Source organism: Dendrobates tinctorius, unplaced genomic scaffold (genome assembly GCF_039654945.1).
Source record: "Dendrobates tinctorius isolate UK_male_01 unplaced genomic scaffold, ASM3965494v1 ptg000099l, whole genome shotgun sequence".
In the NCBI taxonomy this organism is placed as follows: domain Eukaryota; kingdom Metazoa; phylum Chordata; class Amphibia; order Anura; family Dendrobatidae; genus Dendrobates; species Dendrobates tinctorius.
This window is the reverse complement of record NW_027361767.1, coordinates 2,047,383-2,191,561: the sequence shown is the minus strand read 5'-3', so window position 1 is coordinate 2,191,561 and position 144,179 is coordinate 2,047,383. Positions and strand designations below refer to the sequence as shown.

Here is a 144,179-nt window from a genome sequence, read left to right as displayed (position 1 = left end):
ACTCCCTCTATGCCAAGTTGGAGAAGTGTGTGTTTCAGCAGGAGTCCTTGCCTTACCTGGGCAAAATCATCTCCGCCCTGGGGTTGGCCATGGATCCTGCCAAGCTACAGGCAGTGATGGATTAGCAGGAACCTCATTCTCTCAAAGCGGTGCAGCGCTTTATGGGGTTCATTAATTAATATCGCCAATTGATCCCCCACTTCTCGACTTTGGTAGCACCCTTAGTAGCCCTCACCAAGAAGGGTGCAAACCCCAAGTTGTGGTCGGGACCGGTCTCCAAGGCCTTCTCCTCCATTAAGTCCCATTTCGCTAGCGCTCCCATTCTACATCGCCCCGATGTAGATAAGCCCTTCATTCTGGAAGTGGATGCCTCTTCCGTCGGTGCTGGAGCGGTCCTGTTTCAGAAGGACACGCAAGGTCGGAAGCACCCATGCTTCTTTTTCTCCAAGACCTTCACACCGGCGGAGAGGAATTATGCCATCGGGGACAGGGAGTTGCTAGCGATGAAGTTGGCCTTCTCGGAGTGGAAACACCTCCTGGAGGGGGCTCGCCACCCTTTCCAGGTGTTCACCGACCACAAAAACTTGGTGCATTTACAAACAGCCCACTGGCTAAATTCTCGCCAGGCCAGATGGTCTTTGTTCTTTTCCCGGTTCCACTTCACCCTCCATTTTCTCTCTGGGGAGAAGAACGTCCGGGCCGATGCTCTCTCCCGCTCCGTGGTGTCATCAGAGGAGGAGGAGCCTCGGCTGATCGTCCCATCCGAGAGCCTGAGGACTGTGGCTCCGGTTGCCCTTGAGTCAGTACCTCCGGGCAAGACATTTGTCCCTGCCCGTCTGCGACCGGAGGTCCTCTCTTGGGCTCATTCGTCCAGGGTGGGTGGACATTTCGGGATAAAACGGACCTCTGAGCTTCTGGCGAGGATGTACTGGTGGCCGCATATGGCCCAAGACGTCAGGGACTATATTCAGGCGTGCGTCTCCTGCGTCCAGAATAGGTCCTCTCGGCAGCGGCCCGCTGGGCTTCTTTTTCCTCTGCCAGTAGCGGACAGGCCCTGGGAGATGGTCTGTATGGATTTTGTGGTGGAGCTACCCAAGTCCAGTGGCAGCACGGTCATTTGGGTTGTCACCGACCATTTCTCTAAGATGGTGCACCTGGTACCTCTCTCCCGATTACCTTCTGCGCGGGGCCTGGCAGTGTTGTTCATTAAGCACGTTTTCCGCCTGCATGGCATGCCGGACAAGATTGTCAGTGACCGGGGTCCTCAGTTTGCGTCCCGGTTTTGGAGAGAGCTTTGTTCCCTGCTCAGCATTGAGCTGAATCTCTCCTCGGCCTATCATCCCGAGACGAACGGGTTGGTAGAGAGAGCCAACCAGACCCTGATCACATATCTTCGACATTTTGTCTCGGCCAGGCAGGACGACTGGACATCCTTGCTGCTGTGGGCAGAGTTCGCTTTGAACATTGCTGTGGCCGACTCCACCGGTCAGACCCCATTCCTCTTAAATTACGGCCAGCATCCGCGTGTCCTTGTGCCCATGCCCGTGTCATCCACTGACTCCAGGGTGGCAGACTGGGCGGTGGAGGCACGCGACATTTGGGATCGCACCCAGGATGCTATCTGGGCTTCCAAGGAGAGAATGAGGACCTCCGCTGATGCACACCGGTGCCCTGCTCCGACTTTTGCCCCTGGCGACTTGGTGTGGCTCTCCGCCCGAAACATCAGGCTGCGGGTAGAGTCCGCCAAGTTCGCACCGCGCTACATTGGCCCCTTCAAGGTCCTCGAGCAGATCAGCTCTGTGGTCTACCATCTGGCCCTTCCACCACACTTGGCTATCTCTGATACATTCCACGTGTCCCTCCTTAAGCCTGTTCACTTGTCCCGGTTCTCCGAGTCATCTGCCGGGACATCAGACTTGTCTTCGGACGAGTTTGAGGTCAATGCCATCGTGGGATGCAAGGTGATGCGGGGCAAAAAGTTTTAATTGGTGGATTGGAAGGGTCATGGTCCAGAGGCTCGGACCTGGGAGCCAGTGGAGAACATCCACGCTCCGCTCCTCATTGCGGCATTTGAGCGTAGCGAGGCTCAGAGGGGAGGGGACCCTGGGAGGGGGGTAATGTTAGGCGTTGGGTTCCTGCCACTGCACAGCAGGAATCCAGAGCCTTGCACCCAGCGGTCACCCATTCTTCTTCAGCCGCAGTGGAGCCTGCTCAGCAGATTCGTCGGTCCCGGCGCTCTGCCCAGGCCAACTCCGTGGGTTTGCTTGGTGCTGTCACCTCTGTCACAGCTATGACAATGCATGCTGCTCAGCAGCGAGATTCTTCAGGGACTAAGTCCTCATGTCGGGCCACTGAGCATGCCCGTGGAGTGATCTCCCATTTGGAGATTGAGGGTCACGTGCTCAGGTCCTGCTTGTGTTCGGATTGGCCCATCCGAGAAGCCATGAAGGTCCCGGACGCCCGTGGCTATAAAAGGTTCGCATGGCCGCTCGGCCATGCGCTAGGATAAGACTGTATTTACAGACTATGTGGAGTGAGTGATGTATGCACGTATGAATGTCTCTGGTGAATGATTCATTAAGAAACCCCTACCCTTGGTACACATGTGTTGTGCAGCCTAGCCTGCTAGCGCCCAGGCTTAGGCGTAGGTAGGTCTGAGGTTGAGTCAGGCATCTGGCCTCACCAGGGACTCGGCACGCCTCAGTGCACGTGCTCCATAGCCAGCGTCTATAGCGGCACTCGCGGCAGCGACGCCGCGCGTTCAGTGGGCCTAGAAGGACTCTAACCCCGTGTCCTTGGGGTAGAGTTCTGTGGCCGTACACTGTGCGCTCTTTTGGCCAAGCTCTGTGAGTTAACAGGCTCCGTCATCCAAGTTCAGCGGTGGTGCGGCTCTGTGCAGTAACAGAGTTCGCCCTGTTCACATTTGGTGACGTAACCCACGTGTGACTGGTTTCACACCGCTTAATTCTTCCGCCATTACTTAGCAGCAGTGTACCACCTCTGCACGGTGGACCCCGGGCTGCGAATGCACCTACTATTATTTTATAATTTGGTGCGTTCCGCCAGCCCTAACACCCCTATACACAGTATGATGTCAGCCACAGCTCCGCTATACACAGTATGATGTCCCAAAGCCCCTGTACATATTATTATGCTTCATACCACATATATAAAGTATAATGCTCCTAATGTCTCCTATATTCAGTATGAAGTACCCACAGCCCCATACATACAGTATAATGTCACCACAGCTTCCTACGCAATATAATGCCCCATAACCTCCTACATACAATACTATGCTCTCTTAGCCCCTATACACAGTATGATGTCTTCCATAGCTCCCTACATACACTATAATAACCCCATAACACCCTATGTATAGTATGATGGCTGACAAAATCCCTATATATATTATGACGACACCCACAGCTCTCTACATACAGTAGTATCCCACCTTAGCCCCTTATACACAGTATGATATACCCATAGCCCCCTAGACAGTATAATGTCCCAAGAGCCTCTTATATACAGTAGGGTGGCCCTACAGACCCTATATACAGTATAATGTCCCAACTCCCTAGATACAGTATGCTGCTCTCACTGTTCCCCTTATATAGTATGATGACGCCCACAGCTCCCTATACACAGCTCCATATATATCATATACAGTACTAGCTGAAGAGCCCGGCGCTGCCCGGGCATAGTAACTAACTGTGGTTAGTTATAGCAAATTATAATTATCCTCCATCCCATAGTCCCGTGCCCATATACCCAACATACATATCCACCATCCCATAGTCCCGTGCCCATATACCCATCATACATATCCTCCATCCCATAGTCCCGTGCCCATATACCCATCATACATATCCGCCATCCCATAGTCCCGTGCCCATATACCCATCATACATATCCACCATCCCATAGTTCCGTGCCCATATACCCAACATACATATCCACCATCCCATAGTCCCGTGCCCATATACCCATCATACATATCCACCATCCCATAGTCCTATGCCCATATACCCATCATACATCCTCCATCCCATAGTCCCGTGCCCATATACCCATCACACATCCTCCATCCCATAGTCGAGTGCCCATATACCCATCATACATATCCTCCATCCCATAGTCCTGTGCCCATATACCCATCATACATATCCACCATCCCATAGTCGAGTGCCCATATACCCATCATACATATCCTCCATCCCATAGTCCCGTGCCCATATACCCATCATACATATCCACGATCCCATAGGCCCGTGCCCATATACCCATCATACATCCTCCATCCCATAGTCCCGTGCCCATATACCCATCACACATCCTCCATCCCATAGTCGAGTGCCCATATACCCATCATACATATCCTCCATCCCATAGTCCTGTGCCCATATACCCAGCACACATCCTCCACCCCATAGTCCCATGCCCACATACCCATCATACATATCCGACATCCCATAGTCCGGTGGCCATATACCCATTATGACATCATCATCACCATGGCAACCGTTATGACATAACCGTCACCATTGCAACCTATGATGAATCAGCGTCGCCATGGCAACAATTGTGACATCATAATGAAGGGCGAGGCTTGACGCGCACACACTTTTTCCCCATTATGTAGATAGGGGCAAAATTGTTTGGTGAATTGGAACGCGCGGGGTTAAAACTTCGCCTCACAACATAGCTTAGTACGCTCTCGGGGTCCAGACGTGTGACTGTGCCAAATTTTGTGGCTGTAGCTGCGACGGTGCGGATGCCAATCCCGGACATACATACATATGGAGCGCCCTCACTCACCAGGGCCGCGGGGTACTCGGTACCGGGCCAGTTGATCTTCTCAACGGGGGTTTTCACGGCAGCGGTGACCCGATCCGTGGCCCTGGGGCTCCATTGCAAAGGGGGTTATGTTTCAGTGTGCTTTTGGTGGTGAAAGTTTATAAGTGATTCGTGACGCCACCTGTGGTGTTCGGCAATAGAGATGTAAGCCGACGCTGCAGACAGATCCTCTGGGACAGATGGAGTGGTGCAGCAGTGATGTTATAGCCCTCCACAGGCAGGGCTGTAGTCCCAGGGCAGTGTAGGTGAAGTGACACTTAGATGGTGTAGTGATGGGCGCAGGGGATGTAGCAGTGCTGGGCAGGTTGGCGCAGGAATAAGTGGAGGACACCAGGGCATGTAGTTCCAAAGCTTTACTCACAGTCTGTTGCAGGTACAGGTGCTCGCATCCGTGCCGTGTCCTCCGGGTCAGGAGCTCAGCCAACTTCCAGGCAAGATGAAGTACTCCTTTCCAACACTCCGCCAACATATGTGCCTTTTCTGAACGTCTCCTCTTATAGCGCCTTTAGATGAAGCACTCCTAGTACTGAGTTACACTGGAGTGCCTCCTGTCAGATGTTCCTATGAACTCTACTTGTACGGCAGACAGCTGTAGCCTGCTTCGGGGACTCCTTGTTATTAAGTCCCGGCTCACTAATATGTTGCTGTTGTGCCCCCAAGTCTTGTGTGGGAATAAAGTGGTGACAACTTCTATTCCTCCGGTGTCTGCTGCAGGACCATTAGTATCCGTACAACCTCGGGGAGCGGACCCCGGCCTTGCGCTTAGAACTTGAAAAGGGTTCTCCTCTATCCCTGATCCTTGTTCTCTTATTCTCCTTACGTTCCGTGCTAATCCTTCTTCCCAATGGAGAATTAAGCTTCCTTTCAGTGTCTCTTTCCTGTGCCATCAGACCCAGATCACTGTGGCCTGCTGCAGCACTTCCTTCTTCCATCCCTCTCCCGGGGATCTTCTCTGTCTCACACTCTATCCTTCTACATCCTCACTCACTGACTGAGTGAAATGACTGATCGCCTAACTCAACTCTTCCCGCTCTTTTGTGTCAACTAAACTCCACCCACCTCCCAGCACGTTTCGTGTTCCAAGCAGGGAGCCACCAAGGGGTGCTATGCTATACTCCAAGCAGGGAGCCGCCGAAGGTGCTTTGCTACACTACTTTGTGGTGTGGGGTGCAGGTGTTGGAGTGTGATCAGGTGTCTCCACCTTACCTGGATAGTGGGGTACCACACCTCAGGAGGAGGTGCAGTACCTCTGTGGCGACTGAACCCTCAGGGGCGCCACACATACATACAGACACACACTTGAGCTTTATATATTAGATGTCCCCAGAGCTTCTCCTATATAGTATGATGTCCCCAGAGCTTCCTATACCTAGCAAAATTCCTCCATAGCTCTCCTATGCTCAGTATGATGGCACAACAATACAAACCCTCATGTGATGCCACCACAGCTCACAACAGAATTAAAAAAAAAAAAACTTACATTCACCTAACCCTTCTGTAACCTTTTCTGGCTTGTCCAGCAGTGGGCATGGACGGCAGCGCCTGATGTCCCCTGCGTGGTGCTGGCCTCCAACAGGCCAGAAGTAGTCTGCTAGAATAAGTGGTGGAGCAGGGAGCCAATAGCCATCAGCTCCCTGCACCACTAAGCTGTCAACAGTATCGGCATCCTGAGTCGATGTGGCCCACAGCTGGACTGGCCCCGCCCCCTGAGGCTCACCCTGAACCATGGCCTTAGGCAAGATGCTCATCTCGCCTCATGGTAGAAGTGCCCCTATCGACAGCACACATCCAGATTACACAAGACGATGTGCTGCCGAGAAGTTTAAATATCACTGCATCCGACCCACAAGTGTTCTGCTCATTCATGGGGTCATTAATGGCCTGGTTATAAAGGTTAATGATCGGCACATAAGCTCTCCTAGGAACTTGCTCCCAATTATTGGCCTGATATCAGAAGGCTTTTTTTTCACACATATGGGTATGAGCCCTAAAAGTAAGATCTGTCAGTCTCTTGCATCCTGCTTGCTGATGGTTTCCAAGCAGCAATAGGAGATCCGGATGAGGTGAGAGAGCAATCGCAGCTCTAACTTCCTCTGGATGTCAATTACTTCCGCAGGAAAAGAGAATGAAGCCAGCGCTGATTGGTCGCAGACATTGAGACAGTGCTGGAACGGCACCGGTATACCAGAGGGGGGGAGTATAGGTGTTAGTATATTACTGGGGGAGAAACATAAGAATTTGGAAGGGGTTGGCCAATAGTGGACAACCCCTTTAAGGATTGCCGTTTCTTCCAATTGTGACACCAGAATCCTTCCTTTCTTCCTCTGGGACGATTTATACGGACCCGTAGATGGACATGTTTTTTTTTCTTTTGCTGACCACTCTGAAAAACCACGGATATGTGAACAGCGACATAGACTGTAATGATCAATGTCCTCTCTATATACTGTATACTGACAAGGACAGAGAGGGCTGGGAGGGAGGCCGGTGATCCATGGCTCAGCGATTCCGCTTATTCACCCTTGTTATTTGCTGCTTAGTGGGTTCTCTCACCAGTGTAATCCTTCACAGAGCAGTAAATGTCCCCTTCCCGGGTACCGGACCTGTGCAGAGCTCCCTGAGTCATTACTCCTCAGCTGTCACTTCTGTAGGGTCTTTAGGGTCTAAAGTCTATATCTGGGCATAGACAGACTGTCTCCAGGATGGTTGTAGATAAAGAGGGACTTAATGAACTTAATCTATTCTTTAACAGATTTAATCACACACTGGCTGCTCCTGCCCCTGCATACCATTCACACCTCTCTGCTACAATAACCTCATCCCCTGCTGCAACTTGTCAACTGAGCCAGGGTCTGTTCTTCACAAGTACCCAGGTTGCAAAAGAACTGGATAAAATCAAAGTTTTGAAGGCTGCAGGTCCTGACGGCATCAGTGCAAGGCTAATCAGAACCTGCGGGCACCAGCTGAGTGAGATCATTACATATCTGTTCAATATGAGCCTGAGAATAGGTATAGTACCACAACTGTGGAAATTATCGTGTGTGGTACCAGTTCCGAAGAAACCTTATCCGATAGACCTTAATGACTATAGACCTGTAGCATTGACATCACACCTGATGAAGTTACTAGAGAGATTGGTTCTCACACGTCTCTGTCCTCTAGTGAGCTCGGATATGGACCCTCTCCAGTTTGCCTACAGGCCGGGCATTGGTGTGGATGATGCCATTATCCACCTTCTAGATAGGACTCTCTCTCACCTGGAGAAACCTGGGAACACTGTGAGAATAATGTTCTTCGATTTCTCTACTGCTTTTAATACCATACAGCCAGGTCTACTGAGAGACAAGCTGGGCCTTGTTGGCGTGGACCTCCAACTCTCCACCTGGATCCTTAACTACCTCACAAACCGACCTCAGTTTGTAAAGGTTCGGGACAGTGTGTCAGACACGGTGATCTGCAATACAGGGGCACCTCAAGGTACAGTTCTTGCCCCTTTTCTCTTCACACTGTACACTGCGGATTTTAAGTGCAACTCATCTAGCTGCTACTTGCAGAAGTATTCTGATGACTCTGCAATAGTAGGCCTCATCACAGGAGGAGATGAAAGAGAGTACAGAGATACTAACCAAGCTTTTGTGGAGTGGTGTCAGAGGAACCACCTTAGGATTAATTCCGGGAAGACCAAGAAATTGGTGGTGGACTTTCGCAAGGGAAAAAATCCACCAGTAGTGGTGAACATTCAGGGAAATGACATTGAGATAGTCGACACCTATAAGTACCTTGGTGTGATCCTCAATAATAAGCTTGATTGGGCCCATCACTTGGATGCAGTGTACAGGAAGGGCCAAAGCAGGCTTTATCTGCTCAGAAGGCTGAGAGCCTTCGGAGTTAGGGGGGCACTCCTTGCATCCTTCTTCAACTCTGTTGTGGCATCAGTCATCTTCTTTGGTGTGGCGTGCTGGGGTAGTGGCATATCAACCAGGGACAGGAATAGGCTGGACAAACTGATTAGAAGGGCCAGCTCTGTCCTGGGATGCCCCCTTGCTCCAGTTCAGGAAGTAGGCGACAGGAGGATACTGGCCAAGGTGAGCTACATGGTGCAGAATGATTCCCATCCCATGCATGAGACCGTGACAAAGATGTGCAGTACTGTCAGTGACCGGCTACTTCATCCTAAATGTGAGAGGGAGCGCTATCGAAAGTCCTTCCTTCCTGCTGCAGTTAGGCTGTATAACCAGCACTGTCCAAAACGGAGAACAACCCAAACAGAGAACTGATAGATCCAAAGTTGTGATAGTCCGGTTACATCTTTTTTTTTTTTTTCGTATATCTACCTACCTACTGTCAATGTAATGCCTTTATGCATCTGTATCTGTACTTGTTCCTGCCTTGCTGCTGTAATGCTCTGAATTTCCCCATGGTGGGACGATTAAAGGATTATCTTATCTTATATACCTGCTAATGACATGTGAATCATGGCGGTCACCTGGAGGTGTGTATAGCTCTGAAACCAGTATAATGGCCCCCACATAGCCCTGCAAACCATATAATGGCCCTCCACATAGACCTCTATGATGTATAAAGGCTCACACATTGCCCTTCATATAGTATAATGGCTCCCACACTTTTGTATAATGTAGATGTGCCTGGTGTGAGGTCACCAAAGTGGGGAAATCTCCTGATCTCAGCGCCAGCTATGGTGGGTGCTGTCACTATTACTTCAGGTTCCAAATTATTATGCAAATTGGATGGAAGGGTCATAAAGATGTACTTTTTCATTTTTCACATAAACTCATGGATAGCGATGAGCGGACCAGTGGAAGTTCAGATTCAGGTACCTTACCCAAACTTTTTTTTTGAAAGTTTCCAAACTTCAACCAGAACCCGAATCCCATGGGCCCCCATAGCAGACGTTCTAAATGTGCCCCCTGCCTCCATAAAAAAAATAATATTCCGCATTGTCACAGAAGAGCATATCTCACAACTTTGCAGTCCTTAAAAAGTAATTTTCCAAGTACTAAATCCGCTATATTCCCCTTTCATGGCCACCATAATATATGATGCCAACAAAAATGCCCAAACAGCATGATACTCCCAAAGTGAATTCCTCCACAGTACCGTCTACACACACAGTATAATAACACTCCTGTAACCCCTCTCCATGGCACAGTATGGTGACCCCCAATACAGTATGATGCCCCAACTGTGACCCCAACACAGCCCTCCACACAGTATGATGGCCCCAACACAACCCTCCACACAGTATGAAGACCCCCAACACAGCCCTCCACACAGAACGATGGCCCCAACACAACCGTCCACACAGTATGATGGTTCCAACACAACCCTCCACACAGTATGATGGCCCCAACATAACCCTTCACACAGTATGAAAACCCCAACACAACCCTCCACACAGAACGATGGCCCAAACACAACACTCCACACAGTATGATCGTCCCAACACAACCCTCCACACAGTATGATGCCCCAACACAACCCTCCACACAGTATGATGCCCCAACATAACCCTTCACACAGTATGATGGACCCAACATAACCCTTCACACAGTATGAAAACCCCAACACAACCCTCCACACAGAACGATGGCCCAAACACAACACTCCACACAGTATGATCGTCCCAACACAACCCTCCACACAGTATGATGCCCCAACACAACCCTCCACACAGTATGATCGTCCCAACACAACCCTCCACACAGTATGATGGCCCCAACATAACCCTTCACACAGTATGAAAACCCCAACACAACCCTCCACACAGAACGATGGCCCAAACACAACACTCCACACAGTATGATCGTCCCAACACAACCCTCCACACAGTATGATGCCCCAACACAACCCTCCACACAGTATGATGCCCCAACATAACCCTTCACACAGTATGATGGACCCAACACAACCTACAGTATGATGGCCCCATTATAGCCCTCCAAACAGTATAACGGCTCACACATAGCCCTGTAAACAGTATAATGGCCCACCACCTAGCCAATGTTACCAATGTTATAATGGCCACCAACATAGCCCTCCATGTAGTATAATGGACCCCACATAGCTCTCCATGTAGAATAATGTGCCACACATTGCCTTCCATATAGTATAATGGGCCCCACATAATGGACCCCACATTGTAATCCACGTAGTATAATGCGACTCACATTGCCCTCCATGAAGTATAGTGCACTCCATATTCTCCTCCATGTAGTATAGTGCATACAGTATAATGGGCCCCAAATTGTCTTCCACACAGTATTATCAGCCCCACATAGTCCTCCATGTAGTATAATGGGCCCCATTGCCTTCCATACAATATAATGAGACCCATATAATGCTCCATACAGTATAATGGGACCCACATTGCCTTCCATACATTATAATGGGCCCCACATATCCTACCATGTAGTATAATGGTCCTCCATTGCATTCTATAAAATATAATTGGCCCCATATTGCCCTCCATGTAGTATAATGCACCCCCATAGCCTTCCATACAGTATAATGGACCCCACATTGCCTTCCATATATTATAATGTGCCCCCCATTGTCATCCATGTTGTATTGTGCACCTCACATAATCCTTGATGCGGTAAAATGGGCCACACATTGCCCTCTATACAGTATAATGTGCCTCACATTTCTCTCCATGTAGTATCATGGGCCCCATATTGTGTCCCATGTAATATAATGTGCCCGACATGAAGTATAATGGCCCCGCACCACCTTCCATATAGTACAATGGGCCCACATTGCCTTCCATACAGTATAATGGGCCACACAGTGTTCTCTATACAGAATAATGCAATGCCATATATAATGACAGCACTGCGCCGGCTACACTGAGACGTCCGATCTCAGACGCAGCGGGAGAGTGATGGGGGGGGGAGAGGATGGCTTCCCTATTGCATCCATAATGTCGATACAGTTGAAAGTGTGATGACGGGCATGGGGGCTCCGAAGCCGGAGCTAGCATAGGGCACCCGACTCACAGGCTCCACAGTGGTCGAGTGGTCTGTGGTATGCTTTGCAGTGGCGTACAGCGTGATATTGGCGGTACGCCACTGCAAAGCAGCAGAAACGTATTTGAACTTGCTGGTACCTCTGGAGTCCCGCAAACCTCAAGGTGTAGGATACTCAATAGGCTTGCAGTTGAGCATAAACCTACTATCCGGCCACTCCGGAGCTGCACTCACTATTCTGCTGGTGCAGTCACTGTGTACATACATTACATTACTGATCCTGAGTTACATCCTGTATTATACTCCAGAGCTGCACTCATTATTCTGCTTGTGCAGTCACTGTGTACATACATTACTGATCCTGAGCTACATCCTGTATTTTACCCCAGAGCTGCACTCTCTATTCTGCTGGTGCAGTCACTGTGTACATACATTACATTACTGATCTTGAGTTACATCCTGTACTATCCTCCAGAGCTGCACTCACTATTCTGCTGGTGCAGTCACTGTGTACATACATTACATTACTGATCCTGAGTTACATCCTGTATTATACTCCAGAGCTGCACTCACTATTCTGCTGGTGCAGTCACTGTGTACATACATTACATTACTGATCCTGAGTTACATCCTGTATTATACTCCAGAGCTGCACTCACTATTCTGCTGGTGCAGTCACTGTGTACATACATTGCATTACTGATCCTGAGTTACATCCTGTATTATACCCCAGAGCTGCACTCACTATTCTGCTGGTGCAGTCACTGTGTACATACATTACTGATCCTGAGTTACATCCTGTATTTTACCCCAGAGCTGCACTCACTATTCTGCTGGTGCAGTCACTGTGTACATACATTACATCACTGATCCTGAGTTACATCCTGTATTATACCCCAGAGCTGCACTCACTATTCTGCTGGTGCACTCACTGTGTACATACATTACATTACTGATCCTGAGTTACATCCTGTATTATACTCCAGAGCTGCACTCACTATTCTGCTGGTGCAGTCACTGTGTACATACATTGCATTACTGATCCTGAGTTACATCCTGTATTATACCCCAGAGCTGCACTCACTATTCTGCTGGTGCAGTCACTGTGTACATACATTACATCACTGATCCTGAGTTACATCCTGTATTATACCCCAGAGCTGCACTCACTATTCTGCTGGTGCACTCACTGTGTACATACATTACATTACTGATCCTGAGTTACATCCTGTATTATACTCCAGAGCTGCACTCACTATTCTGCTGGTGCAGTCACTGTGTACATACATTGCATTACTGATCCTGAGTTACATCCTGTATTATACCCCAGAGCTGCACTCACTATTCTGCTGGTGCAGTCACTGTGTACATACATTACATCACTGATCCTGAGTTACATCCTGTATTATACCCCAGAGCTGCACTCACTATTCTGCTGGTGCAGTCACTGTGTACATACATTGCATTACTGATCCTGAGTTACATCCTGTATTATACCCCAGAGCTGCACTCACTATTCTGCTGGTGCAGTCACTGTGTACATACATTACATCACTGATCCTGAGTTACATCCTGTATTATACTCCAGAGCTGCACTCACTATTCTGCTGGTGCAGTCACTGTGTACATACATTACATTACTGATCCTGAGTTACCTCCTGTATTATACCCCAGAGCTGCACTCACTATTCTGCTGGTGCAGTCACTGTGTACATACATTACATCACTGATCCTGAGTTACATCCTGTATTATACTCCAGAGCTGCACTCACTATTCTGCTGGTGCAGTCACTGTGTACATACATTACATTACTGATCCTGAGTTACATCCTGTATTATACCTCAGAGCTGCACTCACTATTCTGCTGGTGCAGTCACTGTGTACATACATTACATCACTGATCCTGAGTTACATCCTGTATTATACTCCAGAGCTGCACTCACTATTCTGCTGGTGCAGTCACTGTGTACATACATTACATTACTGATCCTGAGTTGCATCCTGTATTATACCCCAGAGCTGCACTCACTATTCTGCTGGTGGAGCATTTTCATGAAGCACTTGATGATACCCTCTTCTGCAGGGTGATATTTGTACTATATACTGCAGTGATCACAGGTTCAAGTCCCCTTTTTAAAAATATGTAAAACTTTGATTTGCCAACCTTTTTCTAGGTCAAAAGAAATAAAAAAATGGTATTCATAAAAGTCTGATTCATCAAAATCTAATTAACCCGCAAGGTAAATGTCTTAAAGTAAAAAACAATTGAAATACTAGAATTACCTTTTATTTAGGTGATTGCTCACTGCACCTTCTCCCTAAAAATGCAAATAATATCATAAAGGAGCCTGTCGTGTCCAGGTCTGGAGACTTGTGGGGGTCAGAATATCGCATATGGGCCACAAAATATGCATGTGTGAATTCGGCCTTGTAGAAGCCATGAGCCTGCGATTCTACAGATGAACACTAGATGGCAGAATTAATCCATATAAAAAATCTTGAGCTTCTCTATAGAGCCAGTGACCACAGAGCTACTTAGATCTTGACTGACACCATCCTGAAATAAAGTCTAAATTTACCAATTTTTGTTCAGAAGATTCCTCTAAGCTGTGCGCCACATGGCCGAAGCCGGTGCCTAAGGTCACATCTCCACGAGGCCTGGTGTGTCGGCCTTAGCCCGGCTACATCGTGACCAATGTCTCATCATTTTCTGACAAAGTAATAAATGTCCTGCATAGGAATTAGAATGCAGTCCACTGCAACCTATGCACAATCAACGACTAGACCCCTAAATTAATGCAGACCCCAGACCAGAGCCCCACTACACTAATACAGACCCCAGACCAGAGCCCCACTACACTAATACAGACCCCAGACCAGAGCCCCACTACACTAATACAGACCCCAGACCAGAGCCCCACTACACTAATACAGACCCCAGACCAGAGCCCCACTACACTAATACAGACCCCAGACCAGAGCCCCACTACACTAATACAGACCCCAGACCAGAGCCCCACTACACTAATACAGACCCCAGACCAGAGCCCCACTACACTAATACAGACCCCAGACCAGAACCCCACTACACTAATACTGACCCCAGACCAGAGCCCCACTACACTAATACAGACCCCAGACCAGAGCCCCGCTACACTAATACAGACCCCAGACCAGAGCCCCACTACACTAATACAGACCCCAGACCAGAGCCCCCCTACACTAATACAGACCCCAGACCAGAGCCCCACTACACTAATACAGACCCCAGACCAGAGCCTCACTACACTAATACAGACCCCAGACCAGAGCCCCAGTACACTAATACAGACCCCAGACCAGAGCCCCACTACACTAATACAGACCCCAGACCAGAGCCCCCCTACACTAATACAGACCCCAGACCAGAGCCCCACTACACTAATACTGACCCCAGACCAGAGCCCCCCTACACTAATACTGACCCCAGACCAGAGCCCCACTACACTAATACAGACCCCAGACCAGAGCCCCACTACACTAATACAGACCCCAGACCAGAGCCCCACTACACTAATACAGACCCCAGACCAGAGCCCCACTACACTAATACAGACCCCAGACCAGAGCCCCGCTACACTAATACAGACCCCAGACCAGAGCCCCAGTACACTAATACAGACCCCAGACCAGAGCCCCCCTACACTAATACAGACCCCAGACCAGAGCCCCCCTACACTAATACAGACCCCAGACCAGAGCCCCACTACACTAATACTGACCCCAGACCAGAGCCCCACTACACTAATACTGACCCCAGACCAGAGCCCCACTACACTAATACAGACCCCAGACCAGAGCCCCACTACACTAATACAGACCCCAGACCAGAGCCCCACTACACTAATACAGACCCCAGACCAGAGCCCCACTACACTAATACAGACCCCAGACCAGAGCCCCCCTACACTAATACTGACCCCAGACCAGAGCCCCCCTACACTAATACTGACCCCAGACCAGAGCCCCACTACACTAATACAGACCCCAGACCAGAGCCCCACTACACTAATACAGACCCCAGACCAGAGCCCCACTACACTAATACAGACCCCAGACCAGAGCCCCCCTACACTAATACAGACCCCAGACCAGAGCCCCACTACACTAATACAGACCCCAGACCAGAGCCTCACTACACTAATACAGACCCCAGACCAGAGCCCCACTACACTAATACAGACCCCAGACCAGAGCCCCCCTACACTAATACAGACCCCAGACCAGAGCCCCACTACACTAATACAGACCCCAGACCAGAGCCTCACTACACTAATACAGACCCCAGACCAGAGCCCCACTACACTAATACAGACCCCAGACCAGAACCCCACTACAGTAATACAGACGCCAGACCAGAGCCCCACTACACTAATACAGACCCCAGACCAGAGCCCCACTACACTAATACAGACCCCAGACCAGAAACCCACTACACTAATACAGACCCCAGACCAGAGCCCCACTACACTAATACAGACCCCGGACCAGAACCCCACTACACTAATACAGACCCCAGACCAGAGCCCCACTACACTAATACAGACCCCAGACCAGAACCCCACTACAGTAATACAGACGCCAGACCAGAGCCCCACTACACTAATACAGACCCCAGACCAGAGCCCCACTACACTAATACAGACCCCAGACAAGAACCCCACTACACTAATACAGACCCCAGACCAGAGCCGCACTACACTAATACAGACCCCAGACCAGGGCCCAGCTACAGTAATACTGACCCCAGACCAGAGCCCCACTACACTAATACAGACCCCAGACCAGAACCCCACTACACTAATACAGACCCCAGACCAGAGCCCCACTACACTAATACAGACCCCGGACCAGAACCCCACTACACTAATACAGACCCCAGACCAGAGCCCCACTACACTAATACAGACCCCAGACCAGAGCCGCACTACACTAATACAGACCCCAGACCAGGGCCCAGCTACAGTAATACTGACCCCAGACCAGAGCCCCACTACACTAATACAGACCCCAGACCAGAGCCCCACTACACTAATACAGACCCCAGACCAGAGCCCCACTACACTAATACAGATCCTGGACCAGAACCCCACTACACTAATACAGACCCCAGACCAGAGCCCCACTACACTAATACAGACCCCAGACCAGAACCCCACTACAGTAATACAGACGCCAGACCAGAGCCCCACTACACTAATACAGACCCCAGACCAGAGCCCCACTACACTAATACAGACCCCAGACAAGAACCCCACTACACTAATACAGACCCCAGACCAGAGCCGCACTACACTAATACAGACCCCAGACCAGGGCCCAGCTACAGTAATACTGACCCCAGACCAGAGCCCTACTACACTAATACAGACCCCAGACCAGGGCCCAGCTACAGTAATACTGACCCCGGACCAGAGCCCCGCTACACTAATACAGACCCCGGACCAGAATCCCGCTACAGTAATACAGACCCCGGACCAGAGCCCCACTACACTAATACAGACCCCAGACCAGGGCCCAGCTACAGTAATACTGACCCCAGACCAGAGCCCCACTACACTAATACAGACCCCAGACCAGAACCCCACTACACTAATACAGACCCCAGACCAGAGCCTCACTACACTAATACAGACCCCAGACCAGAACCCCACTACACTAATACAGACCCCAGACCAGAACCCCGCTACACTAATACGGACCCCAGACCAGAGCCCCACTACACTAATACAGACCCCAGACCAGAACCCAACTTCACTAATACAGACCCCAGACCAGAGCCCCACTACACTAATACAGATCCCAGACCAGAGCCCCACTACACTAATACAGACCCCAGACCAGAACCCCACTACACTAATACAGACCCCAGTCCAGAGCCCCACTACACTAATACAGACCCCGGACTAGAGCCCCACTACACTAATACAGACCCCAGACCAGGGCCCCGCTACAGTAATACTGACCCCAGACCAGAGCCCCACTACACTAATACAGACCCCAGACCAGAACCCCACTACACTAATACAGACCCCAGACCAGAGCCCCACTACACTAATACAGACCCCAGACCAGAACCCCACTACACTAATACAGATCCCAGACCAGAGCCTCACTACACTAATACAGACCCCAGACCAGAGCCCCACTACACTAATACAGACCCCAGACCAGAGCCTCACTACACTAATACAGACCCCAGACCAGAGCCCCCCTACACTAATACAGACCCCAGACCAGAGCCTCACTACACTAATACAGACCCCAGACCAGCACCCCACTACACTAATACAGACCCCGGACCAGAACCCGGCTACACTAATATAGACCCCAGACTAGAGCCCCACTACACTAATACAGACCCCAGACCAGAGCCCCACTACACTAATACAGACCCCAGACCAGAGCCCCCCTACACTAATACAGACCCCAGACCAGAGCCCCACTACACTAATACAGACCCCAGACCAGAGCCTCACTACACTAATACAGACCCCAGACCAGAGCCTCACTACACTAATACAGACCCCAGACCAGAGCCTCACTACACTAATACAGACCCCAGACCAGAGCCCCACTACACTAATACAGACCCCAGACCAGAGCCCCACTACACTAATACAGACCCCAGACCAGAGCCTCACTACACTAATACAGACCCCAGACCAGAGCCCCACTACACTAATACAGACCCCAGACCAGAGCCCCCCTACACTAATACAGACCCCAGACCAGAGCCCCACTACACTAATACAGACCCCAGACCAGAGCCTCACTACACTAATACAGACCCCAGACCAGAGCCCCACTACACTAATACAGACCCCAGACCAGAACCCCACTACAGTAATACAGATGCCAGACCAGAGCCCCACTACACTAATACAGACACCAGACCAGAGCCCCACTACACTAATACAGACCCCAGACCAGAAACCCACTACACTAATACAGACCCCAGACCAGAGCCCCACTACACTAATACAGACCCTGGACCAGAACCCCACTACACTAATACAGACCCCAGACCAGAGCCCCACTACACTAATACAGACCCCAGACCAGAACCCCACTACAGTAATACAGACGCCAGACCAGAGCCCCACTACACTAATACAGACCCCAGACCAGAGCCCCACTACACTAATACAGACCCCAGACAAGAACCCCACTACACTAATACAGACCCCAGACCAGAGCCGCACTACACTAATACAGACCCCGGACCAGAGCCCCGCTACACTAATACAGACCCCGGACCAGAATCCCGCTACAGTAATACAGACCCCGGACCAGAGCCCCACTACACTAATACAGACCCCAGACCAGGGCCCAGCTACAGTAATACTGACCCCAGACCAGAGCCCCACTACACTAATACAGACCCCAGACCAGAACCCCACTACACTAATACAGACCCCAGACCAGAGCCTCACTACACTAATACAGACCCCAGACCAGAACCCCACTACACTAATACAGACCCCAGACCAGAACCCCGCTACACTAATACAGACCCCAGACCAGAGCCCCACTACACTAATACAGACCCCAGACCAGAACCCAACTTCACTAATACAGACCCCAGACCAGAGCCCCACTACACTAATACAGATCCCAGACCAGAGCCCCACTACACTAATACAGACCCCAGACCAGAACCCCACTACACTAATACAGACCCCAGTCCAGAGCCCCACTACACTAATACAGACCCCGGACTAGAGCCCCACTACACTAATACAGACCCCAGACCAGGGCCCCGCTACAGTAATACTGACCCCAGACCAGAGCCCCACTACACTAATACAGACCCCAGACCAGAACCCCACTACACTAATACAGACCCCAGACCAGAGCCCCACTACACTAATACAGACCCCAGACCAGAACCCCACTACACTAATACAGATCTCAGACCAGAGCCTCACTACACTAATACAGACCCCAGACCAGAGCCCCACTACACTAATACAGACCCCAGACCAGAGCCTCACTACACTAATACAGACCCCAGACCAGAGCCCCCCTACACTAATACAGACCCCAGACCAGAAACTCACTACACTAATACAGACCCCAGACCAGCACCCCACTACACTAATACAGACCCCAGACCAGAACCCCACTACAGTAATACAGACGCCAGACCAGAGCCCCACTACACTAATACAGACCCCAGACCAGAGCACCACTACACTAATACAGACCCCAGACCAGAGCCCCCCTACACTAATACAGACCCCAGACCAGAGCCCCACTACACTAATACAGACCCCAGACCAGAGCCTCACTACACTAATACAGACCCCAGACCAGAGCCTCACTACACTAATACAGACCCCAGACCAGAGCCTCACTACACTAATACAGACCCCAGACAAGAACCCCACTACACTAATACAGACCCCAGACCAGAGCCGCACTACACTAATACAGACCCCGGACCAGAGCCCCGCTACACTAATACAGACCCCGGACCAGAATCCCGCTACAGTAATACAGACCCCGGACCAGAGCCCCACTACACTAATTCAGACCCCAGACCAGGGCCCAGCTACAGTAATACTGACCCCAGACCAGAGCCCCACTACACTAATACAGACCCCAGACCAGAACCCCACTACACTAATACAGACCCCAGACCAGAGCCTCACTACACTAATACAGACCCCAGACCAGAACCCCACTACACTAATACAGACCCCAGACCAGAACCCCGCTACACTAATACAGACCCCAGACCAGAGCCCCACTACACTAATACAGACCCCAGACCAGAACCCAACTTCACTAATACAGACCCCAGACCAGAGCCCCACTACACTAATACAGATCCCAGACCAGAGCCCCACTACACTAATACAGACCCCAGACCAGAACCCCACTACACTAATACAGACCCCAGTCCAGAGCCCCACTACACTAATACAGACCCCGGACTAGAGCCCCACTACACTAATACAGACCCCAGACCAGGGCCCCGCTACAGTAATACTGACCCCAGACCAGAGCCCCACTACACTAATACAGACCCCAGACCAGAACCCCACTACACTAATACAGACCCCAGACCAGAGCCCCACTACACTAATACAGACCCCAGACCAGAACCCCACTACACTAATACAGACCCCAGACCAGAGCCTCACTACACTAATACAGACCCCAGACCAGAGCCCCACTACACTAATACAGACCCCAGACCAGAGCCTCACTACACTAATACAGACCCCAGACCAGAGCCCCCCTACACTAATACAGACCCCAGACCAGAGCCTCACTACACTAATACAGACCCCAGACCAGCACCCCACTACACTAATACAGACCCCGGACCAGAACCCGGCTACACTAATATAGACCCCAGACTAGAGCCCCACTACACTAATACAGACCCCAGACCAGAGCACCACTACACTAATACAGACCCCAGACCAGAGCCCCCCTACACTAATACAGACCCCAGACCAGAGCCCCACTACACTAATACAGACCCCAGACCAGAGCCTCACTACACTAATACAGACCCCAGACCAGAGCCTCACTACACTAATACAGACCCCAGACCAGAGCCTCACTACACTAATACAGACCCCAGACCAGAGCCCCACTACACTAATACAGACCCCAGACCAGAGCCCCACTACACTAATACAGACCCCAGACCAGAGCCCCACTACACTAATACAGACCCCAGACCAGAGCCCCTCTACACTAATACAGACCCCAGACCAGAGCCCCACTACACTAATACAGACCCCAGACCAGAGCCTCACTACACTAATACAGACCCCAGACCAGAGCCCCACTACACTAATACAGACCCCAGACCAGAGCCCCACTACACTAATACAGACCCCAGACCAGAGCCCCCTACACTAATACAGACCCCAGACCAGAGCCCCACTACACTAATACAGACCCCAGACCAGAGCCTCACTACACTAATACAGACCCCAGACCAGAGCCCCACTACACTAATACAGACCCCAGACCAGAACCCCACTACAGTTATACAGACCCCAGACCAGAGCCCCACTACACTAATACAGACCCCAGACCAGGGCCCAGCTACAGTAATACTGACCCCAGACCCGAGCCCCACTACACTAATACAGACCCCAGCCCAGAACCCCACTACACTAATACAGACCGCAGACCAGAGCCGCACTACACTAATACAGACCCCAGACCAGAACCCCACTACACTAATACAGACCCCAGACCAGAACCCCGCTACACTAATACAGACCCCAGACCAGAGCCCCACTACACTAATACAGACCCCAGACCAGAACCCAACTTCACTAATACAGACCCCAGACCAGAGCCCCACTACACTAATACAGATCCCAGACCAGAGCCCCACTACACTAATACAGACCCCAGACCAGAACCCCACTACACTAATACAGACCCCAGTCCAGAGCCCCACTACACTAATACAGACCCCGGACTAGAGCCCCAATACACTAATACAGACCCCAGACCAGGGCCCCGCTACAGTAATACTGACCCCAGACCAGAGCCCCACTACACTAATACAGACCCCAGACCAGAACCCCACTACACTAATACAGACCCCAGACCAGAGCCCCACTACACTAATACAGACCCCAGACCAGAACCCCACTACACTAATACAGACCCCAGACCAGAGCCTCACTACACTAATACAGACCCCAGACCAGAGCCCCACTACACTAATACAGACCCCAGACCAGAGCCTCACTACACTAATACAGACCCCAGACCAGAGCCCCCGTACACTAATACAGACCCCAGACCAGAGCCTCACTACACTAATACAGACCCCAGACCAGAACCCCACTACACTAATACAGACCCCGGACCAGAGCCCCACTACACTAATACAGACCCCGGACCAGAGCCCCACTACACAAATACAGACCCCGGACCAGAGCCCCACTACACTAATACAGACCCCGGACCAGGGCCCCGCTACACTAATACAGACCCCAGACCAGGGCCCCGCTACACTAATACAGACCCCAGACCAGGGCCCCCCTACACTAATACAGACCCCAGACCAGGGCCCCGCTACACTAATACAGACCCCGGACCAGAGCCCCGCTACACTAATACAGACCCCAGACCAGGGCCCCGCTACACTAATACAGACCCCAGACCAGGGCCCCGCTACACTAATACAGATCCCAGACCAGGGCCCCGCTACAGTAATACAGACCCTAGAACAGAGCCCCACTTCACTAATACAAACTCCGGACCAGAACCTCACTACATTAATGCAGACCCCGGACCAGAGCCCCACTTCACTAACACAGACTCCAGACCAGAACCCCACTACACTAATACAGACCCCGGACCAGAGCCCCACTACACTAATACAGACCCCAGACCAGAGCCCCACTACACTAATACAGACCCCAGACCAGAGCCCCACTACACTAATACAGACCCCAGACCAGAGCCCCACTACACTAATACTGACCCCGGACCAGAGCCCCGCTACAGTAATACAGACCCCGGACCAGAACCCCACTACACTAATACAGACCCCGGACCAGAACCCCACTACACTAATACAGACCCAAGACCAGAACCCCACTACACTAATACTGACCCCAGACCAGAGCCCCGCTACAGTAATACAGACCCCGGACCAGAACCCCACTACACTAATACAGACCCCAGACCAGAGCCCCACTACACTAATACAGACCCCGGACCAGAGCCCCGCTACAGTAATACAGACCCCAGACCAGAACCCCACTACACTAATACAGACCCCGGACCAGAGCCCCACTACACTAATACAGACCCCAGACCAGAGCCCCACTACACTAATACAGACCCCAGACCAGAGCCCCACTACACTAATACAGACCCCAGACCAGGGCCCCGCTACAGTAATACAGACCCTAGACCAGAGACCAACTTCACTAATACAGACTCCGGACCAGAACCCCACCACATTAATGCAGACCCCGGACCAGGGACCCTCTACAGTAATACAGACCCCAGACCAGGGCCCCGCTACAGTAATACAGACCCCAGACCAGAGCCCCACTACAGTAATACAGACCCCGGACCAAAGCCCCACTACACTAATACAGACCCCAGACCAGAGCCCCACTACACTAATACAGACCCCGGACCAGAGCCCCACTACACTAATACAGACCCCAGACCAGAGCCCCACTACACTAAATACAGATCATAACCAGCATTACAATGGGTTGGAGGGAGGTGGGGGGTTATCATCTGGAGAGAGGTGGGCCCGGATTTGGGGGATTTACAGGGACAGGAAGGGGAGGTGTGGGTCCGTCATTATCCTGCTGTCAGGGGTCATTGACAGTTCCGCCCGCCCTCCCTTAAATTCTAACATTGGGGATTGTTTGAATTCTGGGCAAATTTCGGGTCATGATGGCGATTGGCGGGTCCTTGATGTTAGTTCCAAATTGGTCTGGGGGATCCATTAGTATATGGGGGGGGATTTGTGGTAATAGAATGTCAGATCCCTGGAAGTTGAAATTGTCAATGTAACCCTTTGGGTTATGATGCTCGCGAGCCAGTGGGGTAAAGACTGGGAGTAATTATGGTTTATGGTTTGTGTTTTTGGTAATCACCAGATTTTGGAGTTTCAAAGACCCTACTATTATTATCTATAAACTTAAATTGCATTTTCTGTTTGTTTAAATAAAGGCTGACGGCCAAAATGAGCCAAACTCTTGTGTTATGGTTTTATTGTTAAATTGTAGTGGTGGAAGGGTTTTGGGATGGGTGACAATAAGGGCTGATATTGCAGATATTTCACCGAAGGATCGACAGTATTAGTGGCAAGATATAATGCCCTCGTGAAGCCCATTAATGCTCCTACATAGTTCAATACTCAGGTCACGGTCCCCGACAGTGCCCCCCCATTCATGCACATTATGATGCCTCTACATACTGTTCTCCCCATGGGGAATAGTTTTATAGAAGGTGGACACAGACAATTCCCCTCTCCTTATCCATCCTGACTGGTTCCTCTCTAGTTTTGCCTTTCCCTTATATCCTGGTCATTACTGGTAACATGAGGTGGTACCTGCAGCCCATTCAGCCTATACAGGTGGTCCGGCTCCTCCAGGATGGTACATCCATATGTGTTGTCACAAGAAAGTTTCTTCCAGCACAGTCACCGCAGCACGGAGCAGATACCAGGACACGGGTCACTACATGAGGAGAGCTGGACAGGGCCATAAAAGAGCATCAGCCCAGCAGCAGGACCAGTGTCTGCTTCTCTGTGAGGGTTAGGAACGGCAGAACGCACTAAATAAAATAAATAATAAAGTGCGTTCGCCGCTCGGGGTCCACCGTGCAGAAGGTGTAATAACTGCTGCTGAGTAATGGCAGATGTGCTATATGGCGGTATAATGCGCACGGGGTTAAACGTCACCCAGGTGCGCAGTGTGGTGTATGCAGGTACGCAGGATGCAGTGATGAGTGGCGAGACAGGTGCTTTTTATATTAACGTTTATGAGACCAGAGGGAACTTTCCTCAGTCCCGGCCTGATCACAAAAAGGGGTAACACGGATTGCCCTCGCAGGGGTTCTATACAGGCACACACAAACGGGTAGAGCACGACTACTCCCGGCAACAGCCGGTCACTATAGGGACGCGGTATGGCCGACTACGGGTCCTTAATTTGTAAAGTCAACTTAGCCGTCCAGACGTTCCTCGCCGTTCGGGTTGGTGGTCCTTCTGCCTAGTAGTTGCTGGGCCCAGTTGCTGAGGCGATGACGAAGTCTTCGCGCACTCCGGCGCGCTGATGACACTGGAGCCCCACAGGCTCCGGCAGAGTCCTTGGATGGTTGGGCCACAGCCCTGGCCTAGGGCAAGCGGCAGCGATGTGTGGTGGCGAATGACAGGCCACCTGCGCAGCTAACGGCTGCGGCAGGGGGTCCGCGGTCAGCAGAGGCCCGGCCCCTACTGCGGGCCGGTGCGGAACAGTGGTGGCCGCCGGCGGTACTGGACTAGCCGCGGCCACTGGTGGGAACAGGGCGGCTGCAGGTGGCGGGGAACAGGCCGCAGCCGCGGGCTGGGCAAGACGGCAGCGGCCGCGGGTGACGGGGAAGTCCTCTTTGTCATCCAGGTCCCAGACCGGGGGCAGGGGTCGGGGACCTGGAGGGTCGGTTCGAGCCACGGGGGATCGGTAGATTTACAAGGTTGTAACATGTTACGGTGCACAACCCGAGTGAGAGGCGCGTTGTTTCCTTCGGATTGTATTTCGTACATGGGCCCGTCGGGGCTTATTCAGCGCCACACTCGGTACGGGTTTACTTCCCACCGTGGTTCTAACTTGTTTTGGGGGCGTTAATCAAGTACGAGTACCCGATCCCCAGTCTGAAAGTCAATGGGTGGTGGCAGTGCTCCCCCCTGGTGTTCTAGATCCTGGAGCTTTGTATGGACGATACGGTGGAGGGTCTGCAGCCGATGTCGGTGGTTCCGGACCCACGAGGATACTCCGGTCCAGGGTTGGGATTCTTCCGGGTTCAATTCTACCTCCGTAATTCCTTTTCCTTCCCGTCCGAACAGCAATGAGTAGGGGGTGTAACCAGTCACTTGATACACCCGATTGTTATATACCCACACCAGCTCGGGGACATATTCAGGCCAGCGGGCCTTGCGGTCGCTCTCCAGGGTGCGCAGCATTTGGATTAGCGTACGACTGAATCGCTCGCAAGCTCCATTTCCCTGCGGGTGGTATGGCGTAGTCCGCGATTTATTGATACCGTAAAGATGGTGTAGCTCTTCCATGACTTTTCTTAGGAAGCACGCCCCTTGGTCCGAATGTATTCGTTGTGGACAGCCGTACACTTGAATAAAGTTCTTACAAATCGCATAGGCAGCCGACTCCGCTGTTTGGTCTTGGGTGGGGGTGACCACGGCAAACTTGGTGAAATGGTCCACCATAGCGAGGCAATGGGCATACCCCTGATAGGCAGGACCTATGGTTAGATAGTCCACCGTAAGAAGCTCCAGAGGGGCTGATGTTACAATAGTTTGCACCGGGGCTCATTTCGCGGGGGGTTTAGCGAGCTCACACGAACGGCAGGTTCGACAAACTTCTTCTACAGCAGTGTGCAAGCGTGGGTGATACACTATCTTCTGTAGCCATTGTAAAGTCTTTTGAGCACCAAAATGAGCGCCCTTTTCATGGGCTTCCCGGGCCCGTTGGTTGAGATGGGCTCCGGGCACGATCACCTGCCATATCGTAGCTGACGTGGTTCGTGACGTGGCTTTTCGATATAAAAGTCCTTTTTTGATGGCTAGTTTATCCCACTGGCGCAACATCAGCAACATATCTTGGGTCAAAGTCTGTCTTTGTGAGCCCGTGGGCAATTTACCGGTGGCCACCCATCAGCGCAGGAGTCCAATTTCTGTATCTTCTTGTTGCTGCTGGATCCAGTTGTCACGGGGCTGTTCCAGCATCCCTCCTAGGAGTCCCAGATGAGGCGCTTCCTGCGCGTTGATTGTAGGCGCGACGGTGGTGAGGGTGAACTGCGTCTCGTCTGCCTCTAATTCGTCGTCTCGACTTCTCCCTGGGGTGGTGTGTCGGATTCTGGAGAGCGCGTCGGCGTGCACGTTTTCAGCTCACATTGCCCACACCACCGCGAGGAGCTCGAGCTTAAAGGAGCTGTAATTGTCCAGGTTGCGTTGAGTCTTGCAGCGACCGGCTACCATAGGCAATCACTTTCTCCCTGCCTCCCTACACCTGTGACAACACAGCTCCTAGTCCCTGAAGGCTCCCCTCGGTATGTAGGATGAACGGTTGCGAGAAATCCATATATGCCAATACCAGGGCGTCCGAGAGAGCAGCCTTGAGATCTTGAAACGCATCCTCTTGCGGTTGCTGCCACTGGATCTTCCGACCATTCGCCCCGGCGGGAGCCCCCTTCAGCAGGTCCTGCAGGGCTTGAGCTCGGCGTGCAAAATTTTTCACGAACCGACGGTAATAGCCGGCCAGCCCCAAGAAGGCCCGCACGTACTTCACCGTCTCGGGGGTAGGCCACCCCTGGACGGCAGCGACCTTTTCCAGGGATGGTCAGACGCCCTCTGCCGAGACGTTATGCCCCAGGTACTCGACTTGGGTGCGGAACAGGTGGCATTTCTGTGGCTTTACCTTTAACCCGTACTTCTGCAGCCGGCCGAGCACCTGCCCCAACCGCTTCAGGTGGTCCTCGAACATGGTGGAGTAGATGATAATATCGTCCAGGTACAGTTGTGGCCAAAAGTATTGACACCCCTGTAATTCTGTCAGATAATACTCAGTTTCTTCCTGAAAATTATTGCAAACGTAAATTCTTTGGTATTATTATCTTCATTTAATTTGTCTTAAATGAAAAAACACAAAAGAAAATGAAGCAAAAAGCAAAACATTGATCATTTCACACAAAACTCCAAAGATGGGCCAGACAAAAGTATTGGCACCCTCCGCCTAATACTTGGTTGCACAATCTTTAGTCAAAATAACTGCGACCAACCGCTTCCGGTAACCATCAATGAGTTTCTTACAATGCTCTGCTGGAATTTTAGACCATTGTTCTTTGGCAAACTGCTCCAGGTCCCTGATATTAGAAGAGTGCCTTCTCCAAACTGCCATTTTTAGATCTCTCCACAGGTGTTCTATGGGATTCAGGTCTGGAATCATTGCTGGCCACCTTAGAAGTTTCCAGTGCTTTCTCTCAAACCATTTTCTAGTGCTTTTTGAAGTGTGTTTTGGGTAATTGTCCTGCTGGAAGACCCATGACCTCTGAGGGAGACCCAGCTTTCTCACACTGGGCCCTACATTATGCTGCAAAATTTGTTGGTAGTCTTCAGACTTCATAATGCCATGCACACGGTCAAGCAGTCCAGTGCCAGAGGCAGCAAAGCAACCCCAAAACATCAGGGAACCTCCGCCATGTTTGACTGTAGGGACCGTGTTTTTTTCTTTGAATGCCTCTTTTTTTCTCCTGTAAACTCTATGTTGATGCCTTTGCCCAAAAAGCTCTACTTTTGTCTCATCTGACTAGAGAACATTCTTCCAAAACGTTTTAGGCTTTTTCAGGTAAGTTTTGGCAAACTCCAGCCTGGCTTTTTTATGTCTTGGGGTAAGAAGTGGGATCTTCCTGGGTCTCCTACCATACAGTCCCTTTTCATTCAGACGCCGACGGATAGTACGGGTTGACACTGTTGTACCCTCGGACTGCAGGGCAGCTTGAACTTGTTTGGATGTTAGTCAAGGTTCTTTATCCAACATCCGCACAATCTTGCGTTGAAATCTCTTGTCAATTTTTCTTTTTCGTCCACATCTAGGGAGGTTAGCCACAGTGCCATGGGCTTTAAACTTCTTGATGACACTGTGCACGGTAGACACAGGAACATTCTGGTCTTTGGAGATGGACTTGTAGCCTTGAGATTGCTCATGCTTCCTCACAATTTGGTTTCTCAAGTCCTCAGACAGTTCTTTGGTCTTCTTTCTTTTCTCCATGCTCAATGTGGTACACACAAGGACACAGGACAGAGGTTGAGTCAACTTTAATCCATGTCAACTGGCTGCAAGTGTGATTTACATATTGCCAACACCTGTTAGGTGCCAAAGGTAAGTTACAGGTGCTGTTAATTACACAAATTAGAGAAGCATCACATGATTTTTCGAACAGTGCCAATACTTTTGTCCACCCTCTTTTTTATGTTTGGTGTGGAATTATATCCAATTTGGCTTTAGGACAATTCTTTTTTTGTTTTTTCATTTAAGACAAATTAAATGAAGATAATCATACCAAAGAATTTGTGTTTGCAATCATTTTCAGGAAGAAACTGAGTATTATCTGACAAAATTGCAGGGGTGTTAATACTTTTGGCCACAACTGTATATCAACGTGGCTTCAAAGTTGAGGTCTCCTAGACACCGCTTTATCAACTGCTGGAAAGTTCCTGGGGCGTTGGCCAGCCCAAACGGCATCCGATTGAACTCGAACAGTCCCATGGGAAGGATGAATGCCGTTTTGGCCCTGTCTTCCTCCGACATCGGCACCTGCCAGTACCCACTGGCAAGGTCAAGGGTTGAAAAGTACGTTGCGTTCCCCAGGGCGGACAGAGACTCTTCTATACGGGGCAGTGGATACGAATCCTTGATGGTGCAGGCGTTCAACTTCCGATAATCCACGCAAAAACGCAAAGTGCCATCTTTTTTCCGAACCAGGACAATAGGGGCCGCCCAAGGGCTTTGGCTCTCTCGTATGACCCCCTTCCGAAGCATTTGGGCTAACAGAGTGTTCACTTCCTTGTATACGGTTGTGGCCAAAAGTATTGACACCCCTGCAATTCTGTCATATAATACTCAGTTTTTTCCTGAAAATGATTGCAAACACAAATTCTTTGGTATTATTATCTTCATTTAATTTGTCTTAAATGAAAAAACACAAAAGAGAATGAATCAAAAAGCAAAACATTGATCATTTCACACAAAACTCCAAAAATGGGCCAGACAAAAGTATTGGCACCCTCAGCCTAATACTTGGTTGCACAACCTTTAGCCAAAATAACTGCGACCAACCGCTTCCGGTAACCATCAATGAGTTTCTTACAATGCTCTGCTGGAATTTTAGACCATTCTTCTTTGGCAAACTGCTCCAGGTCCCTGATATTTGAAGGGTGCCTTCTCCAAACTGCCATTTTTAGATCTCTCCACAGGTGTTCTATGGGATTCGCCTACCATGGAAACCTTCAAAAAGAACTTGAAGACCTACCTCTTCCGACAAGCCTACAACTTGCAGTAACCACCGATCCACCAAACCGCTACACGACCAGCTCTACCCTCGCCTACTGTATCCTCACCCATCCCGTTGTAGATTGTGAGCCCTCGCGGGCAGGGTCCTCTCTCATCCTGTACCAGTCGTGACTTGTATTGTTTAAGATTACTGTACGTGTATGTATTATGTATACCCCTCCTCACATGTAAAGCGCCATGGAATAAATGGCGCTATAATAATAAATAATAATAATAATAATAATAATTCGGGTCTGGACTCATTGCTGGCCACCTTAGAAGTCTCCAGTGCTTTCTCTCAAACCATTTTTTAGTGCTTTTTGAAGTGTGTTTTGGGTCATTGTCCTGCTGGAAGACCCATGGCCTCTGAGGGAGACCCAGCTTTCTCACACTGGGCCCTACATTATACTGCAAAATTTGTTGGTAGTCTTCTGACTTCATAACGCCATGCACACACTCAAGCAGTCCAGTGTCAGAGGCAGCAAAGCAACCCCAAAACATCAGGGAACCTCCGCCATGTTTGACTGTAGGGACCGTGTTTTTTTCTTTGAATGCCTCTTTTTTTCTCCTGTAAACTCTATGTTGATGCCTTTGCCCAAAAAGCTCTACTTTTGTCTCATCTGACCAGAGAACATTCTTCCAAAACGTTTTAGGCTTTTTCAGGTAAGTTTTGGCAAACTCCAGCCTGGCTTTTTTATGTCTCGGGGTAAGAAGTGGGGTCTTCCTGGGTCTCCTACTATACAGTCCCTTTTCATTCAGACACTGACGGATAGTACGGGTTGACACTGTTGTACCCTCGGACTGCAGGGCAGCTTGAACTTGTTTGGATGTTAGTCGAGGTTCTTTATCCAACATCCGCACAATCTTTCGTTGAAATCTCTTGTCAATTTTTCTTTTCCATCCACATCTAGGGAGGTTAGCCACAGTGCCATGGGCTTCAAACTTCTTGATGACGCTGCGCACGGTAGACACAGGAACATTGAGGTCTTTGGAGATGGACTTGTAGCCTTGAGATTGCTCATGCTTCCTCACAATTTGGTTTCTCAAGTCCTCAGACAGTTCTTTGGTCTTCTTTCTTTTCTCCATGCTCAATGTGGTACACACAAGGACACAGGACAGAGGTTGAGTCTACTTTAATCCATGTCAACTGGCTGCAAGTGTGATTTACATATTGCCAACACCTGTTAGGTGCCACAGGTAAGTTATAGGTGCTGTTAATTACACAAATTAGAGAAGCATCACATGATTTTTCGAACAGTGCCAATACTTTTGTCCACCCTCTTTTTTATGTTTAGTGTGAAATTATATCCAATTTGGCTTTAGGACAATTCTTTTTGTGTTTTTTCATTTAAGACAAATTAAATGACGATAATAATAACAAAGAATTTGTGTTTGCAATCATTTTCAGGAAGAAACTGAGTATTATCTGACAGAATTGCAGGGGTGTCAATACATTTGGCCACAAGTGTAGCTGTGGTGGTATTTGCCGATATCGCTCCCGGATGGGGGCCGCTCCTGCTGTGGGGATCCCATGCGTGATGGCTGTGGTACATCCAAAGTCATCCTCGTGGCTGGCGAAGACACTGTAAAATTGTCAGAGAAGTGTCTCTACTTGGAGAAGCTGGGCTGGTGCTAGGCCGGACAGTTCGGCCCGCATTCTCTCCAGGATGACTCGACCTTTTTCTTCGGTCGAGGATGCGGAAGCCTGTTGGGTTTGTACCCTCACTGTCCAGGGATCTTCGGGTTGCACCCTCAACTGGACCGCGGGGTCCGGCAGCATCTCCTCAATGGCCTCACTAGTTTAGCCATCTCGGCCCAGGGCTTCAGGGCGATATCCTGATCTTCCAGGTTGACACAACGTACCAAGACGGTCCCTTCCCGCACTGTGGCCAGGGAGCGGGCCAGCAGGATGCCAGGGTGCAGGCGCTCCGAGTAACATGGTTCCACCTGCACCTCCACGCCCTCCAGTGGTATCGGGGTGTGGATCGGCAGAGCCACCACCGTCTGCCCCGGAGGAAGCACGAGCGGAGGGGCCGCCGGTGCGATGACCTTGCCCAGCGCCTCACCCTCCTGGAGCAGTCGCGCCTCCCGCACCAACCGCTGGAAGACCTGCCCCTGGGCCGTGCGAGCACCCCACTGACTTAGGGTCTCCAGCGTGGTATCGTTGAGGAGTAGATTGCCGAACTCCCGCAGTATGTTCATTCCCAAGATGATCGGATGACGGTCGTTAGTCTCTCCTTGGGTTAGGACCACTCCACGGCGGCCGAGAGATTTACCACATAATGTCATCTGAAGCCACACCACTCCGGCGACAGGTACCAGCAGTTGGTTTGCGGCCACTAGTCGTATCATGGGCCCCCATTGGGGCCTTGCCGCTTCCGGAAAATGCTGCCGGAAGTACGTTGCCGGCATGGTCATTACCTGCGACCCTGTATCCACTAGGCACAGTCAGGGCCGGATTAAGGTTGGTGGGGGCCCCTGGGCAGAAAATCTGGTGGGGGCCCCCATATCATTAACATTTTAGCCATAACAGTAGAGCGCGAACTGTAGCACTCAGATGTACAATCTAATCTTATCCTCTTGTTCTGCCACATTCAGATTTACAGTACTACAATAGAGATACAATCCAGGATAACTCAAAGCAGTCCAATTATAAACAGAAAGAGTTACTCACATTTTTTTTATTGAACCCAATGTTAAGACAGCCAAGGAATAATAAAAATGCAGAAAGGGAAAGTTTTCACCGGCAGCAATTGTTGCTAACTACTGTATAACAATATGCTCTCTATTGTATTATCTCCGGAGTACAGCTCCCCCCCCCCACGCAAGGGTATACAGCTCTTGCCCCCTACAAGGGTATACAGGCAGCTTTCCCCCCCATGGGAATACAACTCCCCCCCAACAAGGGTATACAGGCAGCTGTCCCCCCCCAGGTTATACAGTTCTCCAATGTTTCGTCTTTATACAGTTCCCTTCTCCAGGTATACAGGCCCAAATGTACAGCTCCCCTCTCGCGCATACAGCTCCCCCGATCAATATATAGCTAGCTGGAGCCTGGAGGCAAGGGGGTTAATCACCGTGGCGCTGCAGAGTTGATTGGCGGGTACACAGCAGGCGGCGGGCGCACGATGCTCGTGAACGCGGTGAGCAGGCAGAGGAGATCCACAGGACAGGAGAGGAGGCGTGACAGAAAGAAAGAACAGAGAAAAAAGAAAACAGAGAAAGAAAGAACAGAGAGAGAGAAAGAAAGAATGGAAAGAAAGAACAGAGAAAGAAAGAAAAGAAAGAAGAAAGAACAGAGAGAGAGAGAGAAAAAAAAAGAAAGATTAGAGAGATAAAGAAACAGAGATAGAAAGATTCTATAAAGATACTATAGCAGCCCGGCTCCCATTGTAATGCCCACCTGAGCCTCCCGATGCAGGAAATATAACCATCCGCTCACATGGCCGACATCCCCAAGTTCAAGGCGATCCTGCTGTCCGCGCTGTTGGAGGAGGACACGGTGATGGATCTGAAGCATTCCCTAAAGTGCCTCCATGGTTCCGTCACAATCTCCTCCCGAAATTACCTAATTTCCAGTCAGCTTCTAGCACGTCACTTCCGGTGGAACGTCACATGCGAATTTTAAAGTGCTCCTCGGGGCTCCGCCGTGTACTCCTGTGTCCGCACGAAAAGTAAGCTCCCAGCCGGGGCAGTATCTCTCTCAAAATCGGGACTGTCTCGCTGGGAGGTATGAATGCTCCCCACCATACACCTTGTACACGTATGGCACCGCATACATCATACACACACGGTTCCGCTTTTTATGCCTCATACACACGGCTCCGTTCTGTACACCTTGCACACACACACTGCTCAACTCAGTACACACATGGCTCCACTCCGCAAACCTCGTACACATGCGGTTCCGCTCCACACACCTTGCACACACGCAGCTCCGCTCCATACACACACGTGGGGCTCAGCTCCGTACACGTGCGGCTCCGCTCAGTACACCTCACACACTCGCGGCTCTGCTCCGTACACCTCATACACACACACGCACACGGCTCCGCTCCGTACACCTTGTACACACACGTCTCTGCTATATCCACCCTGTAAACCCTCCCTGACCCCACACAAACTTCACCTCATCCAGGACGATGAGAACCAGCACAGACAGCAGAGTCCTGCATAAACCAAGGGCTGATACTGGGTACTGGGGGAACATTGTACTGTGTATGGGGGGGGATAGCGGTACTGGGGGAACATTATTCTGTGTGGGGGATGGCAGTACTGTGGGAATATTATACTGTGTGAATATTATACTGTGTGGGGGTGACGGTAGTGGGGAACATTATACTGTATGTGGGGGGATGGTGATACTGTGGGAACATTAAACTGTATGTGGGGACGTGATACTGTGGGAAAATTATACTGTATGTGGGGACAGGAAAGGGACATTGCAATATGTGTTTTGTTACTTCCTGTTTTCCATACTTGGGTCACATGTACAAGGAACAAAATGCTATGATTCTTAGAAAGTGACAACAAAAAAGCACCAAGATAGTCTCAGCTCTGAAAAGGTTACTGCCCCCTCTGCCCAGTAATGGGGAATCTCCAGCACCGACCTCCACCCGCAGAGCCACACTCCACATAGAGAATAATGGAGCCTCCAGCACCGACCTCCACCCGCAGAGCCGCACTCCACATAGAGAATAATGGAGCCTCCAGCACCGACCTCCACCCGCAGAGCCACACTCCACATAGAGAATAATGGGGCCTCCAGCACCGACCTCCACCCGCAGAGCCGCACTCCACATAGAGAATAATGGAGCCTCCAGCACCGACCTCCACCCGCAGAGCCACACTCCACATAGAGAATAATGGAGCCTCCAGCACCGACCTCCACCCGCAGAGCCACACTCCACATAGAGAATAATGGAGCCTCCAGCACCGATCTCCACCCGCAGAGCTGCACTCCACATAGAGAATAATGGAGCCTCCAGCACCTACCTCCACCCGCAGAGCCGCACTCCACATAGAGAATAATGGAGCCTCCAGCACCGACCTCCACCCGCAGAGCCGCACTCCACATAGAGAATAATGGAGCCTCCAGCACCGACCTCCACCCGCAGAGCCGCACTCCACATAGAGAATAATGGGGCCTCCAGCACCGACCTCCACCCGCAGAGCCGCACTCCACATAGAGAATAATGGAACCTCCAGCACCGACCTCCACCCGCAGAGCCACACTCCACATAGAGAATAATGGAGCCTCCAGCACCGACCTCCACCCGCAGAGCCACACTCCACATAGAGAATAATGGAGCCTCCAGCACCGACCTCCACCCGCAGAGCCGCACTCCACATAGAGAATAATGGAGCCTCCAGCACCGACCTCCACCCGCAGAGCCGCACTCCACATAGAGAATAATGGAGCCTCCAGCACCGACCTCCACCCGCAGAGCCGCACTCCACATAGAGAATAATGGAACCTCCAGCACCGACCTCCACCCGCAGAGCCGCACTCCACATAGAGAATAATGGAGCCTCCAGCACCGACCTCCACCCGCAGAGCCACACTCCACATAGAGAATAATGGAGCCTCCAGCACCGACCTCCACCCGCAGAGCCACACTCCACATAGAGAATAATGGAGCCTCCAGCACCGACCTCCACCCGCAGAGCCACACTCCACATAGAGAATAATGGAGCCTCCAGCACCGACCTCCACCCGCAGAGCCACACTCCACATAGAGAATAATGGGGCCTCCAGCACCGACCTCCACCCGCAGAGCCACACTCCACATAGAGAATAATGGAGCCTCCAGCACCGACCTCCACCCGCAGAGCCACACTCCACATAGAGAATAATGGGGCCTCCAGCACCGACCTCCACCCGCAGAGCCACACTCCACATAGAGAATAATGGAGCCTCCAGCACCGACCTCCACCCGCAGAGCCACACTCCACATAGAGAATAATGGAGCCTCCAGCACCGACCTCCACCCGCAGAGCCACACTCCACATAGAGAATAATGGAGCCTCCAGCACCGACCTCCACCCGCAGAGCCACACTCCACATAGAGAATAATGGGGCCTCCAGCACCGACCTCCACCCGCAGAGCCACACTCCACATAGAGAATAATGGAGCCTCCAGCACCGACCTCCACCCGCAGAGCCACACTCCACATAGAGAATAATGGAGCCTCCAGCACCGACCTCCACCCGCAGAGCCGCACTCCACATAGAGAATAATGGAGCCTCCAGCACCGACCTCCACCCGCAGAGCCGCACTCCACATACATGGCTGCTCTCTGTGCTGTGCGCACAGGACCTGTGATGAGGTCACAGGAGGGGAGGAGACAGGGGTCACATGATCGGGGGCCCTGACACCTTCCCTCCTGTGAGCTCATCACAAGCCTTTGCACGCTACCAGCAGCATCAGCGTTCAGGCTACTTGTAGATGCTGCTGGTAGCAGAGCACATAATGCCGCCCCCACGGTCACTCTCTTTTAGGTGGGGAGAAGATGGAGTGCCATTGCAGCAGCCAGCAGGAATGTGGTGGGGGCCCCCTTAGAAGCTCTTGTGGTGGGGGCCCCGGGGCTGAAGCCCCGCCTGCCCTGCCTATAATCCGGCCCTGGGCACAGTACAGCACGACCTTCGACTTTGGCCCATACTATTGGGCACTTAGCGACCAGTTCTTCGGGACTTCCACCACCCCTCATTGTGGCTTCCGGCTTCGAGCGGCGTTCCCCATGCCCAGAGCCCTCTAGTTTAAAGTCCGCCGGGGTGGGTATTTCCCACGCCGCGGACACTCCCGTGCGAAGTGGCCCAGTTCTCCACACTCATAACACCGGGGCGGTAAGGCTCGGTCACCCCGGGTATTGCGAGGCCCCCAGGACCCAGAATTGTAGCGGCCAGGCGCGGGCTCCGTTCTTTTCTTCACTTCAGCCAGCTCGCCCCGGATACTCTTCAGTTCTTGCCTAATTTCCTTGATCCATCAAGGTTCTTCGACAACACTTACGGAAGACTCCATGCTCCGGGCCTTCCCCACAGGAGCCGTCATCCCCTGCTCTTGCTCTCGCACCTGGGCCTGACTCACCACTTCGGAGAAGGCTAAACGTGGGTTCACTCGGACCTGTTCCCGCATTGCCTGCTTGATTAGCGGGTCCCAGAGTCCAGTCACTAACAGGTCACGCAGTGTAATGTCGATGGACCCTACCCCCATTCCGTCCTTCCTTTCTATGGCGGTGTGTAGCTCCTGGAGGGCGTTCATATACTGGGTGATAGTCTCCCCCTCCCCCTGCATCCGACTGAACAACCGGGTTCTCAACTCCCCCACGTCTGTTGGATCCCCGAGGGTCTCTTCCAGGATCTGTAAGACCCTGGCGAAGGTGTTGCGATGCCCCGGGGGTCTCAACATAACCGACTTCCGGGCCTCCCCATCCAGCGCCATAAGGGCCACCTCAGCCTCTAGATCGGGGGTCATGGGGTGCATACGGAAGAGGCCTTCATATGTTCGGTCCAGCTCCACAATAGGGTATCGGAGCCAGAAAACCGGGGCAAGTTACTTAGCATAGCCCCCAGGGAGATGCTGGAGTGGGCACTCCCATCATCCGCAGCGCCCGCAGCCCTACTCTGATCAGGCGCACCGCCATCTGCGCTCGGAGACTGCATCCTGCCGACTATGCAGTGACGAGTCGCGAGACAGGTGCTTTTTATATTAAAGTTTATGAGACCAGAGGGAACTTTCCTCAGTCCCGGCCTGATCACAAAAAGGGGTAACATGGATTGCCCTCGCAGAGGTTCTATACAGGCACACACAAACGGGTAGAACACGACTACTCCCGGCAACAGCCGATCACTATAGGGCCGCGGTATGGCGGACTATGGGTCGTTAACTTAGCCGTCCGGAATTCCCTCACCGTTTGGGTTGGTGGTCCTTCGGCGTAGTAGTTGCTGGGCCCAGTTGCTGAGGCGATGACAAAGTCTTCGTGCACTCCGGCGCGCTGATGACACTGGAGCCCCACAGGCTCCAGCGTAGTCCTTGGATGGTTGGGTCACAGCCGCGGCCACTAGTGGGAACAGGGCGGCTGCAGGTGGCGGGGAACAGGCCGCAGCCGCGGGCTGGGGCGAGACGGCAGCGGCCGCGGGTAACCGCGGGCAGGCCGCAGCCGCGGGCCAGGGGGAGGCGGCAGCGGCCGCGGGTTGAACTGGAGCCGCAGGGGCCGTGGGCTGGAGTGGGGCAGCAAGTCACGGATAATCGCCTCGGTACCGTCCCTCTGGAGTCCTTGGTGAGCGTCCTCCCTGGCACTGATGAGTCGCTCTCGCTGTCAGCCGCTCCCACCGTCTCTTGCTGTCTGTGTCGGTCTGCTGACTCATCGTCCCGGGAATTCCCCACCTCCTTTGTATTGGTCCCTCCCCTAGTCCATCTGTCTGTCACACCGGTCCGTCCCTGAATCCTGCCGCCCGGGGACAGTTTCCCCCGGAACCCATATGACGGCTCCCTTGGTTCCGGCCCGGACACTCGACGGGGGCCGTTCCTTCCACACTAGAGCAATCACTGTTTAATCACAGAGATGCCAGTAGGGGTAAACACAAAAAGGCTGAGCCTGTTAGCGTCACAGGTCTCAGATATATGCACACACGGTATCAGGTCACAGGTGCAGGACCAAAGGCAGAAGGAACTGCGTCCGTCTAGACCTACCGTGTGTGCGGCGTTGCTACTGCGGGCGCCAAAGAGAGCTGAAACTGCTGCGCGGCGTAGGATACTGCCGCGTGACGATAGTGCCATGAGAAGTAGCACAATCGGATGCTAGTGTAGAGGCACGGTGTGCACAGTGGCCTAAGGCTTGCCACTGACTGGCGCTGACTGCTGAACTAATTCCCTATCCACATGTGTAATATCAGAGGGGAGGAGTTTCAAATGAGTCAGTCACCAGAATCATACATCTGTCACCATTCACACATCTAGCAAGCAATGTCTATACTAGCGCATGGCCTAACGGCCATGCGGTCCTTTTATAGCCGTGCGCTGCCGGGACCTTCCAGATCTCTGAGATGGACCAATCAGATCAGGGGAAGGACCTGAGCACGTGACTCCCGAGCTCCAATGGGAGATTGTCTCATGAGCATGCTCAGTGGAGCGGCAGCGGGACTTAGGCTCAGGAATGACTTGCTGCGAAGCAGTATGTGAGGCTCTGGACTCTTGTTGTGTAGCTACAGGAATCCGACGCCTAACAGTGAGAAGAGGGACAGGAGGAAAGAGCTAAAGCCCTACACAATGACCTTAAACTACTTGTGTGCATGTCTCCAAACTATCAGAAATGGACTTCATGAGGGCCTGAAGTCCTATATTAGGATCTGTGATCACATCCCAGCGCCATGTAGTTTGGCATTCAACAGGGACCAGAATTGTCAGGTCCACCATTGACACCCCTTTCCCTTTACAGGTGAGAGATTCTCAACGATCACGTGACAGGCGGCGATAAAGAATTTGGAGACGTCGTGGTGAGCTTCATGCTTCTTGCAACATCATGCAGTATGACCGGTTTGGTGGTGGCTCACTAATGGTCTTGGTAGGCATATCCTTGGAGACTAGTGGGTCGCCCTCCCAGGGCTGTGGGGTACTCGGTACTGGGCCGGTGTCGACGGGATGTGTCACAGCAGCGGTGACCCGGTCCGTGGCCCTGGGCGCCCAATTAATGGGGGAAATTGAATGGTAGAATGTAGTGAATGGAATAGTTCGTGATGCCACCTGTGGTGTTCGGCAAGTGAGATGTTAGGCCGCGCTGCATGCAGATCCTCTGGGGCTGGTGGTGTGTTGCAGCCAAGATGGTGAAGCTCCCCACAGGTGGAGCTGTAGCCCCAGGGCAGTGTAGATGTAGGGGAAGAGAAGAGGCACAAGCGGTGTAGAAGCTGGTACCCAGATGTAGCGGTGCTGGGTGCGTTGGTGCAAGAATGAATGGAGGACACCAGGGCTTGTAGTTCCAAAGCTTTACTCTGTAGTACACAAAGGTGCCTGCCTCCGTGCCGTGTCCTCCAGTTCAGGGACTCAGTCAACCTCCAGGCAAGATGGAATGCTCCCTTCCAACGCTCCGCCAACATGTACCTTTCTGAACGTCTCCTCTTATAGCGCCTTTAAGCGTGAAGATCTCCTAGTACTGAGTTACACTGGAGTTCCTCCTGACAGATGTTCCCAAGAACTCTACTTGTACGGCAGACAGCTGTAGCCTGCATCGGGGACTCCTCTCTCCTGAGTCCCGGCTCACTATCCAAGTTGCGGTTGTGCCTCAAGTCTTAGATGGGAGTAGTGCATTTACAGCCCACTACTCCACCGGTGTCTGCTGCAGAACCATTAGTGTCCATACAACCTCGGGGACCGGGCCCCGGCCTTGCGCTTAGAACTTCTACGCAGGGTTCTCTCCTAACCCACGTCCTCTGTTCCCTTTTACTCCTTCGTTCCATACTAATGTCTCTCTCTTATGGAAGATCAGGTTTCAGTTCAATGTCTTTCTCCTTCTTTCCTTTCCCCTACCAGCAGACCCAGGTCACTGAGGCCTGCTGCAGCACCTCCTTCCTTCATCCCTCTCTCAGGGATCTTCTTTCCTCACTCCTCTATGAGTGGCTTCCTCTCTGACTGACCTGTAATCCTAAACATTCCCGCTCTTTTATGTATTCTCAACTCCACCCGCCTCCCAGCACGTTTAGTGTTCCAAGCAGGGAACCACCAAAGGTGCTCTGCTACTCTCTAAGCAAGGAGCCGCAATGTGGCTTTGCTGAACTACTATGTTGTGTGGGGTGCGAGTGTCGGAGCGTGGTCAGGAGCCTCCAACTTACCTGGATGGTTGGGCACCACACCTCAGGAGGAGGTGCAGTACCTCTGTGGCGACTGAGCCTCAGGGGCGCCACACTAGCACAAACCTGAAAGTAATAACCAATGGCATGACTGCTGATAAAGAGGACCTGTCAAGAGGGTGTCATGTCCCCCTGGGAGACCTAGAGCTAGAAGGTCACAATGGGTAATGAATCGAAAGTCATCTTTAAAGACGGTGTGATTCGTGTCCTATTTTAAATGGATTTCCTTTCCATCAGTGCTGAGGTTAAGGACTCTTTCCATGATGGCTGGGAACATACAGTGTAGTTGCTGTCAGCTGCAGCTGCTGATATCATTTCCTCTCCCTACATATTCTAGCTCTGGGCCTTTCTTCCTTGCCTGTGAAGGAATCTTCTTCCTGGAAGTGTTGAGCTGTGCAGTGTTGCAGTTGGGAGTAGTTGCTGGAGTGTTTTGTGTGCAGTAGTTTCGTGTTAACCTCCTCATCCCTATTCCTATTTAGTTTGTATATTCCTCCCTTTCCTTATTCCCTTCCCCACTTTTGGTGAGTGTTTTGTATGAAAGTGGTTTTCGGTTACTCCTGTCTTTGTATCTTGTTTGCTTTACATTTCTGTCCCATGTCACGCGGTGTGGGGGAGGGAACATTTTAGGGTTTAACAGGAGCATAGTAAAGTTGGAGACCCAGACCTCTCCACCATAAACAGTACCCATGGGACAGGGATACTTAGGGTACTAGTTCCAGGGACACTTTTAGACTGTCATATCATGACAGCTCTCCTAATTCTATTTTCCATTTTGGTCTGTGTCCGTCCGTTGCAGAGATATTCACATTTGTAGCTTTTAGATTGCAGTATGTCAAATTTATAATTGCAGTCCAACTGGACGTTTCTTCAGAGTCTTTTTTCGGGTTGTCAGCTTTCACTGCTCTCACCCAGACGCTGCCTATCACAGCTTGGTAGGGTCTGAGACTGCTAGATTAACTTCCAGTTAGGTGGTAGGGAGCTGGCTATCCATCAGCATGACGTAGGAAGTTGCGCCCCATCAACAGAGCAGGGTGGATGAAAAGCCACTGCTCTGTCAAGTTGATGTCAACAAAAGATGCCGAATCGCCGGTCGGAGCGGTCTATGTCCGCTCTGTGCCATCAGAGATCGGTGCTGGGCACAACAGGCAGATAGTGAACAACTACCTGTTAGTTCTTAGCCACATTTGTTTTTTTAACAAAGTCCACTTTAACTACATTTTTTTTTGAGCAAGTGACCGGTGATCATTAAGTATCGGGATCAAATTCTCAGAGCCATTCTCAACCCTTACCTAGGTGCGGTCTGCCCCGGGTTTCTCCTGGTGCAGGACAATGTCCGGCATCAGGCTTGGACCGGCCTAAAGGGTAACCGGGGAATCCCCCGGTGGGCCCCTGTGCAGATCTGGGCTCTCAACTCCACTGTATGGCCAGTAATAGGCATTATTCACTTGGTTCACTCTGTACAGAAAAAAGCAGCATCTCATCATTCATTAACCAAACTACCCAGTGTATTATTATGTAGAGATATAGGTAAATTTGTGAATGAGGGAGGTGTAGTATTTGTATGTAGGTGAAAAGTGGGTCCCCCGAAAGTCAATGTTATTGGTGGGCCCTTGGCACCCCAGTCCAGCACTGCCCAGAATCATATGGCAATAGTGTGTAGGCAGTTCCTAGATAATGGAGGCAGTGATGCCAGTGACTGGTCCTCACGTTCCCTTGACCTAAATTCGATTGACAACTTCTGCATCAGTGCATCCAACATGGCCAAGTATCGGCAGAAACTATCCTGAAGATCACTGATGCCCTGATCCAGGACTGTGAGGAGATCCCCCAGGACACCATCCGTCGTTTCGCCAGGAGCATGCCCAGACTTTGTCAAGAGGGCACACGTCCATGTGGGGGCCAAACATCACTACAGGTCAGATAATGAGCTGCAGGCAGGAAATGGCAGCGAATTGGATCCGTCTGTGATTTCACTTCTTTAATTTGAATTTTGGCCTAATTTTGAATCCAAACCTCAATTGGTTGACGATTTTGGTTGCCACTAATGAAGTATACAACTTATATCAGAAAATATATATATCTTAATTATTTTGCTCATCAAAATTCCATGTGTGATTTAAGTGTTCCCTTAATTTCATGAGCAATATAGATACATACATTATATATCTACACACACTGTATATACAGCACATATGGAGAATACTGAATATTTGGGCGATCCTCTGACGAGAGACATGGATGGATGAGTCCCTGTGGAGCAGGTGACATCAAGTGGCCGGTCCAGTAGGGGAGGAGGAGGGAGGAGATAAGGGGATATGATGTAGGGAGGGGGGGAGGTTGCAGGAAATCTTTAGATACAGGAGGCAGAAACACTGCATAAGGAAGACACAGAACAGTGACTGCGCCAGGTACCAGCCTGCAGCCCAGCATCAAGGTGAGAACGCTACAGGGGATGATGGGAGTCCTGACATGGGGATCCTAGAAAGTAGTCAGCGAGCAGCATGTAAGGATACTCTGAACATGCAGAAATGTCAGTCACTGCAGATGGGGGGGATCGAAGCAACATGTGCTATACTGCTATACCATGACACCCAAAATCACCCATTCACCACCATATGCGGGTGATGTTTCGCGCAATATTGAGTGCAACTGAAGGACAGGTACTTTGCAATATGGGCACGGCAGGAAGGTTGTGTATAAATAAATCCCAGGGTTAATCTGTAGGACAAAGTGTTTACAGCCTGAGGGGATGATATCGGCAGAGTTCGGCATTAGTGATGTCATATGTGACTCAGGGAATTACGCACAGTGACACTTCGTCTAATGACCGTCCAGAGCCGGGTCACCATTATAACAGGTTACAGGGGTGATAAGGATAATAAAATATAAAATATATAGCCTAAGGGTATGTGCACACGCTGCGGTTTTGGCCCAGCAGAACTGCAGCAGTTACGCAGACATGGTACTTTACCATGTTAGCCTATGGGTTTTCAAAACCGCAGTGCTCACGCTGCGTTTTTTTACCTGCGGAAAAGCTGCGTTTTTTTTTCAGCAGCATGTCAATTGTTTCTGCGGATTCTGCTGCGGTTTGCCACCTATTCCATTGTCCAGGTGTCAAACCGCAGGGCAAAACCGCAGGCCAAACCGCAGGTCACTTTACCTGCGGTTTTACCTGCGGTTCCGCGGGAAAAAACCCGCAGGTGAATCTGCAGTGTGTGCACATACCCTAGGAAGAAGAGGATTACTGTAAAAAAAAACACTTCATAGGTGCAAAGATAGAATCACGAGTTAATACAAGGAAAAAGGTTACTATTGTTATAAGGTGACACATGAGAAGAACAGGAGCTGGGGCACCAGTATAGGAAGCTACAGGGGTAATAAGAGGATCAGGAGCGGGGTTACTGTAATAAGAGGTTACAGGGGTAATAAGAGGATTAGGAGCCGGGTTACTGTAATAAGAGGTTACAGGGTAATAAGAGGATCAGGAGCCAGGTTACTGTAATAAGAGGTTACAGGGGTAATAAGAGGATCAGGAGCCGGGTTACTGTAATAAGAGGTTACAGGAGTAAGAAGAGGATCAGGAGCCGGGTTACTGTAATAAGAGGTTACAGGGTAATAAGAGGATCAGGAGCCAGGTTACTGTAATAAGAGGTTACAGGGGTAATAAGGGGATCAGGAGCCAGGTTACTGTAATAAGAGGTTACAGGGGTAATAAGAGGATCAGGAGCCGGGTTACTGTAATAAGAGGTTACAGAGTAATAAGAGGATCAGGAGCCAGGTTACTGTAATAAGAGGTTACAGGGGTAATAAGAGGATCAGGAGCCGGGTTACTGTAATAAGAGGTTACAGGGGTAATAAGAGGATCAGGAGCCGGGTTACTGTAATAAGAGGTTACAGGGGTAATAAGAGGATCAGGAGCCAGGTTACTGTAATAAGAGGTTACAGGGTAATAAGAGGATCAGGAGCCAGGTTACTGTAATAAGAGGTAACAGGGTAATAAGAGGATCAGGAGCCAGGTTACTGTAATAAGAGGTTACAGTGGTAATAAGAGGATCAGGAGCCAGGTTACTGTAATAAGAGGTTACAGGGGTAATAAGAGGATCAGGAGCCGGGTTACTGTAATAAGAGGTTACAGGGGTAAGAAGAGGATCAGGAGCCGGGTTACTGTAATAAGAGGTTACAGGGGTAATAAGAGGATCAGGAGCCGGGTTACTGTAATAAGAGGTTACAGGAGTAATAAGAGGATAAGGAGCCGGGTTACTGTAATAAGAGGTTACAGGGGTAATAAGAGGATCAGGAGCCGGGTTACTGTAATAAGAGGTTACAGGGGTAATAAGAGGATCAGGAGCCGGGTTACTGTAATAAGCGGTTACAGGGGTAAGAAGAGGATCAGGAGCGGGGTTACTGTAATAAGAGGTTACAGGGGTAATAAGAGGATCAGGAGCCGGGTTACTGTAATAAGAGGTTACAGGGGTAATAAGAGGATCAGGAGCCGGGTTACTGTAATAAGAGGTTACAGGGTAATAAGAGGATCAGGAGCCAGGTTACTGTAATAAGAGGTTACAGGGGTAATAAGAGGATCAGGAGCGGGGTTACTGTAATAAGAGGTTACAGGGGTAATAAGAGGATTAGGAGCCGGGTTACTGTAATAAGAGTTTACAGGGGTAAGAAGAGGATCAGGAGCCGGGTTACTGTAATAAGAGGTTACAGGGTAATAAGAGGATCAGGAGCCAGGTTACTGTAATAAGAGGTTACAGGGGTAATAAGAGGATCAGGAGCCGGGTTACTGTAATAAGAGGTTACAGGGTAATAAGAGGATCAGGAGCCAGGTTACTGTAATAAGAGGTTACAGGGGTAATAAGAGGATCAGGAGCCGGGTTACTGTAATAAGAGGTTACAGGGGTAATAAGAGGATCAGGAGCCGGGTTACTGTAATAAGAGGTTAAAGGAGTAAGAAGAGGATCAGGAGCCGGGTTACTGTAATAAGAGGTTACAGGGTAATAAGAGGATCAGGAGCCAGGTTACTGTAATAAGAGGTTACAGGGGTAATAAGGGGATCAGGAGCCGGGTTACTGTAATAAGAGGTTACAGGGTAATAAGAGGATCAGGAGCCAGGTTACTGTAATAAGAGGTTACAGGGGTAATAAGAGGATCAGGAGCGGGGTTACTGTAATAAGAGGTTACAGGGGTAATAAGAGGATTAGGAGCCGGGTTACTGTAATAAGAGGTTACAGGGTAATAAGAGGATCAGGAGCCAGGTTACTGTAATAAGAGGTTACAGGGGTAATAAGAGGATCAGGAGCCGGGGTAATAAGAGGATCAGGAGCCGGGTTACTGTAATAAGAGGTTACAGGGGTAATAAGAGGATCAGGAGCCGGGTTACTGTAATAAGAGGTTACAGGAGTAAGAAGAGGATCAGGAGCCGGGTTACTGTAATAAGAAGTTACAGGGTAATAAGAGGATCAGGAGCCAGGTTACTGTAATAAGAGGTTACAGGGGTAATAAGGGGATCAGGAGCCAGGTTACTGTAATAAGAGGTTACAGGGGTAATAAGAGGATCAGGAGCCGGGTTACTGTAATAAGAGGTTACAGGGTAATAAGAGGATCAGGAGCCAGGTTACTGTAATAAGAGGTTACAGGGGTAATAAGAGGATCAGGAGCCGGGTTACTGTAATAAGAGGTTACAGGGTAATAAGAGGATCAGGAGCCAGGTTACTGTAATAAGAGGTTACAGGGTAATAAGAGGATCAGGAGCCAGGTTACTGTAATAAGAGGTAACAGGGTAATAAGAGGATCAGGAGCCAGGTTACTGTAATAAGAGGTTACAGTGGTAATAAGAGGATCAGGAGCCAGGTTACTGTAATAAGAGGTTACAGGGGTAATAAGAGGATCAGGAGCCGGGTTACTGTAATAAGAGGTTACAGGGGTAATAAGAGGATCAGGAGCCGGGTTACTGTAATAAGAGGTTACAGGGGTAATAAGAGGATCAGGAGCCGGGTTACTGTAATAAGAGGTTACAGGGGTAATAAGAGGATCAGGAGCCAGGTTACTGTAATAAGAGGTTACAGGGGTAATAAGGGGATCAGTAGCCAGGTTACTGTAATAAGAGGTTACAGGGGTAATAAGAGGATCAGGAGCCGGGTTACTGTAATAAGAGGTTACAGGGGTAATAAGAGGATCAGGAGCCGGGTTACTGTAATAAGAGGTTACAGGGATAATAAGAGGCTCAGGAGTCGGGTTACTGTAATAAGAGGTTACAGGGGTAATAAGAGGATCAGGAGCCGGCTTACTGTAATAAGAGGTTACAGGGGTAATAAGAGGATCAGGAGCCGGGTTACTGTAATAAGAGGTTACAGGGGTAATAAGAGGCTCAGGAGTCGGGTTACTGTAATAAGAGGTTACAGGGGTAATAAGAGGATCAGGAGTCGGGTTACTGTAATGAGGTTACAGGGGTAATAAGAGGCTCAGGAGTCGGGTTACTGTAATAAGAGGTTACAGGGGTAATAAGAGGTTACAGGGGTAATAAGAGGATCAGGAGCCGGGTTACTGTAATAGGAGGTTACAGGGGTAATAAGAGGATCGGGAGCCGGGTTACTGTAATAAGAGGATCAGGAGCCGGGTTACTGTAATAAGAGGTTACAGGGTAATAAGAGGATCAGTAGCCGGGTTACCGTAATAAGAGGTTACTGGGTAATAAGGGGATCAGGAGCCAGGTTACTGTAATAAGAGGTTACAGGGGAAATAAGAGGATCAGGAGTCGGGTTACTGAAATAAGAGGTTACAGGGGAAATAAGAGGATCAGGAGCCGGGTTACTGTAATAAGAGGTTACAGGGTAATAAGAGGATCAGTAGCCGGGTTACCGTAATAAGAGGTTACTGGGTAATAAGGGGATCAGGAGCCAGCTTACTGTAATAAGAGGTTACAGGGGAAATAAGAGGATCAGGAGTCGGGTTACTGAAATAAGAGGTTACAGGGGAAATAAGAGGATCAGGAGCCGGGTTACTGTAATAAGAGGTTACAGGGGTAATAAGAGGATCAGTAGCCGGGTTACTGTAATAAGAGGTTACAGGGTAATAAAGGGGATCAGGAGCCGGGTTACTGTAATAAGAGGTTACAGGGTAATAAGAGGATCAGGGGCCGGGTTACTGTAATAAGAGGTTACAGGGTAATAAGAGGATCAGGAGCCGGGTTACTGTAATAAGAGGTTACAGGGGAAATAAGAGGATCAGGAGCCGGGTTACTGTAATAAGAGGTTACAGGGTAATAGGATCAGGAGCCGGGTTGAATAGTATTTATTTCCACAACGCGTTTCAGTGCCGGACTAGCATCTTTTACAAGTGAAACAAAACAATTGCAATTGGAATTAGAAGATGCAATTGTTTTTTTTTCATTTGTCAAAGACGCTAGTCCGGCACTGAAACGCGTTGTGGAAATCAAAATCGTTGAACTCCTCTTGGTCCTAGGGATTCTTCATTTCAGCAGTGCCGCCGGATATCATGTTATCGTCCAAATTGGTCAGTGGGTGATAATGGGCACTGGATTACTGTAATACAAGTTTTTGGATCTTAAAGATGTCCTACAAATCTCAGCATTATCTGTGGTAGTAACAGGGTGATTATCCCGGTTATGACACATTACTGGAGATATATTGTTACTCATTTTATGCTGTTACTGTAACAATATTTGTTATTCACGTTATCTTCCCGCAGGACAGAATGTCTCCATTGTTCCTCTGCCTCGTCGGCTCGTTTCTTATATTTTCCCAGTCCACGGGATCTCCAGACGTTTGCCTAGTAAACAAGAAGCAGAAGTTGACTGCCAGCCCTGAGCCAGGACTGACCAAGTGCCAGCAGTACTCCAGTCGTGAGTAGAACTGCGACTTTCGGGTTCCGGGAGGGAAATTCTTCAAGTTCAACTTCACTACTTGGTTTGACCAAATTGGACAAGTTGTTTATCGCAGCCCAAATACGGTGCAGTCAGTGGTAGACCACTTGGAGACCCCGTACTCGAATTTCCAATGTATGCAGCCCTCCAGCTGCTTTCAGATGGGCTTTAGAGGCCTGAGGCCATGGAGTGATACATTGATGAGAGCCTATGGATTACCGACATGAGGCATGTCCTTATGTGACAACGTTCTTCCCTTACAGCACATGGTGACGTGAAGCCATCCAAGAGTCCCTGAACTCTCATCGACATCCTAAACAAGTGCTCAATATTTAGAGGGGATGTCTACTCAAGTGTGACCACCGCAATGGTTTTTTAGAAGCCTCCCAGAATATCTTTTCTGTTGTTTGACCTTTAAAGGAAATCTGTCACCAGGCTTTTGCTATGTAACCGGAGAGAAGTATGATATAGTGGCTGAGGCCTTTACTCCACCGTTGTGTTACTTGCTGGTCTGCATGATGTCATCTTGATACCATCACAGTTTTCTCTGCTGCAGAGCTCAGAATGTGAAACTCTGTATAGCCCCGCCCACACCACTAATTGGCAGCTTTCTGCCTATGCAGAGTGTGCACAGAAAGCTGTCAATCAGTGGATGGGGTGTGGCTAGACTAGGAAGCACCAGACACCTAGTCCTCTAGTGATAATCTCCTGCTGATAAAACACTGGTTTTATTAAAACAGCCTAGTAAGTGATGCATCTCTGGAATCAGTGTACCTTCCCCTACACCATGCTGCTCTCAGATTACTTGGCAAAAACTTGCTGATGGATTCCATTTAACCCCTTACCGACATCAAACGTACAATTACGCTGATGTCAGTATCCCTCCCTTTGATGTGAGATCCAGCGGTGAGCCCACATCTTTCCTGAGACGTTAGCTGTTTTGAACAGCTGACATGTGCCCTGAACAGCCGCGGGTGGAGTCGCGATCCACCCGCGGCTATTAACCAGTCAAAATAAAACAATAAAAATCAAATCAAACCTACACATATTTGGTATTGCCGTGTTCAGAATCGCCCGATCTATCAATAAAAAAAAGGATTAACCTGATCGCTGAACGGCGTAGCGAGAAAAAAAGTAAAAATGCCAGAATTAGTTTTTTTGGTCGCCGCGACGTTGCATTAAAATGCCATTAGCTCAATGTGCAAAAAATAAGCCCTCACCCAATCCGAGATCATGAAAAATGGAGACGCTACGGGTCTCGGAAAATGAATTTTTTTTATTTTTAGCAAAGTTTGGAATTTTTTTTCACCATTGAGATAAAAATGAACCTAGACATGTTTGGTGTCTATGAACTCGTAATGACCTGGAGAATCATAATGGCAGGTCAGTTTTAGCAGTTAGTGAACCTAGCAAAAAATACAAGCAACAAACAAGTATGGAATTGTACTTTTTTTGCAATTTCACCGCACTTGGAATTGTTTTCCCATTTTCTGGTACATGACATGGTAAAACCAATGGTGTTGTTCAAAAGCACATCTCGTCCCACAAAAAAACAAGCCCTTATGTGGCCATTTTGGCAGAAAAATAAAAAAGTTATGGCTCTGGGAAGGAGGGGAACGAAAAACAAAAACGCAAAACTGAAAAAAAGCTCCTGGGGTTATGCTCCTCTGTCCGTGTCATGTTCACTTTTATGAGTGCTTTCACCAGTCTTGGTACTGGTCATCCTCTCGCACTATCCAGACCTTCCCCATTGATTATGGTCCGCTGTGTCCAGAATTATTTGCTTGATCTACATATATTCGCTGTGTGGTCTTCTACGTTCTTGGACGTCGGTGTGAACACGCAGAAGTGCCATCTTCCAGCTCTCTGCAGGGATTTCCTGGGGCTCTTACATAGCTCCTTAGTTGCTTTCACTGGCTGACAACTGCAGCCCTCCATTATCTTGTCATGTGCCGTTGTCAGAGCTTACCTGTGAAAACCCTTATGAGCCCTGAAGATCATGTGTAGAGCTTTATCCCTTAGAGCCGCTGTCTATTCTTCTATGTAAAGCAAGAAGTATATCCAAGTTATATCCAACTGGTGGGTAACAGGATAAAGAAGAACAGCATCATGGGGACAGAACTGTAAAAAGTTTCATTGAGATGCAATTTTTCTTTAAAACTTTTGTGTTCCCTCCTCAGTCTCTACTGAGTCCGATCTCCATTAGTCTATGTGCACACAGAGTTTTTCAAGGAGTTTTTGGAGCAGAAACGATCCGAATCTCAAAACTCCTCAAAATGTTGAATTTTCGCTCAGTTTCTGCTCCAAAAACCTCAACAAAAAGACTCAGTTTGAACATAACCTTACAATGTGCAACCAGGCATGCGTTTTTTCCGCTCAGAAAACGCTTTGCGGCTAAAAGCGCAGCATGCTCATTCTTTTCCACATAGGTCCACATTTTTAGCTGTTTCCAATTTTCCCAGAAAACGCTAACGTGGGCACATAGCCTAAAGGTGATCTGTCGCCTAATGTGAGAACAGCATGAAAGCCCTGATTCCTGTGATGTGTCATTAATTTGGCTGCTTGCTGTAGTTTTGATAAAATCAGTGTTTTATCAGCAGGAGATTATCACTAGAGGACTAATAAACCTGCAGCCAGTTAATCCAGCCACGGCCCCCACCACTGATTGGCAGCTTTCTGCCTATGCACAGTGTAAACAGAAAGCTGCCAGTGGTGTGGGCGGGGTAATACACAGCTCAGCACTCAGTTGAAAGAACTACAGGAGGTACCCATACGCACTTTTGGATTTTGATTGCTTTTGACAACTTGAATTTCTCACACTTAAGGGAATCCTGATGCCAGGAAAGTGACTGAGTGTCCTGAAGTCTCATACACACGCTGGCTATTTGTGACTTGCAGATTCTGCAGCATGTCAATTCTTTCAGCGTTTTTGCAGGTCTAAAATGATTGCGGGTTTCATGCCTTTTTAGATAGCAGTGAATGCTATGCAGGTAGACATATCATTGCACAACCCCCCAATGATAACAAAATCGCCCCCTGTGGAGCTTATTGGACAGCTTTTTATAATTAAATAAATGAAAAAAATTATGTGGGTCCCGCCCATTTTTAGTAACCAGCAAAGGTAAAGCAGGCAGCTGATATTAACAGGCCGGGAAGGTCCAAGGTTATTGGGACCTCCTCAGCTTAAAAATACCATCATGCAGCTGCCCCAGAAGTGAAACATCACATTACATGCCCCAATTTTGGTGCTTTGCCTCACTCTTCCCAATTGCCCTGGGGCTGTGGCAATCGGGGTAATGGTAGTTTGGGTTGATGTCAGTTGTGAATTGTCCAAAAACTCAGCTGGCATCAAGCCCTGGGGTTAGTTATGGAGAGGTGTCTACTAAACACCTGCATTACTACCCCAGTAAGAAAAAAAAGAAAAAACACACGCACACAAAAATACTTAATTCACATAACCCCTCCAACACCAATTTATTTTTTTTAAAAATCCCACGCCGGTCTGACATAGTCCTCCGAATCCAATGCAGTCCACATTGTTTTTGCAGCTGCATTTTTCCTGCCAATAGATGCAGAAACGGAGCAGAAATTTCTGCATTAAAATACGTGCACATAGCCGTACCATTTATTTGCACATTTTTTTTTTATACAGCGAAAGGTCAAACAATCCTCTACATTGGCAGCACCTTGTATCTCTGGGGTCCCGGGTTCAAATCCCACCAAGGACAACATCTGCAAGGAGTTTGTATGTTCTCCCTGTGTTTAAGTGGGTTTCCTCCGGGTTCTCCGATTTCCTCCCACATTCCGAAGACATACTGATAGGGAATGTAGATTGTGAGCCCCATTGGGGACAGAGCCAATAATGTCTGTAAATCGCTGTGGAATTGGTGGCACCTGATGTTGTCGGAGATGTGCCGGTTCATCCTCTTTCTTCCCGCCAGGGGCATCAACACTACGGAACACTTAAGGTTCCAAATATCTCCATAGTGACCATTATCTATTTTCCTCTCAGATTCATGCTGTTCTCAGGATCTCATAGACACTGCTTCCTCCGTCTCCTTCCCGTGGGCAGAGTGCGGAACCCTCAGTCCCAGGTAACGATAGATTCTTGCTATTTCTAATGACTGGTTACATAATTTACTCCATTACTCACTGGTTATGTCTCTCAGGTGTGAGGAATACGTCAGCAGAGTCCAATGTCTGTATTTTTGCTCCCCACATGTCTCTAAGTGGATTCTCCCTGGATCTGTTGCTGGAATCCACATGCTCCCACTCTGTGAAAACTTCTGTAGTGAATGGTAAGACCACACAGTCCATACACTCCTCTCATATAGTCTAGGGCTACAGTAGTTATATCCTTGTACATAGGGGGCAGTATTACAGTAGTTATATTCTTGTACATCAGGGGCAGTGATATAACTACTATAATACTGCCCCCTATGTACAAGAATATAACTACTATAACACTGCTCCTATGTACAAGAATATAACTACTATAATACTGCCCCCTATGTACAAGAATATAACTACTATAACACTGCTCCTATGTACAAGAATATAACTACTATAATACTGCCCCCTATGTACAAGAATATAACTACTATAATATAGATAGGGGGCAGTATTATAGTAGTTATATTCTTGTACATAGGGGGCAGTATTATAGTAGTTATATTCTTGTACATAGGGGGCAGTATTATAGTAGTTATATTCTTGTACATAGGGGAAGTATTATAGTAGTTATGTTCTTGTACATAGAGGGCAGTATTATAGTAGTTATATTCTTGTACATAGGAGCAGTGATAGGGGGCAGTATTACAGTAGTTATATCACTGCTCCTAATACTGCCCCCTATCACTGCTCCTATGTACAAGAATATAACTACTATAATACTGCCCCCTATCTATAAGAATATAACTACTGTAATACTGCCCCCTATGTACAAGTATATAACTACTATATTCTTGCACATAGGGGCAGTATTACAGTAGTTATATTCTTGTACATAGGGGCAGTATTATAGTACTTATATTCTTGTACATAGGGGGCAGTATTATAGTAGTTATATTCTTGTACATAGGGGCAGTATTATAGTAGTTATATTCTTGTACATAGGGGGCAGTATTACAGTAGTTATATCACTGCCCCTATGTACAAGAATATAACTACTATATTCTTGTACATAGGGGCAGTATTACAGTAGTTATATTCTTGTACATAGGGGCAGTATTATAGTAGTTATATTCTTGTACATAGGGGCAGTATTATAGTAGTTATATTCTTGTACATAGGGGGCAGTATTATAGTAGTTATATTCTTGTACATAGGGGCAGTATTATAGTAGTTATATACTTGTACATAGGGGGCAGTATTACAGTAGTTATATCACTGCCCCTATGTACAAGTATATAACTACTATATTCTTGTACATAGGGGCAGTATTACAGTAGTTATATTCTTGTACATAGGGGCAGTATTATAGTAGTTATATTCTTGTACATAGGGGCAGTATTATAGTAGTTATATTCTTGTACATAGGGGGCAGTATTATAGTAGTTATATTCTTGTACATAGGGGCAGTATTATAGTAGTTATATTCTTGTACATAGGGGCAGTGATATAACTACTGTAATACTGCCCCCTATGTACAAGTATATAACTACTATATTCTTGTACATAGGGGCAGTATTACAGTAGTTATATTCTTGTACATAGGGGCAGTATTATAGTAGTTATATTCTTGTACATAGGGGCAGTATTATAGTAGTTATATTCTTGTACATAGGGGGCAGTATTATAGTAGTTATATTCTTGTACATAGGGGGCAGTATTATAGTAGTTATATTCTTGCACATAGGGGCAGTATTATAGTAGTTATATTCTTGTACATAGGGGCAGTGATATAACTACTGTAATACTGCCCCCTATGTACAAGTATATAACTACTATATTCTTGTACATAGGGGCAGTATTACAGTAGTTATATTCTTGTACATAGGGGCAGTATTACAGTAGTTATATTCTTGTACATAGGGGGCAGTATTATAGTAGTTATATTCTTGTACATAGGGGGCAGTATTATAGTAGTTATATTCTTGTACATAGGGGGCAGTATTATAGTAGTTATATTCTTGTACATAGGGGGGCAGTATTATAGTAGTTATATTCTTGTACATAGGGGGCAGTATTATAGTAGTTATATTCTTGTACATAGGGGGCAGTATTATAGTAGTTATATTCTTGTACATAGGGGCAGTATTATAGTAGTTATATTCTTGTACATAGGGGCAGTGATATAACTACTGTAATACTGCCCCCTATGTACAAGAATATAACTACTATAAAGGTACTGTCACACTTAACGATGTACCAGCGATCCCGACCAGCGATATGACGCGGTCAGGATCGCTGGTACATCGCTAAGTAGTCGCTAGTGAGCTGCCACATAGGCAGATCTCACCAGCGACATCGCTGGGGACGGGGGTCGCTACTTACCTGTCACACCAGGCGATCCTGCGTCCTCCCTCCAGCCTCCACGCATCGCTCGTCTTCACAGCAGGAAGCGCCACAGGAAGCTGACGACGAGAAACAGTCCAGGATGTTCTCGCGCGATCAGCGATAACCAGCGGGGGAGCCGGTCGTAGGTAAGTATCACACACACAGATATCGCTAGCAATATCGCTATAACGTCACTAGTTATAGCGATATTGCTAGTGACATGCCCTTAATACTGCCCCCTATGTACAAGAATATAACTACTATAATACTGCCCCCTATGTACAAGAACATAACTACTATAATACTGCCCCTATGTACAAGAATATAACTACTATAATACTGCCCCCTATGTACAAGAACATAACTACTATAATACTGCCCCTATGTACAAGAATATAACTACTATAATACTGCCCCCTATGTACAAGAACATAACTACTATAATACTGCCCCTATGTACAAGAATATAACTACTATAATACTGCCCCCTATGTACAAGAATATAACTACTATAATACTGCCACCTATGTACAAGAATATAGTAGTTATATTCTTGCACATAGGGGGCAGTATTATAGTAGTTATATTCTTGCACATAGGGGACAGTATTATAGTAGATATATTCTTGTACATAGGAGCAGTATTATAGTAGTTATATTCCTGTACATAGGGGGCAGTATTATAGTGGTTATATTCTTGTACATAGGGGCAGTATTATAGTAGTTATATTCTTGTACATCGGGGGCAGTATTATAGTAGTTATATTCTTGTACATAGGGGCAGTATTATAGTAGTTATATTCTTGTACATAGGAGCAGTATTATAGTAGTTATATTCTTGTACATAGGGGGGCAGTATTATAGAAGTTATAGCCTTGTACACAGGAGCAGTATTATAGTAGTTATATTCTTGTACATAGGGGCAGTATTATAGTAGTTATATTATAGAGTTAGTTAGGCGTGTGATCGCTCTGAAATCCTGAAAATTGCTTTTATAGAATAAGGAGACTCATTTAAGCATCTGTTAGAGGACTGTGTAACTATCACCATTAGTAGTATGACCTCTGTTCTCTGTACAGGTTTGATGCGTGCAAACAAGATTTAATATGTTCACAAACTACATACCTTAAAAGAAATTGCAGCAAAGGCTGCATCACATACAAGCAGGTGAGTGCATGCACCTCCTCTAGAGATGTAATCCTCTTCCACTCGCACTCTCCGGTTGCTGTGAAATCTTGTGTGCAGGTGGCTTGCTCATCACATCCATAGGAATTTTTACAATAATCCTAACCCCACAGAATGATAGGATCGAATTATCCCATCATCCTGACGCAATCCCTTCTGTGAGTGGCACTTATCCCTTTGTGGGGGGTGGTCTGGACCACTGATCCTCTTACCATGTTGGAATATTCTGCAAAAGCCCTTGCTATCCCATCTTCGTGAAAGGTCACCGCACACCTCACCTTCTGGACAGTGGGGACCGGATTCTCTGCATTCCCTTTAAATGGATTGTCCACAACTATGTTATTAATGACGTCACACATTACTATGTGATCACTGTGGGTATGATGGTCGGCACCCTGACCGATCAGCTGTTCAGGTCCTTGCACATTTGACCCGAACAGGAAATGCCATTCCTAGTTTGCCATGAGTTCATAGGTGTTAGTTACAACATAAAACATTTTTTATCTTTTTTAATTGTGCTTTTATGACATAGAACAGAGGAGAGAAAACCTATTTAGACCTAGATAAATAATCTGCCTGCCTCCAGCGACCACTAGAGGGAGCTCACTGTGAACTCAATAAGACAGGCTCCCATGCTCCATGGTGGCTGCAGGCAGTCAGCATGATCTTTATTAATATAATGCATATAGTCGTCCCAACTTTACCCTCATTAGCATAGGTCAGGGAAAAGTAGTGTCGGGCATGTTGGATTTCAACATGTCCGCTTCACATGAAAATATGCCTTAAAGGGTTGACTGAACTCAGTATAAATGGGTATGTGGGATGAAGACTGGCCCATAACTCTTGGTACCAGAGAAAATCCGGCCACCAGAAAGTCATGTGAATTTTGCCCTAACAAACCTGTTAATATTCTCTTCTAGAAATTTGGTTCAGGAGAAAAAATGTGCGACACCATGTGGAAAAATTCGTTTGTGACAATGGGCGAGCAGTGCTTCTGCTTCACCCCACCAGAAGAGGGTGCTGATGCTGCACAGCAAGGCTCCACCCCAGCAGAGCTAGGCCACACCCAGGAGGAGTCATCAGGGTACTCAGAGATATGTTTTCAAGACCCTCAAAGTATTAAGAGAAGACGTGCAAGGAGAGCTTTGCGGAAGAGAAGTCTCCATCTTGATCTGGACGGTAGCGGCAGTGGTAATGGTGTCTAATGGGAACACAGCTCTTTGATCTAGTCTCTCCTACTTCCCTGCCCCTGTATCAGCCCCTCTAAACTTGCTTCTCGTTACCCAAAAGTGTTACCAAAGTTGAAGACAAGACGGACTTGACCAGACAGCAAAATCGAGAGACATCTCTGCAAGCACAATCTGAGCCAAAGAGCTTTACCTCATACGCACCGCTGTCCTGTGTGACCCCCACCCTACCAAAAAAATCCTCAGACCCTACGTTTTCACCAGCGGGCAGGGATGGCCTGTAAAAAGATGTTTGGTGGGAAGTCTATACCTCCAACACAGCTAATAATATTAATAAATAAGTATATAACTGAAATTATCTGTCTAATTTATTATTTGTGAAGAAAAAAGTGGAAGATATCACATAAGGGAAGGGATCCTGGCACAGACGCCCTGAAACCATGAAGGGGAGGCTGTGCCTGAAATAAAAGCGCCGCTTGGGCCCCCGGCCGATGTCACCAGGGGGAGATAATTCATAAACCTGTGTCATTAACTACATCCAGTAAGCTCCCAGGCTCCCCCTAGTGGAGGCGACTGACAACTAGAATTTTATCATTTAAAGGGGTTGCCCAGTTTACCTTTAACAGCGCCCAGGCACCAATGCAGATAAGATATGAGACCCTCAATTCCCCCATTGGTCTTGTGTCTAGATGCAGATGTTATAGATGTCATATAACCCAACATGACTGCTGCAGTCCATCACTGGCTACAGTAGTCTGTCTGTTGTGGTCAGACGAGTTATATAGGCTTGTATGTAGTATCTGCAGCCAATGTAAACCAGAGACCAAAATGGAATAATCGGGGGCACAATTTTTTTTTGCATTCTACACCAATTTGTTATTTTATTATCTACAAATGGACTTGACAATTTCATTGTCCACTACTTTAATACCGAAGGCCTATGCTCTGTGCAGTGTTGTGGCTGAATCTCAGCTACTACTGAAGGGAACAGGAGCTGTGCTGCACTATCCGGGCACCAGATGGCGCACAAAGCTACAAGGTTCAGCATGTGATTGTGGGGGTCCCAAGTGTCAGACCCCCCCCACTGATCTCATTTGTGTGCTATCCCAAGGATATGCTATCTAGACCAAAATTGATGTTGATATACTGTATTTGCTAATATATAACCCAAAATATAATTTTAAACAGAAAAAATAATGATATCTGTATGCAGTTAACAGCTGACATTGGTGAACGTCCGAGGACATACATATTATATATTTTTCTTTCAAACCCCTAATGGCCAAGCACCGTAAATTTACTGCACTTGGTCCTAAGTAGGGATGGGTGGACCGGTGGATGTTCGAGCCTGTCGGGTTCAAGAACTTTATCAAAAACTACATTCAAGTGAATGGGGGGGCCCGAACATTTGGTGGTTCCCACACGGTCATCTGTGTGACAGAGTGAGAAAGACCGGCTCTGACCAGTGGTAACCTAACTAAAGTCACCCCCAATTACAGCTGCAGGGTATCGCAGACCGCTGCGGGTTCCCACGCAGTCACACAGAGGACAGCGTGTGAGCCAGCGACGGTTAAAACGTTACCTCCGGTCAGGTGTACACTGACGACTACTACTCATTATCGTGTACCTGGTCTCGATGATAGCAACGAAAGCAAGCGTGCGTTGAGAGTATTCACCCCCGGCGCCTGTGTGTAATAAGAAATATCAGTAAGATATATAATTAGTGCAGTGTGTCTAGCTTACTGTACATGTATTTACTTAAGAAAAAATGGTGTGGGGTCCCCCTTATTTTTAATACCCAGCCAAGGGTAAGCAGACAGCTGGGGATGGTATTATTCTGGGAAGAGCGCAATAAACATGGAGCTTCCCAGCCTATTAATATCAGCTCACAGCTGTCTGTTTAGCCTTTACTGGTCATTAGAAAGGGGGGACCCCAGATAAACAAAATACCGTAGGATCCCTCTATTTTTTATAAACAGCAAAGACTAAGCAGACAGCAGTGAGCTGATATTAATAGGCTGGGAAGGGGTCATGAATATTAGTCTGGGAGGGGGCCAAACACCAGCCCTTAGTCACCCCAGAAATGGTGCATCCATTAGATGTGCTAGTTCTGGGGCTTAGCCTCGGGTCTTCCCGCGTGCCTTGGGGCAGTGGCAAGTGGGGTAATGGTTTTGGGACTGATGTCAGCTGTGTAATGTCCACTGACATCAAGCCCAGGGTGTTAGTAATGGAAAAGCATCAGACCCTCCCCCCATTACTAATCACCTAGTTAAAAGCAATAAAGACACACAAGTACTTTATTAGCTTTAAAAAATAAAATAATCCAAAACGGGGCCCGCCGTAAATCCATCCCACGACAATCCCCAACTCTGCTACATCCGGATGCCGTGCTGAGTATCAGTAATGCGAGTGCTCAGCACGGCAGTCAGAACACAAAGACAGTAACCTCTGTGTGAGTCGGCCTGTGAACTGCGGTAACCTTACTGACGTCAACACATCGCAGCTGCCGAATTCATACGCTACTTTCATTGTATTTCAGCTTTCGTGCTGAGTGGTCACATTACCGTTGTCACCTCTCATCTACTTGTAGCAGAGTCGGGGATCGTGTTGGGATGGATTTACGGTGGACCCCTTTGGATTATTTTTTAAAGGTAATAAATGGGTAAAGAGGGTCAGGGAGTGCTTTTTACTATTAAAAGGACTTATCTCTGTGTGTTTATTGTTTTTGACTAGGGGGTCAGTAATGAAGGGGGTCTCAGACACCTATTACTAATCCTTGGGCTTTATGTCAGCATACATTACACAGCTGACATCAACCCTAGAGTATTACCCCACTTGCCAACGTACCAGTGCCAGCGGGAAGGGACAAAGTGCCAGAATTGGTTGTCATCTTTTAGGCTGGGGAGGGCCAAATATCCACAGACCTTCCTAGCCTGATGGTACCAGCGTACAGCTGTCTGCTTTACCTTGGTTGGTTATCAAAAATAGGGGTAACCCCACATTTTACGTATTGTGCCGGCCAAACTATTTAAAAAATTTGAATGGGGAAAAAAAACCCCAGAAGGCCATTTTTGCTCAGTCTCTTTCTTATGGTGGAGTCATGAACACTGACCATAACTGAGGCAGGTGAGGCCTGCAGTTCTTTAGATGCTGTTGTGGGGTCTGTTGTGACCTCTTAGATGAGTCCTTGCTGCGTTCTTGGGGTAATTTTGGTCAGCCGGCCACACTTGGCAAGGTACTCTATTGTTCCATATTTTTGCCCTTTGTGGGTAATGGCTCTCACTGTGGTTCGCGGGAGACCCAAAGTTTCAAAAATGTCTTTATAACCTTTTCCAGACTGATAGATCTCAATTACTAGGTTTCAAGAATTTACTTGAATCACTGCACTCATAGCTTTTGAGGGTCTTTTGTAGTGATGGGTAGTTCGTGAGTGAGTAGTTCAAAATGAACTAATCTTCAGCGTGAACTAGTTCACCATCCTGACAGATTAGTTCATTATGAACTAAACAACAAGTGGGAGGAGACAGAGTGATCCCTCCTCCAGGACGCTCCCTGCTCTGTCTCACACTTTATAGCTCCTGCTGCTGGAAAAGAAGGTAGTAAAACACTATACCACACATCAAATACAAATAGTAATATTATTAATAAAAACTGAAATTGCACAGTAGACAGCCACAGCTCATGTGTGTGTATGAGAGAGTGTTTCTGTGGTTCATGCCCCTCACCTGTCTTTGTGATAAGATCAGCCTCCTGTAGCCTAGAAGATCAGTCTTGCTAAAATCTTTACCACTGGCTCACGTTCTGTTCTCACAATGGTGGATGCTGAACTGCTTCTCCTAATACACAATTATTATGAGTCAGTACGCTACACTACCACAGGTGGCGCTGCTGGGCTCAGTGAGATGCATCAGCTTGACCTAGGCTGTCCTGATTCATTCTCAATAGAACATTTAGTTCATCAGTTCCTATAGTTCATAGGTCACATGGTGCATTTCCTATCAGCTCCTCACAGGATAGGGTGGAGAATTATCAGGCTGTCTTATAGGAAGATTGTCTTTGCCCGTAGCAACCAATCACAGGTCAGCTTTCTGATATTGCTCTGGCAAGTGAAATCTGAGCTGTGATTGGTTGCTGTGGGCAAAACTAGACAGTTTCTGTCTTAGGCTACTTTCACACATCAGTTTTTGGCTGTCAGGCAGGATCTGGCTAATTTTAGAAAAAAATGGATCCAGCATAAATTTTGGAGAACTGTAGAAACGGATCAGTTTTTCTGCCGGATCCATCTCGCAGGTTATATCTGTATCCTGGGGGCTGGCCAATTGGATCTGAGCATGCGCAGGCTTAAAAAAACGGATCCGGTGGCTGGATCCTTCTTTTTCTGGATCCGGCGCTTACGGCTTTTTCGCCGGAGACAAAAAACGTTACAGTAGCCGTTTTTTCCAGACGCCAGAATGAGACAAGTAGCCGGATCCGGCAAAAAACGGACAAAACGCAATGCCATCCGGCACTAATACAAGTCAATGGGGAAAAACTGGATCCGGCGTTGCATTTCACCGGATCCGGTTTTACAAAAAAAAGCCGAATCTCACCTGATGGCGCAAAACGGATGTGTGAAAGAGGCCTTAGACAGATAGATAAATCTATACGTGTATACTGTACCTGTGGGCAGATTGATGCGCTCTGAGATCAAATGATAACATGTAGGGTCTCAGCGCTCACCATTCAGACATAAATATAGTTACACAGGGTAATATTGTGTAGCGGGTAACAATATAGGTATTTGCAGGTACCCAGTAAAGTTACAGGGGTTGTTTGAGATTAGAAAATGTTATTAGGTGGGGGGAGGGGGTTTAAAGCAAAAAATATATTGCACTTACTATGGTCCCTGCAGCACTCAGTCTGGCAACTTGCTGTCCCATGCTGTTCCTAACATCTAGCGTTATCTGGGACAACACATCCAAGCAAGGCCTTGCCAAAAGGTTAGACTCAGTGGCCATGGTTTTGCCGAGTAGGCAGGTCTTTCTGAGACAGGTTGTCCTGGATGCACCTAGAGGAGCTATGGGGAACTGGGGTCAGCAAGTTCAGTTTATTTTTTTACCCACACAAACATTCATAACATTTTAAATCCAGGCTGACCCCTTTAAAAGGGGTATGTGAAATCTGCATATTAATGGCCTGCACCCAATAGGCCACCAGTATCTGATCAGAGGGTGCCAATAGGCTGAAAGAAAAGGTTTTCAAATCAACTGGAGAATGATGAAAGTTATACATTTAAAAAAAAAAAAAAAAAAAAAAGTAAGCCTTCCCGTACTTAGCTGCTGTATGCCGGAAGTCATGTGAACTTCCCAGTCTGACACAGAGCTCCTTGTAACCTGACATTCTGTGGGACATACAGCAGCTGAGAAGGACTGGGAGGCTTGAAGATTTAAAAAAGAAAAAAAAAGGAAGTTACTAACTTGAATAAATAACTTTTGAATTTTTTTCTCCAGAATGAGCACCCCTTTAACAAGAGTTTGTTATATAATGATCAGATGTATTAACTTTTTCTGATCATTTTAACAAAACTATAACTCATCCTAGGAGCCACAGCTTCTGTGTGACGAACTAGAACTGATCAATCTCTTCTCAGCAGAATCCAGAGAGATACTGAACTAAATGAACTAATCTTTTGAACTAATCTTTTCAGTGAACTAGTTCATGGTGAACTAATCACCAAAATGAACCAGATTTCCCATCACTAGTCTTTTGGTCTACATCCCTTTGTCAGGCAGGTCCTATTTAAGTGATGTACGCCAATAATCAGGCCTGGGTGTGGCTAGGAAATTTGAACTCCAATTCCCAAAGATGTGATAAACCACAAGTTAATTTATGTTTTAAGGGTACTTTTACACTTACCACGTTTTTTGCGGCCCTCAAAAAGCTTGCGGATTGCAGTTTTTCTTTTTTACAATACTATGGAAATAGTATTGGAGAAAAAAAAAAAAAAAAAAAAACATTCCGCAAAACCAGAAGTGACGGTGATTTTCAATGGGTGCCATGTCCGTACACCATGAAAAAGATCGTGCAAGCTCGATCTTCTATCACGGCCGCAAATATGCCCCTCACGGCCGTACGGCACACAGCGCACTGTGGAATTTTCATTTATAAACTGCATTTTGTGATTACTTGTGTTATTTTTGTCTAATATTTACATGTGTTTGGTGATCTGAAACATTTAGGCTATGTGCACACATGCAGAAATGCTGTGGAAATTTCAGCAACTCCCGCCGCGGATAAAACGCATGCGAATTCGTGCAAAAACCAAGGGTTTTTCAAGCGTTTTTCGCTTGCGGAATACTTGCGCATTCCAAGCATCGCTTGGAAATGTGATTGATAGGTTGGTCACATTTGTTAAGCATAGTGCTTGACAAGTGTGACCAACTTTTTACTATTGATGCAGCATCAATAGTAAAGGATGGGATGTAAAAAAAAAAAAAAAAAAAAAAAAAAAAAAAAAAAAAAATTTGTTCTCGCCTTCCGACGGCCACCAGAGTCCTTCCCGCCTCTCCCCACGCTCCTGGCATTTTCCGGTCCCAGTGATGCTTTGCGCGAATGACCGCTGATGACGTCACGCTCCTGAGTGCAACGTCATCTCAGGTGATTCGCGCAAAGCATCACCGGGACCGGAAGATGCCGGGAGCGTGGGGTGAGGCGGGAAGGACTTCGGGGCCACCGGAGTGTGAGTATCTCTCTTTTTTATTCTTATTCTATTTTTTTACAGGGATATGGTACCCAGGGCGTGGAGGACAGTCTCCTCTCCACCAGACCCTGGGTACCATCCGTGAACGCTCACTTTGCGCATGGTGGGCATAGCCACATGCGTAAAGTGAGCGTTTCAATGCATTCCTATAGCTGCGGGATCGCTGCGATTCCGCAAAAAGAGTGAGCATGCTGTGTATTTTTCCGCTATGCGATTCTGCAGCGCAAAAATCCGCAGCATTAGCACAGCATTGCGGAATCCCATAGGATTGCATGGGATGCGGGGTTTTTTTGCGTTTTCGCAGCGGAAAAACACCAAAAAAAAAAAATGCAACGTGTGCACAAAGCCTTGCGTGTGAGAAACATGCAAAATAGGAAAACAGGAAGGGGCAAACACTTCCACACAACTGTGTATGTATATCTATCCTAGAGAGAGCACTGATCATCTCTTGAAGGGTATGCAAAAAATTATATATTTTTTTTAATATTACATAGTAAAGAAATGTATTCATTTATATGCTATTTGAACGTACAAAAAAAGTTAAAAATGTAACAATTCGTCAGTCCTACAATATGCGAGTTAATGAGACCACATCAGTGCTAAAATAGAAGGGAAAAAAAATTATGAAAATTATCGTTGCTGAATATCGGGAGAAGCAAAAATCTTAATAGACGTTGGCTGTCATTAAGGCTTTTTCATGCCCAGTTAATAGGGGGTTAAATTTAGATGCAGCCTCTGTACAAGGATCATGTTATGGGTTTTCTTAGCCATGACGGGGTTTCTGACAACTGTCCGGATGCAGAAACCGATGCTCGAAGTGATCTCTGCATTCTGAGGTTTAGATATAAAACCCACGTTACACATGCAGACTACAAATATCATGTTTATTCAGATGTATCCATAATTGGCAACAGTCAATAGCGAAATACAAGAGGTATGAAATGTCCGCGCCATATACAGCAGACGGCCTCACATTCTCCGACATGGTTTCATCTTCACCTTAAAGTCAACCATCACAGACTCGGTCGCTTCTGGGCTGTCGAAATTCTCTATGGAGGGAGTACTACCCGCACTATAGCCAAAAGCCCAAGAGGGGTCTGCATGTCTGCCCCAGTAGGCGTATACGCCCGGAAATGATGCATGTCTGAGGACACATTCGCTCTGCCGGCACCATTATAGTCTATGGCACCGTCAGCGCATATGTCCGAACCCCGCTTTATGGGAACGTTTGGATGTAAGCTCCAACGGGACCCACAAACGTGGAGAAAAGCGCAATGGGAAAGCACCCCAAGCCATTTCCAGCGGATTTCCCCCCCTCTAATAACTGGACTACTGAAGGTAAATGTTTCCTATAAATCAGCCAGAGGCTCCAGTTGTCTCTCCAAGAAGAACCGGTGACTTTGGGGCTTCGACGAGTCCTTTGATGCAGAAAAGAAGGACAGGAGAGAGTGTGAGGAAGATTTACCTGCATCCTCTTCATCGTCACCCCTACACAAAAAGACAGGACGCATTAGAAAATACTATATACAGACATGGAGAAAAGGTTCAGCTCTCGTCTCACAGGCAATTAGATGTGTGGACAGCGTGGAGGAGGGGAGAACAAGATGTCCACCTAAATCCTCTTTACTAGCACACAAGGTCTGTCTGACCTAGTGTCTCTTCACCGTCAGTCATAATCTGACACTGCTAATCAGCATAAATGTTACCAACAACAAGGCCATCGCTGGCTGAGCCGGAAACTCCTGCCCCACAGTGACAGCACATGTGCGCAGTTAAAAGGGAGAGGAGCAGATGGTCCCGTGACAGCCCTCGCGTCCCGTGCTGCCCCCTGCTGGTCCCGTGACAGCCCTCGCGTCCCGTGCTGCCCCCTGCTGGTCCCGTGACAGCCCTCGCGTCCCGTGCTGCCCCCTGCTGGTCCCGTGACAGCCCTCGCGTCCCGTGCTGCCCCCTGCTGGTCCCGTGACAGTCCTCGCGTCCCGTGCTGCCCCCTGCTGGTCCCGTGACAGTCCTCGCGTCCCGTGCTGCTCCCTGCTGGTCCCGTGACAGTCCTCGCGTCCCGTGCTGCCCCCGTGACAGTCCTCGCGTCCCGTGCTGCCCCCTGCTGGTCCTGTGACAGTCCTCATGTCCAGTGCTGCCCCCTGCTGACTTTGTAGCCATATGACTAGTGACATGGCCGCCACAAATACGAAGGGAGGGTGTCACCAAGGAAAAATATTCACACTGCCTTGTAAACAGAGGCTTCTACTAAATCAGCAAATAAGAGGAGGACGAGGGGAAATCTGGCAACTGATAAAGATCTACAGAATAAAGTATACACTGAAGCCAAGTACACGGTTCAAGTAGGAGGCAGAAGGTCCCTCATCCTCCACCTGGTCTATTACGCCTACCTGTACGGAGGATCATCAGCGCAATCTATCCATACCCTTCACACTTACCAAGCCTTGCACAACACACCAGCACCCTCCTCTCACTGCCGCCACACCAACCACCTCCTCTCCACCTGCTTCCTCATGACCACCACACCAGCACCATGCTCTCTCGTCACCTGCTTGCTTATGTCCAGCAGCCCTCTCCACACCTGCTTGCTCATGTACACCAAACTAGCACCCTGCCTCTTGCCACCTGCTCGCTCATGCCCATCACATCAGCATCCTCCTCCAACTTCTTACCCATGCCCACCACATCAACACCCTCTCCTTTCTCCACCTGCTCGCTCATACGCTCAAGGTCACTACACCAGCACCCCACAATTGCTCGCTCCTACCCAATACACCAGCAGCCTTCCTCTCGCCACCTGCTCGCTCATGACAACACCAGCACCCTTACTTGCGCCACCTGCTTGCCCATGCGCACCACACCGGCACCCCACTCTAGCCACAGCCACCACACTAGCACCCTACTCTCCCCACCTGCTCGCTCATGCCCACCACACCAACAACCTCCATTCTCCACCTGCTCACTCATATCCTCATGGGAGTGGTGCTGGTACAGTGACCAACACCTGCTCACTCAGGCCCAAAACACCAGCACCGTTCACCTGCTCACTCATGCCCATTAGACCACTTCCTTTCTCTCTCCACCTGGACACGCTTTTCTTTTGCTCCAATCTCATGCCCATCACATCTTCGTTTTACTTGCCAGCATGCACTCTCCCCACACCCTAACCATGCCCATGCCCTTCCACCATACTTACTAAACCTGCACCCAGGTCTTACCACATGCTCCCTACATCATTGCCTCCTTCCTCCACTCACCATAGCACTGGAGCAGCTTTGTTTTCTAGAATAGACTGCGCCGTGCTCCAGCTGAAGCGAACAAACTGAGGATATCCAAACACGGGGTCCAGGTGTTTCGCCAGCCACTCCTTAGTCTTTGGATCTGGGAGAAGAGAACACATTCTAGAAGCGTAAAGTTAAAGATGCGAATTACCTCCTTGTAGAGAAAACACTGAGGTTACAATAATGCAGAGATTTGCTGCCACAAAGCCATTACCTTAAAGGGGTGTTTCCATCTGAGATAGGCTACGATATAAATATCAGGATAGGGTCCGTAGAGATGGGACACGTATCTGTCCCGAGAGCAGGAAAAAGGAGAGATCGAGAATGCAACGCTTTCTCCGTCCACTTCTATGGGAGTTCCAAAAATAAAGCAATTGAGGAGTCCCAGGGTCTCAAATCTTTGTGACCATCTCTAGGAGCCTGTAAGTCTGCCATAAATGTCTGAGATGGGAATACCCCTTTAATGATGAGTGTCATGTTCCTGTACGATACCAGCCGCATCCCATGTATAATAGCAATGAACAAGACAAGGATCTATAGCAGGTGATCGTCACATTACCAAATGTGCTTTTCTCAACACCAACAAGAGGGAGGACCCCGACAACACAAATGTAACACTGCGGGGTCAGTGCCTCTGATAACAGATAAGAATGTGCTGACGAATCATGTAACCGTCCAGAAAGATAAAACAAAAAAGAAACAATAATATAGGAACAGCGCTGAGCTGGCACTGCTCACCGAGGTTCACCCTCCGTCCCTGTGCTAATGATGCCAGGGTGGGACTACAGTTAGACGCACAAGATTCCCGGTGTCACCATTAAGTGGGCGTCTGCTCAGCATAGCCCAAATCCCACAACATGGAAGCTCGGACCTGACTATTGCTATGTAGTGGGGTCCTTCATCCCCAGTAGCGATACGGCGATTTTTCAGCTATTTGTCCTCTTCTTCCAAGAACTATTACTTCTTTTTTAGTTGAACCAGATGTAAATGGATTGATTTTTCCAGGAACGAGTTGTAGTCTTGAATGACACCATTCACTTTACTACAAAACGTACTGAAAAATGAGAAAAATTCCAAGTGTGGTGAAAAAACAAGTAATACCACCAATCTTTTTTTTTTTTAAAAAAAAGGTGTTCATTGTGCAGTACAAATGACTCAGAAACACCATTCTCTCGGTCAGTATGGTTACGACGACACTACACTTAAATTATTTTAGTGGGTAAAAATTGAGAATTTTGCCACGTGTGGAGTTAGAGACCGCTTCATGCGTGAACCCCGACGTGAATAAACAATTATGTCTTTATACGCCAAGGAGTTTATGGCTGTTTTACTTTCCTATTACACATATTTAGACAAGAATTTAGCAAGTGGCTGCCTATTTGCCTATTTTCTGGGGCAGTAGCAATGATGACCTGTACGCAGGGTAGGTGATGTGTATGAGATTGGTGGGGGTCCGATACCCGGCCTCCCTACTGCCCAGCTATTATCAGCATTGGCCGGATGTCAGCCATTACGCTGACCGAATCACAGGTAGCATGAATCACACACATTGATGCTTTATACCCGCAATGCTGCAGAGTTTGAGAGCAGGTGACTAGTCCAAGAGGCAGGACCACCCCAAGCGGCTTCTCTGCCCACTCCCCTGTAGGGTGGAGAGAAACAGTCAGGGACAGGTCACAGCACCCTCAATGCTTCATGATGGCCATGATTTGGGCCGATGTACCTGCTGACTCGCTGCTTTTAATCACATCAAGGGGTTTGATTATTGGTAAAAAAAATGGCTACAAGGAGCATTCATGACAGCACAAAGCCTATTTTACCCTCTATCGTGCCCCCCAGGTCTCGTGGTGTGTGGGGGGGGGGGGGAACCAGCAGCCTCCCCATAGGATAAAACTACTGAAGGCTTCCATCCAGCGCTGGTGACTCTTCTAGTGAGTTACCCAGGATAAGCTCCTTACTCCATGTTCCCTATGCAGAGATAAACTCTCTGGCCTTGAACAGTAAAGAAGATTTATCACTCCAGGTAACTGACCGTTGGGGTATCCAGAGCCGTAATCAACATCAATTTCACCCAAATCCTCCAGGAACTTCCAGCCCTTCACCACTCTGTCTCTGGCAACCTGGAAAATAGGGAACATGAAAGGAAACTTAAGTTTATCTCTAATTATTCTCCTGTTAGTAGCAGAGAGGGGCACAGGTCACGGAGGAGACCCCATACTGTATAAGGGTACAGGCATGCAATACAATATCAACTGGCAGATCACAGCACGGCCACCGATCATCAGGCTGTAAAAGGGATTGCCTGCATGAAACAACCCCTTTAAAGTGAACACCAGAATGTTTTGGAAGCATGGCCAGAAAAATTATGGATTTAGGCTGGGACGTAGATCGGCAATTTTAATCCGGTGTGTGCTGCTCTACGTCTATGATCGAGGCAGCAGTCAGCCAGCCGCCCCGGGGATGGCATTACCTTATTATGTAGGCTACTGACTAATCCCATATGAGCAAGATAACAGAGGCAATGTCTCCCCCTATGGGGCAGTACAAGAAGTGCAGATTACTGAGATCTAATGGCTAAATTTACCAGATTTCTTTAGTGAACACCACCTTAACTGCAAGGCAACTGAACACACGTTATTGATCAACCCCAGAAATTGAGACGAAAAAACCCTGACCACAGCCTCAAGTAATTCTCCCATCACAGGAACAGACAATCATCTACTTACATTTATGATGAAGGCTCCCCCCATGACGTGACAGTGTTGCTTACCTTCGCACAGATACTCGCTGCACTGACCACAGGAAACAAAGAATCAGCTTTTGGTTTCACAGTCACTTCCACTCCAGGGAATAGTTTTTTCAGCTTTTCTTGGTATTTATCAGCAGGACCCACAGTATCCACAAATACCTGTAGGAGGCAGCACACCGGCTTCATAAGTCAGAACCACAAAGTAGGAGAGAGGAATACGACTACTAGAATACTGCCCCCCTATGTACAAGAATATAACTACTATAATACTGCCCCTGTGTACAAGAATGTAACTACTATAATACTGCCCCTATATACAAGAATATAACTATTATAATACTGCCCCCTATGTACAAGAATATAACTATTATAATACTGCCCCCTATGTACAAGAATATAACTACTATAATACTGCCCCCTATGTACAAGAATATAACTACTATAATACTGCCCCCTATGTACAAGAATATAACTACTATAATACTGCCCCCTATGTACAAGAATATAACTACTATAATACTGCTCCTATGTACAAGAATATAACTACTATAATACTGCTCCTATGTACAAGAATATAACTACTATAACACTGCCACTATGTACAAGAATATAACTACTATAATACTGCCACCTATATACAAGAATATAACTACTATAATACTGCCACCTATATACAAGAATATAACTACTATAATACTGCCCCTATGTACAAGAATATAACTGCTATAATACTGCCCCTATGTACAAGAATATAACTACTATAATACTGCCCCCCATGTACAAGAATATAACTACTATAATACTGCCCCCTATGTACAAGAATATAACTACTATAATACTGCCCCCTATGTACAAGAATATAACTACTATAATACTGCCCCCTATGTACAAGAATATAACTACTATAATACTGCCCCCTATGTACAAGAATATAACTACTATAATACTGCCCCCTATGTACAAGAATATAACTACTATAATACTGCCCCCTATGTACAAGAATATAACTACTATAATACTGCCCCCTATGTACAAGAATATAACTACTATAATACTGCTCCCTATGTACAAGAATATAACTACTATAATACTGCTCCTATGTACAAGAATATAACTACTATAATACTGCTCCCTATGTACAAGAATATAACTACTATAATACTGCCCCTATGTACAAGAATATAACTACTATAATACTGCTCCCTATGTACAAGAATATAACTACTATAATACTGCTCCCTATGTACAAGAATATAACTACTATAATACTGCCCCTATGTACAAGAATATAACTACTATAATACTGCTCCCTATGTACAAGAATATAACTACTATAATACTGCCCCTATGTACAAGAATATAACTACTATAATACTGCCCCTATGTACAAGAATATAACTACTATAATACTGCTCCCTATGTACAAGAATATAACTACTATAATACTGCTCCCTATGTACAAGAATATAACTACTATAATACTGCCCCTATGTACAAGAATATAACTACTATAATACTGCTCCCTATGTACAAGAATATAACTACTATAATACTGCTCCCTATGTACAAGAATATAACTACTATAATACTGCCCCTATGTACAAGAATATAACTACTATAATACTGCTCCCTATGTACAAGAATATAACTACTATAATACAGCTACTCTGTTCAAGAACATAACTCTCCGGCAGCCCAGAGAACTCCTGCCGAGATTTATAGCTTTTATCCGGATCTCTGCTGTGAAACGCTTATCTAAAGCCCCCGTTACACACTGCGATATCGCTAGCAATATCGCTGTAAAGTCACCGATTTTGTTACGTTATAGCGATATTGCTAGCGATATCGCTGCATGTGATACTTACCTCCGACCGGCTCCCCCGCTGGTTATCGCTGATCGAGCGAGAAGCTCCTGGCCCATCCCTCGTCGGCCACTTTCTGCTGGGCTTCCGGTGGCGCCTAAGAGCGACGAGCGTGGAGTCGGGCGGGAGGACGCAGGATCGCCTCGTCTGACAGGTAAGTAGCAACCCCCGTCCCCAGCGATGTCGCTGGTGAGATCTGCCTGTTTGGCAGCTCACTAGCGACCACTTAGCGATGCACCAGCGATCCTGACCGCTTCATATCGCTGGTCGGGATCGCTGGTGCATCGCTAGGTGTAACGGTACCCTAAGGATCAATCATCTGAGTGTGCTGGCAGGCAGAAGGGTCCTGGGGCCATGGTAAGCACTCAGAATCAAGATGGCGCCGATGCCAAGGCAGGGGCTGTACAAGCTAATGCAGCCCTTGCAAAGAGGCTTGAAGTGGCTGGTAAATTGGACAATTTGCTCGCTTGGAGAATGAGGCTGCTAATATGCTGCCAGCTTGCTAAGTAACCCTGATAATGATGAACTTTCAGAGGAGGAAGAGGAACAACTGCTCCCAGCAGAGCCTGCAGCATCTCACAAGCACGGGGACAACTATGCAGCAAGCTGAGGAGAATGGAGAATCACCACAACCCACCATTAATCCCTTCATGACCAAGCCTATTTTGACCTTAATGACCTGGCCATTTTTTTTGCAATTCTGACCAGTGTCCCGTTATGAGGTAATAACTCAGGAACGCTTCAGATCCCAGCGATTGAGTTTTTTCGTGACATATTGGGCTTCATATTAGTGGTAAATTTAGGTCGATAATTTTTGCGGAAAAAAACGGAAATTTGGCGAAAACTTTGAAAATTTCGCAATTTTCAAATTTTGAATTTTTATTCTGTTAAACCAGAGAGTTATGTGACACAAACTAGTTAATAAATAACATTTCCCACATGTCTACTTTACATCAGCACAATTTTGGAAACATTTTTTTCGTTGGGAAGTTAAGGGTTAAAAGTTGACCAGTGATTTCTCATTTTTACAACAAAACCTTTTTTTTTTTTTTTTTTTTTAGAGACCACATCACATTTGAAGTCACTTTGAGGGGTCTATGTGGCAGAATATACCCAAAAGTGACACTAGTCTAAAAACTGCACCCATCAAGCTACTCAAAACTACATTCAAGAAGATTATTAACTCTTCAGGTGTTTCACAGGAACTAAAGCAACGTGGAAGGAAAAAATGAACATTTTAGTTTTTCCAACAAAAATTTTCTTTTATCATCAATTCTTTCATTTTCACACAGGCAACAGGATAAAATGGATACTAAAATTTGTGGGGCAATTTCTCCTGAGTACACCGATACCTCATATGTGGTCATAAACCACTGTTTGGGCACATGGCAGGGCCCAGAAGGGAAGGAGCACCATTTGACTTTTTGAATGGAAAATTAGCTCCAATCGTTAGCGGACACCATGTCGCGTATGGAGAGCCCCTGTGTGCCTAAACATTGGAGCTCCCCCATAAGTGACCCCATTTTGGAAATTAGATGCCCAAAGGAACTTATCTAGATGTGTGGTGAGCACTTTGAACCCCCAAGTGCTTCACAGAAGTTTATAAAGCAGAGCAGTGAAAAAAACCACCATGGTTACTTACCGGTAGCCAGTTTTTCCGGAACCCATGACAGCACACCAGAGAGAGGGACCCGCCCCGCCAGGACAGGAACCTACTGAGATATAAGGGGCTGCACTCCTCCCCCGCTTCAGTTGGGTTACAGAGCATTGAGAGGACTTCCCGGTTAGTACGTTAATCCAACACCACATCACACAAAAGCACCCTACTAACTGTGCACACCCATACGGTGAAAAAGGGGAGGGGGGGGGGGGGGGAGGAGAATATACGGGTGCTGTCATGGGTTCCGGAAAAACCGGCTACCGGTAAGTAACCATGGTGGTTTTCTGTTCACTCATGACAGCACACCTGAGATTTTTGGAGACTTCGAAACACCTTAGGGAGGGACCACCGCTTGCAGCACCCTTCTACAAAAGGTTAAGTCAGCAGAGGAAGATAGATTTAATCTATAATGCTTAAAGATGGTTGAAGGTGAGGCCCAGGTAGCGGCCTTACAGATTTGATCAATCGATACCTCTGTCTTTTCAGCCCAGGAGGTCGCCACGGCTCTGGTGGAATGAGCCTTAGTGCAGTCAGGAATCAGAACACCACTAGCTGAGTAGGCTACACTAATGGCTTCCCTAATCCATCTAGCAATAGTCCCTTTTGAAACCCCATAGCCTTTCCTGGCACCCTGAAAAGCTACGAATAGGGACTGGGACCTCCTCCACTGGCTTGTGACACATGTATTCTAGCAGGGCTCTCTTGACGTCCAAACTATGGAATTTTTCCTCCCCTGAATTTTTTGGATTGTCGCAAAAGGATGGGATGATAATCTCCTGACCCCGATGGAAATTTTTTTTTTTTTTTTTTTTATCATAAAGGTTTTTATTGAGTTCTCAGAAAAAATACAAACTTCTCATACAAAAACATCAAGAACAGGAGCAATGAGTAGCAAGAGGTGGAATAACCTCGAGCCATTATTAGAATATCAATCTGGGACATTAAATACCCCTTCCAACAACAACTTGAACATAGAAGCGGGGAGAGGGGGGAGGGGGAAGGGGAAGCAGCTCTACATGCATGGCATTCTTAGGCACAATCAATTTATTTATGGTATAGGTGTCTGTATCTGGGGGAGGGCCGTTGCATAAAGGGAAGTGGCCCACGGATGCCATTGTTTAAGTCTCACCGTTCTCTTCTCTAGATTGGGGGTCAAGTTGGTTTCGTATAGCCAGTGTAGGTTGGTCCTCTCAATTAGTTCTGTTTTTGTAGGGGGGCTCACCGACCTCCACTTGTATGCCACACAGTACCTGCCGGCTATGAGAATGTGAGAAATGATATTTTTTAAAAGATCCGGGATCCCATCTAGGCCAATGTGTAGCACCGCTAAGGTTGGGTTTGGGGAAAGACGGAGACTAGTAACCTCATGGATTAGATTGAACACCTCCTGCCAGAAGTTAGATAACTTAGGGCAAAACCACCACATATGACACAAGTTGCCCCTGTGGTTGCATCCCCTCCAGCACAAAGGTGACATATGTGGGGAAAAAGAAGCCAGTTTAGTAGGGGAGTTGTACCACCGCAGATGAACCTTTTTTAATTGCTCTATGTGATTGAGACATGAAGAGAATTTGTGGATACATTTTGAGGCCGCGAACCATTCTTGCGACGGAAGCTGAGAGGCTAGATCTTTTTCCCATTTGAGCATATACGGCAATTGTTTGTCCGGTTCCGGGGAGTTTAGCAGGTTATGGATGTATGAAAGGCCTTTGATTTTGCTATTTTGAAAGAATTTTTTAATTGCAGCGTGGTCGGCTGTTGTGGGAACCGGTAGGTGAGGAGCGGACTGAAGGAAGTGACGTATTTGAAAAAACTGGAATAAACTGTGCCGGGGGAGGTTAAATTTAACACACATTTCTGAGTACGGGAGTAGGACGCCTTCTCTATAGAGATCTGCTAGGGTAATTGGACCTCCACGTGTCCAGGCGGCAAGATTCAAATTCGGAATGAAGGCTTCCAGCGATCTAAGGGGAAGGCTGGGACCTAGAGCCTGTGACACTGGCTTGCTCCATAAGGACCAAGCTTTCTTTAGAGCTGCTGTGGTGGGTAGAAGATCGCCGGGGGGCGAAGGGGTTAGGAGCAGGGAGTCTATGAATTGTTTAGGGGAGTGGGCCTGTGCCCAGGTGTACTCAATCTGTAACCATCTCCAGTCTGAATCATTCTTCCACCAATCTCGAGCCGGTTCCAGGATAGCAGCTCTGTGATATGTTAGAATATTAGGAATACCCATTCCTCCACCACTGAACGGGGCATGCATACATCTCAGGGCTATTCTAGGTTTTTTTCCCAGCCCATATAAATTTACTCATTAGCGAATGAATTTTGGTGAGATACCGTTGCGGAATTGTTAGGGGCAGGCACCGAAGTAAGTAGATAATTTTTGGGAGACAGATCATTTTAAAAGTCTGCATTCTCGCCACCCAAGAGAGCGGGAGAAGAGAAAGGCGAGTAAGTTCTTTATCCAATGAGGTGTGCAGGGTCAGCAGATTTTTCCGGATCACGGAGTGTAGCGGGGCCAGTATAATACCCAGGTAGGGGATTCCCTCGTCTTCCCATTTGAAAGGGTAAAGATGAGAAAGAGTGGCTCTGGTAGAGGCTGGCAAGAAGAGCGGAAAAATTAAGGACTTGGTAATATTAAGCTTGTAATACGAGACTTGAGCGAAGGAGGACAGGATCTCCATTACGTGTTGTAGGGACACCTCTACATTAGTGCAAGATAAAATCACGTCATCTGCATATAGACTGACCACATGATTTATACTCCCCACTCGAATCCCCGAGATCCGAGGGCATTCACGGATAGTCTGCGCCAGAGGCTCTATAGCAAGGGCATAGATGATAGGGGAGAGCGGACACCCCTGGCGTGTCCCATTGGTTAATTCAAAACTCCGAGATATAAATCCGGATGCCAGAACTTTGGCGTTAGGGTTAGAGTACAGCGCCATTATGGCATTAAGTATGGGGCCTTTGAAACCAAACTTGGCCAGAACAGATTTCAGATATCCCCAGTGCACCCTGTCGAACGCCTTCTCCGCGTCCAGGGACAGGAATACACTGGGGATTTTCCTCCCCTCAGCCACCGCAATCAGATCCAGCATACATCTCGTCCCATCTTTCGCCTGCCTCCCCACCACAAACCCCACTTGATCCGGGGAAATCAGTGATGGAAGAACTTTATGTATTCTAGCTGAGATTATTTTGGCGTACAATTTTAAGTCGCAGTTTAGGAGGGATATTGGCCTGAAGTTTCCCGGTGAAATAGGGGGTTTTCCTGGTTTTGGCAGGGTAGTTATAATGGCCTCTAGATTATTTGGTGAAATATCTGCTGTGGCTCGCCAAGAGGAGAAAAGTCTCAGGAGGAAAGGAGACAGGGTTTCAGTGAATTGCCTATAATAGGAGTTAGTGAGGCCGTCTGGGCCTGGAGCTGAATTTCTTTTGGCTGTGGTCACCGCCTGGCGAACCTCTTCCAGAGAAAAAGGGGAATTTAGTTGCTCCAGCTGTACTGCAGATAACCGAGGAAGATTAATATTGTTTAAGAAGGAATTAATTGCCATTTGGGTAGGCTTTGGGGCAGTGGGGTCATTTTTAAGGTTGTAGAGAGACTGGTAAAAGTCAGCGAATGCGTTGGCTATTTCCGTTGGGTTGCGTATTGTGGCATTAGAACCCGTCACGAGGTATTCAATTTTATTTTGCATTTCTCGTTTTTTAACCCTCCTGGCTAGTAAGGCACCCGCCCTGTCACCCATCACATAGTACCGCTGTTTGAGGGATCTTAAGTTTTTCTCATAGTCTGCCATCAACACCTGGCGGAGCTGTGTTCTTAGTTTCCCGAGTTTGTCAGATGTCGACAAGTTTGGGGCAGATTTATTGTGGGCTTCCAAAAGTACTATGTGGGACAGTAGAGCTTTGTAAGTTGCCTGACGCCTCCTTTTCTCCCTAGTGGCAATTTTGATGAATGACCCCCTAATATAGGCCTTGTGTGCAGACCAAAGCGTTTCCTCTGTCACCTCCTTGTTATCATTAAAGTTAAAAAACTCTGCGAGGTCGGCCTGCAACTCCTCAGAGATTTGTCTACAGGCTAGGAGGGAGTCATTCATGCGCCACCGGGTAAAAACAGTTGCGCGGTTTTGCTCCTGAACTGTCAGGTATATGGGGGCGTGGTCCGACCAAGCTATAAGTCCAATTTTTGAATCTGAGCAATCCATAATAAGTGAGCTATCAACCAGAAAGTAGTCCAATCTGCTGTAAGAGGTGAACCGAGGCGAGAAGAATGTGTAGTCCCTCTCATTTGCATGTTGGTATCTCCATATATCATGGAGATGCCTTTCTGAAATTATTGTGCTCATCTCCTTCCTCTTTACAGCAGTATTGGAGCAATCCAGAGTGCTGGACATTACCATGTTAAAATCCCCGCAGATTATTTGCTTACCCTCTTTAACGGATGAAAGCTTGGAAAGAAACCTCCGCAAAAAGCTGATCTGACCAGAGTTTGGGGCGTAAACGGTTGCAATAGTATACTTAGATCCATTTATGGAGCAATTAATAATGGCGTATCTACCGTCAGGGTCTAAATGTTGTGAATGTAGTGTGAACGCAACAGTATTTTTTACACAAATGAATACTCCAGCCTTTTTTTTTTCCACAAGCCAGCAGTATGAAAGGAAATTTAGCATTATTTAACCTGTGCGAGTCCCCTTGGAGGAGATGAGACTCCTGACCACATATTACATCACATTTGGATTTAACCACTTCCCGCCAAAACATGGATCTCTTGGCTGGCGAGTTCAGACCCCTAACATTTATAGACATACAGTTCAGTACCATTGTACATGGAAAAAAAAAGTCTCTTGCCTAGAGCTGCAGGGGGAAAAGGAAGGTTAGGCAGGAAAGAGATAACACTAACAATATTGACATCACTAACATTACTGATGTAGGGAGCATCAGTCCACAAAGAAAAAAGCCCAAAAAAGGGGCCTGCGGTATGGTGGAAATTTACCGCCATGGGGGTTCAGGGTCCTGGTTGAACAGAACCAGCGGACCTTAAAAGTAGCAACTAAGTCTCAGCCGCGACTCAAACATATCACATAACTCACACGACGGACCAATCTTCATTCACTTTATCCTGTTGGGATGATCCTGTAGCTCTTGGAGATCTGGCCGGGAGATTTGCCAAGTTCCATGAGGACAGGAGCTTTGCCAACTGCTGTGGGGAATGGCAGGCGTTGGTATTTCCTGCTCGGAAAAGCAGGATCTTTACAGGGAAACCCCATCTATAGGATATAGCTTCATCCCTGAGAACTTTGGTATAAGGAGCAAATTCCCTCCTTTTTGCCAGGGTTCCTGCAGACAGATCTGGAAAAATGGACAGGTGCCGGAATTGCTCAGACAGAGGGGGTCTCTTTCTCAGGGCTTGCAGCAGGGCTTCTTTGGTCTTGTAAAAGTGCAGGCGAGCTAAAGTGTCCCGAGGGACATCAGCACTGAGGGATTTAGGCTTAGGGACTCTGTGTATTCTGTCCACCAGGAAATCAGTTGCAGTCAGGTCTGGGAGCAGCTCCTGCAGCAAGGAGCCCAGAAAACTCTGCAGCCCCTTGTCTGTTATGGCCTCTGGAATTCCTCTGATTCTTATATTATTTCGGCGGGACCTGTCCTCTAAATCCAAGACCTTGGTATGGAGCTTTTGCACTTGTTCCTCCAGTGCTGCATTGGCATCAATGAGGCTATTGTGTGACTTTGTCAGCTCCCCCATTTTAGATTCAATATGTGCTGTACGGCTGCCTATGGCAGTGATATCTCCCCTCAGCTCAGCCACCATATCTTTCCAATCCTGCTGCAGTGATGAGCGGAGGGCACTGAGCAGTTTCTGCATTGTACCTTTGGTAAGCGGTATATCTGCAGCGTCTGTGTCCAAGTCTGGGCCTGCTGTGGATCTCCTCATGGATGAGCGTGAGGAAGCTGTGGAGGAGGATGCTGCCGCCATTTTCCCTCGCCCCGTGCTGGAGAAGAAGTCTGTAACTTTCGCCGGGGACGGCTTCTTCTGGGATTTTCCCCTTGGCATGCTACGATCCTGGATACCTCCGCAGCACTCCCCCCCCCCCCGTGTGCAGAGAGATTGGTGCCGCTGGCGAGCCGCAATGAGCCGATTAGGAGTCGAAGTGGCTGGAGCTCAGCAGCTAAGTGACCGGTGCCATTAGCAAGCAGGCCACGCCCCCCACCCCGATGGAAATCTGATGCTACCTTAGGCAGATAAGCGGGGTCTGTTCTTAGTACCACCCTGTCCTGAAAAACTTGTGTTTAGGGTGGATTCACTGAGAAAGCCTGCAAGTCGCTTATTCTGCGGGCCGACGTAAGGGCCACTAAAATGATGGTTTTTAGGGTCAGAAATTTTATGGGGAGCTGATGTAACGGCTCATATGGTTCCTTTGTAAGAACCTCTAGTACTAGGTTTAAATCCCAAGGGGCTATTCTGGGTATTGGAATAGGTCTAGCCCTATGACAGGATTTGATGAATCGGGATACCCATCTATTTGCTGCCAAGTTGCAGTTGTAGAGCTCCCCTAGTGCAGACACCTGAACTTTAAGCGTATTTACCGTTAACCCCAGCTGCAACCCCGATTGTAAAAACTCCAAGATGGCACTAATCGGGGGTTCTTGTTCTAACGGCTTACCTAGGAACTGTAGGAATTTATTCCATGTTCTGCCGTAGATATTAGTCGTCACCGGTTTTCTACTCTTAAGCAGGGTGGCCACCAACCCGGGAGAGAAACCTCTATCCCTTAAAAGCGACCTTTCAAATTTCACGCCGTCAGATGGAATAGTTTGACTTGAGTGTGGAATATTGGGCCTTGTGCTAGTAGGTCCGGGATTTCTGGCAGAACCCATGGATCGGAGAGGGACATTCTCCGCAGTAGAGTAAACCAGGGCCTTTTTGGCCAAAATGGGGTTATTAGAATCACTCTGGCTTGATCGCTCCTGATCTTCTTGACAACTGTTGGGATCGCATAGGCTAGTCTGAAGTTCCACTGAATGTGCAATGAGTCCACTGCCCATGGATTTTCCCTCGGGTTTAGTGAGCAAAACCTGTTTGCCTGTTGTGCTTGTTGGCAAAGAGGTCTATCACTGGTTTTCCCCAAAGCTGCGTTTTTTGAAAAACGGACCAATTTAGAGCCCATTCTCCTTGCCTCAGAGTATTGCGGCTCAGGAAATCGGCCTCTATGTTTTCTGCCCCTTTTATGTGTAAGGCTGTTAAGGAGCGTAAGTGTTGCTCCGCTCTGCCAAGGATGTCGTCTGCTGCTTTCATTAGGGAGCGTGATCTTGTCCCCCCTTTGTGGTTGATGTATGCCACCGTTACTTTGCTGTCCAACATTATGCAGACATTGTGACCCCTGAGTAGGAGAATCAAGTGGCTTAGGGCTTTGTTCACTGCCCACAGTTCTCTCCGGTTGGAGGATGCCCCCATTTCTTGAGGCGTCCAGGAACCCTGACCTACGTGACCCCTTAGGTGTGCCCCCCACCCCGAGGAGCTTGCGTCTGTTAGAATCACGTCTGTCGTCTGTTTGTCCCAAGGTATTCCTGAGACCAAGTTTGTACTGTCCAGCCACCAGTTGAGAGTCTCTGGTCTCTAAGGAAAGCTCCCGCCATCCTTCTAAACGCCCTCTTAGCGATCTTTGTGCTGATAGTATCTCCCACTGGAGTTGATGGGTGTGAAATTGAGCCCACCTGACCGCCGGAATACAGGACGTCAGGGTACCTAGTAGAGACATCGCCTTCCTCAACGTCATCTGAGGTTAGTTTCGGGCAGCCAAAGCCATGTTCTGCACCTTCTCTATTTTGGTATCCGGAAGCAGACACGCCTGCTTCCCTGAGTCCAGGATAAATCCCAGGAAGGTCTGTTGCTTTACGGGTTGTAGTTTTGACTTTTTGAAATTTATTATCCACCCTAATTCTTGTAAGGTGTCTGTCACCCGGCTCAATTGTGCCGTACAGTGGTCCCCTGAGCTGCCCACTATGAGGAAATCGTCCAGATAGGTTATTATGACCGTATCGTGAATCCGGAGGAAGGCTGTTACCTCCGCTATGACCTTGGTGAAAACCCTCAGGGCTATAGATATGCCAAACGGAAGAGCTCTGAATTGGAAATGCCTCAGTACGCCTTGGATATAAAGCGCTACCCTCAAGTATTTCTGGTAATTTGGATGGATAGGGATGTGATAATATCCATCCTTCAGATCAACTACGGTCATAAAACAATCTTGATGTAGTAGATTTATGGCCGTAGTCACCGACTCCATCTTGAAGGTCTGATTCCTTATCCACCGATTGAGCCCTCTGAGGTTTATAATTGTCCTGAACAATTGGTCCGGTTTCTTTATCAGAAAAAGGGGTGAACAGAACCCCCTTCCCTTCTGTGTGTCTGGGACTTCGTAAAGGACCTGCTTGTCTATCAGGTTCAGGACCTCCGCTTCTAAGGCCAACTGTTCTTCGGTCGCCTTTCTGATAGGGGTAACGACAAACACGGCTTTTGGCTGGCGAACAAAGGGGATTCTCAGGCCTTCTCTTAAGACGCCTAGGATTCAGGTATTGGAGGAGATCTTTTCCCAGGCCTGGGAAAAGAGTGCCAATCTCCCCCCTACTGGAATACTGGCGTCATTGTGGCGATTTTTTTGAGGTGGAGGTACCCCCACCAAACATAAATCCCGACTTTTTTACTTTTATCCTCCCATCTTCTTCTGTCAGCCGGAGGACGCCCCCTATTGAATCTTTCACCCTTCCGAAAGGGCTGTCTTCTTTGCTCTGTTGGGAACCTGGGGAAGCCTTTTTTTCCTATTGCTTGCCTTTTCCAGGATATCGTCTAAGTTCTTCCCTAATAAGAACCGACCATCACAGGGGAGGGAGCACAGTTTAGCTTTAGACTGCAGGTCACCTGGACAGCCTTTAAGCCATAGGGCACATCTGGTAGCATTTGATAATCCTGCCGCCCTAGCCGTCAACCTCAGACTCCGCCGAGGTATCTGCTAAAAAAGCTGCTGCCCCATGCAAGAGATACATATCTGCCAATATCTTCTCTCTTGGGACCTTTGATGCTAGCTTCTCTTCTAACTGCTGCAGCCAGATCATCAGGGAGCGTACCGTGCAGGTACCGGCTATCGCCGGCTTTAATCCTCCCGCTGTCGCTTCCCATGCATGCCTCAAATATGAATCCGCTTTGTCTAGCAGGTCCCTAAGAACCCCTGAATCTTCCAGGGGCAGGGCCGATTTTTCGGAAGACCTGGATACCGCTGCGTCTATTTTTGGGACCTTGTCCCATATTTCCGCATCCTTGTGCTCAAAGGGGTATCGTCTCTTAGAGGTGGAGGGAAGAGCCCCTGATTTTTCGGGTTTCCTCCACTCTCTCTCAATAAGCGCTTGGATCATTTCGTTCACTGGAAACATCCGTTTTCTTCTCCCTTTAGGAGAGCATCTGTGTCTACCGGGAAACATGGCTTACTCCGTGTCGCTGTCTGAGGACGACGCCTGTTCTGTTTGAGACGAGGCCGAAGAGGAAATTGAGGGAGAACTAGGGGGATTCTTTCTACCTTTCCTCCCTTTTTTCAATAGGATCTTAATTGAACCCTCCATTTCCGACCTAAGGGCCGATATCAGATTAGCCGCGAAACTAGGCGCTTCCTCTACCATGGTCCACTGAATGCAACTGGCGCAGAGGTCTTTCTGCCAGTCTCTTACTAGGGCCATTTTACATATGGCACAGTCCCTATTATTCTTCTTACTTCCCACTTTTTTGGGCCTTTCCTACGGGGTCAAACATACAACAGAGAAACCCTATTAACAAATGCTAGCATTCACGAAAATCACTCACCACCCGTAATCAAGGGTACCGGACTAGGAGGCTGCGTCGGAGCACGTGACCTGTGCTCTCTGGACCTTGAGGAATCTCCCGACCTGCGGCTGTGGGGCAGCTGCTGCTCGAGCGGCTTCCATGTTTGCGGCCAGAGGGCTGTGAGGGAGGCAGAGAGAAGGACCTCTCCTGCTCTGACTCCATTCTTGCACCGCCTGCCCTGCCGCTGCTCCTCGTTTAAATGTGGCCTCCGTCCTGGTGGGTGTCTCCTCCCCTCCCCCCTGCGACCGCCGGACGACCGCTTCAGAAAGCCAGCCAGCGTCGCACCAGGCACCATGACACCGTCGTCTTCTGCTGACGTCAGCCGGCGCACCCACAATCCTCTGCGCCGCTGACGTCAGCAGCCGGAAGACGCCCGCGTCTTTCCCTTGCCAGACGCCTCGGGGATCGCGGCGCGCTGGGGGCTTCCAGGAGCCACCGGGATCCCACCTGCGCCCACACGAACCCGGAGCCCCGGAGGACCCCGAGGACTGTGCCTCCAGCACCCGACGGCCAGCGCTACAGGTAAGGCAACCTGATCTTCCCACGCCGGGACTGTGTCCTTTTTTTTTTTCTTTTCTCCTCGTTTTCCCTTCGCCCATGACAGGCACCGCCGACAGTGGGATTCCTTCCAGGACAGGAACCTAACTGAAGCGGGGGGAGAGGTGCCGCCCCTTATATCTCAGTAGGTTCCAGTCCTGGCGGGGCAGATCCCTCTTTCAGGTGTGCTGTCATGGATGAAGGGAAAAAATCATTTTTTTTCATCCAAAATGATTTTTTAGCCCGCTACTTTATATTTTCACAAGGGTAACTGGATAAATTGGACCACAAAAGTTGTTGTCCAGTTTGTCCTGAGTACACTGATACCCCATATGTGGGGGGGGGAACCACTGTTTGGGCGCATGGCAGGGCTCAGAAGGGAAGGAGCGGCGTCATTTCACTTTTTGAATGTAAAATTAGCTCCAATCGTTAGGGGACACCATGTCGCGTTTGGAGAGCCCCTGATGTGCCTAAAAATTGGATCTCCCCCATAAGTGACCCCATTTTGGAAACTAGACCCCCTAAGGAACTTATCTAGATATGTGGTGAGCACTTTGAACCCCCAAGTGCTTCACAGAAGTTTATAATGCAGAGCCGTGAAAATTAAAAAAACTCATTTTTTTCCCCACAAAAATAATTTTTTTTAGCCCCCAATTTTTTTATTTTCCCAAGGGTAAAGGAGAAATTAGACCCGCAAAGTTGTCGTGCAATTTTTCCTGAGTACGCTTATAGCCCATATGTGGGGGTAAACCACTGTTTGGGCACACGTCGGGGCTCGGAATGGAGGGAGCACTGTTTGACTTTTTGAACGCAAAGTTGGCTGGAATAAATGGTGGCGCCATGTCGCATTTGGAGACCCCCTGATGTGCCTAAACAGTGGAAACCCCTCAATTCTAACTCCAACCGAACCCCAACACACCCCTAACCCTAATCCCACCTCTAACCCTAACCATAAGCCTAACCCCAATTCCAGCCCCACCCCTAATTCCAGCCCCAATTCCAGCCCCAACCCCAATTCCAGCCCCAACCCCAATTCCAGCCCCAACCCCAATTCCAGCCCCAACCCCAATTCCAGCCCCAACCCCAATTCCAGCCCCAGCCCCAATCTCTAATCCTAATTGAAAAATAAAGAAAATATTTTTATTTTATTATTTGTACCTGTCTACGGGGGGCGGTGATTTATGCTTTTGTTCATTTTGATCACTGTGAGAGTTGATCACAGTGATCAAAATAAATGAATGAATCTGCAGCGTTGCAGATTCGAGCAGGCGCACTGCGCATGAGCCCCCCCCCCCCCCCCCCCATTTTCCAAGATGGCGGCACCCATGTCCAGGACGGCGGGACACCGGGAGCCAGAGTGGGACATACAAGGTACCGGGAGGGGTGGGTGGGAAATTGGACTGCATGGGCGGAGTGGAGGGAAGGGGAGCAGATCGTGACGGCAGCAGCCGATCACTGCCGTCAGTCCGATGTGGGGGGGGGGGGGGGGGCAGATTAGTGTCTGGCTGGATTGTAATATTTCATCAATTTTTATTGATGAAAAATTACTATCGCTCTGATTGGTTGTTTCACATTTAACAGCCAATCAGAGCGATCGTAGCCATGTGGGGGCTAAGCAACGCCCCCTGTGGTGAAGCACAAAGCCTCCTGTGTGCGCTGGGCAGGTGACCTTTCAGTGACCCCGGTCACCCGACCTGCAGGAGGGTGATTTATATCATGACGCCTATCATGACGGCATCATAGGTCGTATTGGCACAGCGTTTAATGACGCCTACGTAGGAGTCATGAGTCGGGAAGGGGTTAAAGGACAAGTGCAGTGGAAGAGAGTGGGCACAAATGAGGATGACATTGCCAATGTTAAGAGGATCCAGGAGAGGTCAGTCCAACGCATTTCTGAATTGCTAAAACAGAACCTTGAAAAATCGCCTGAGACGGAATAATTTGAGAATAGGGATTACTGAAGAAACAGAAGGGAACGCTCCCACCGAATTCACAGAAAACTGGCTTAAAAACAAAATTTGGAGTAAATGTCCTGTCTGCACTGTTTGCAGTGGAGAGAGCCCACCAGATCCCGTCCAGACCCCTGCCTCTGGGTCACCCTCCTAGACCAATGCTGTCAAAAATTCTGCACTATAAGGATCGAGACACTATATTGATTCCAGATTATTCCACTGAGGTGCAAAAACAAAGGGATTAAATTCTCGGAGGTTAAAAGACACCTAAGGAACTTTGGATTGTCATATTTCATTATGTAGCCGGCCCGTCTGCGATTGGTTGCTCTGAAAGCAATCCATTTTTTTCCAGGTCCAGAAGAGGCCATGCAGTGGCTAGATCAACACTAAAGACCAATACGTCATGATGCTGAGTAGTTAATAGAGTGGTGGAAGATGATGTAGTAGTGCTGCAGGTCCATGCTTATGACTTTATAGAGTAGATATTCCGGATGGGGTAGCTATCGGACTTGAATGTTTTCTCTTTTCCCTCCTTACTACTTGACTTAGGTTAGTGTGGTACCATATGCTGAAACATATGCAGAGATAGATAAACTTCCTGCCAGTAAATGTCTGCCGTCCTGCCAACTGCACTAGTATTCTCGCCTACTCTCTGGGCAAGAAAGGAAAACAATACTCTACTGTTTGGGGGGGGGGGACAGAAGGGTTATTTGTTATGTATGGGGGGGCAATCACAAGATGATTCCTTGAAGTACTGGTTTATAGTAAAGGCACAGTGTAATGGCATTCATAACGATCTTAAGTACAATATATGATCCTAGCAATCATGTCTGGAACAACGGAGATTATAAGCTGGAATGTCAGGGGTCCTTCAGATGGGACAAAAAGGAGCAGCGATCCTTCAGTACATTCAACCACAAAATCCTTCCATAGTATGTTTGCAAGAAACACCTCACAAAAGAGAGACTTTGTACTATGAGGAGGAGATGGATGCAGGCGAGTTACCACTCCATCTTCTCTTCATATTCTAGGGAAGTCTCTATCATGGTTCACGCTTCATTACTGTTTAGCCTAATTAAAGTGGGTATAGATGCAGAAGGACGATTTGTATAGTTAACCGGTAAGATATTTCATACAGTAATATCCATCGTTTCCGTCTGTCTTGCCTCCATAATCTGGTAAGGTTATGCAAAAAAAATATTAGCTTTATCTGTCTAATCAGGGGACTCTGCTCTAGATTATTGGGGGTGTTAATATTAGGGACTCCCATTGGGATAAAGGGAAACATGACCCCATTAGGAAAGAAGGGAACATAACAGCATTAAAGAGGTTGCGCTGGTAGATTTATGGAGAAATAGATTTCCTCATACCTATCAATACTCGTGTTATTTTACACCACATAATTCCTTGTCACGTATAGATTTGGCGCTAGGGAATATGGCTATAGATCACCTGGTGGGAGATATTCAATACTTGCCTAGAGTTATCTTGGATCACAGTCCTCTTCGGATTTCACTCAAATTGGGCACAAACGCCCCTAGGCTCTGGAGATTAAATCAGTTCTGGCTACAAGTCATAAATGTAGAAAAAGTGGCCATAGACCTCAGTTATTCCAAATTAATAATGGAACAGCATCTATTCCAATGGTCTGGGAGTCTATGGAGGCCTACCTGAGAGGGATATTTATTAGAGAAATAACTAGGGGCAAAATGAAAACTAAAAAGGCAGATCAGGCAGTCTTTCAAGAATACAGGCAGCCTGAAGAGAACATGATAGATGGTCCTACACCTGAGGCTCAAAGTAGGCTTAAAAACAGCCCAGTCCCTGGCTACATGGACATTACTGGAAAAAGCTGAGAGGAAAAGAGCCTTTCAGGAAAGCATCTTTTTTTGGAAGAAGGTGAACAAGTAGGGCACTTACCATCTCGTTACTGAAGCGCAAAGGGACTCATCCCATAAAATGGGGAATGGGCAGGGTCTACGGAAGAGATTCTGCTTTCATTTTATGAGACACTATTCTCTTCAAAGGTTAGGCTTCTGGAAGGAGATATTTCAAATTTCTTAGAAATGGACATGTTGCCCACATTATCTGAAGATGAGAGGAGGGCTCTGGATAGTCCCCTGTCGCTGGAGGAACTAGAAAATGCTCCATCTTCTATGCTGGGTGGTAAGGCACCAGGAGCAGATGGCCTCCCTGCAGAGGTGTATAAACGTTTTAACAAAAGGTATTACTCCCAAATTTGTTACAGCCATACAATCATTCTTGCTGCGAGTTCATTACCACCATCCATGAGAGAGGCAATTACGATTATCCTTAAAAAAAGGCAAAGATCCTCGGCTTCCAGAGTCATATAGACCCATTTCCCTATTGACTGTTGATATCAAAATATTGGCTATAATATTAGCTAATAGGTTGTCAGGAATGTCTTAAGTGATACATCCAGAACAAACTGGCTTTATGGCCAACAAATCCACAGCAGTTAATTTGCGCCGCCTCTTTATTTAATATGCAGCTCCCAGCAGAAAACATTGGGTATAGAGTGGTGCTGTCATTGGATGCAGCTAAGGCCTTCAATAGCATAGAATGGAGCTTTCTCTGGGAGGTGTTGAAGAAAATGGGGTTCGGACCCATGTTTATATCATGGGTGCAGTTGCTATACTACTCCCTTATCGCTACAATCAAAGCAAACGGTGAGCTGTCTCAAAGCGTCAGATTATATAGAGGCATAAAGGGCATGTCACACTAAGAGATATCGCTAGCAATATCGCTATAACTAGTGACGTTATAGCGATATTGCTAGCGATATCGCTATGTCTGATACTTACCTACGACCGGCTCCCCCGCTGGTTATCGCTGATCGCGCGAGAACGTCCAGGACTGTTTCTCGTCGTCAGCTTCCTGTGGCGCTTCCTGCTGTGAGGACGAGCGACGCGTGGAGCCGGGCGGGAGGACGCAGGATCGCCTGGTGTGACAGGTAAGTAGCGATCCCCGTCCCCAGCGATGTCGCTAGTGAGATCTGCCTATGTGGCAGCTCACTTAGCGACCACTTAGCGATGTACCAGCGATCCTGACCGCATCATATCGCTGGTCGGGATCGCTGGTACATCGCTAAGTGTGACAGTACCTTTAGACAGCAGGGGTGTCCTCTGTCCCCATTGTTTGCCATTGCTATACAACCCTTAGCAGCAGTAGTGAGGAATTCATCTGAAGTTAGAGGATTTCAATGTGGTAATAAAGAAGAGAAGATCACATTATATGCGGATGACCTTCAGCTGTTTCTGGGAGACTATGGATATACTTAACCAGTTTGGGCAGTTGTCAGGTCTGACTATTCACTGGGATAAATCTGTACTATTCCCCTTATATGGCCCGGTAGACCGATCAGACATTCAGCATACCCAAATAGAGGTTGTTTCCCAGTTCAAACACTTGTGGTTGGTAATATCGACCCCTCTTAGAGATTATGAAAAACAGAATCTACTGCCTCTTCTAGACAAAATGAAGTGCAAAATAACAGCATGGTGTAATCTCCAACTCTCTGTGGTGGGCAGGTTAAATCTTATTACAACTGTCTTGATGCCTCTGATTTTATATATTCTACAATAATGCTCCCATTTGGCTCCCGCTATCTAGAGTCCATAAAATAAACACGATTTCAGAGATTTGATCTGGTGTAAAAGGGCAGTCCAGATTAAGACTAGAAACTTTGCAGAGGCCAAAAGACGACAATTGCTTGGCACTGCCCAATGCATGTTATATTTTCTGGTGGCTCAATACCAACATATGAAGGGTTGGAAAGTAAGTGACTCTGGCAGTTCCGTCTGTAAAATTATTCAAAATACTGTGGGACAGGGGCCCCTTGTGGATAGTTTAGAAGCAGACAGGTATGGGGGTCTCTCAGTATACCCTACATTCGACTTAATTTCCAAGGTTTGGTTTAAAATCAAACACTTATCAATGTACACAACTATTTGGAATAATGACTTACTCGGAAAATGCCAAACTAACCGAGGTAGGGAACTGGAAGAATATGGGTATACAGTACATTCACCAGGTGGTCGGCAATGAGGAGCTTAAATACTTTCACTGTCTGCAAAAAGAGTTCCATCTACCTGACAGTTGCTTCTTTCAATACTTTCAACTCAAATACACCTATAGAGCCCAATATAAAGTGAAAGATGTTAAAACTCAGAGTGATGTGGTATTGGACACTATTTGCTCAGAGAGCCACGAAGGGGGGTAATATATATATGGTGACCTTCTCTGCCTTCCTTTAGAAATTCCTTCTGTTGGTTAGACAGAAATGGCAGACGGAGGTTGGTGCCATCACAGATGATGAATGTGCTTCAGTGCTGGAATCCATACCCAATCTTTCGGGTAGTGAGCCCAAACGACTCTCATAGCTCTATGTCATTCACAGATTATACAGATCACCTGAAATGTTTAAAATGGGTCTTGGAAATGATTCTGGATGCCCGAAGTGCTCCCAACAGGAAGCAGGAATATTGCACGTTATGGTCATGCCAGCGTTTGCACTCATATTGGGGAGCAGTTTTGGGCCATATAGAGTCAGCCTATGGGTGCACGGTGACTAGTAATCCTCTAACCTGCAAACTGGGATATGTAGATGAACTGGGTACTGCTGAGACTGGGAAACTTGCCATAGCTCGATAACTATACATGGCTAGAAAACTGATTGTAAAAACTGGATTTCTGCAACTCCCGACAGTTTATCAAGATGAGACGCTCATATCATTAGAAAAAGGGGTATACCTCAAAAGGGATAGAAGTAAATATTTTGATAAATAATGGGGTCCCTGGCTTGGAGGTAAACAGTGATCAGCCTCGATAGGATCTTGTTAGACGTGTATAAGTTGCGTTCACAAATGCCAATCGGCTGTGTGCCTTTAAACTTGGCTGGCCTAAAGCAGCCCGATTTCTGTTTTGTACGGTTGTATATCTATATGGTATTCTGTATAACATATGTTGGAGGGTGGGGGGTGTTCGGGGTATGGGTAAGGGGGTTAAACGCCTTTAGTTGAGAATGTTATTTGTGTATGTCTAACTGTTATAAAATTAATGGAAATTTACTTGATTATATATACACACACACACACACACACACACACACACACACACTTACCCCTTTCTTGCAAACAACTATTATAGGTCATTCATTTCCGTGCAGTTGCCTTTGCTGCTGTGATACAAAATCCCTTTTTGTACAAACCTCTGTTACTTGTACGCCATGGTCCAGAGCGTGCTGAATGAGTCCTATTGCAGTGTCGTGGGATAAGGCATTGAGATTATATTTAGCCCTGAAAAAACAAACACAGAAGTGTATGAAAATCTCAGTGACTGATAAAACCTGGAATATAAATGTAATAAACCCATTAGCCAGGGCAAAGCCTAGTTAATTTAAAATCAGAATAAAGCGATGGGCAAAGAATCTTTTAGATGTGGAGTTTTTTCGGGCGAAGATGCTTCAGGAAGACACCGGAAGAAATTTTACTAACATGGCTTTACCGTCATTCTTGTGACAGCACCACTGGCTTTGGAGTGAAAGGAGACTGAAGAATTATCATGTCGCTTCTCTTACAGAGTTCAGTATAATAATGTTCCGAACCCTAAAGCAGTTGAATGAAGTGACATAAGACAGAACATGTGAACAGCAGAGTCCTTTTGACGTTATGTTAATTTTATGGGACACAGTTTCAGGCGTCTTCTGGGGAATCCACCTGAAAAAGATGTTGAGTGCACACAGCTTGCGCCAAAATTCTTTGAAAATTTCACATGAATTTTTGAGCCCTTTTGTTTCTCCCCCTCTGAAAAGTATTTTTATGGGGGGGGGTCCATGTCACAATTTTGAAGCAATGTGGTAGCATTCTGATAAATTCCTTATTGGCCGGACTACAGGGTTGGCGGCCTCCATTAGTATTTCACAATTTGGATGCCTTCTACCAGCCTGTTATGTGTCTACATAGACTTGTTCTATTGTTCCAATTATGAGAATTTCCTGAAGACGATTCCGCTTGTAAAGCTCAGTTTTTGAATGCCTCAAAAAACAAACTGAATAGAGCTTTAAAAGGGACAGGTTTTTCTACAAAAAAAACTCACTGTCACTGAATACACAGAACTAGTCGCTGTCACTGACATCAGGTAAAAAGACTACAGTGTAATAATGAAAGAGTGACTAATGCTATGGATATCTATACTCGATCCAGGTCACCGAGTCGTCACCTCTGCTGCATGCTGGTAGAGATGACATTAGGCGACAGTATGTGAAGAGTCCAGCCAATGAAGTCCAGTGCCCCATCCAACTTCTCAAACAGCCGCTCCCTCTCAGCTTCACTCAAAGTTTTGGAGTCTAAAAGGAGAAAAAAAAAAAAAAAGTTAATTAAATTTGCAATCAGGAGGAGAAGTCAGAGAGCTCCACTCACAAACGGCGCCACTCACATCCATGAGACATCAACAAACAGGTATTGCTGCAAGACCAAATAGTGCCACATACAAAGGTGCGCTGCTTATGGAGGGTATAATAGAAAACCCTTTTTATGATCAACAAGCCCTTTAATACCAGGGCTGTGGAGTCGGTAAGCCACAGTTGCGACTCAGACTCCTGGATTTTATCAGGCTCCGACTCCTTCATAAATGGCCAATTCATAACAACAAATTTACTGTTGTAAAATATTAAACATCGTGCTTATTCAGTTTCTCACCATCATATAAGTAATCAGACCACTTAGAGCAAAAACTACATTAGAATACAATTAGAATATAGCAAATAACTTTTATAAACTTTTCTAAGCTGTAAGTAAATATGCAATAAACACTTTTATGCAGTTAATAAGAAGAAATCTATAAATTTGTCCTCAGAAAAAGTATTGCCTCTGTCAGATCCTCCTTCATGGATGCCCTCAAATCTGATATAATTATTTTGAGAGCAGAGAACAACCTCTCTACACTAACTTGTGTTGGTGGCAAAGCAGTAACCACTCGGGCAACATCTCCGACAATGTCAGGATACAGAGGAATCGCTTGTTGCACTGTTATTTTTGATGAACGGTCAAATTTCTCAATTTCTTTTAGTGCACATGAAAAATTCTGCTGAAATGTACTGGCTGTGTTCCTTGATGGGGATGACTCTTCTATGCGGGAACGCTTTGCACGGTCCTTGTGATCCAAATATTTTTCGAAATTAAATTCTTCATCAGTTGATGAGGGTGAAGATGTGGCAGGACGACCAAATTCTTCTTGTTCCTCCTGACTGTTCTGCAACCCTTTCATCCTTACTGCTATTTCAAACAGAGCTTCTTTTCCTTTACTTAGCTGTTGATCATCTAGAAGAATCCGATGCATTGGGTCTACATAAACAGCTGCCAAAAGAATGTTATTTTGTATTAGTAGCTCCTCTATCCGTTTCATTGATGTAGCAATGCCACTTGCAATTAACCCTCCTCTTTGGGACAGGCGAAACATCAGGTTCTTCCACTCCTTTAAGAAAATACCTGGAGTTAAGTCCTCTGCTTGTAATTTTTTAGTCACTGTAAATGGGTGCTCTAGCAATTTTTCCAGCTCAGTCACCTAATTCCAGACTTTCATTTAGCGTCAGTTGAGGGTTAGCCATGTCTACAAGAAAGGTTTTCAGTTCAACCAAGCGCTGAATTAAGTACTGCCCCATCGTGTGGCTTGATCAATAATTGCCCCTTTTCCAGCACGTCTCTTCAAAATTGAGTCAACTTTAGGGGTTCTGGCAACAGTAGCCAATTTTCTCACCTTGCCAATCAGTGCAGCAGCATGTCCTTCTTGCAGACTGTCTCTTATAGCCAGCTGTAGCGTATGCACAACACAGCGCATGTGATGAATGAAAGAACATATTAACACAGTTTCAACAAGATCATCTAAACTATCATGTTGCTGTTCATCTGAAGCAACTTCAGTTTGCTCCTCAGTTACAATACTGTGTTCCTCTATTTCAAACATTTCTGTGTCTGTGGACCCAGAATGTTCTTCTAGCTGCTGGTCACCATCATTACTCTCATTCATTAGCTTAATAGTACTTATCATATTTGAAGCATTGTCAGTTACGACAGAAAGAACTTGCTCTTTTTTAAGTTCATAGTCTTGCAGAACCTTTTCCACCAAGACCTGGAGAAACTCACTGGTGTGATGAGCTTTGGTGTCTTTTACTGCCAATGTCTTGGTAACTATTTCATTTTTGTCACAAACAAATCGGACATTGATGGCAAAATAGTTCACTCTGACGTGCGCAGGCATCCATTTTAAGAAACAGAAAGCGTCCCTTGAGAGTTTTTTTAAGTTCTTCCTTTTGTTTAAAAGCTTCTTCGATTACTAATTTTCTAATACTCTCTCTCTCCAGAGAAACACCAAGCTTGCGGGCCATTTCCCCATTCAGACACACAAAAGCTGGTCGTGAAAATAATGAAATAGGCACACTATCCTTTACAACAAGCTCTATGATCTGTTTTTTAAATGTATCTACTGTCATTGGCACAGTAACTTTGTCACTGACAAAATATCTTGCAACTGATGGCTGCAAAGTTCTCTGCTCCTTTGTTTGGCTGGAAGAGCTGGGCACTGGTTCATTGGTTTGGATGCAGTCTCTCTCATCCACTGCTTTCAGCACTTCTGGATGAAAGCGCTGTAAATGTCTCTTTAGATTAGAAGCTCTGGTAGGAGCATTTTTCTCTTTGCCTGAATATGCACTCATCTTGGCTTCACAGCATTTGTTTTCGTCTGGATCATTTGTCATACACTGACAGACATAATGTTTTCTATCTTGAGTGATGGTGAAATGTTCAAATACAGCTGATTTAATGTAATGCTTCATTGACATTCTCAGGTTTTTAATTCTGCATTCACAATCCAAATGACAATTGTTTTTCCTAAAAACAATTGTAGAAAAGCTATTGCCAGGTCGTACAACTGATATAGTGGTCAGTAATACTGTTATTATTCCTCATGTACTCACAGTTAACTGATGCAAAGTTTGTTGAAAGGATAATACTTCTTACAGTCTTCCTCTTCTGAGTAGCAGGCAGCTGTGAGATGCTTGGAAGATGCACACCTAGTAGGATCTAGTCTAGAGGAGGAGCTTTACTAAGAATTTGCAACACATTTTCACTTTCAGTTTCATACATTGTAAGTAGGGGGGTTGGGGCAGCATGATGTTAACCAAGTATAAGATTAGATAAGGGCAGTGGAGAACAGTGACACACAAGAAGTAATAAATGTCTCTATCTCCAGCAGAACTGCTTATCACTGTTGTTCATAGTTTGATAGAACATATATATTTGAGTAACATTTATAAAATTCATATGAAAGTTCAATTATGAAATATTAATACATTTTTTTTTAAAGCTGGAGTCGGAGTCGGTACATTTCTACCGACTCCGACCAAAACTAACTCCGACTCCACAGCCCTGTTTAATACTATCGCAAGACAGCAACAGCAGTCAGACCCCACTATCACCCATGAAAAGAAGAAGAAAAAAAAAAAAAAAAAAAAAAAGTTACCTGCAACTTTCAGGTCTTCCAAATCTTTCTTCCGGGAAACAGGACAATAACAAATGCCGTAAACCATGGGACCTGCAGAGAAGTAACAGGACCACACAGTGATGGAGACCAGGGACAATGTGGATATTACTAGGACTATTCTAGTAATTCAGCATTTGATAATCTGGCACCAGTCTGGAGCTTTCACCTTTTGCTCCTAGAATAATTTTTACACTCAAAATCTGGATTATGTAGAAATAACTTAATTATAACATGTAACCTGACTCACTGTGTTTGGCCAATCAGCAGGTGACAGTTCTGGGCACCTTCCTGCAACACTAACATTTTATGAGAAAGGTTTGTGTATAAAACTCCGTGTGATGAAACAGCACCTCGCCATCCCGCCAGACGTCACTATTACGTCAGAAGGATCACATAGTGCGGTCTCCCCACTTGCACCCACATGACATTCTGCACCACCTGGGGAAACAAGGTCAGCTTGGCACAGTTTTTACAGACATCCCCTGTCCACATGGGCCCAGGGAGGCATGGGGAGTGAGAGGATGTAGCACCACACTCGGTCACAACCCTGACAGGCTGAGAGGCCCCTTTCACTAGCACCAGTGAAACAGAGCGCTGCCAGCCCGGTAGGATTGACACTGGTTCCTCATTCGATATAAGCCCAGTCCGTGTTAGATCGGGTCAGAAACAAGCCCCGGTAAATTGGAAAGTTAAACTGAGAAACGGACATGTGGATCAAGATAAAAGAGCAGCCCAAGGTTTAATTATATATTTAGTCACCTTAAGGGCACACTAGACAGCACTATATACACGATGGTTATAAATATACGATGGTCAGATATGCAAATAGATGTAGGACAAAACATATGAGCAGATGGATCATGTCAATTACCAGGTTGATGTTTGACCTTGTTTGTGCTGGACCGCAGGGGGAACATGGTCTGCCAGCTGGCTCCTAGGTGCTTCACAGCACGTTACTTCATATGACCTCCCCTTCTGAAGAGGACCGCTTGCATAACAGAGTGATTACATGGCCTTACACTAGCCTTTATCCCATTTCAGACACTCCCCTCCTACCCTCCGGGACGAGCCCAAATCCCCACTCCTTGCCTCTAGCTGCTAAAAACGCCAGAACCTAAGAGTCATAACTCTTTAAACGGACGGTCCTAGGGTAGCGGTTTTGACGCCATCTGATCCAGCCGGGCCCCTGCTACGTGTTGAGACTACACACATCTTGGCTATCGGGTTCCTATTAGTCATTCTACACATCTCCTCTCCCTGGGGTGTTATAGCGGATTGAGCCCCTGGAAGGCGTTCACCATATTTTGGAGGTCTCGGAAATATATACGATGTATGGCTAGGACATAGTAACTCCATAACGCTTTATGGAATTCGGTTTCTTGAATGTTCTAGATGGTGTCTATAGCATCATCAGGATGTCATATGACAAGCAGGACTTTGTCCTGCTCTGAGCTCTTCAAGGTGTGAGATGCCAATCACTGCCTTTGAGGCTAATTTTTTACAGGGTGTAATTAGATGCCACAGTCACAGAACTGGGCGAGGGAGGGCGATAACATGAAGAACTTATCCTGCGTCCACCTGTAGCATCAGGGTGTATTTACATTGGATGCCAGAGAGGATGGTTCCTGATAATCGCTCAGCAGAAACCTTACAAATTAACAAACCACTCGTTCGTTGGGTGAAGATTGTTATACTTGCTCCCCGGCAGCACATCGTCCTACGTAACCGGCATGTGCTGCCAAGAACAATGACAGTGTGCATAGAACAATCCAATGCTGTCCATTCTAGGAGTGTGGGATGTGCGGGCGGCCGGTCCAAATACGCATCGACATAACCAGTCAGCCATGGAGCAACAGCTGCCATCGAGCCCTTACTGCGGACTGTAATTGGCGAGAGGAGCGATAAGGTGAGGACACGCTCCTGTAATGGGGCGTCACTGCGCGCAGCACAGGGGAGAAACCACAGAGACTAAATCCCCCTAACAGAGGAGGATATCATGTGGAACGCGGCAACACTGTTCTGTCATGTTCCAATGCGTTTTGGCACCCACCTGGGGCTGTTGCGTCCCCACCACCACCCTCCTATTCCCTGCACCCCACCTGGGGCTGTTGCGTCCCCACCGCCGCCCTCCTATTCCCTGCACCCCACCTGGGGCTGTTGCGTCCCCACCGCCGCCCTCCTATTCCCTGCACCCCACCTGGGGCTGTTGCGTCCCCACCGCCGCCCTCCTATTCCCTGCACCCCACCTGGGGCTGTTGCGTCCCCACCGCCACCCTCCTATTCCCTGCACCCCACCTGGGGCTGTTGCGTCCCCACCGCCGCCCTCCTATTCCCTGCACCCCACCTGGGGCTGTGACCCCACCGCCGCCCTCCTATCCCTGCACCCCACCTGGGGCTGTGACCCCACCGCCGCCCTCCTATCCCTGCACCCCACCTGGGGTTGTGACCCCACCACCGCCCTCCTATCCCCTGCACCCCACCTGGGGTTGTGACCCCACCACCGCCCTCCTATCCCCTGCACCCCACCTGGGGTTGTGACCCCACCACCGCCCTCCTATCCCCTGCACCCCACCTGGGGTTGTGACCCCACCACCACCCTCCTATCCCCTGCACCCCACCTGGGGTTGTGACCCCACCGCCGCCCTCCTATGCCCTGCACCCCACCTGGGTTTGTGACCCCACCGCCGCCCTCCTATGCCCTGCACCCCACCTGGGGCTGTGACCCCACCGCCGCCCTCCTATCCCTGCACCCCACCTGGGGTTGTGACCCCACCGCCGCCCTCCTATGCCCTGCACCCCACCTGGGGCTGTGACCCCACCGCCGCCCTCCTATCCCTGCACCCCACCTGGGGTTGTGACCCCACCACCGCCCTCCTATCCCCTGCACCCCACCTGGGGCTGTGACCCCACCGCCGCCCTCCTATGCCCTGCACCCCACCTGGGGCTGTGACCCCACCGCCGCCCTCCTATCCCCTGCACCCCACCTGGGGTTGTGACCCCACCGCCGCCCTCCTATCCCCTGCACCCCACCTGGGGTTGTGACCCCACCACCACCCTCCTATCCCCTGCACCCCACCTGGGGTTGTGACCCCACCGCCGCCCTCCTATCCCCTGCACCCCACCTGGGGCTGTGACCCCACCACCGCCCTCCTATCCCTGCACCCCACCTGGGGTTGTGACCCCACCACCACCCTCCTATCCCCTGCACCCCACCTGGGGTTGTGACCCCACCGCCGCCCTCCTATCCCCTGCACCCCACCTGGGGCTGTGACCCCCAACGCTCCATCCCCACCTTCGTCGGCGGCAGAGGTCACATGACTAATGGCGGTGTCCTCCGACACAAAAGGCGCAGTCTCCGAGCTCACTGCTGCTAGAGGTGCAGGAGGAAGCGAGGAGACCATGTCCTGCCTTAGAGACGTCACTGGGGATTGTAGTCCCCCCTACAAGTGCGGAGCAGTGTCTCACCCAGGACAGGCCCCCGGCCGGCCTCATCTATCCCCAGGCAGCAGGGCTCCTGCCGGCACAGATCCGGTACCGGAGAGGCCAGGACGCAGCTCCGGGAATTATCCCGCTCATACTTCTCCAGCTCCATGCTGCTGCTGCTGCTGCTGCTGCGCCACTTCCGGCAACACCGATGTTTGGCGCCAAAACGACGTCAACCAATCAGAAGCGTGCTTTTATCGACAAGCTTTCTGAACACAAGCAGAGAGGACAGTGACAGCGCAGCATGAGCCTAACTAGACGTGAGGATGGGGCAGAGATATGGCCGCTCCGTGTGTGCGTGATGCGATTCCATCGGTCTACATGGAAAGTCAGTGATGGGCGCTGGCACACCGGCAATAATGTGGCTGAGGGCTCCCCGTGTGTGCGGTGTGGTACACACAGATTCCCTCATCTGAATGAGCCCTTAAAGGGGATGTTCAGGCTTGGGCCTTCAGTCTGCAGTCCTCTGTGCCTGCAGACTGGTGAGTCCTCACAGCGCACAGTGCCTGCAGACTGGTGAGTCCTCACAGCGCACAGTGCCTGCAGACTGGTGAGTCCTCACAGCGCACAGTGCCTGCAGACTGGTGAGTCCTCACAGCGCACAGTGCCTGCAGACTGGTGAGTCCTCACAGCGCACAGTGCCTGCAGACTGGTGAGTCCTCACAGCGCACAGTGCCTGCAGACTGGTGAGTCCTCACAGCGCACAGTGCCTGCAGACTGGTGAGTCCTCACAGCGCACAGTGCCTGCAGACTGGTGAACCCTCATAGCGCACAGTGCCTGCAGACTGGTGAGTCCTCATAGCGCACAGTGCCTGCAGACTGGTGAGTCCTCACAGCGCACAGTGCCTGCAGACTGGTGAGTCCTCACAGCGCACAGTGCCTGCAGACTGGTGAGTCCTCATAGCGCACAGTGCCTGCAGACTGGTGAGTCCTCACAGCGCACAGTGCCTGCAGACTGGTGAGTCCTCACAGCGCACAGTGCCTGCAGACTGGTGAACCCTCACAGCGCACAGTGCCTGCAGACTGGTGAGTCCTCACAGCGCACAGTGCCTGCAGACTGGTGAGTCCTCACAGCGCACAGTGCCTGCAGACTGGTGAACCCTCACAGCGCACAGTGCCTGCAGACTGGTGAGTCCTCACAGCGCACAGTGCCTGCAGACTGGTGAGTCCTCACAGCGCACAGTGCCTGCAGACTGGTGAGTCCTCACAGCGCACAGTGCCTGCAGACTGGTGAGTCCTCACAGCGCACAGTGCCTGCAGACTGGTGAGTCCTCACAGCGCACAGTGCCTGCAGACTGGTGAGTCCTCACAGCGCACAGTGCCTGCAGACTGGTGAGTCCTCACAGCGCACAGTGCCTGCAGACTGGTGAGTCCTCACAGCGCACAGTGCCTGCAGACTGGTGAGTCCTCACAGCGCACAGTGCCTGCAGACTGGTGAGTCCTCACAGCGCACAGTGCCTGCAGACTGGTGAGTCCTCACAGCGCACAGTGCCTGCAGACTGGTGAACCCTCATAGCGCACAGTGCCTGCAGACTGGTGAGTCCTCATAGCGCACAGTGCCTGCAGACTGGTGAGTCCTCACAGCGCACAGTGCCTGCAGACTGGTGAGTCCTCACAGCGCACAGTGCCTGCAGACTGGTGAGTCCTCATAGCGCACAGTGCCTGCAGACTGGTGAACCCTCATAGCGCACAGTGCCTGCAGACTGGTGAACCCTCATAGCGCACAGTGCCTGCAGACTGGTGAACCCTCATAGCACACAGTGCCTGCAGACTTGTGAACCCTCACAGTGCCTGCAGACTGGTGAGTCCTCACAGCACACAGTGCCTGCAGACTGGTGAACCCTCAGAGCGCACAGTGCCTGCAGACTGGTGAACCCTCATAGCGCACAGTGCCTGCAGACTGGTGAACCCTCATAGCACACAGTGCCTGCAGACTTGTGAACCCTCACAGTGCCTGCAGACTGGTGAGTCCTCACAGCACACAGTGCCTGCAGACTGGTGAACCCTCAGAGCGCACAGTGCCTGCAGACTGGTGAGTCCTCAGAGCGCACAGTGCCTGCAGACTGGTGAACCCTCAGAGCGCACAGTGCCTGCAGACTGGTGAACCCTCAGCACACAGTGCCTGCAGACTGGTGAACCCTCATAGCACACAGTGCCTGCAGACTGGTGAACCCTCATAGCGCACAGTGCCTGCAGACTGGTGAACCCTCATAGCGCACAGTGCCTGCAGACTTGTGAACCCTCATAGCGCACAGTGCCTGCAGACTGGTGAACCCTCATAGCGCACAGTGCCTGCAGACTGGTGAACCCTCATAGCGCACAGTGCCTGCAGACTGGTGAACCCTCATAGCGCACAGTGCCTGCAGACTGGTGAACCCTCATAGCGCACAGTGCCTGCAGACTTGTGAACCCTCAGAGCGCACAGTGCCTGCAGACTTGTGAACCCTCAGAGCGCACAGTGCCTGCAGACTGGTGAACCCTCATAGCGCACAGTGCCTGCAGACTGGTGAACCCTCATAGCGCACAGTGCCTGCAGACTGGTGAACCCTCATAGCGCACAGTGCCTGCAGACTGGTGAACCCTCATAGCGCACAGTGCCTGCAGACTGGTGAACCCTCATAGCGCACAGTGCCTGCAGACTGGTGAACCCTCATAGCGCACAGTGCCTGCAGACTTGTGAACCCTCATAGCGCACAGTGCCTGCAGACTGGTGAACCCTCATAGCGCACAGTGGCTGCAGACTTGTGAACCCTCATAGCGCACAGTGCCTGCAGACTTGTGAACCCTCATAGCGCACAGTGCCTGCAGACTTGTGAACCCTCATAGCGCACAGTGCCTGCAGACTGGTGAACCCTCATAGCGCACAGTGCCTGCAGACTTGTGAACCCTCATAGCGCACAGTGCCTGCAGACTTGTGAGCCCTCATAGCGCACAGTGCCTGCAGACTGGTGAACCCTCATAGCGCACAGTGCCTGCAGACTGGTGAACCCTCATAGCGCACAGTGCCTGCAGACTGGTGAACCCGCATAGCGCACAGTGCCTGCAGACTTGTGAACACGCATAGCGCACAGTGCCTGCAGACTGGTGAACCCGCATAGCGCACAGTGCCTGCAGACTGGTGAACCCGCATAGCGCACAGTGCCTGCAGACTTGTGAACCCTCATAGCGCACAGTGCCTGCAGACTTGTGAACCCTCATAGCGCACAGTGCCTGCAGACTGGTGAACCCGTATAGCGCACAGTGCCTGCAGACTGGTGAACCCGTATAGCGCACAGTGCCTGCAGACTTGTGAACCCTCATAGCGCACAGTGCCTGCAGACTGGTGAACCCTCATAGCGCACAGTGCCTGCAGACTGGTGAACCCGCATAGCGCACAGTGCCTGCAGACTTGTGAACCCTCATAGCGCACAGTGCCTGCAGACTGGTGAACCCGCATAGCGCACAGTGCCTGCAGACTTGTGAACCCTCATAGCGCACTGTGCCTGCAGACTTGTGAACCCTCATAGCGCACAGTGCCTGCAGACTGGTGAACCCTCATAGCGCACAGTGCCTGCAGACTAGTGAACCCTCATAGCGCACAGTGCCTGCAGACTTGTGAACCCTCATAGCGCACAGTGGCTGCAGACTTGTGAACCCTCATAGCGCACAGTGCCTGCAGACTGGTGAACCCTCATAGCGCACAGTGGCTGCAGACTGGTGAACCCTCATAGCGAACAGTGCCTGCAGACTTGTGAACCCTCATAGCGCACAGTGCCTCCAGACTTGTGAACCCTCATAGTGCACAGTGGCTGCAGACTGGTGAACCCTCATAGCGCACAGTGGCTGCAGACTGGTGAACCCTCATAGCGCACAGTGCCTGCAGACTTGTGAACCCTCATAGCGCCCAGTGCCTGCAGACTTGTGAACCCTCATAGCGCCCAGTGCCTGCAGACTGGTGAACCCTCATAGCGCAGAGTGCCTCCAGACTTGTGAACCCTCATAGCTCACAGGGCCTGCAGACTGGTGAACCCTCATAGCGCACAGTGCCTGCAGACTGGTGAACCCTCATAGCGCACAGTGCCTGCAGACTTGTGAACCCTCATAGCGCACAGTGGCTGCAGACTGGTGAACCCTCATAGCGCACAGTGGCTGCAGACTGGTGAGCCCTCATAGCGCACAGTGCCTGCAGACTTGTGAACCCTCAGCGCACAGGGCCTGCAGACTGGTGAACCCTCATAGCGCACAGTGCCTGCAGACTGGTAACTCTGGTCACAGCACACAGTGCCTGCAGACTTGTGAACCCTCATAGCGCACAGTGCCTGCAGACTTGTGAACCCTCATAGCGCACAGTGTCTGCAGACCTGTGAACCCTCATAGCGCACAGTGCCTGCAGACTTGTGGACCCTCATAGCACACAGTGCCTGCAGACTTGTGAACCCTCATAGCGCACAGTGCCTTCAGACTTGTGAACCCTCATAGCGCACAGTGCCTGCAGACTTGTGAACCCTCATAGCACACAGTGCCTGCAGACTTGTGAACCCTCATAGCACACAGTGCCTGCAGACCTGTGAACCCTCATAGCGCACAGTGCCTGCAGAGTTGTGAACCCTCATAGCGCACAGTGCCTGCAGACTTGTGAACCCTCATAGCACACAGTGCCTGCAGAGTTGTGAATCCTCATAGCGCACAGTGCCTGCAGACTTGTGAACCCTCATAGCGCACAGTGCCTGCAGACTTGTGAACCCTCATAGCGCACAGTGCCTGCAGACTTGTGAACCCTCATAGCGCACAGTGCCTGCAGACTTGTGAACCCTCATAGCGCACAGTGCCTGCAGACTTGTGAACCCTCATAGCGCACAGTGCCTGCAGACTTGTGAACCCTCATAGCGCACAGTGCCTGCAGACTTGTGAACCCTCATAGCACACAGTGCCTGCAGAGTTGTGAATCCTCATAGCACATAGTGCCTGCAGACTTGTGAACCCTCATAGCGCACAGTGCCTGCAGACTTGTGAACCCTCATAGCACACAGTGCCTGCAGACTTGTGAACCCTCATAGCGCACAGTGCCTGCAGACTTGTGAACCCTCATAGCGCACAGTGCCTGTAGATTTGTGAATCTGTTCACACAAAGGCCCAGATTCATCTTTTTTTTGTTGTTGCAAAATTTAAAAAAAAATGTACTTTATTTTTTTGTGAAAAAGTCGCACAATCCTTTAAAATATCTCCCATTGGTTTCAGCTGCACAAAAATAAATTGAGATTTTGTCCTGTAGTTGGATGCTGGAGCACAATTGCGCACAAGATTTGAGATATTTTGAAAAGTTGGAAATTATGAATTTGGTGAAACGTCTGGAAAGGAAAACCGCGGCCATAACGGCGAACATAAAAGAAAACAGACGAAACTAAGTAACGTTAACTTAAAAAAAGTGCAAAGTAATTAAGAAATAAAAGGCGCAAATTAAAAAGTGACTAACAGGGCTCGTTCACTACAACGTATCTTCTCTCCGTGACAAAGCACGGACAACGCTCGGACCAATAATAGTCATTGAGGCCGTGCAGAAGAGCACTGACCAAAGCTAAGTGGGAAAAAAAATTGCAGCATGCCCCAGTTTCTTCCGTAAATTGGATGAGACTCGCCCTTTCTGGTCTATGGGTGTGTAAGAAAAAATCATATGCCGTACGGAGACAGCATAGGGTCTGATTCTGTAACAGGAAACTGTAAATGGTCCTGGAAATGAATAATAGCTGCTCCTGTCAAGACGGATTGTGTGCAAGGACAAGGGAGAAAAGAAAATAGTCCCTAGTTTTCTGGGTGATACGGAACAATTTTTTATACAGTCATGTGAACTTGGTGTTAGAAATAGGTTTGCTCCAGAAAAAAGTTGCAAAGACAACGATGAATCAGGACCGTAGTGCGTTACGCAAGACGATGGTAAAGTGTGAAGGAACCTTCATCGCCATCATCTTTGATCTCATTAAGGTATAATTGATCACTTAGCCCTTTCATCACTGGGGATGACAATCCAGTCTGATTCTCGTTAAAGCAACTGTTTATTAACCTGTTCTTTGTTCACATTCTAAACTCCTTTAATAATCATCCATTTCAGAGAGAAAACATAATGGCTTTTAAAAAAAAATCCCAGCCAACTAGTTACTTCCTAAGGCCAGAGTCAGACTTGAGAGAAACTCGAACGAGTCTCACACGTCAATACCCGGCACTCGGATCGGAGCGCTCAGCTGCATGTATTTCTGTGCAGCTGAATGCCCCGATCCGAGTGCCAGCGGCAGTGCCGGGAATTGACGTGCGAGACTCGTTCGAGTTTCTCGCAAGTGTGACCCCAGCCTAACTGGGGAAGTGAGAGGGAGAAGACACTCCAATCTCCATTGAAGTAATAATAATAAATTTTATTTCTATAGCACCGACATATTCCGCAGCACTTTACATTTCAGAGGGGACTTGTACAGACGATAGACCTTACAGCATAACAATAATCACATAGATCTTAACAAATACCAAGAGGAATGAGGGCCCTGCTCGCAAGCTTACAGTCTTTGAGGAAAGAGGTAGACACGAAAGGTGGGTGGTAACAGTTGCCCTGATTGTATGGACCAGCCATAATGTTAAGTGTGTGACAGTACAGACACAGAGGGCTAATGGATGCATAAAGCATGTGGGAACATGATACGGGGAACCTGGTTATGGTAAAAACTTTTGGCTGTGCCACATAGGGATAGATTAGGTTAATGTGTTGAGGCGGTAGGCCAGTCTGAATAAATGAGTTTTCAGGGCACGCTTAAAATTGTGGGGATTGGGGACTAATCGTATTGACCTGGGAAGTGCATTCCAAAGAATTGGCGCAGCACGTGTATAGTCTTGGAGACGGGAGTGGGAGGTTCTGATTATTGAGGCTGCTAACCTCAGGTCATCAGCAGAACGGAGGGCGCGGGTAGGATGGTATACTGAAACAAGGGAGGAGATGTAGGGTGGTGCTGAGTCATGGAGTGCATTGTGGGTGAGGGTAATAAGTTTGTACTGGATTCTGGAGTGGATGGGTAGCCAGTTTAATGACTGGCACAAGGTAGAGGCATCGGTATAACGATTGGTGAGGAATATGATCCTGGCAACAGCATTCAGGACAGATTGGAGGGGGGAGAGTTTGGTAAGAGGGAGACCGATTAGAAGAGAGTTAAAATAGTTGAGACGAGAATGAATAAGAGAAACAGTAAGAGTTTTTGCGGAGTCAAAAGTAAGAAAAGCTCGAATTCGAGAAATATTTTTGAGGTGCAGATGACAAGAGCGAGCCAGTGATCGAATGTGGGGGGCAAAGGAAAGCTCGGAGTCGAGTATGACCCCAAGACAGCGGGCCTGTTTCTGGGGAGTAATAGTGGAACCACACACAGAAATAGCAATGTCGGGTATAGGTGCATTAGTAGAGGGAGGAAACACAAGGAGTTCAGTCTTTGACAGGTTCAGTTTCAGATATAGTGAGGACATGACGTTAGACACAGCGTTTAGACAATTGCCGGTGTTTTCTAGAAAGGCTGGCGTGATGTCAGGAGAAGAAGCGTATAATTGGGTGTCATCAGCATAGAGATGGTACTGGAAACCAAATCTACTGTTTGACCAATAGGGGCAGTGTACAAGGAGAAGAGGAGGGAGCCTAGTACTGATCCTTGAGGAACCCCAACAGTAAGGGGAAGATGAGTGGAGGAGGAAGCGGCAAAAGATACAGTAAAGGAGCAGTCAGAGAGATAGGAGGAGAACCAGGAGAGAACGGTGTCCTTGAGGCCAATGGAACGGAGCATAGTGAGGAGGAGCTGATGATCTACAGTGTCGAATGCTGCAGAGAGATCCAAGAGAATTAGCATGGAGTAATGACCATTAGATTTAGCTGTTAGTAGATCATTAGAGACTTTAGTGAGGGCAGTTTCAGTAGAGTGTAGAAAGCGGAAACCGGATTGGAGAGGGTCGAGAAGAGCGTTATCAAAGAGATAGTGGATAAGACGGGAGTGGACCAGGCGTTCCAGGAGTTTAGAGATGAAGGGAAGATTAGAGACAGGTCTATAGTTAGTGGCACAGTTTTGGTCGAGGGATGGTTTTTTAAGTAGTGGATGCATGACGGCATGCTTAAATGAGGAGGGAAAGATACCAGAAGAGAGAGAGGTTAAATATTTTAGTTAGGTGAGGGGTGACAGCAGGTGAAAGGGACTGGAGGAGATGTGAAGGAAATGGGTCACTAGTGCAAGTGGTTGGGCGAGGAGATGCAAGGAGCCTGCTTACTTCTTCTGTGACTGGTTCAAAATCAGAGAGTGAGCTAGATGCAGTGGGGGAGGGGGGACAGTGCATGGTATGAGGTGATTGGGAGATAATTTCCTGTCGGATCTGGTCAGTTTTTTCTTTGAAGTAATTGGCCAGATCGTCAGCTCGAAGCTCCGTGGTTGGGGCCTGTACTCTTGGGTTGAGTAGAGAATGAAAAGTGTCAAAGAGACATTTCGGGTTATTGGACAGTGAGGTGATGAGGGTGTTGAAATAGGTTTGTTTGGAGAGGTGAAGGGCAGTGTTGTATGTTCTAAGCATAAACTTATAATGGATGAAATCTTTGTGTAGATTGGATTTTCTCCACAGACGTTCGGCACACCTGGAGCACCGCTGCAGGAAACGTGTTTGCAGGGTGTGCCAGGGTTGTTGCCGTCTGTGTCGTGTTGTTCTATGTATAGGAGGTGCAAATTCATCCAGGGCACTTTGAAGTGTTTCATTGTAATGCTTCAATGCAGAATCAGGACATGAGAGGGAGGAGATAGGGGTCAATGAAGACTGCAAGTTCTTCATAAGTTTCTGGGTGTTAATGGCCTGTATGTTTCTATAAGTCTGGACAGTGGGGGTGACCTGACCAGCCTGGCAGTTCTTGATAGAGAATGAAAGAAGGTTGTGGTCAGAGAGCGGGAGAGGGGAGTTTGCAAAATCATCCACTGCACAAAGCCGAGAGAAGACTAAGTCGAGGGAGTTCCCGTCTTCATGCATTGGAGAATTAGTAAGCTGCGAAAGGCCAAACGAGGAGGTTAGAGATAAAAGGTGAGTAGCAGATGGGGAGGGGGAAGAGCAATGGGGATGTTGAAATCTCCCATGATGAGGGTAGGGATGTCACTGGAGAGAAAATGTGGAAGCGAAGTGGCAAAATGATCCAGGAACTGATGGGAGGGGCCGGGAGGACGATACACCACCATCACTCGCATGGAGAAGGGGGTGTAGAGTCCGACAGCATGGACCTCAAAAGAAGGGAAGACTAGTGCGGGTAGTTGAGGGATAACCTGAAAGGTAATTTTGGTGATAGGAGCAGACCAATGTCTCCACCTGCTCTATTGTCTGATCTTGGGGTATGAGAGAAGTGTAGTCCCCCGTATGAAAGAGCAGCAGCAGCAGCGGTGGTGTCTGACTGCTGGATCCAGGTTTCAGTAAGAGCCAGGAGGTTAAGAGAATTAGAAAGGAAGAAGTCATGGATGAAGGAGAGTTTGTTACACACTGAGCGACAATTCCAAAGTGCACAATTAGAGACAGATGGCATGCAGGGAATATTAATAAGATTAGAGGGGTTTCTGAGTGTAGCAGTTGGGGGGTTTGACTTTCCATAACATGGGGGACCAGGGTTGGGAGCAATGTCTCCTGCGACTAGGAGAAGGAGGATAGAAAGAATGAGCAGATGGTTAAGTGATTTGTAAGAGCGTCTCTTATGTTGAATGGTGGGACTGACTGGATCTGTGCAATTTAACAATGTGAAAAGAGCGTGAGTGCTATACATAGGAGAGGAAAGGAGCGAGGGGCTGATATGGATGGAGTGTAGAGAGTTAATGCCAGGGCGGTGGATGTGTGTGAATGCAGCGGCAAGGATGCTGAAGACTTGTATCGGAGTGAGGTGGAAAGAATATGTGACTGGTGTAAAGCCAATAATCTTGTACTCAACACTAAAAAAACTGCTGAGATGGTTGTGGATTTTAGGAAAGATCAACATGAGATACTTCCAATCTACATCCATGACGAAGTGGTTCTTAGGGTCACAGAGACCAAATTCCTTGGTGTTATCATCTCTCATGATCTTAAATGGGGGAAAAACGTGGATGCTGTTATAAGAAAAGCACAACAGAGGATGTTCTTCCTGCGTCAGCTGAAAAGATATGGTTTGTCTAAGAATCTGCTGATCTTATTCTTTAATGCTGTCATCAGATCTGTGATTTGTTCCTCTCTGATAGTCTGGTATGGGGGAGCCACTGCGCATGACAAACTCCGCTTACAAAGGACTTTCAGAACAGCAGTGAGAATTATAGGTTCCCCCCTGCCTAAAATCCAGGATCTTTATGATAACAGTATTCGATCCCACGCATTGAAAATTTCATCCGATCCCTCTCACCCGGGACACTCCTCATTCCAACTACTCCCTTCAGGACGTCGCTTCAGAGTCCCCAAATGCAGCACCAACCGCCATATGAACAGCTTCTATCCACTCTCTGTTCAACAATTAAATCGTCATGTGTAGACTATATACTGTATCTGTCTTGTTAGATGTTGCTTGTTGTATCTGTTGTTATATATTATGTTGCCTCTTTGCCACAAAGAATTCCTTGTATATATGTAATTTGTACTTGGCGATAATAAATTTGATTTGATTTGATATAAATTACACAAATGCATATGGTATATATTTGTTGTACTCCAAATGTACAGGGAGTAGATGTATATAAATGTCTTACCTGTCTCCTGCCCTGTCTATCTGCCATGTTATAACTGCCAGTACTTTGATACATGTACTTCGATTACATGTGCATAAATGCCACCTGCATAAATGCTCCCCCTAGCTATGTCTGAATATATAGGAGGCTAAGGCTTAGATTTTTTTTTGTGCTCTCTCTCTTCTCGTTAATCAATCAAACTAAATTGAGACAGCAGGACCCAATAAAATGTTGTGGTCAGATAAACAGATGTCCAGCACTACATGGATCAGAAATCACTTTGAAAAGTTTCTTGACCTCACAACATAAGGGGACAAACAGAGTAAGCTGAACTAACTATATACCAGATATAAGCTTGCCTAGTTGAAAACACATAGCATTCAGGATTAACTGCATTCAGGATTTTGAGTACAAGAAGACCCTCCTGAAGGAAGTCATAGTTTTAATATCCCACAATAAAATGCAATGCAATATGGGCATGGTGAAAATGGCTTGAAAGCTGCCCTGGTTTCAAAAAGGAGGTATGGCTCAAAACAGCAGTGAGCAAAATCAAGTATACCGAGCATAAAGCCATATATAGTATAACAGATCAAAGTGGCTCAACTAATGGAATGTATACAACGGAGATATATTTTTTCACATTACCTTAAGCGGTGGCGGTAGTGATAAAGTGAGAGCTTTATATATCGTGTTAAATGTCATTGGTGGTTTAACACGATATATAAAGCTCTCACATCCTCACTTCGTTATACATCCCCCTCGAAAAAGCAACACACGAAACACGCGTCGGGGTACCATATACCTACTTTGCATACATTCCATTGATTGAGCCACTTTAATCTGTTACACTATATATGGCTTTATGCTCGGTATACTTTATTTTGCTCACTGCTGTTTTGAGCCGTGCCTCCTATTTGAAACCAGGGCAGCTTTCAAGCCATTTTCACCATGCCCATACTGCATTGCATTTTATATATATATATATATATATATATAATATATAAAGCTAAATGTGTGTATGTATGTGTGTATGTCCGGGATTGGCATCCGCACCGTCGCTGCTACAGCCACAAAATTTGGCACAGTCACACGTCTGGACCCCGAGAGCGTCATAGGCTATGTTGTGAGGCGAAATTTTAACCCCATGCACTCCAATTCACCAAACAATTTTGCCCCTATCTACATAATGGGGAAAAAGTGTGTGTGTATCAAGCCGCGCCCCTCATTATGATGTCATAATGGTTGCCATGGCGACGCTGATTCATCATAGGTTGCAAGCCCCGCCGCTCATTATGATGTCATAATAGTTGACTATGGGATGGAGGATGTGTGATGGGTATATGGGCACTGGACTATGGGATGGAGGATATGTATGACGAGTATATGGGCACGCGACTATGGGATGGAGGATATGTATGACGGGTATATGGGCACGGGACTATGGGATGGAGGATATGTATGATGGGTATATGGGCACGGGACTATGGGATGGAGGATATGTATGATGGGTATATGGGTATGGGACTATGAGATGAAGGATGTGTGATGGGTATATGGGCACTCGACTATGGGATAGCGGATATGTATGATGGTATATGGGCATGGGACTATGGGATGGAGGATAATTATAATTTGCTATAACTAACCACAGTTAGTTACTATGCCTGGGCAGCGTCGGGCTCTTCAGCTAGTTAGATATATATATACAGTATACAGGAGGGCTGTATGTGCCACATATATTATACATACAGTACATAGGAGGGCTGTGTATTCCACATATATATACAGTATACAGGAGGACTGTGTGTGCCCCATATATTATATATAAAGTATACAGGATGACTGTGTGTGCCCCATATATTATATATACAGTATACAGGAGGACTGTGTGTGCCTCATATATTATATATACAGTATACAGGAGAACTGTGTGTGCCCCATATATTATGCATAAAGGAGGGCTGTGTGCCCCCATATATAATATATACAGTATACAGGAGGGCTGTAGGTGCCCCATATATTATACATACAGTATATAGGAGGGCTGTGTGTTCCCCCTATATTATATAAACAGTATACGGGAGGACTGTGTGTGCCCCATATATTATATATACAGTATCAGGAGGACTGTGTGTGCCCCATATATTATACAGTATACAGGTGGACTGTGTGTGCCCCATATATTAAACATACAGTATACAGGAGGTCTGTGTGTGCCCCATTTATTACACATACAGTATACAGGAGGACTGTGTGTGCCCCATATATTACACATACAGTGTACAGGAGGGCTGTGTGTGCCCCATTTATTACACATACAGTATACAGGAGGACTGTGTGTGCCCCATATTTTACACATACAGTATACAGTAGGATTGTGTGTGCCCCATATATTACACATACAGCATACAGGAGGGCTGTGTGTGTCCCATATATTGCACATACAGTATACGGGAGGGCTGTGTGTGCCCCATATATTACACATACAGCATACAGGAGGCTGTGTGTGCCCCATATATTACACAAACAGTATACAGGAGGGCAGTGTGTGCCCAATATATTACACATTCAGCATACAGGAGGGCTGTGTGTCCCCCATATATTACACATACAGCATACAGGAGGGCTGTGTGTGCCCAATATATTACACATACAGTATACAGGAGGGCTGTGTGTGCCCCATATATTACACATTCAGCATACATGAGGGCTGTGTGTGCCCCATATATTACACATACAGTATACAGGAGGGCTGTGTGTGCCCAATATATTACACATACAGTATACAGGAGGGCTGTGTGTGCCCCATATATTACACATACAGTGTACAGGAGGACTGTGTGTGCCCCATATATTACACATACAGTATACAGGAAGACTGTGCCCCATATATTACACATACAGTGCACAGGAGGGCTGTGTGTGCCCCATATATTACACATACAGTGTACAGGAGGACTGTGTGTGCCCCATATATTACACATACAGCATACAGGAGGGCTGTGTGTGCCTCATATATTACACATACAGTATACAGGAGGGCTGTGTGTGCCCCATATATTCTATATACAGTATACAGGAGGACTGTGTGTGCCCCATATATTACACATACAATATAAAAGAGGACTGTGTGTGCCCAATATATTAAACATACAGGAGAATAGTGTGTGCCCCATATATTACACATACAGGAGAATTGTGTGTGCCCCATATATTACACATACAGTATGCAGTAGGACTGTGTGTGCCCCATATATTACACATGCAGTATAAAGTAGAGGAGGGCTGTGTGTGTCCCATACATTACACATACAGTATACAGGAGGACTGTGTGTGCCCCATATATTACACATACAGTGTACAGGAGGACTGTGTGTGCCCCATATATTACACCTACAGTATACAGGAGGGCTGTGTGTGCCCCATATATTACACATACAGTGTACACGAGGACTGTGTGTGCCCCATATATTACACATACAGCATACAGGAGGGCTGTGTGTGCACCATATATTCTATATACAGTATACAGGAGGACTGTGTGTGCCCCATATATTACACATACAGTATACAGGAGGACTGTGTGTGCCCGATAAATTACACATACAGAGTACAGGAGGGCTGTGTGTGCCCCATATATTACACATACAGTATACAGGAGGACTGTTTGTGTGTGTGTGACGAACAGCCCACCGCCGTTCGTCCACTTACGGGCGACACTAACGGGAGTCCCGCTGCCACCAAAACGTGACGGACAGCGGACCCTGTGTCACCACTATGTCACAGTCCCACCACTGACACGGGTGTATCAGCGGACGGAGGGGCGTGACACAATGCCGGCACACGGCTATCACAGGCGCAGTGGGGCTTATCTTAGTTATCCCAACACTGGCACCATGTGACCAAAAATATCCAGCAAGCTAATCTCGCTCTACAATTTGCCGCAGGGGGAGTTTAATTTGGATGCCCCACCACTGCTATCAATCTTCCAAGTACTGCGGGGATTTATGTATATCCCACTTTCTCAGTTCCACTTTGGAACTCGCAGCTCTCCGGCGCCCCCCTTACCCTCAGGTCAGTCAGGGAACTGCACCTAGGATAATTAGTCGCCGGACGGGCTGCCTGTTGTGAACCGGCAATTAGGCTTCTGCAGTAAGGGAATTATCAATGCTGTGGCTGAAGCCCCTTACTCAGCAATATAAGACCCTTCTAGACTGCCAGCAAGCCGTAATAGCCGTACACAACGCGCTGCCACCAGTCACGGTTACTTAATTCACAGTGTTAAATTAAGAGGGTCCGTGGCAAACCCCTTGAATTAGTAGCGATTATCTATCAAAGGCGTATAGTTCGAGTCTTAGAGCATAGAGACAGATCTAAACAATTATTTCATTTATTTTCCGAAAGAGGACAGTGATTACAGATAAAAGTTGCTATAAAATTGAGACATAAAATATGTACAGTACAGGTATAAAATAAAAGTGGAGAAAACAAAGAGATTACACTCACAGTTCCATATTGTTCCTTAGGCAGACCATGCGGCTAAGGTGGGTGGAGGCGGAGCTGCACTTCTCCGCTCATTGGGGTCCTTCTAGCACGACGACTTGAGCTGTTCTGACCTGGTTTGCCCAGGAAATGCCTTATAGACTTTCCTATGTGACATCACAGAGAGGTGCATTCTGGGTTGATCCCACCTCTCTTATCCAAGTTATGTTTTGGCTACAAAACTTAGATTAGCTATAACTTTATGGGAGAAGCTGGTATGGACTCATCAGTGGTATCATGTTTCCCAGCGTAATGAGCCCATCAAGAAAACATCAAACATCTATGCGATATGACCGTCCATTTGGGCGCAAATCCTATCTCATGTTCTGGACAGGGTAGAACTTCGAAACATACGCGATCTCGAAGCTGGGACCGCTCAGGTTACAAAAATATGATTTTCATATCTCTAGGGTATTTGGTTCTTATGGTATAGTCTCTCATAGTTTTATTCGTTTCAAACAAAGAAGTTTTTCCCGCTCTGAAGAGGAGAGAAGGCAAATGGTGTGAGGAAGATGGTCTAGCTAATTAACATTCCTGCTCTTCCAGAGGAAGTGGCAGGGTTGATAAAACCTGGGGGGAAGGAATTCCTACTACTGAGAGTTTACAATGTCCTAGGATGGAGGATTTGTTAGCACATTGCAACAGAAAACATATCTTGCAGACATGGTACATCACACCTCCCCCCTTAAGAGGGCGCTAAGGAGGCATTACCTCTCGGTAATCGGCCATGCGCACCTCAGCGGGTTCGCCCCGGCGGGACAACCCATCGGCATTGCCGTTTTCACTGCCCTTCCTGTGTTTTACAGTAAAATCGTACTGTTGAAGGGCAAGGCTCCAGCGGAGCAATCTTCCATTGGTTCCCGACACGGTGTGCAACCAGCTCAGTGGGTTGTGGTCGGTTACCACCGTGAAGGCGCGCCCATACAGGTAGGGCTGCAAACGCTGCAGTGCCCACACCATGGCCAGACACTCCTTCTCGATGGTCGAGTATGCCACTTCCCTCGGCAAAAGTTTCCGGCTCAGGTACAACACGGGGTGCTCTTGGTCCCCCGAGTCGACCTGGCTAAGCACAGCACCGAGGCCAAACTCGCTGGCGTCGGTCTGTACCAGAAACGGGCGACTGCTGTCGACTGCTCTCAACACTGGAGAGTTGCACAGGGCTGCTTTCAAAGCTTGGAAAGCCGCCTCACAGTCATCTGTCCAGTTGACTGTTTGGGGTAGCCTCTGCTTGGTGAGGTCAGTCAAGGGTTTGGCAAGGGCGCTATAGTCCTGTACGAACCGCCTATAGTACCCTGCAGTGCCCAAGAAGGACTTCACCTGTTTCTTGGTCCTGGGGGTGGGCCAGGACACGATTGCGTCCACTTTTTCTGGCTCCGGACTCATGGAACCCCCGCCTACCCGGTGCCCCAGGTAGTGGACCTCGCGCATGCCTATCTGGCACTTCCCCGGCTTGATGGTCAGGCCTGCCTGGTGAAGACGCTTGAGCACCTCCTGGAGGTGCTGAAGGTGTTCCTCCCAGGTGGAACTGAAGACGGCAATATCGTCTAAGTACGCCACTGCGTACTCCTCCAGTCCCCGAAGCAGGTGGTTGACCATCCGCTGGAAAGTGGCAGGGGCATTCTTCATGCCGAAGGGCATGACCGTGGACTCGTACAGTCCAAAGGGGGTGATAAAGGCGGATTTCTCCTGCGCCTCAGGGCTCAGGGGAATCTGCCAGTATCCCCGACTCAAATCCATGATGGATATGTAGTTGGCGTTTGTCAACCGCTCGAGCAGATCCTCGATGCGCGGCATCGGGTGGGCATCAGAGGTTGTGATGGCGTTGAGCCCCCTGTAGTCCACGCAGAACTGGGTGGTTCGATCCTTTTTAGGCACGAGGACTACAGGTGAAGCCCACGCACCTTTTGACCGTCGAATCACTCCCAGCCTTAACATCTCATCGACCTCTTGGCGCATGACTTGTTGCACCGTTTCAGAGATCCGATAAGGTGTTCGCCGTAATGGGGCATGATTCCCGGTGTCCACCTCATGAACCGCTAACTCCGTCCTCCCAGGACGGTTGGTGAACACGGGCCGGAAGAGTTCCAGGGTGGCCATCAACTGCAACCGCTGGGACACGGTGAGCGAACCACTTATCTCCATGTCCTCAATGGACCCATTGGCCTTGGCCTGGGCCAGCATGTCCAGGAGGGAATCTTCCTCCCCATCCTCTGGCAGATTGCAGACCGGTAGGATGCAAGCTTCACGTTCGTAGTGCGCCTTCAGCATGTTGACGTGAAAGGCCTTGCGCCTACCCCGAGCATGGTCAAGCGTGACCACGTAGGTGACCGGGTTGAGCTGTTGGTGGACGACGTACGGGCCTTCCCAGGCTGCCTGAAGCTTATCCGTTGGTACCGGGACCAACACCCACACCTTTTGACCCACCTGGTAGGTCCGCTCCCGGGCGTTCTGGTCGTACCAGCGCTTCTGGTCAGCCTGAGCCTGCGTCATGTTGTCATGCACCAACTGCGTCAAGGTCTGCATCTTGTCACGGAAGCGCATGACATAATCCACGATGGACACTTCTGTGGGGTTTGGCTCATCTTCCCAGGATTCTCTTATCAACCCAAGGGGTCCCCGGACTCGCCTGCCATACAGGAGCTCGAAGGGGGAGAACCCGGTCGAAGCCTGCGGAACTTCTCTGTAAGCGAACAGCAGGTGTGGGAGGTACCGCTCCCAGTCGCGCCCTTGGGTCTCAACCAGTATGCGGAGCATCTGTTTGAGGGTACCGTTGAAACGTTCACACAAACCGTTAGTCTGTGGGTGATACGGACTCGATACCAGCTGCGTCACCTGCATTTTCTCACAGAGAGCCTCCATTAGGCGAGACATGAATTGGGGCCCTTGATCGGTAAGCATCTCCCTGGGAAATCCTACTCTCGAAAAGATGGTCACCAGTGCGTCAGCCACCTTATCTGCCCTGGTTGAAGACAGAGCTACTGCCTCTGGGTACCGGGTAGCGTAGTCTACCACGGTGAGAATGTATCGCTTTCCGGAGCTGCTGGGGACGGACAGCGGTCCTACAATGTCCACCGCGATTCTCTGGAAAGGCTCCTCTATCACCGGCAAAGGAATAAGGGGAGCCTTAAGAGCAGGCCCCGCCTTACCCACTTTTTGACAGGTGGCACAGGAGCGGCAGTAGTGTGTTACATCTGTCCCCATCTTGGGCCAATAGAAGTGTTGAGACAGCCGTGCCTTTGTTTTGCTGATCCCCAAGTGTCCAGCGAGTGGAATCTCATGGGCAATCCGCAACAACTCAGTTCTGAACTGATAGGGGACGACCAGCTGTCTTTCCCTCAACCACTCCTTTTTAGGATCTCCGGGTACTGTCTCCCGGTACAACCTTCCTCGTTCCCAGAACACCCTCTCCTTATCAGACTTGGAGGTGGGCGTCTCGGCGAGACCTCTCAATTTCTCCAGGCTGGCATCTGAGTGCAGAGCAGCCTGGAACTCCATGCTGGAGGCTGCCAGAAGTGACGTCAGGGTACCTCCTTTACTGGGACCCTCTGGAACCGGCTCTGGGTTCACCTCTGGTTCAGTCTCTCCTGTAGCAGCAGAGGGTCCAGAAGACAGTGCGTTACCTGCGATCTGGGCACTCTGACTGCGTGTGACAGCTGCTATGTATGCTGTCTCCCTGGGGATTTCTTCAGACCCACCAGCTGGTGCTGCCCTGGGCTCTACCTCCCCATCCACCCCCAACACTTTAGGAGCAGTGCTACTTATGGGCCAGTTACCTTCCTCGGTGGCACTGGTCAGCTGCATGGCATTACCTTCCTCATGGTCCCCATGCACCTCCCCATTCTCTTGAGCACCGTTGCTTGCTCCTGCCAGGGGTTCCTCAGCCGTCTCACTCCGCAGAGTGACGGGGCTGAGCACCTCGGTACCTGTGGACACATCTACCGTTTCAAAGAAAGGGTTAACGTGTTCAGTCGGCACAGATACATCAACATCATCATTCCTAGGAAAAGAATGGTTATCAGTTTGCTTTGGTACATTCACATCAGCATCAGCATCATACCTTGGGAAAGAATGGTTGTTAGTTGCATCATTACTCATCAAGGCATTAGCAGGTAACACATTCAGTTTCCCATCATCAACATCATCAGGGTTAACGTTACCCTTATTATCAGTTTGGGGAAGGGTGTCAGGGACATAGTATGCAACCATCCTCCCCAAGTCAGTCCCCAATAAAACATCAGTGGGCAAATTTTCAGACACTCCCACCTCCCTCAACCCGCTCCCGGCACCCCAGTCAAGAAAAACTCGTGCCACTGGCAAGGGACAACGGGTGCCTCCAATCCCGGTGACAGTCAGGGTTTTCCCCTCAACAAACTCTTCAGGGGCCGCCAGTCCAGGACGGATGAGGGTTCGTTCAGCCCCGGTGTCCTTGAGGCCTGTAGCAAGACGGGCCCCCACCTGAACAGGTTGAACGTTGTCGTCAGCCCTCCCAACCACACCTCCCACCAAAAGAACAGAGGCATTGGGCCCGGGGGCCTTGGCTGGGGGGTTCTTCGGCCTGTTCGGACAGGTGTAAAAGAAGTGACCAGGCCGCTGGCAGTGGTGACACAGGCGACTGTCAGTAGCCGGCCTGTTGTTGGCAACAGGGACAGGGCCTCCGGAGGGACGGCTAGCTGGGGCATTGGGGTTGGTTGCTGGCTTACCCCCTTTCCAGCTGGTGGCGACTGGCCTCCGCGTCTCGGGCTTCCGGTTGGCCTCGTGGTTGTCGGCGATCTGCGCCGCTTTGTCCGCGTTCGTTGGTTCGCGGTCCAGGATGAACTGTCGGACCTCAGCTGGGCAGAGATGCAGGAACTGGTCTTTGATCATCAGGTCCCGTAGCTGCTCAAAGGTTTCAACGGACAGTCCATGGATCCACTGGTCAAAGTGGGTCCTGAGTCCTTGCACCACATCACTGTAGCTATCGTGTGGGCCACGTTGGAGGTGTCGGAACTTCTTTCGGTATACCTCAGGTGTCAGCCGGTATTTGGCGATCAGCGCCTGCTTTATGGCGTCATAGTCATCATCGGCTTCTGGCGGAAGAGAAGCAAATGCCTCCAGGGCTTTGCCTTTTAGCCCTGGGGTCAAGTACCTTGCCCATTGGTCTCTAGGCAGCTGGTACTGTCTGCAGGCTTTCTCAAAGGCTCGCAGAAATGTGTCCAAGTCCCCGTCCTTTTCCATCACGGGAAAATGCTCTGGCCGGGGTTTAGGAGTCTGGACGCTGCTGGGCTCACGGCTTCGGGCTGTGAGGGCATTCCCACCCCGCTGGAGTACCTCCAGTTCATGGGCCCTCTGCGCCTGGCGCTCGGCTCTCTCAGCCTCAGCTTGGCGCTCAGCTCTCTCCGCCTGGCGCTCGGCTCGCTGCTCTGCTCTCTCTCGAGCTTGCTGGATCAGCCTCACCCGCCCATCACTGTCTTCGGCGGGGAGTTCGTCCAAGGCCATTTGCAGATAGGGGTCCACCCCGTTCTGGTTGAATGTGGGGCCAGCGCTCAGGAGTGGAGCCTCTGCTGCAGCCCCATTGCAACTTGGGCCAACTTCTGCGCTCGCTGGATTCTGGTCGTTGTCCAGCTGCACTAGAGCCGCGATCATTTGAGCTCTGTTTTTGTTCGTGGCGTCAAGGCCTTGGTACGTGCATAACGCAGCAAGAACTTCCTTTGTCTGCCGGGTGTACCAAGGTTCTCCTTTTGCCGCCATGGTTGCCAAATAAAAGATAGAAAAAGAAAAACGAAGAAACGGGAGGGGGATACTTGCAAGTACACACTAATGTCTCAGGACTAGTAACCACTGAGTCTGTTCTCCAAAACCTATGATGCAGGATTCCCGCAGGAACCGTGCAGGTTTTTAGTGAGAGGAATGATTGCTCAAACCAAATCACTAATGCTCTAGGATTATCCCACCGCGCTGCCACCAATATGTGACGAACAGCCCACCGCCGTTCGTCCACTTACGGGCGACACTAACGGGAGTCCCGCTGCCACCAAAACGCGACGGACAGCGGACCCTGTGTCACCACTATGTCACAGTCCCACCACTGACACGGGTGTATCAGCGGACGGAGGGGCGTGACACAATGCCGGCACACGGCTATCACAGGCGCAGTGGGGCTTATCTTAGTTATCCCAACACTGGCACCATGTGACCAAAAATATCCAGCAAGCTAATCTCGCTCTACAATTTGCCGCAGGGGGAGTTTAATTTGGATGCCCCACCACTGCTATCAATCTTCCAAGTACTGCGGGGATTTATGTATATCCCACTTTCCCAGTTCCACCTTGGAACTCGCAGCTCTCCGGCGCCCCCCTTACCCTCAGGTCAGTCAGGGAACTGCACCTAGGATAATTGGTCGCCGGACGGGCTGCCTGTTGTGAACCGGCAATTAGGCTTCTGCAGTAAGGGAATTATCAATGCTGTGGCTGAAGCCCCTTACTCAGCAATATAAGACCCTTCTAGACTACCAGCAAGCCGTAATAGCCGTACACAACGCGCTGCCACCAGTCACGGTTACTTAATTCACAGTGTTAAATTAAGAGGGTCCGTGGCAAACCCCTTGAATTAGTAGCGATTATCTATCAAAGGCGTATAGTTCGATTCTTAGAGCATGGAGACAGATCTAAATAATTTCATTTATTTTCCGAAAGAGGACAGTGATTACAGATAAAAGTTGCTATAAAATTGAGACATAAAATATGTACAGTACAGGTATAAAATAAAAGTGGAGAAAACAAAGAGATTACACTCACAGTTCCATATTGTTCCTTAGGCAGACCATGCGGCTTTAAGGTGGGTGGAGGCGGAGCTGCACTTCTCCGCTCATTGGGGTCCTTCTAGCACGACGACTTGAGCTGTTCTGAGCTGGTTTGCCCAGGAAATGCCTTATAGACTTTCCTATGTGACATCACAGAGAGGTGCATTCTGGGTTGATCCCACCTCTCTTATCCAAGTTATGTTTTGGCTACAAAACTTAGATTAGCTATAACTTTATGGGAGAAGCTGGTATGGACTCATCAGTGGTATCATGTTTCCCAGCGTAATGAGCCCATCAAGAAAACATCAAACATCTATGCGATATGACCGTCCATTTGGGCGCAAATCCTATCTCATGTTCTGGACAGGGTAGAACTTCGAAACATACGCGGTCTCGAAGCTGGGACCGCTCAGGTTACAAAAATATGATTTTCATATCTCTAGGGTATTTGGTTCTTATGGTATAGTCTCTCATAGTTTTATTCGTTTCAAACAAAGAAGTTTTTCCCGCTCTGAAGAGGAGAGAAGGCAAATGGTGTGAGGAAGATGGTCTAGCTAATTAACATTCCTGCTCTTCCAGAGGAAGTGGCAGGGTTGATAAAACCTGGGGGGAAGGAATTCCTACTACTGAGAGTTTACAATGTCCTAGGATGGAGGATTTGTTAGCACATTGCAACAGAAAACATATCTTGCAGACATGGTACATCACACCTCCTGTATACTGTAGGTGTAATATATGGGGCACGCACAGCCCTCCTGTACACTGTATGTGTAATATATGGGGCACACACAGCCCTCCTGTATACTGTATGTGTAATATATGGGGCAACACAGCCCTCCTGTATACTGTATGTGTAATATATTGGGCACACACAGCCCTCCTGTATACTGTATGTGTAATATATGGGGCACACACAGCCCTCCTGAACACTGTATGTGTAATCTATGGGGCACACACAGCCCTCCTGTATACTGTATGTGTAATATATGGGGCACACACAGCCCTCCTGTGTACTGTATGTGTAATATATGGGGCACACACAGCCCTCCTGTACACTGTATGTGTAATATATGGGGCACACACAGCCCTCCTGTATACTGTATGTGTAATATATGGGGCACACACAGCCCTCCTGTATACTGTATGTGTAATATATGGGACACAGACAGTCCTCTTGTACACTGTATGTGTAATATAAGGGGCACATACAGTCCTCTTGTATACTGTATATAGAATATATGGGGCACACAAAGTCCTCCTGTATACTGTATTTGTAATATATGGGGGACACACAGGCCTCCTGTATACTGTATGTGTAATATATGGGGCGGACACAGTCCTCCTGTATACTCTATATAGAATATATGGGGCACACACAGCCCTCCTGTAAGCTGTATGTGTAATATATGGGGCACACACAGTCCTCCTGTATACTGTACAGTATGTGTAATATATGGGTCACACACAGCCCTCCTGTATACTGTATGTTTAATAAATGGGGCACACACAGACCTCCTTTATACTGTATGTGTAATATATGGGACACACACAGTCCTCCTGTATACTGTATGTGTAGTATATGGGGCACACACAGTCCTCCTGTACACTGTATGTGTAATATAAGGGGCACACACAGCCCTCCTGTATACTGTATGTGTAATATATGGGGCACACACAGTCCTCCTGTACACTGTATGTGTAATAGTTGGGGCACACACAGCCCTCTTGTATACTGTATGTGTAATATATGGGGCACACACAGTCCTCCTGTACACTGTATGTGTAATAGTTGGGGCACACACAGTCCTCCTGTATACTGTATGTGTAATATATGGGGCACACACAGTCCTCCTGTATACTGTAGGTGTAATATATAGTGCACACACAGCCCTCCTGTATACTGTATGTGTAATATATGGGGCACACACAGTCCTCCTGTATACTGTAGGTGTAATATATGGGGCACATACAGTCCTCCTGTATACTGTAGGTGTAATATATAGGGCACACACAGCCCACCTGTATACTGTATGTGTAATATATGGGGCACAAACAGCCCTCCTGTATACTGTAGGTGTAATATATAGGGCACACACAGTCCTCCTGTATGCTGTATGTGTAATATACGGGGCACACACAGCCCTCCTGTATACTGTATGTGTAATATATGGGGCACACACAGTCCTCCTGTATACTGTAGGTGTAATATATAGGGCACACACAGCCCACCTGTATACTGTATGTGTAATATATGGGGCACACTCAGCCCTCCTGTATACTGTATTTGTATTATATGGGGCAAACAGAGTCCTCCTGTATACTGTAGGTGTAATATATACGGAACACACAGCCCACCTGTATACTGTATGTGTAATATATGGGGCACACACAGTCCTCCTGTATGCTGTATGTGTAATATATGGGGCACACACAGCCCTCCTGTATACTGTATGTGTAATATATGGGGCACACACAGTCCTCCTGTATACTGTAGGTGTAATATATGGGGCACACACAGTCCTCCTGTATACTGTATGTGTAATATATGGGGCAAACACAGCCCTCCTGTATACTGTAGGTGTAATATATGGGGCACACACAGCCCTACTGTATACTGTATGTGTAATATATGGGGCACACACAGCCCTCCTGTATACTGTATGTGTAATATATGGGGAACACACAGCCCTCCTGTACACTTTATGTGTAAAATATGGGGCACACACAGCCCTCCTGTACACTGTATGTGTAATATATGGGGCACACACAGCCCTCCTGTATACTGTATGTGTAATATATGGGGCACACACAGCCCTCCTGTATACTGTATGTGTAATGTATGGGACATACACAGTCCTCCTGTATACTGTATGTGTAATATATGGGGCACACACAGCCCTCCTGTATACTGTATGTGTAATATATGGGGCACGCACAGCCCTCCTGTATACTGTATGTGTAATATATAGGGCACACACAGCCCTCCTGTATACTGTAGGTGTAATATATGGGGAACACACAGCCCTCCTGTATACTGTATGTGTAATATATGGGGCACACACAGCCCTCCTGTATACTGCATGTGTAATATATGGGGCACACACAGCCCTCCTGTGTACTGTATGTGTAATATATGGGGCACACACAGCCCTCCTGTACACTGTATGTGTAATATATGGGGCACACACAGCCCTCCTCTATACTGTATGTGTAATATATGGGGCACACACAGCCCTCCTGTATACTGTATGTGTAATATATGGGACACAGACAGTCCTCTTGTACACTGTATGTGTAATATAAGGGGCACATACAGTCCTATTGTATACTGTATATAGAATATATGGGGCTCACAAAGTCCTCCTGTATACTGTAAGTGTAATATATGGGGGACACACAGGCCTCCTGTATACTGTATGTGTAATATATGGGGCGCACACAGTCCTCCTGTATACTGTATATAGAATATATGGGGCACACACAGCCCTCCTGTAAGCTGTATGTGTAATATATGGGGCACACACAGTCCTCCTGTATACTGTACAGTATGTGTAATATATGGGGCACACACAGCCCTCCTGTATACTGTATGTGTAATAAATGGGGCACACACAGCCCTCCTGTATACTGTATGTGTAATATATGGGACACACACAGTCCTCCTGTATACTGTATGTGTAGTATATGGGGCACACACAGTCCTCCTGTACACTGTATGTGTAATATAAGGGGCACACACAGCCCTCCTGTATACTGTATGTGTAATATATGGGACACACACAGTCCTCCTGTACACTGTATGTGTAATATATGGGGCACACACAGTCCTCCTGTACACTGTATGTGTAATAGTTGGGGCACACACAGCCCTCTTGTATACTGTATGTGTAATATATGGGGCACACACAGTCCTCCTCTACTTTATACTGTATGTGTAATATATGGGGCACACACAGTCCTCCTGTATACTGTATGTGTAATATATGGGGCACACACAGTCCTCCTGTATACTGTAGGTGTAATATATAGGGCACACACAGCCCTCCTGTATACTGTATGTGTAATATATAGGGCACACACAGCCCACCTGTATGCTGTATGTGTAATATATGGGGGACACACAGCCCTCCTGTATACTGTATGTGTAATATATGGGGGACACACAGTCCTCCTTTATACTGTATGTGTAATATATGGGGCACACACAGCCCTCCTGTATACTGTATGTGTAATATATGGGCGACACACAGCCCTCCTTTATACTGTATGTGTAATATATGGGGCACACACAGCCCACCTGTATACTGTATGTTTAATATATGGGGCACACACAGCCCACCTGTATACTGTAAGTGTAATATATGGGGCACACACAGCCCTCCTGTATACTGTATGTGTAATTTATGGGGGACACACAGTCCTGTATACTGTATGTGTAATATATGGGGCACACACAGCACTCCTGTATACTGTATGTGTAATATATGGGGCACACACATTCCTCCTGTATACTGTAGGTGTAATATATAGGGCACACACAGCCCTCCTGTATACTGTAGGTGTAATATATGGGGAACACACAGCCCTCCTGTATACTGTATGTGTAATATATGGGGCACGCACAGCCCTCCTGTATACTGTAGGTGTAATATATGGGGCACGCACAGCCCTCCTGTACACTGTATGTGTAATATATGGGGCACACACAGCCCTCCTGTATACTGTATGTGTAATATATGGGGCAACACAGCCCTCCTGTATACTGTATGTGTAATATATTGGGCACACACAGCCCTCCTGTATACTGTATGTGTAATATATGGGGCATACACAGCCCTCCTGAACACTGTATGTGTAATATATGGGGCACACACAGCCCTCCTTTATACTGTATGTGTAATATATGGGGCACACACAGCCCTCCTTTATACTGTATGTGTAATATATGGGGCACACCCAGTCCTCCTGTATACTGTATGTGTAATATATGGGGCACACACAGCCCTCCTGTATGCTGTATGTGTAATGTATGGGGCACACACAGTCCTCCTGTACACTTTATGTGTAATATATGGGGCACACACAGCCCTCCTGTATACTGTAGGTGTAATATATGGGGCACACACAGCCCTCCTGTATACTGTATGTGTAATATATTGTGCACACACAGCCCTCCTTTATGCTGTATGTGTAATATATGGGGCACGCACAGCCCTCCTGTATACTGTATGTGTAAAATATTGGGCACACACAGCCCTCCTGTAAGCTGTATGTGTAATATATGGGGCATACACAGCCCTCCTTTATACTGTATGTGTAATATATGGGGCACACAGCCCTCCTTTATACTGTATGTGTAATATATGGGGCACACACATTCCTCCTGTATACTGTATGTGTAAAATATTGGGCACACACAGTCCTCCTGTATACTGTATGTGTAAAATATTGGGTACACACAGCCCTCCTGTATACTGTATGTGTAATATAAGGGGCACACTCAGCCCTCCTGTATACTGTATGTGTAATATATTGGGCACACACAGCCCTCCTGTATACTGTAGGTGTAATATATGGGGCACCCTCAGCCCTCCTGTATACTGTGTGTGTAATATATGGGACACACACAGTCCTCCTGTATACTGTATGTGTAATATATGGGGCACACACAGTCCTCCTGTATAATTCGTGTGTATTATATGGGGCACACAAAGCCCTCCTGTATACTGTATATCTGTGTAATATATGGGGCACACACAGCCCTCCTGTATACTGTATGTGTAATATATGGGGCACACACAATCCTCCTGTATACTGTATGTGTAATATATGGGGCACACACAGTCCTCCTGTATACTGTATGTGTAATATATGGGGCACACACAGCCCTCCTGTATACTGTATGTGTAACATATGGGGAACACACATCCCTCCTGTATACTGTATGTGTAATATATCGGGCACACACAGCCCTCCTGTATACTGTATGTGTAATATATGGGGAACACTCAGCCCTCCTGTACACTGTATGTGTAATATATGGGGCACACACAGCCCTCCTGTACAATGTATGTGTTATATATGGGGCACACACAGTCCTCCTGTATACTGTATGGGTAATATATGGGGGACACACAGGCCTCCTGTATACTGTAGGTGTAATATATGGGGCACACACAGTCCTCCTGTATACTGTATATAGAATATGTGGTGCACACACAGCCCTCCTGTAAGCTGTATGTGTAATATATGGGGCACACACATTCCTCCTGTATACTGTACAGTATGTGTAATATATGGTGCACACACAGCCCTCCTGTATGCTGTATGTGTTATATATGGGACACACACAGTCCTCCTGTATACTGTATGTGCAGTATATGGGGCACACACAGTCCTCCTGTACACTGTATGTGTAATATAAGGGGCATACACAGCCCTCCTGTATACTGTATGTGTAATATATGGGGCACACCCAGTCCTCCTGTATACTGTATGTGTAATAGTTGGGGCATACACAGCCCTCCTGTATACTGTATGTGTAATATATGGGGCACACACAGTCCTCCTCTACTTTATACTGTATGTGTAATATATGCGGCACACACAGTCCTCCTGTATACTGTATGTATAATATGTGGGGCACACACAGTCCTCCTGTATACTGTATGTGTAATATATGGGGCACACACATCCCTCCTGTACACTGTATGTGTAATATATCGGGCACACACAGTTCTCCTGTATACTGTATGTGTAATATATGGGGCACACACAGTCCTCCTGTATACTGTATATAGAATATATGGGGCACACACAGCCCTCCTGTATACTGTATGTGTAATATATGGGGCACACACAGCCCTCCTGTATGCTGTATGTGTAATGTATGGGGCACACACAGTCCTCCTGTACGCTGTATGTGTAATATATGGGGCACACACAGCCCTCCTGTATACTGTAGGTGTAATATATAGGGCACACACAGCCCTCCTGTACACTGTATGTGTAATATATGGGGCACACACAGTCCTCCTGTACACTGTATGTGTAATATAAGGGGCACACACAGCCCTCCTGTATACTGTATGTGTAATATATGGGGAACACACAGCCCTCCTGTATACTGTATGTGTAATATATGGAGCACACACAGTCCTCCTCTACTTTATACTGTATGTGTAATATATGGGGCACACACAGTCCTCCTATATACTGCATGTGTAATGTATGGGGCACACACAGTCCTCCAGTATACTGTATGTGTAATATATGGGGCACACACAGCCCTCCTGTACACTGTATGTGTAATTTATCGGGCACACACAGTCCTACTGTATACTGTAAGTGTAATATATGGGGCACACACAGTCCTCCTGTACACTGTATGTGTAATATATGGGGCACACACAGCCCTCCTGTATACTGTAGGTGTAATATATGGGGCACACACAGCCCACCTGTACACTGTATGTGTAATATATGGAGCACACACAGTCCTCCTGTACTCTGTATGTGTAATATAAGGGGCACACCCAGCCCTCCTGTATACTGTAGGTGTAATATATGGGGCACACACAGTCCTCCTGTATACTGTATGTGTAATATATGGGGCACACACAGCCCTCCTGTATACTGTATGTGTAATGTATGGGGCACACATAGTCCTCCTCTACTTTATACTGTATGTGTAATATATGGGGCACACACAGCCCTCCTGTACACTGTATGTGTAATATATGGGGCACACACAGTCCTCCTGTATACTGTATGTGTAATATATGGGGCACACTGTCACGAACGACCCACCGCCGTTCGTCCAAATACGGAGGCGACTAACGGGGGTCCCGCTGCCACCAAAACGCGACGGACAGCGGACCCTGTGTCACCACTATGTCACAGTCCCACCACTGCCACGGGTGTATCAGCGGACAGAGGGACGAGACACAATGCCGGCACACGGCTATCACAGGCACAGTTGGGGCTTATCTTAGTTATCCCACCACTGGCACCATGTGACAAAAATATCCAGCAAGCTACTCTCGCTCTACAATTTGCCGCAGGGGGAGTTCAATTTGGATGCCCCACCACTGCTATCAATCTTCCAGGTACTGCGGGGATTTATGTATATCCCACTTTCTCAGTTCCACTTTGGAATTCGCAGCTCTCCGGCACCCCCCTTACCCTCAGGTCAGTCATGGAACTGCACCTAGGATAATTAGTCGCCGGACGGGCTGCCTGTTGTGAACCGGCAATTAGGCTTCTGCAGTAAGGGAATTATCAATGCTGTGGCCGCAGCCCCTTATTCAGCAATATAAGACCCTTCTGTACTGCCAGCAAGCCGCAATAGCCGAACACAACGCGCTGCCACCAGTCACGGTTACTTAATTCACAGTGTTAAATTAAGAGGGTCCGTGGCAAACCCCTTGAATTAGTAGCGATTATCTATCAAAGGCGTATAGTTCGATTCTTAGAGCATAGAGACAGAACCAAATAATTTTATCATTTATTTTCCGAAAGAGGACAGTGATTACAGATGAAAGTTGCTATAAAGTTGAGACATAAAATATGCACATTAGACAAGTATAAAACAAAGTGGATGAAAGAAGAAGGTACACTCACATTTAGTCAGTTGTTGTTAGGCATCCCATGTGGCTTTAAGGGGGGTGGAGGCGGAGCTGCACGTCTCCACTCATCTGGGTTCTGCTCAGCACAAGGATTGGAGCTCTTCTGACCTCCCTGTACGGGAGGGGTACCTTATAGCCCGGGTGTGTGACATCACCGAAAGGGGCAGTCTGGAGAGTGCCCACCTCTCTTACTCTCTAGGTAGAAATCTTACTAAAACTTATAATAATCATAACTTAGTGGGGGAAGCCCGCACAGACATATATATGGCATCATTGTTTGTGGTTTGTGGAGTACAATAATTCCAGACCAAATATGCAGTAGTTCTGACCCGCCGTTTAGAAGGAACCCATATTTCAGGTTCTGTAAGTCTGAGAACTACGCCACAGGCGCTGTAAGGACGCCGGGATCGCGCAGATCACAAAAATATGATTGTTATATCTCTGCTGTGTATGGTTTTCGTAATATGACTTATTTTTATGTTTCCCATATACCGGCATACAGCCTGTGTTTTTCCGAACAAAGGGATCCCTTCCCCCTGCTCTTCGAGAGGAAGTTGGTTTAAGATTTCAGAGCTAGCCCAGGCAGGGGGGCACTGGTCAGTGTGTGAGTGAGCCATGGGCAAAAAGAGGAGGGGGGAAGGTGCTGCATGAGCTGACAGCCTGCATTGTCATAGAGTGCGGGATTTTCTAGAAAGTTCCAACAGAAAAACATATTTTGCAGACATTGTATATCACACACTGTGATGTACCATGTCTGCAAGATATGTTTTCTGTTGCAATGTGCTAACAAATCCTCCATCCTAGGACATTGTAAACTCTCAGTAGTAGGAATTCCTTCCCCCCAGGTTTTATCAACCCTGCCACTTCCTCTGGAAGAGCAGGAATGTTAATTAGCTAGACCATCTTCCTCACACCATTTGCCTTCTCTCCTCTTCAGAGCGGGAAAAACTTCTTTGTTTGAAACGAATAAAACTATGAGAGACTATACCATAAGAACCAAATACCCTAGAGATATGAAAATCATATTTTTGTAACCTGAGCGGTCCCAGCTTCGAGACCGCGTATGTTTCGAAGTTCTACCCTGTCCAGAACATGAGATAGGATTTGCGCCCAAATGGACGGTCATATCGCATAGATGTTTGATGTTTTCTTGATGGGCTCATTACGCTGGGAAACATGATACCACTGATGAGTCCATACCAGCTTCTCCCATAAAGTTATAGCTAATCTAAGTTTTGTAGCCAAAACATAACTTGGATAAGAGAGGTGGGATCAACCCAGAATGCACCTCTCTGTGATGTCACATAGGAAAGTCTATAAGGCATTTCCTGGGCAAACCAGGTCAGAACAGCTCAAGTCGTCGTGCTAGAAGGACCCCAATGAGCGGAGAAGTGCAGCTCCGCCTCCACCCACCTTAGCCGCATGGTCTGCCTAAGGAACAATATGGAACTGTGAGTGTAATCTCTTTGTTTTCTCCACTTTTATTTTATACCTGTACTGTACATATTTTATGTCTCAATTTTATAGCAACTTTTATCTGTAATCACTGTCCTCTTTCGGAAAATAAATGAAATAATTATTTAGATCTGTCTCTATGCTCTAAGACTCGAACTATACGCCTTTGATAGATAATCGCTACTAATTCAAGGGGTTTGCCACGGACCCTCTTAATTTAACACTGTGAATTAAGTAACCGTGACTGGTGGCAGCGCGTTGTGTACGGCTATTACGGCTTGCTGGCAGTCTAGAAGGGTCTTATATTGCTGAGTAAGGGGCTTCAGCCACAGCATTGATAATTCCCTTACTGCAGAAGCCTAATTGCCGGTTCACAACAGGCAGCCCGTCCGGCGACTAATTATCCTAGGTGCAGTTCCCTGACTGACCTGAGGGTAAGGGGGGCGCCGGAGAGCTGCGAGTTCCAAAGTGGAACTGAGAAAGTGGGATATACATAAATCCCCGCAGTACTTGGAAGATTGATAGCAGTGGTGGGGCATCCAAATTAAACTCCCCCTGCGGCAAATTGTAGAGCGAGATTAGCTTGCTGGATATTTTTGGTCACATGGTGCCAGTGTTGGGATAACTAAGATAAGCCCCACTGCGCCTGTGATAGCCGTGTGCCGGCATTGTGTCACGCCCCTCCGTCCGCTGATACACCCGTGTCAGTGGTGGGACTGTGACATAGTGGTGACACAGGGTCCGCTGTCCGTCGCGTTTTGGTGGCAGCGGGACTCCCGTTAGTGTCGCCCGTAAGTGGACGAACGGCGGTGGGCTGTTCGTCACATATTGGTGGCAGCGCGGTGGGATAATCCTAGAGCATTAGTGATTTGGTTTGAGCAATCATTCCTCTCACTAAGACCTGCACGGTTCCTGCGGGAATCCTGCATCATAGGTTTTGGAGAACAGACTCAGTGGTTACTAGTCCTGAGACATTAGTGTGTACTTGCAAGTATCCCCCTCCCGTTTCTTCGTTTTTCTTTTTCTATCTTTTATTTGGCAACCATGGCGGCAAAAGGAGAACCTTGGTACACCCGGCAGACAAAGGAAGTTCTTGCTGCGTTATGCACGTACCAAGGCCTTGACGCCACGAACAAAAACAGAGCTCAAATGATCGCGGCTCTAGTGCAGCTGGACAACGACCAGAATCCAGCGAGCGCAGAAGTTGGCCCAAGTTGCAATGGGGCTGCAGCAGAGGCTCCACTCCTGAGCGCTGGCCCCACATTCAACCAGAACGGGGTGGACCCCTATCTGCAAATGGCCTTGGACGAACTCCCCGCCGAAGACAGTGATGGGCGGGTGAGGCTGATCCAGCAAGCTCGAGAGAGAGCAGAGCAGCGAGCCGAGCGCCAGGCGGAGAGAGCTGAGCGCCAAGCTGAGGCTGAGAGAGCCGAGCGCCAGGCGCAGAGGGCCCATGAACTGGAGGTACTCCAGCGGGGTGGGAATGCCCTCACAGCCCGAAGCCGTGAGCCCAGCAGCGTCCAGACTCCTAAACCCCGGCCAGAGCATTTTCCCGTGATGGAAAAGGACGGGGACTTGGACACATTTCTGCGAGCCTTTGAGAAAGCCTGCAGACAGTACCAGCTGCCTAGAGACCAATGGGCAAGGTACTTGACCCCAGGGCTAAAAGGCAAAGCCCTGGAGGCATTTGCTTCTCTTCCGCCAGAAGCCGATGATGACTATGACGCCATAAAGCAGGCGCTGATCGCCAAATACCGGCTGACACCTGAGGTATACCGAAAGAAGTTCCGACACCTCCAACGTGGCCCACACGATAGCTACAGTGATGTGGTGCAAGGACTCAGGACCCACTTTGACCAGTGGATCCATGGACTGTCCGTTGAAACCTTTGAGCAGCTACGGGACCTGATGATCAAAGACCAGTTCCTGCATCTCTGCCCAGCTGAGGTCCGACAGTTCATCCTGGACCGCGAACCAACGAACGCGGACAAAGCGGCGCAGATCGCCGACAACCACGAGGCCAACCGGAAGCCTGAGACGCGGAGGCCAGTCGCCACCAGCTGGAAAGGGGGTAAGCCAGCAACCAACCCCAATGCCCCAGCTAGCCGTCCCTCCGGAGGCCCTGTCCCTGTTGCCAACAACAGGCCGGCTACTGACAGTCGCCTGTGTCACCACTGCCAGCGGCCTGGTCACTTCTTTTACACCTGTCCGAACAGGCCGAAGAACCCCCCAGCCAAGGCCCCCGGGCCCAATGCCTCTGTTCTTTTGGTGGGAGGTGTGGTTGGGAGGGCTGACGACAACGTTCAACCTGTTCAGGTGGGGGCCCGTCTTGCTACAGGCCTCAAGGACACCGGGGCTGAACGAACCCTCATCCGTCCTGGACTGGCGGCCCCTGAAGAGTTTGTTGAGGGGAAAACCCTGACTGTCACCGGGATTGGAGGCACCCGTTGTCCCTTGCCAGTGGCACGAGTTTTTCTTGACTGGGGTGCCGGGAGCGGGTTGAGGGAGGTGGGAGTGTCTGAAAATTTGCCCACTGATGTTTTATTGGGGACTGACTTGGGGAGGATGGTTGCATACTATGTCCCTGACACCCTTCCCCAAACTGATAATAAGGGTAACGTTAACCCTGATGATGTTGATGATGGGAAACTGAATGTGTTACCTGCTAATGCCTTGATGAGTAATGATGCAACTAACAACCATTCTTTCCCAAGGTATGATGCTGATGCTGATGTGAATGTACCAAAGCAAACTGATAACCATTCTTTTCCTAGGAATGATGATGTTGATGTATCTGTGCCGACTGAACACGTTAACCCTTTCTTTGAAACGGTAGATGTGTCCACAGGTACCGAGGTGCTCAGCCCCGTCACTCTGCGGAGTGAGACGGCTGAGGAACCCCTGGCAGGAGCAAGCAACGGTGCTCAAGAGAATGGGGAGGTGCATGGGGACCATGAGGAAGGTAATGCCATGCAGCTGACCAGTGCCACCGAGGAAGGTAACTGGCCCATAAGTAGCACTGCTCCTAAAGTGTTGGGGGTGGATGGGGAGGTAGAGCCCAGGGCAGCACCAGCTGGTGGGTCTGAAGAAATCCCCAGGGAGACAGCATACATAGCAGCTGTCACACGCAGTCAGAGTGCCCAGATCGCAGGTAACGCACTGTCTTCTGGACCCTCTGCTGCTACAGGAGAGACTGAACCAGAGGTGAACCCAGAGCCGGTTCCAGAGGGTCCCAGTAAAGGAGGTACCCTGACGTCACTTCTGGCAGCCTCCAGCATGGAGTTCCAGGCTGCTCTGCACTCAGATGCCAGCCTGGAGAAATTGAGAGGTCTCGCCGAGACGCCCACCTCCAAGTCTGATAAGGAGAGGGTGTTCTGGGAACGAGGAAGGTTGTACCGGGAGACAGTACCCGGAGATCCTAAAAAGGAGTGGTTGAGGGAAAGACAGCTGGTCGTCCCCTATCAGTTCAGAACTGAGTTGTTGCGGATTGCCCATGAGATTCCACTCGCTGGACACTTGGGGATCAGCAAAACAAAGGCACGGCTGTCTCAACACTTCTATTGGCCCAAGATGGGGACAGATGTAACACACTACTGCCGCTCCTGTGCCACCTGTCAAAAAGTGGGTAAGGCGGGGCCTGCTCTTAAGGCTCCCCTTATTCCTTTGCCGGTGATAGAGGAGCCTTTCCAGAGAATCGCGGTGGACATTGTAGGACCGCTGTCCGTCCCCAGCAGCTCCGGAAAGCGATACATTCTCACCGTGGTAGACTACGCTACCCGGTACCCAGAGGCAGTAGCTCTGTCTTCAACCAGGGCAGATAAGGTGGCTGACGCACTGGTGACCATCTTTTCGAGAGTAGGATTTCCCAGGGAGATGCTTACCGATCAAGGGCCCCAATTCATGTCTCGCCTAATGGAGGCTCTCTGTGAGAAAATGCAGGTGACGCAGCTGGTATCGAGTCCGTATCACCCACAGACTAACGGTTTGTGTGAACGTTTCAACGGTACCCTCAAACAGATGCTCCGCATACTGGTTGAGACCCAAGGGCGCGACTGGGAGCGGTACCTCCCACACCTGCTGTTCGCTTACAGAGAAGTTCCGCAGGCTTCGACCGGGTTCTCCCCCTTCGAGCTCCTGTATGGCAGGCGAGTCCGGGGACCCCTTGGGTTGATAAGAGAATCCTGGGAAGATGAGCCAAACCCCACAGAAGTGTCCATCGTGGATTATGTCATGCGCTTCCGTGACAAGATGCAGACCTTGACGCAGTTGGTGCATGACAACATGACGCAGGCTCAGGCTGACCAGAAGCGCTGGTACGACCAGAACGCCCGGGAGCGGACCTACCAGGTGGGTCAAAAGGTGTGGGTGTTGGTCCCTGTACCAACGGATAAGCTTCAGGCAGCCTGGGAAGGCCCGTACGTCGTCCACCAACAGCTCAACCCGGTCACCTACGTGGTCACGCTTGACCATGCTCGGGGTAGGCGCAAGGCCTTTCACGTCAACATGCTGAAGGCGCACTACGAACGTGAAGCTTGCATCCTACCGGTCTGCAATCTGCCAGAGGATGGGGAGGAAGATTCCCTCCTGGACATGCTGGCCCAGGCCAAGGCCAATGGGTCCATTGAGGACATGGAGATAAGTGGTTCGCTCACCGTGTCCCAGCGGTTGCAGTTGATGGCCACCCTGGAACTCTTCCGGCCCGTGTTCACCAACCGTCCTGGGAGGACGGAGTTAGCGGTTCATGAGGTGGACACCGGGAATCATGCCCCATTACGGCGAACACCTTATCGGATCTCTGAAACGGTGCAACAAGTCATGCGCCAAGAGGTCGATGAGATGTTAAGGCTGGGAGTGATTCGACGGTCAAAAGGTGCGTGGGCTTCACCTGTAGTCCTCGTGCCTAAAAAGGATCGAACCACCCGGTTCTGCGTGGACTACAGGGGGCTCAACGCCATCACAACCTCTGATGCCCACCCGATGCCGCGCATCGAGGATCTGCTCGAGCGGTTGACAAACGCCAACTACATATCCATCATGGATTTGAGTCGGGGATACTGGCAGATTCCCCTGAGCCCTGAGGCGCAGGAGAAATCCGCCTTTATCACCCCCTTTGGACTGTACGAGTCCACGGTCATGCCCTTCGGCATGAAGAATGCCCCTGCCACTTTCCAGCGGATGGTCAACCACCTGCTTCGGGGACTGGAGGAGTACGCAGTGGCGTACTTAGACGATATTGCCGTCTTCAGTTCCACCTGGGAGGAACACCTTCAGCACCTCCAGGAGGTGCTCAAGCGTCTTCACCAGGCAGGCCTGACCATCAAGCCGGGGAAGTGCCAGATAGGCATGCGCGAGGTCCACTACCTGGGGCACCGGGTAGGCGGGGGTTCCATGAGTCCGGAGCCAGAAAAAGTGGACGCAATCGTGTCCTGGCCCACCCCCAGGACCAAGAAACAGGTGAAGTCCTTCTTGGGCACTGCAGGGTACTATAGGCGGTTCGTACAGGACTATAGCGCCCTTGCCAAACCCTTGACTGACCTCACCAAGCAGAGGCTACCCCAAACAGTCAACTGGACAGATGACTGTGAGGCGGCTTTCCAAGCTTTGAAAGCAGCCCTGTGCAACTCTCCAGTGTTGAGAGCAGTCGACAGCAGTCGCCCGTTTCTGGTACAGACCGACGCCAGCGAGTTTGGCCTCGGTGCTGTGCTTAGCCAGGTCGACTCGGGGGACCAAGAGCACCCTGTGTTGTACCTGAGCCGGAAACTTTTGCCGAGGGAAGTGGCATACTCGACCATCGAGAAGGAGTGTCTGGCCATGGTGTGGGCACTGCAGCGTTTGCAGCCCTACCTGTATGGGCGCGCCTTCACGGTGGTAACCGACCACAACCCACTGAGCTGGTTGCACACCGTGTCGGGAACCAATGGAAGATTGCTCCGCTGGAGCCTTGCCCTTCAACAGTACGATTTTACTGTAAAACACAGGAAGGGCAGTGAAAACGGCAATGCCGATGGGTTGTCCCGCCGGGGCGAACCCGCTGAGGTGCGCATGGCCGATTACCGAGAGGTAATGCCTCCTTAGCGCCCTCTTAAGGGGGGAGGTGTGATGTACCATGTCTGCAAGATATGTTTTCTGTTGCAATGTGCTAACAAATCCTCCATCCTAGGACATTGTAAACTCTCAGTAGTAGGAATTCCTTCCCCCCAGGTTTTATCAACCCTGCCACTTCCTCTGGAAGAGCAGGAATGTTAATTAGCTAGACCATCTTCCTCACACCATTTGCCTTCTCTCCTCTTCAGAGCGGGAAAAACTTCTTTGTTTGAAACGAATAAAACTATGAGAGACTATACCATAAGAACCAAATACCCTAGAGATATGAAAATCATATTTTTGTAACCTGAGCGGTCCCAGCTTCGAGACCGCGTATGTTTCGAAGTTCTACCCTGTCCAGAACATGAGATAGGATTTGCGCCCAAATGGACGGTCATATCGCATAGATGTTTGATGTTTTCTTGATGGGCTCATTACGCTGGGAAACATGATACCACTGATGAGTCCATACCAGCTTCTCCCATAAAGTTATAGCTAATCTAAGTTTTGTAGCCAAAACATAACTTGGATAAGAGAGGTGGGATCAACCCAGAATGCACCTCTCTGTGATGTCACATAGGAAAGTCTATAAGGCATTTCCTGGGCAAACCAGCTCAGAACAGCTCAAGTCGTCGTGCTAGAAGGACCCCAATGAGCGGAGAAGTGCAGCTCCGCCTCCACCCACCTTAAAGCCGCATGGTCTGCCTAAGGAACAATATGGAACTGTGAGTGTAATCTCTTTGTTTTCTCCACTTTTATTTTATACCTGTACTGTACATATTTTATGTCTCAATTTTATAGCAACTTTTATCTGTAATCACTGTCCTCTTTCGGAAAATAAATGAAATTATTTAGATCTGTCTCCATGCTCTAAGAATCGAACTATACGCCTTTGATAGATAATCGCTACTAATTCAAGGGGTTTGCCACGGACCCTCTTAATTTAACACTGTGAATTAAGTAACCGTGACTGGTGGCAGCGCGTTGTGTACGGCTATTACGGCTTGCTGGCAGTCTAGAAGGGTCTTATATTGCTGAGTAAGGGGCTTCAGCCACAGCATTGATAATTCCCTTACTGCAGAAGCCTAATTGCCGGTTCACAACAGGCAGCCCGTCCGGCGACCAATTATCCTAGGTGCAGTTCCCTGACTGACCTGAGGGTAAGGGGGGCGCCGGAGAGCTGCGAGTTCCAAGGTGGAACTGGGAAAGTGGGATATACATAAATCCCCGCAGTACTTGGAAGATTGATAGCAGTGGTGGGGCATCCAAATTAAACTCCCCCTGCGGCAAATTGTAGAGCGAGATTAGCTTGCTGGATATTTTTGGTCACATGGTGCCAGTGTTGGGATAACTAAGATAAGCCCCACTGCGCCTGTGATAGCCGTGTGCCGGCATTGTGTCACGCCCCTCCGTCCGCTGATACACCCGTGTCAGTGGTGGGACTGTGACATAGTGGTGACACAGGGTCCGCTGTCCGTCGCGTTTTGGTGGCAGCGGGACTCCCGTTAGTGTCGCCCGTAAGTGGACGAACGGCGGTGGGCTGTTCGTCACAGGAGGGCTGTGCGTGCCCCATATATTACACATACAGTATACAGGAGGGCTGTGTGTTCCCCATATATTACACCTACAGTATACAGGAGGGCTGTGTGTGCCCTATATATTACACCTACAGTATACAGGAGGAATGTGTGTGCCCCATATATTACACATACAGTATACAGGAGGGCTGTGTGTGCCCCATATATTACACATACAGTATACAGGACTGTGTGTCCCCCATAAATTACACATACAGTATACAGGAGGGCTGTGTGTGCCCCATATATTACACTTACAGTATACAGGTGGGCTGTGTGTGCCCCATATATTAAACATACAGTATACAGGTGGGCTGTGTGTGCCCCATATATTACACATACAGTATAAAGGAGGGCTGTGTGTCGCCCATATATTACACATACAGTATACAGGAGGGCTGTGTGTGCCCCATATATTACACATACAGTATAAAGGAGGACTGTGTGTCCCCCATATATTACACATACAGTATACAGGAGGGCTGTGTGTCCCCCATATATTACACATACAGCATACAGGTGGGCTGTGTGTGCCCCATATATTACACATACAGTATACAGGAGGACTGTGTGTGCCCCATATATTACACATACAGTATACAGGAGGACTGTGTGTGCCCCATATATTACACATACAGTATAAAGTAGAGGAGGACTGTGTGTGCCCCATATATTACACATACAGTATACAAGAGGGCTGTGTGTGCCCCAACTATTACACATACAGTGTACAGGAGGACTGTGTGTGCCCCATATATTACACATACAGTATACAGGAGGGCTGTGTGTGCCCCTTATATTACACATACAGTGTACAGGAGGACTGTGTGTGCCCCATATACTACACATACAGTATACAGGAGGACTGTGTGTGTCCCATATATTACACATACAGTATACAGGAGGGCTGTGTGTGCCCCATTTATTACACATACAGTATACAGGAGGGCTGTGTGTGCCCCATATATTACACTTACTGTACAGTATACAGGAGGACTGTGTGTGCCCCATATATTACACATACAGCTTACAGGAGGGCTGTGTGTGCCCCATATATTCTAAATACAGTATACAGGAGGACTGTGTGCGCCCCATATATTACACATACAGTATACAGGAGGCCTGTGTGTCCCCCATATATTACACTTACAGTATACAGGAGGACTTTGTGAGCCCCATATATTCTATATACAGTATACAATAGGACTGTATGTGCCCCTTATATTACACATACAGTGTACAAGAGGACTGTCTGTGTCCCATATATTACACATACAGTATACAGGAGGGCTGTGTGTGCCCCATATATTACACATACAGTATACAGGAGGGCTGTGTGTGCCCCATATATTACACATACAGTGTACAGGAGGGCTGTGTGTGCCCCATATATTACACATACAGTACACAGGAGGGCTGTGTGTGCCCCATATATTACACATACAGTATACAGGAGGGCTGTGTGTGCCCCATATATTACACATACAGTATACAGGAGGGCTGTGTGTTCCCCATATATTACACCTACAGTATACAGGAGGGCTGTGTGTGCCCTATATATTACACATACAGTATACAGGAGGGCTGTGCGTGCCCCATATATTACACATACAGTATACAGGAGGGCTGTGTGTGCCCCATATATTACACATACAGTATACAGGAGGACTGTGTGTGTCCCATACATTACACATACAGTATACAGGAGGGCTGTGTGTGCCCCATATATTACACATACAGTATACAGGAGGGCTGTGTGTGCCCCATATATTACACATACAGTGTACAGGAGGGCTGTGTGTGCCCCATATATTACACATAAAGTGTACAGGAGGGCTGTGTGTTCCCCATATATTACACATACAGTATACAGGAGGGCTGTGTGTGCCCCATATATTACACATACAGTATACAGGAGGGCTGTGTGTGCCCCATATATTACACCTACAGTATACAGGAGGGCTGTGTGTGCCCCATATATTACACATACAGTATACAGGAGGACTGTGTGTGCCCCATATATTACACCTACAGTATACAGGAGGACTGTGTGTGCCCCATATATTACACATACAGTATACAGGAGGGCTGTGTGTGCCCCATATATTACACATACAGCATACAGGAGGACTGTGTGTGCCCCATATATTACACATACAGTATACAGGTGGGCTGTGTGTGCCCTATATATTACACCTACAGTATACAGGAGGACTCTGTTTGCCCCATATAATACAAATACAGTATACAGGAGGGCTGAGTGTGCCCCATATATTACACATACAGTATACAGGTGGGCTATGTGTGCCCTATATATTACACCTACAGTATACAGGACGACTGTGTGTGCCCCATATATTACACATACAGTATACAGGAGGGCTGTGTGTGCCCCATATATTACACATACAGCATACAGGAGGACTGTGTGTGCCCTATATATTACACCTACAGTATACAGGAGGGCTGTGTGTGCCCCATATATTACACATACAGTATACAGGTGGGCTGTGTGTGCCCTATATATTACACCTACAGTATACAGGAGGACTGTGTGTGCCCCATATATTACACATACAGTATACAGGAGGACTGTGTGTGCACCATATATTACACATACAGTATACAAGAGGGCTGTATGTGCCCCATATATTACACATACAGTATACAGGAGGACTGTGTGTGCCCCATATATTACACATACAGTATAAAGTAGAGGAGGACTGTGTGTGCCCCATATATTACACATACAGTATACTAGAGGGCTGTGTGTGCCCCAACTATTACACATACAGTGTACAGGAGGACTGTGTGTGCCCCATATATTACACATACAGTATACAGGAGGGTTGTGTGTGCCCCTTATATTACACATACAGTGTACAGGAGGACTGTGTGTGCCCCATATACTACACATACAGTATACAGGAGGGCTGTGTGTGCCCCATTTATTACACATACAGTTTACAGGAGGGCTGTGTGTGCCCCATATATTACACATACTGTACAGTATACAGGAGGACTGTGTGTGCCCCATATATTACACATACAGCTTACAGGAGGGCTGTGTGTGCCCCATATATTCTATATACAGTATACAGGAGGACTATGTGCGCCCCATATATTATACATACAGTATACAGGAGGCCTGTGTGTCCCCCATATATTACACATACAGTATACAGGAGGGCTGTGTGTGCCCCATATATTACACATACAGTATACAGGAGGGCTGTGTGTTCCCCATATATTACACATACAGTATACAGGAGGGCTGTGTGTGCCCCTTATATTACACATACAGTGTAAAAGAGGACTGTCTGTGTCCCATATATTACACATACAGTATACAGGAGGGCTGTATGTGCCCCATATATTACACATACAGTACACAGGAGGGCTGTGTGTGCCCCATATATTACACATACAGTATACAGGAGGGCTGTGTGTGCCCCATAGATTACACATACAGTGTTCAGTAGGGCTGTGTGTGCCCCATATATTACACATATAGTATAGAGGAGGGCTGTGTGTGCCCCATATATTACACATACAGTATACAGGAGGGCTGTGTGTGCCCCATATATTACACATACAGTATACAGGAGGGCTGTGTGTGCCCCATATATTACACATACAGTGTACAGGAGGGCTGTGCGTGCCCCATATATTACACCTACAGTATACAGGAGGGCTGTGCGTGCCCCATATATTACACATACAGTATACAGGAGGGCTGTGTGTTCCCCATATATTACACCTACAGTATACATGAGGGCTGTGTGTGCTCCATATATTACACATACAGTATAAAGGAGGGCTTTGTGTGCCCCATATATTACACCTACAGTATACAGGAGGGCTGTGTGTGCCCCATATATTACACCTACAGTGTACAGGAGGGCTGTGTGTGCCCCATATATTACACATACAGTATACAGGAGGGCTGTGTGTGCCCCATATATTACACATACAGTATACAGGAGGGCTGTGCGTGCCCCATATATTACACATACAGTATACAGGAGGGCTGTGTGTGCCCCATATATTACACATACAGTATACAGGAGGGCTGTGTGTGCCCCATATATTACACATACAGTATACTGGAGGGCTGTGTTTGCCCCATTTATTACACATACAGTATACAGGAGGGCTGTGCGTGCCCCATATATTAGACATACAGTATACAGGAGGGCTGTGTGTGCCCCATATATTACACATACAGTATACAGGAGGACTGTGTGTGTCCCACACATTACACATACAGTATACAGGAGGGCTTTGTGTGCCCCATATATTACACATACAGTGTACAGGAGGGATGTGTGTGCTCCATATATTACACATACAGTATACAGGAGGGCTGTGTGTGCCCCATATATTACACATACAGTATACAGGAGGGCTGTGCGTGCCCCATATATTACACATACAGTATACAGGAGGGCTGTGTGTGCCC

The 144,179-nt window shown here is 48.3% G+C and overlaps 2 protein-coding genes across 4 annotated transcripts; one reads left to right on the top strand and one right to left on the bottom strand.

Annotated features, from left to right (window-relative positions):
• Nucleotides 1-43,830: 43,830 nt before the first annotated feature.
• Nucleotides 43,831-58,617, top strand: LOC141099254 (riboflavin-binding protein-like). The gene is made up of 6 exons (XM_073587423.1): nt 43,831-43,942; nt 49,219-49,372; nt 53,406-53,487; nt 53,563-53,691; nt 56,970-57,057; nt 57,996-58,617. Exons 2-6 carry the CDS (start codon nt 49,225-49,227, stop codon nt 58,278-58,280), a joined length of 732 nt encoding a protein of 243 aa, XP_073443524.1. The 5' UTR covers nt 43,831-43,942; nt 49,219-49,224; the 3' UTR covers nt 58,281-58,617.
• A 7,251-nt stretch (nt 58,618-65,868) lies between these two features.
• Nucleotides 65,869-100,106, bottom strand: RNASEH2A (ribonuclease H2 subunit A). Of its 3 annotated transcripts, none has more exons than XM_073587420.1 (8): nt 99,937-100,106; nt 96,451-96,522; nt 93,154-93,280; nt 92,144-92,231; nt 71,050-71,187; nt 70,312-70,399; nt 68,256-68,379; nt 65,869-66,489 (listed from the first exon to the last, which is right to left on the bottom strand). In XM_073587420.1, exons 1-8 carry the CDS (start codon nt 100,061-100,063, stop codon nt 66,351-66,353), a joined length of 903 nt encoding a protein of 300 aa, XP_073443521.1. In that variant the 5' UTR covers nt 100,064-100,106; the 3' UTR covers nt 65,869-66,350. The 3 variants fall into 3 exon arrangements, with proteins under 3 accessions (XP_073443521.1, XP_073443522.1, XP_073443523.1); XM_073587422.1 differs by having other exon boundaries at nt 66,318-66,489; nt 68,256-68,399; XM_073587421.1 differs by lacking the exon at nt 71,050-71,187.
• Nucleotides 100,107-144,179: the final 44,073 nt, after the last annotated feature.

What these genes read in the sequence shown, in the direction of transcription:
- LOC141099254 (XM_073587423.1), top strand. Translation starts at nt 49,225, where the DNA reads ATGTCTCCATTGTTCCTCTGCCTCGTCGGCTCGTTTCTTATATTTTCC. An exon ending in TGCGGAACCCTCAGTCCCAG is followed by an intron (nt 53,488 to 53,562) that starts GTAACGATAGAT and finishes TATGTCTCTCAG; the next exon opens with GTGTGAGGAATACGTCAGCA. An exon ending in GCTGCATCACATACAAGCAG is followed by an intron (nt 57,058 to 57,995) that starts GTGAGTGCATGC and finishes ATTCTCTTCTAG; the next exon opens with AAATTTGGTTCAGGAGAAAA.
- RNASEH2A (XM_073587420.1), bottom strand. Translation starts at nt 100,063, where the DNA reads ATGGAGCTGGAGAAGTATGAGCGGGATAATTCCCGGAGCTGCGTCCTG. An exon ending in CGGCCGGGGGCCTGTCCTGG is followed by an intron (nt 96,523 to 99,936) that starts GTGAGACACTGC and finishes ACTTCTCTGCAG; the next exon opens with GTCCCATGGTTTACGGCATT. An exon ending in TCTACCAGCATGCAGCAGAG is followed by an intron (nt 92,232 to 93,153) that starts GTGACGACTCGG and finishes TTGTTTTTTCAG; the next exon opens with GGCTAAATATAATCTCAATG.